General features: G+C 37.7%; 2 protein-coding genes and 1 long non-coding RNA gene across 5 annotated transcripts in view; 2 read left to right on the top strand and 1 right to left on the bottom strand.

The window, feature by feature from the left end:
* Window positions 1-63,860: 63,860 nt before the first annotated feature.
* LOC131736978 (uncharacterized) lies at window positions 63,861-78,296 on the bottom strand. The gene is made up of 2 exons (XR_009328582.1): window positions 78,162-78,296; window positions 63,861-64,141 (listed from the first exon to the last, which is right to left on the bottom strand). It is a non-coding gene; the product is annotated as an uncharacterized LOC131736978 (long non-coding RNA).
* On the top strand, window positions 76,388-122,098 carry LOC117400198 (neuropilin-1a-like). Of its 2 annotated transcripts, XM_059023268.1 has the most exons (18): window positions 76,388-76,815; window positions 78,649-78,935; window positions 81,434-81,608; window positions 92,513-92,694; window positions 95,262-95,489; window positions 97,679-97,834; window positions 98,599-98,765; window positions 108,248-108,403; window positions 109,742-109,886; window positions 111,896-112,227; window positions 113,459-113,603; window positions 114,726-114,830; window positions 115,447-115,506; window positions 117,064-117,207; window positions 117,565-117,839; window positions 118,346-118,442; window positions 118,734-118,787; window positions 119,662-122,098. In XM_059023268.1, exons 2-18 carry the CDS (start codon window positions 78,866-78,868, stop codon window positions 119,946-119,948), a joined length of 2,778 nt encoding a protein of 925 aa, XP_058879251.1. In that variant the 5' UTR covers window positions 76,388-76,815; window positions 78,649-78,865; the 3' UTR covers window positions 119,949-122,098. The 2 variants fall into 2 exon arrangements, with proteins under 2 accessions (XP_058879251.1, XP_058879252.1); XM_059023269.1 differs by lacking the exon at window positions 76,388-76,815 and having other exon boundaries at window positions 78,419-78,935; window positions 114,726-114,809.
* A 15,352-nt stretch (window positions 122,099-137,450) lies between these two features.
* LOC117399965 (integrin beta-1-like) overlaps window positions 137,451-144,179 on the top strand; it is a 33,378-nt gene continuing 26,649 nt past the window's right edge. For both annotated transcript variants that reach the window (XM_059023267.1, XM_059023266.1), the window contains exon 1: window positions 137,451-137,833. The gene's annotated coding sequence lies outside the window, so the exon portion shown is untranslated. The remainder of the gene's footprint in view (window positions 137,834-144,179) is intronic.

Genomic DNA, 144,179 nt, shown 5'->3' with positions numbered 1-144,179 from the left:
CCTTTTACTAATATGTATATTTACTCTTCAATTAGTGCCACATAAGAATAAGTATTACCAGCAACTGGGAACAGCTGCTTTTTAAAGCAGGGCCTCTTTTGGCTATAACACCCAAGGTGAGTGAATTATTCAACGAGAAGAAAGCTACTCCATAAGCAGCAATAACCTAATTGTATAAATAACCTAATTTAAGAATGTGCTTTGAAACGTTTCACGTAATGCAGATCTGAAGGACACAGTTTGATTTATTTTGCCAATACATCTGCCCTGTTTTTTTTTTTTTTTTTTTTTTTGTTTAACAGTGTCAGTTTCTTTTGGTCCTAATTACATTTTGAGGGGAAAAAAATGTTCTGAGTTAATCTCTACACCATATGGACAGACTGATAGATGCTAAGTGGTTCTCTCAAACCATCAAGTAAAAATAATTGTAATTTATGATGCCAAATCTTTGAATTCATCGCAGCTTACACACTTTTCTCAGCCACAGAACATAGTATTATGTTGTATCACATTACCCAAAGTTCCTTGTAATCAAATTACTTGAATATTCTGTTAAAGCAGCTTTTTTTTTAATTCAATACACTAATAATTTTAATAAGGGCCCCAGCATTCGATGGAGAGGACACTGAAATGCCTGTGTAATGAAGGTTTATGTGACGTGCTGTGTACACTGTGCTCATTATTCTGCTTTCTGGGACAGTTAATGGCCCCTTATTCAAGCTTCAATATCAAAACAGGAAGGCAACAAAAAATGGGGAATATCTCTTCAAAAGAAGATGCGGAAGACATTTATATTCAAAGGGAACCATTTTAAAAATGTGTCTTGGAAAAACATGTGTGGCTTGAATCTATTTTTCCGTCAAGCCCAGGGACAACGGGCAAAGGTAATACAATGTTATTAACTTGTAAATCTTTTTGCAAGATATCTGTAAGTACACAATTGCATCAGAAAATAGTTAGGGTAAGGGTTATGGTTAAGGTTTCAGATTATTTTTTTTGGCATCTCTGTTTGAAGATGGCAGTGTTTTTATTTTAGGTTTAATTTCATCAAATGAAACTACGTTGAATTTTTTTATTTTTTTTTATTTATGTTTTTTTTTTTTTTTTTTTTTAATTTAGTCGTTGCCAATTAGTTTTTATTATTTTCTCCCCAATTTGAAATGCCCAATTATTTTTTAGGCTCAGCTCACCGCTACCACCCCTGCGCTGACTCGGGAGGGGCGAAGATGAACACACGCTGTCCTCCGAAGCATGTGCCGTCAGCCGCCCGCTTCTTTACACACTGCGAACTCACCGTGCAGCCGCCTCAGAGCTACAGCGTCGGAGGACAACGCAGCTCTGGGCAGCTTACAGGCAAGCCCGCAGGCCAGACTACAGGGGTCGCTGGTGCGCGGTGAGCCGAGGACACCCTGGCCGACCTAACCCTCCCTCCAGGCGACGCTCGGCCAATTGCGCGCCGCCCCCTGGAAGCTCCCGTCCACGGTCGGCTGTGGAATAGCCTGGACTCGAACTCGCGACGTCCAGGCTATAGAGCGCATCCTGCACTCTAGCGAGTGCTTTACTGGATGCGCCACTCGGGAGCCCCCTCGTTGAATTTTAATAAATTAAATTAGAAGAGCTTAATTGTACTGCCCTGCTGAAGATCATTCTCATCATGAAATATCTTGACACTGCTCAATGAAAGCCTCTCTGACTTGATGCCAAGTGCCTTTTCTATTGTTAGCCATTAAATATAAAGAGGCCCACATTTTCTTAATCAAAACTCATAACTCAGTTCTTAGATGTGCCCCGAATAATATATACAAGAGAGCAACTTGTCAATAAAGCAACAGCTGCAGTTGTTTGTTTTTTACGTCTCCTTAAAAGGTCTGCTATATTTCCATATGAAGTAAGAAAAGCCATTAAACAAAAGGAATATTACCATTCATTGGAATAATATGTTATGTACAGCTAATATAGCTTCAACAATAAAGGCCCTGTTCATAACATTAAAAGTTTTTTACAAGTATTTTTATGAGTAAAGCACAATTTGCTATTTGTCCTATGTACAGCAGCATATCCCCTTCAGATATGTGATGTAAGGATACGTGTAAAGTGATTTGCGGCTGCAAAACACCCACATTGCAGCCAAAGTCTGCATTTTGCACGTGCAAACCATGTTCATCTGCTGTAAAATGGGACTTTAGCGGCCACTAAAAATGTGGTGTATGGAAAGAATGCTTTTCAAATGGCGTTCTGCACCCGCTATCAAATTAGCACTTTGCCATCATTAATCCATGTAAATGATTTTGAAATGTATTCAAATGAAGAAAAGAGCATGGAATTGGGCAGGGATCTGGAATACTAAGCGGGCACAAACATTATAATGAGATGTAATGATTTTGCCTTGCACTTCGACAATTGCTGACCATCCAAAAACTTTGCACCTCCTCTTACAAGGTGCAAACCATTGTATAAGTGAGTAATTAAGAGCTGTATTAAACCACACACCTTCAGAGATCTGTCATTGGCCCCAGGATGGCTGCTGTGGTACACTTCCTGATGCTACGATGCTTGGCTGTTGTTGAAGGACTGGCAGGAAAACCTTCGGAGGAGAAGGGAAAGATGGAAAAGGCCCTGCATATTCAAACCCAGAGTCACTTTGTTTGGGATGCCGGAGGATGCAGTGGTAAGGCGTTATCGTCATCCTAGACCTAATAGCTGAATTTCACCTTTTCATCACCTGGTTAATTGTCCTCCTGATAACGCTGACAACATTGACTTTCTCCACTATAGGGGACCATATGACCTCTTTAGCAGAGGTCCAAGAGGACCAAGAGGATATGTTTTTGTTTGGTTTGATTTGCATGCTCCACAAATCTCATACAGTGTCGACAGCCCTCTGTACTCCTAACTCACCTCTGGCCCGATGCACAGGCAGCGCTCATTGCGACCCTTATTATCATGATTGCAGATCATTATTTGTGCGTGTTGAGTAATTTGCATTGCTTTAAGCTTACATGGGCCTGAGTGCAAAATAATTGCATGGCTGCTCTGCAATTTGGATTTTGTAGCCACAATTGTTTGCACTACGTCTATCCTTACATTAGCCCTTAAGTCTCCTATGTATATATCTATGTTTTTTTTCAAAGTTTTGGCAGGTCAACTTCTCGAACTCCATAGAGTTCACGCAAACTGTTTTAAAAATTCTAAAGATTTAAATAAAAATTGTAACTGAAGGGAATATACCCTATAACATTATATTATTTAGCTTTGGGAAAGTCTGCTTGTAAAAGGTGCAACGATACTGAACTGTTCAAATAGTATCCACTCTCCACAACTGGACAATGTAGAGAAAGATCAAGGTGTGTGACCTACCTTTACTTCAGTTATGAATGCACTTAAAAAGCTTTCCACTGCATCCATTTTAGTAAATCCATCCCAATATATTCATTACCGGTATTTAAAATTCTATCAAGCTTATTCCAATAATTTTTACAAATGGACTATCAGGAACCCGATAATATCTCTCTATGTAATTGAGCCTTTAAAATAAAATGTACAGGAATTATGAATAAACTAATATAAGTGTATCAGTATATTACTCTCTGAGGTACTTTAGATTCCACAGATATGAAATGACACAAGCCACAGGGTGTTTCTCTCTCTCTAGAACACCAGTCAGGATATAGCTCTCAAGGGAGCCCAGAACATTACACCACACGAAGGGCCAGCAAACAGAAACATGGTTGTAACTGCCAGAGGAAACACAACTTCATTTGTAGATTGTAGATTGTTTAAAAAGAATTGCAACAGGGACACTTGAAAAAGAGATGTTTCTAGTGCTTAAATAAATGGCATTTGAATTTGATTAAGTCGAGATTCATACACCAGGCATACTACCCTGCTAGCAGGCTGCAGATTTTTTCTTCTGATATTTTCTTGCTTATAGCTTCCCCTTTTCTGTATACACCTATCATTCCCAGGTGTTATGCGAACGTACTGTACATAAAACAGTGAAACACTGTCAAATGAAATAGAAGATGAAACCTCGACCTTTCACCTGACTGATAATCGGGCTGAAAGAAAAGCAGTTCATTATAATATAACAATGTTCTTAGGAGTCTCGGATGAGCCGTCCATTCTTTTAAGAGTGAGTTAATGGACTCAAATCTCTATATGTACTGAGAAATGCATTCATCTGGCTGGATACAGTTTGTAAAGCTAGTACATTCATTTAGTAAATGTAACCTTGAACACAGTGCTTGTGCTATTATTATTATTTATTTCTTAGCAGACACCCTTATCCAGGGCGACTTACAATTGTTACAAGATATCACATTATTTTTACATACAATTACATTATTTTTTACACATTATTTTTACATACAATTACCCATTTATACAGTTGGGTTTTTACTGGAGCAATCTAGGTAAAGTACCTTGCACAAGGGTACAGCAGCAGTGTCCCCCACCTGGGATTGAACCCACAACCCTCTGGTCAAGAGTCCAGAGCCCTAACCACTACTCCACACTGCTTCCCTAAAGATGCTTTGAGGGAAAGGGCTGAAATTACAGGTGTACATCCCCAGGGGTAAATTCCAAAACCAAAAGGTCCTATTAGTTTATATATAAAAAACACATTTAGCATTTCTTATCATTTTACTTTTAAACATTAAACTTAGTTTTCCTTTTAGTTATGTTATTTAAAGTTTGTAATTATTTTAATTTACACTTCATTTTGCAATTCATATATAACCTATATGCGTTACAGTAGGATAACCAAGTGATGGAAAACAATTGTTAACAACATGTATTTCACAATGGAAGAAACTGCCGTGTAGCTACAGTTCATGTACAATAGGTAATGGACCTGCATTTTGAAGTGTGTTCATTATGCCATTAGCAGGGTGATGTCTGTTAATTACATACCTTCGTTAGGATACATGACATTTGGGCCATGTTTTTTTTCTTCATAGGGGACTCAGTATAACCTCATAATCCTAATACGAACCCTCCCCTACAGGATGAGACCAATCCCTGCCTAGAAGAGCTCTTAATGTATCTAATGCTACCATAACCTCGTCAGTTTACTCATATTATTTGTGCTTTAAGTGCCACCACAAAGACTAACAGGAATCATCTGACATCTTAGCAGGATATACATATATATATATATATATATATATATATATATATATATATATATATATATACACATATATATATATATATATATATACATATATACATATATATATATATATATATATATATATATATATATTGTAAACGACACTCACCCACTCGGGTTCGTTGCCCCTTTAAAAATTGACCCGGCACACAGAAATTGATTTTTACAGCGCGGTTGTGCTAATTTTTAATAAACACAAAATAAACAAAATACAAAACAAACACCTAGCTCTGTACGAGCACTAACTAAACAAACAGGAACCTAACTAATAAGCCGGACCGCTAAGCTGTTTACCGGCTAAAACAAAACACAAAAAGAACACACAGTTACTTCTTTTTTTTTCCACAATACGATTGACTACACCAACAATCGGGCTTCTTTCTTCGTGGCAGCCCCGAACAGACTGGCTGTCTTTCTTTTAAACCCTGCACCTGGCTCTAATTTACAATTAACCAGGTGCGGGTGATCATTAAACTAATAAAACAATTAAACACCACAAATGAGCATTCCGCACATGTTTTTACTGCAGAGAGGTTTTAACCCCCTCCCTGCTTCCTCACAATATATATATATATATATATATATATATATATATATATATATATATATATATATATATATATATATATATATGGTAAAAACACACTGGTGATTTTATTAAGCATGCCACAAATAGTATGAGTGTTAAATATAATAAATGACTGTTAAGAGAACATATATCATGTCCCCCCTTTATAAGGCAGCCCATTATACCACAGAATCAGTTATAATGCGGCATGGTCAGGGCTCCTATTTGCCCCATAGTGCATTTACTGTAGCACTTTATATACTCATTACAAGGCAGAACACAAGTCGCACGGTCTTGTAACTATGGGTTCCAACTATAAAGGGGGAACACTGCAATGGGATGTTAAATAAATAAATGCATTATGCAATTCCAGAGGGTAAAAACTACTTATGTAAGATGTTCTGCCTCCAACTGTACCTGTGCAGCTCAGTGTTTCCACCTAAATTGACTATGTTAGCTTAATCACGTCAAACTCACTGAGAGCACTTTTCAAGGTCAAGTTGAGTGTGGAACTGGTACACTCAATTACAACAGGAATTACACCAGAATTGAATTATCTTTGGGTGCCCTAAAAAGCCTATGGGAACCTTTTATCAGGGACTAAGTGTAACATCTTTCGCAATCAGTAGTCTGTGTGATGTGATAAAGAAACTGAGTGCTTCTCTACAGTACCTCAGCAAAGTTAGCTGAATTGTGAAATTATTGGCCTAATTCACATTTTAGCAAGGGAATTTCCAAGACGTTGAACGTGGTTGTGTGTGACCCCCGATGACCCAGAGTACCCAAGCTTTGTGGAAGACAATTAGTACAGGCCTGGTGATGAGGTGGCATATATATTATACATTTTCTTCATTACTTTCCAGATTAGTAACACAAGTTTGCACAAAAGTGTAGTTGCTGCAGATGAGTTCCAGTTGTGTACATGACTTATAGTAATGACGAAGTTGGCCCAGAATTTATATTTATTCCAAGCTAGGGTTTCTCATTTCTATCACAGATGCATATAAAAACACCTCAATGTGGTCTTTATTTGTACGTTGTTCAGGCCACCCATGGGAAAACTGTGAAATCAGACTCAATTCTTTCCATTTACTTGGCTTGATGACAACATCCTATATTTGAAGTGATTGTTTTTCTTATGAACATGCAAGTGTTTTCCTTTGTGAGGTGGGTCACTCGGAGGAAGTGTTGTTGTCGCTTGGGACAATCTTATCATTTTTCTAGTCCAGGATATGTATGGAATGCAAGGCCCTACAGCTCAGTCAATCAACTCACATGTCACCTCGATCCAAATAAAAACAGAACAAGCTCAATGTCAGTCACAGACAGGGGATCCCAGATCCGATACCCTTTCTGTCTGACAAGCAAGAATTATACAGTTTGCAAATTATGAACCATATGAAAAAGAAAATAAATTGATGATAAAAATGTACTGTAACAATATATTTTAGGATGCGACATCTATGAGTAAGAAGATTACTGTTTTTTTATACCACAAACAGTGAAACACCACAATAGTGACTTCTCTATGTACATCAGACTAGTTGACCTGCCACTAACATTGCTCAGACTTGAAGATTATGTTAAAACATGGCTAGGCTTCACTTATATATATGTAATGGACCTGTGTCGAGCTGGCTTCATCCTGGTCATCTGTTTTGAGACACTCAATAAAGTTCTTAATGTACCTGTCAATCCTTCCTCACTTAAAGCTCTCTTTGGTGTTGTGCCCAGTGATACTAGTTTAACAAAGTTACAGTCTGACACCCTGACCATTGCTGCCTTGTTGCCACGGCACCTGATTTTGATGGTCTGGAAACAAGCTGCCCCATCTTCTCACGTACATTTGGTTAGAGATCTTCTATATTTCCTAAAATTGGAAACAATGGAACACTCTGAGCAGATCCAGAGAACAATTCTTCAAGGCATGGCACCCATTTCTGCTGTATGTTGAATAACTCAGGCTGACTCCAATCCCATGTTCCTACAATCTCCTGTCATTGTAAAGCACAGCTCTCTATCTTCCTTCTTCTCTTATCTTTCCTTCCTTCTGTTTCTCCCTTTTTTTCTTGCTCTTTGTTTTTATTTTTATTTTTTTTTTAATTCTCTTGAGATAAGCTTGTTTTTCATCTGTTATTGATTGTTTTTTTTAATATATATGATTGACAATTCAAAATAAATATTTAAATAAATTGCACTAGAACAAAGGTTCAGTAAATTTGGCCTAGCAAAACTATCTTTTAATAACACAGTGAATTATTATTTCCTTCTTTGTTTTGTATTTGATGCATTTGATGGTTTTGTAAATGTATATACAGATTAACGATTTTGTTATATTCAGTTTTTTTCCGAAAACTGAAAAATCAATAAACAGAGTTAAAAAAAAAAACATGGCTAGGCAAAGGATAGCATGCAGCTACCGACACCAGCAAAAGGGCACAAAACCCATATCCACAAGCAGATGAGAACGAAGTATAGACCTACGGTCACAAGGAACCTGAACATCCATCCATTTGAGGTGCAAATTACACCGGTGTGTGTATGCCAGCAGTATGCTATTTCACTGAAAAGATAACACCGGTGAGGAAATGAATGCCCGTAGTCTGCAAACACAATTTGTGAGTGTTAGAAACACTGCAACTCACCAAAAATCAACATCAACCTACCTATTACTTATACCAGCAGGTTCCCTTCTTCACTTTGACAGCAACCTTCAAGAGCATATCCTGTGGGTCACATGAGTCTTTACATAAACCTGGACATGAAGCAACCACAGTTGCAGGGGAGTTGTAAGCTAACAGCTGCTGGGGTGATTTTGAACCAATTTAGTTATAGACAAGAACAATTGCAGGTACAGTACATTACAATGGAGGTAATTAATATTAAAACCATGTAATATACATTCTCTTACAATGTTTTTGCTAATAAATAAAGGTATACTTTAATCTCAGATGGTTTACTACTGTACACTCAGTGTAAAAACATTTTAAAAAATAATAATGTTTACAAGCTGCATCTGGCTTCTGCTAAAAAAGGCCTGGACAGATCCCTTTGGTCCAACTTGAAACAAAATCAACAACAAACATCTGGGAAAATCCAATATAATTTGGCAGTTTCCCATTGGACATGCTGCAAAGCTGTCAGCTCACTTATGTTTAGAAAGACAATCTGCTGTGGACAGATACATACAGTGGACTGACCTTTGAAAAAGTGAAAATATATTTAAAGCATCATTGCTTTATTCAAGATTTCCTTTATGCATTATTATTTGTTTATTTAGCAGACCTTTATCCAAGGCATCTTACAGAGACTAGGGTGTGTGAACTATGCATAAGCTGCAGAGTCACTTACAACTACGTCTCACCCGAAAGACGGAGCACAAGGAGGTTAAGTAACTTGCTCAGGGTAACACAATGAGTCAGTGGCTGAGGTGGGATTTGAACTGGGGTCCTCCTGGTTACAAGCCATTTTCTTTAACCACTGGACCACACAGCCTCCATGAATGTTTTAAGGAAAAGTCTGTTTCTGTTTATCATAAGGATACCAATTCTGATAAGCCACACGATGCTTTTGATTTTGTTATTTTACAACACATCTAATTTATGACATTTGTAGATACAGTACAGTGGCCTCCCTTGGCCTCCCGTATTGCCTCCCGTTGATTTCAGTAGCATTCCACTGAGTAGTGTGAATTAAAGGATGTCTTTGATTGTATTAACCACAGGGGTAGAAACACTGCAGGTTATTGGTTCATGGTATTGCTGGATCAAATTGAAGAGTTCATGAAGAGTAGACATTCTTCAGATATTGAGCTGGTGAAGCTGATCTGTTGAGAGCCTCACTTGTATATCCCCAGTGGTTATCTGTCTACAAACTGATAAATCCAAAGGAGGTCAATACCAAATCTGAATAAAAATTCATTAAACAGGTATCAATACCCTGCATATGAGCAAGGCTCTTCTTTAAAAAAAAATATTAAAGTATTATTTTTCATATGTAGTTTGGACCAATGCTAAAAAATATATATATGTATGCATTGCCTTGGAAATGTATGTCAACAACAGCAAAGTAAATATTCAATTTGCAAATAAAAGAGCATCTAGGCAGCTAAATACTGTGTATTGCTTTATTTTTATTATTAAATGTGAAGTATTTATTTTTATATGTAAAGCGATTATTACATTTTTCAGTTTGGTAGTAAATACCACAAAACTTTCTTTCAGACTCCCTCTCTGGAGAGGCTCCTTATTCTAATCACAGCTCTGATTTTAATCACAGCCTCCATCTCAACCTGCTCCACTTCTACTTAAGTTTTGCAGTCCTGGGTCAGATTGAGCCAGTATTGTTTTCCATCGGACTGCTATTTCCAGTTAATGATATACTTGTTTGAGATATATAGCTCAGATATCTCTCTCCACATTCTTTCTCATTTCCAAAGAGGCCCTGTCCTCAATGACTGGTTGACCTTCACTGGAGAGCAGAGCGTTAGGCCAGGTCAGTGGGGAGGTCCTTGGAAATGGTTGACCAAACTGCTGATTTCCAGTAGAGTAATGCAGTGTAGTGTGCATGTTTGAAGAAAGATAAAGTGATTAACGATAGTACTATAGTAAAGTGATTCTCAAACTGGGGTCCGCAGAGTTTGGGCAGGAACAGAAACTAACAAATCAAAGTATAATAGTGTTAAAATCTGATTCAAATGTTAAATGTAGGTGTTTGTCAAAGTACTGCTGTACAAGACCTTGGGAGTGCTGCAGAAAACAGCCTGCAATCCAATATTCCTGTATGTTGCAATTACCAACAAACACTCTTGTGGGTGTGTGACAGGGAGCGAGAGGATCGGAGCTGCAAATCTCCCTCCCGACCCAAGACGGCGCTAAGCAGAGGTACTCGCACACCTCTACTGAGACAGGCTGGCTTGGAGAGAGGGGCGGAAATGGAAGTCAGCCATCTTAGTGCAGGGCGGAATGACCATATTAGGGGACAAGATTACTGTGATCAGCTGTGCTGCATTAGACAACTGGCAGGTGTGCTGAGTTGTGCTGATCATGGGGTGGAGTCTCCTAGTATATAAGGGCTGTCATTTTGTAAGTGCAGGGCCTTTGAGGTAACACTGAACTTTTGTTGCTAAGCCGTGTTTTTGTTTGTTTATTGTCAGGACTGTGGTCAGAGTGATTTATGAAGCCAAGGAGCTGCCTCACTACTGCCAGCATTTTCACCTTGGACATCACACACCCTGCACTACTGAACTGGACACTTCAAAACCTGATCACCTGCACTTTCCACCACCCCAAAAGTGCACCAAAGAGCTGAGAGGGACTTGTTCTATTGGGACCTATGATTACAGTTTTGTTTCTTTGGACTGTGTTCCCCATCAATAAAGTACACCCCTCTACCATTGTTGGTATTGGGGTTGTTTGCACCTGTACCCGTGACTCTGTGACGTCTGTTCCACCACCACACCATCACAGGGTGCTATCAAGTTGGCTTTTACACATCCAATTGTTTTCCAAATGTCAGTTGCTTGTGCCAGAGTCCCGCAACAGACTTTAATGCAGGCAAGCCAATAACCGTCCTGTTAGAGATTTTACAAAATGGTGTATAGTGAATACCAAAAATGAATTTAGTCAAATGGCGTGTCCTCACAAATAAAGTACAATATATAAAGGCAAGCAGAGTCACTGTCGACTCTTTACAACAGGTTTATGCTGGTTCAAAGGACTGCTGATTGAGGAGCCAGTTTAGCAGGTCCAAGAAAAAGAAGTACATTAAAAATCTCCTAAACAAATCTCTTTGGGTAGAACTTTACATTAGGTGTCTCTAATTACTGTGTATGTACATAGTAGTTACTTAGTAAATACATGTGTACTTACACAGAATTACAATGTTAATATGCATAGTTACAATGTACTTAATGTGATATCTTGTAACAATTGTAAGTCACCCTGGATAAGGGTGTCTGCTAAGAAATAAATAAATAAATAAATAATAATAATAATAATAATAATAATAATAATAATAATAATACTACATAGTTTTGCACGATATAACCCCAACCCTTTTCTGATACAACTGTGTACTTACATATGTCATTGTGACAGGGGGACTGAGCGGTGACGTCACGGCAGAAGCAGGGGCGGGAAAACACTGACACCAGGGAAGTACTGCAGGTAAAGGCTGTGTTTGCCTTTTTTATTAATATCAAAAATAAAATAAATATTTAAACAAAAACACACTGTGTGCTCGCAGAGCAAATTAAAAAGGTTAAACAAAACAAAATCACGAACACAAACAACGCGATCAGGCTGGGCTATAGCCTTCACTGATCCTTAGGTTTTTCTTTTCAATCTCCGTCTCTCTGCTCGCTCTCTCCTCTCTAACACCCACCTCGAGTGCCGAGAGCTGCAGGCTTATATACCGTGGCCGAGGGGTTTAACTGCCTAGTAATTTTCCTATTACCCCTCGGCCACAATCTGCACGAGTTTATTAAAGTGCTGTGGATGGGGCTACCCATCCACGCTAAACAAAACTATCGGCTACGCCGTCAAAATACAAAACAATAACAAGCCCCGTGGCGCTCGCCGTCATATAAATACAATAAAACAAATAAACAATACAAAATAACACAGGGGCGGAAGGGGACCCCGTTCTAAAATAAAATAAACAAAAGAATGTACAGGGCACCTCGCCCTGTTACAGTCATGCACAAATATTTACACATTAAGTACAAATGATGGTTGCCCAGTTGCTTGAATTTTCAACAGAATTGCTGAGGCAAAAAATTCCTTTGCACTGTTTGATATTTAAGTTATGTGTTCAGAAAAGCACCAGTTAGAGAATGGACATTTCAAAAAGCTGTATTTGTACTGACTCTATTTACACATTGTTAAAGAGGGAAGACAGTTACACCGCATATCTTTAATACCGTTTGGAATATATCAGTTTAGAAACACAGGAAGCAAAACAAAAAAAAAGTCCATTGTTCTGAACTTAATATTTTTTTGCAGCATTATCCATCATGGGTGTCAGTGGGAGGCTTGAGCTTGCTTGAGACAAATCTTAATCACGCCCGATGGTAACAATGTACATTTGACATATAATACTGTATGCAGCTTATATTTCAATCAAAAAATGCTTGGAAAAGCAAAATGAATAAGCACTTTAGATGTGCTTATTTTAATAATTTAGACAGATTTCAGATTCCCTGCTTGACTCCCACTATAGAGCTGCCAAAGAAAAACACTTTGGTAGCATGGAACCATATGGAACGTTATACTTGTAGTCAAAAATAAAATAAAAACAATGTGCATGCCAAACATGGAAGGATGACACACTTTAGTGCCACTGAAATTATAAATGTACGTGAACTTTATCACAGGTATAGTAAATGGCAAGTAAAACTGACCAAATAAGTAGCCTAAATAAAAAACTATTACAAATCGCAGTGAGATAAGTGTCTGCGAGGTGAGAGTGAGCTGTTTTTTTGTTTAGTGTACTGCATATCAACTGAAAGTTCATCAGTTAATTGATACAAGAAACCCTTTAAATGGTTCCTGATCACTATAAATATACACCCCCTATCTCTTAACACTTGTTAACACCTTACTGCCTGCAATTGGTGCAAAACCCAAGCCAGGGACTGGCAAAGACTCCTCTGGGGACCGGCACCGATTGATGGACCAGTCGTTGGGAAACACTGCCTTACTGTTATGGTAACAGTCACTAAATAACCTTCTTGTACTTTTGTCTTTCAGTGTCGAGTAATTGTCAAAATCTATAAAGCCCTGTTGAATGCTTTAATACAACAAAGATATTGCTGCCATTGTACACTATTAGGGCTGTCATTTCAAACCTTTACCCTTTAAAACTAAATCATTGCTTAATAAAAGCAGACATCCAGCCAGACCTGTGTGAATACCGAGAGAATCAATTGACCACAGCAAGTCTAACATGCTTGCAATTCATTGCAATGAGGTAACCGAAGGAGGCTTTTTTGATGGCAGAGCAGAACCCTCTATTTGCCTGAATGATAAACACTCTGACAGCCTTATAAGATCTCCTGATCCCTTCTGCAGATGATCTAATTATTATTATAGCTTCATATATCACATTACCAGCTGCCAAAGGTTCCCTCTGATTTAAATGACCGGAGTCCAAGTTTAGTGTTTTCTTACTCATTCAGTGCCATCTAGTTATGAAGCAATACCCTGACAGATAAGAATTCCAGAGACAGATCTGCTGACGTCCTGAAGGGGGACCTTGTTATTCAGAAAATCCAGTGGATTTTGATGAACATCCTAATTAATTCTAGAAGAAGTTTTTAAAAATGAAGTTCAAACACTGAAACAGAAACACCTTTAATAGCATGTCTATAGTTGCTTATTAATGTCTCTTTCATCTAACCCAAATCAGTTTTACATTTGAATTAAGTCTGTATTTATGCTTTCCAGTTTCTCATTTCCAGTGCTCTCTCTCCTAGCCGTGTCTTCATTTTTATGCACTTCATGCTGTGGTGTTTTGATACAAAAAACAGACTCCACATTCCTGCAAAATAATATGGTCTGGAATACAGTATCCTCACTTGAGGATGGCATGTCACCATGTCACTATTGACCCCCATCATCTACATCAACTGAGTGGAGAGTTTTTCCATTGTTGATGTGTTACTGATTGACGTTGTGTGTTGTCACTGTCACTTGAAATACATTGCCATACTGCACTGTAAGTTCATCTCTTTTTTTAAGGTCAAGCGAGGAGATATAGTTAACGTAACAGAAGTCATTGTCCCAAAGCACAATCCCAATATACCGTTTAGCTTTTACGTGCCAGGAAATGTAATACAGAAAGTCATATATTAATGAAAATGACAGCTAATAAGACAAGATTGTATGAGTTCAAGCTGCAGTTTGTCAAATTGATCTATGTTATGAGAAACTCAATATGACGAAAAACTCAATGCATTGCTTCACATCAACATTCTGTTCATAGAAGCCCTGTGTACACTTCATCCATTAAAAAGTGTATACATTTTCTGTTAAAGACGGACTTGCAGCATATCTTGTATTACTTCACTTGAGGCACAGGAATATTTTTATGGGGACTGGAGTGAGGAACACTTGTTTTCCACATGTTTCTAGGGAAACACACATAATTACAGTGTTCTTACGCATAGTTACAACGTACTTAATGTGTCATTTTTTTTTGCATGACATAACCCTAGTCATATCCCTAACACTAACCCCTAACCCTTTTCTGATACAAAGGTGTACAAAAAAATGTACACATTAAGTACATTGTAACTATGCATAATAACATTGTAATTATTTGTAAGTACACATGTATTTACTAAGTAACTAATATGTACAGTAAATAGGGGCCCTGTTGTTTGAACTTTGACTATTATACATATTAATGCATGTTTGATAGCGGCCTCTTTGACTGATAAGACTATTATACATATTAGTGCATGTTTGATAGCGGTCTCGTTGACTGATAATACATTTCTATTTCAATGATGTCACCATTTTTTTAAACAAATTTATAAGAGCAAGATAATATCATGTTCTTGGCACTGGTAGCACTTGACATGCTGGTAGATGAAATGTTTTACATTACATCAGCCCTGATGTTAATTCAACGTGAACACTTATTTTAAAGCGTGACCATAGTCTCAGTTTGCACCTGATTCAATAGGAATGTAGTCGAGAGTGATACATACTGTGAGGTGAGGGCATTGTGTATTTCCATCGACTGTAAGCAGACTGTAACTGTTTACCATTATATACTCCCAAATACACACACACAAAAAACTGACACACAAAAAATCAACCAAAATGAAGTTTGTCTAGGTGGACATTTCAATTAATGTTCCCAAGAAAGGGAAAAATAATGGTAATTAAAAATACAAAAACAAAAAATATATATTTAAAATGATATAAAACAATTGGGGCACCAATTAAAGTATTTTCTAGTCTTATGAAAGATAAAACATTAATTAATGTAGAAAACTAGAATCAACAACTATAGATAGATTGCTAGATAGACAAGACCTTTACTAAGAGAAAGGTTAAAGAGTTTTGACATCCCAAGCCTGGAAATATCTGAAAAGGTTATATAAAAAAAGAAAAAATGTATTTTATTATTCAATTAAAATATTCTGAATGTACTGTACTTTTACATAGTAACCAAGTGAAGTTGTCTGTTTTCTGAAAGCACAGGATCAGCTACTGTGTCCCACACTAGAAGTCTGATAGAGGCACAGGGGACTGTGCCTGTTCAGAAAATGGAAATGCTAAAGGGGTTTAGGTAGAGCTGACTGCTAGTCAATCAGGGTGATCTCATTTCAGTAGACAGTGTGGACATCTTTAGGTCACAGGTGTCATTCTCAATGGTTCATTAATATTGAATCTTAAGGAGAGAAAAAAAGAACAGAAATATTTCCTGAGGCAGAAGATAAAATGTAGATTTTTGCTTCCTTTTTTATGTTTATTTTATAGACAAAAAACCCCATCCACTCATCCACCCAGATAAGAATCGGTACGTTTCTGTCCCTGTGTTGATGTAAAACACGTTTTCAATAAAAGCAAACGATGATGACAGAGTTGAGTTCATTTGCACAGCCGTTTTGGAATTGACTGAATCTGGGTGAAACCTGGGGGGGATAGTAATGCTGAGATTAAAACAATACATGTTTTTTTTTGGTAAACAGGTAACACTTTACATTGCATGTCTCTAATTACTGTGTGTTTATATCGTAGTTACTTAGTAAATGAACATGTACTTATTACACATAATTATTATGCATAGTATCAATGTACTTAATGCGTAATAAAAGTGTTGCACGCTATATGTAAGAATACAATTGTATCAGAAAATGGTTAGGGGATTAGGGTTAAGGTTAGAGTCAGTTTAATAACATTGTAAATAGGTGTTAGTTAGTACACATGTATTTACCAAGTAACTACTATTTAAACATACAGTAATTAGTGACCCTTACTGTAAAGTGTTACCAGTAAACACACGTAGATTCTCGCTTTGCAGTAATCAAGAAGGCAGGAAGGGGGATTCATCTGGCTGTGGTGAAGCACTTTGAATTAAACATCTGTCGAGTCCATGCCCAGTGCAAGTATGGGGAAGTAGGCCTCTTTCTCTGGTTTATTGTTAGAAGGAAGCTCTGGACTAGACTTTGAGCAATGCCTATAGCCTGTTCTATTTATTTTTACCGTTTCCATTTAAAGATATCGACCTGGGTGTCCCGTTTCCTAATGCTTTAACGTTACTGTATATGTACAGTGTATTCGAATTAGAATGTTTTACAAGTACAGAAAATAATTAATAGTAAATAAGTTACTGGTCCAAAGTCAGAAATTAATTAATACAAGAATCATGCATCTAATTCTACTCCCTCATGTTAAAATGGATAACTCATGTTTTACCTTAACCATGAAATACATAATATATACTGATAGGAGGTAAATCTATCTTTTATATGTAACTAAAATGAAAGGACTTTCTAAACTGATGCGGTGAAAGACATGGGGTGTGTGTCGCTAGGTTGGATATCCAGGACAGCACCTCAGGGAAGCACCTGCTATTAATATCTGTGTTATTAATAGTGATTACATACACATGTCTGTAAGTCATGCGTTACATTATGCTGCTCCCATGTGCACGTTTATTAAGAGGACCACATGCAAAAGCCATCAGTGCAGCCTTTAAAGTATGACGTATAAAAACTGTATGTCTTTATTATTTCAATTCCACTCTTTTGTCTTGATCGATCAGTGTTATGATCAAAGAGATTCAAGATGGTTTGGGAGGAAATGGTGGCTTATGTATTCTGGATGTGATCCAGCAAAGAGCACAGATTCTGTTTGATTTAGAAATTTCTAAAACCACACAGAACTAACATGAAAGTATTTTCTACTTATATCTGCAAAACTCAAGATTTGAGATGGATGTCATTCTATCAACTTATAGAGAACATGGTGGTGATAATACACATATTATTATTATTATTATTATTATTATTATTATTATTATTATTATTATTATTATTATTATTATTTATTTCTTAGCAGATGCCCTTATCCAAGGCGACTTACAGTCGTAAACAAAAATACATTTCAAGAATCACAGTACAAGTAATAATACAATTAAGAGCAAGATAAAAATACAATGACTTTGGTTCTAGCAATTACAAGTATATGACAAAATACGATTCAATAACGGAGCAGATAACAGTGTCAGTGATAGTTACATCAGGATGTAATTAAATACAAAATATTACAGATTAAATAACACTTGTGACAGATTACAGTGCTCTATAGTACAGGATTAAATGTAGTAAAATAGGGGGCAGATAAGAGCAAGTAAAGCGCATATAAGGAAGAGTGTCCAGAGGGAAAAGAGGAGTTCTACAGGTGCTGTCTGAAGAGGTGAGTCTTGAGGAGGTGCCAGAAGGTGGTCAGGGACAGGGCAGTCCTGACATCTGTAGGACTCTCATTCCACTACATTAGGGCGAGGGTGGAGAAGGAGCGGGCTCTGGAGGCAGGGGAGCGTAGAGGAGGTAGAGCCAGTCTTCTAGTGCAGGAGGAGCAGAGGTCGAGTGGGGGTGTAGGAAGAGATAAGGGTCTGGAGGTAGCTGGGTGCAGTCTGGTCAAGGCATCTGTAGGCTAGTACAGTCTTGAACTGGATGCGAGCGGTGATCAGGAGCCAGTGGAGTGAACGGAGAAGTGGAGTTGCGTGGGAGAAGCAAGGCAGAGAGAACACAAGACGAGCAGCGGAGTTCTGGATGAGCTGGGGCGGACGGGTGGTGGACGCAGGGAGGCCAGCCAGGAGGGAGTTGCAGTTTATATTATAGTATTACACAAGGATTTTACTGTTGTTGTGTCACTCAGACACATTTTAAATTATGACATGAGATAAGTGTCAATCTTTGAAATGGTAAGCATAATAAACTAATATTATAATGTATTAACATTTGTATTTCTTTCTTTTTGTTTTACACTGGTCATTTTGGATTCCAGGGTACCACCAAGGATCACATACGGAGGAACACAGGCAAGCACACCAGGTAAGTGCAAAAATACAAACATTATTTCTATACAGGACCATATTCTATACAGCTAACATTTCCCATGGCTACCAAGGTTTCAATTGTGCAAATACTATTAATAAAAACCATAACACCATAAGCCAATCAATAAAATATGATTTCTAAAATAGTAAGAATATAAAGTAATAAAAAGTATTTATAAAAATAAAGTCTCGATGTCCAGATTCTTATGGCTGTAACCAAAGTCTCGCTCAGTTCCAGTTTCCCACACCTAGGTGGGCTGGAATGCCGGTACTTAACTCAGACCAGAGTGGGGTTAGCCTTGGGGGTAATCACAGTGACGGTCTCTGGTCTCCTTGGCAGAGCATCCTCTCCCTCACTCTCTCCCAATCCTCTGGGTGGGCCTCCGCTCATCAGAGCAATACAGAGCAGCAGTATTTCGTCCAAAACAATCTCCAGCTGTCTAATGGTTATTCGCGAACTTCCTGGCAGTTCTTTGTTTGTCAGCCTATACTACCAAAGCTACTTCGCTTTAGTTAGTGTCCGATAATATCCATTAACCACAGTTATAATTCCAAACAAAAAAGCAGCATACTCCCCTTGTTACTTTCCAGTGTTCTTCATCTCCCGTTCTGGATACTGGCAATTCATCTGGATTTATTTGTTTCTTTATGCTGCATTCTCTGTGCAGTGGAATCTCCTGCTTGGTTTACTGCTCGCAATGGCTCCGGGCCCCCAGGCCCTCGGGCTCTCGGGCTCTCGGGCTCGGGCTCTCGGGCTCGGGCTCTCGGGCTCCTGGGTTCCGAGGCTCCTGGGCTCTCTCCTCTCTGCATTCACTCAATTTCTCTCTGTTTCTATTCGGTTTACATAAGTGCGTCTAATACAGCTGGAATGCTGCACCTGAAGGTGATCGATGGTGGCTGGTTGCTTGGAAACCAATCTGTATTCCAAAAATCCCTCATTTAACCCAGTGCCCAAATACAAAAACAACATTTACTATCACAAATAAAATAATGAAAAGAAAAGAAATTAATCGTGCACAACAAATCATAATACCAAACGAGCAAACAATACACCTACCATAAATCAAAACCAATTATTGTGTCAATCTACTAATCAGTGAATTAAATTAAACAACCACACCCAATGAAATCCATGCAACAAATTATTATATATTTATTTTTACTTCAATGTCAGCAAAACTAAGGCATAGTGAAAATATGTAACTGAATTTTGTGTTCTATTTTATTTTAATTTAAGAATATCCCGAATGAGGTTCAAGGTCTTTTTTTCCCAATTTACTGACAAAAATATGCAGCAGCATAGACAGTACGGAGCTTTGTACTTTTAAACTATTCTTAGAAGCCTTCAGCTTGTCCAGAACACAGCTGCCAGACTGCTTTCTCATACTCAACATATTACTTCAGTGTTCAGGTCCTCACATTGGTTACCAGTGAGTTACCAAATTGATTTGAAAGTTGCTGTAATAACTTATAAGGTCCTTCGTGGATTAGAGCCATCCGATCTACAAAAACTACTAATTCCATATATCCCGACTCATTCCATGAGATCAGAAGGTGCAGTACTTTTAGTTGTTCAAAAAAATTGTCTTGAATCAACTGGAGCCAGAACTTTTATAATACATATCTCCGCCTTTGTGTGTAATTCCAAAATGTCTACTTTAATTGGCAGATTCACTTACATTTAGCTTTTTCAACTATTCTCTATTTCAACGTTTCAGTTTCATTAACTGTTTTCCTCATCACAAAGCAACGTTTACTTCTTCATATTTCATTCAGTAATTGCCCATCGATGATTCGCTCAGAATCCCCAAAAAATAATTTAAAAGGGTTAAATAATATATTGTGTGTACACTGTACCTAGCGCATAACATCATGGATTAGTGCATTTAGGTTGATACATTTTTGTCAATCTGTTTAAATGTCAAGTTCTGACATTCACAGTATTTGTAAATTCCATCTCCATTGTGAATGTGATTATTCCATTCTGAATGTGGCTATTTAAAAATGTTAGCTAGCTTGCATTGTAATTGCTTTTTTGAGTAAACTGCTGTCTAACACAGTATTGTGTCACAAAGTACCATGCCTTAAACAGCGACATGACAGACCTAAAAACAGACTATTGGATTCCTCTGAAAGGAATAACTTCACTCTGCTTCAGAGAAGGAATACACATACAGTATTCACGCTTCATCCTGGTAGGTTTGACCTTTAAAAACTGAAGCCTAATCACCTCTCCACACACTGCCCTGTCAGATTAATGTATTCTTGAGAATGCTTAAGAGACCTTCCACGATTTCATCTTGCAACCATAAACAATCATTTCTGAATACAAATATGATAAATCTAAATGGCAGAATTCAAAGCAGTGGTAAAGCTGTGCCTGGGAGAAATGTAGGTAAAACTACACATTCAAAACTGAAACTACTGGACGCTATGAGTGGAAAAGTTAAATCTCTGTCTGTTTCACTTCCCAGAGAAATTATTGTTTTCAGCATGAATGTGATATATGTCTCAAATGTTTCTTCTAGAACCACGATTGGAGAAATAATATTTTATATTTTACACAAAACATTTAATATAAATACATTCAAGCTAATACACGTGTGAAACCAACATAACACAAAAGAGAAATACACGTTTAGATTTTGAGTATATATTCCAGAATATACAGAAAACTGCACAGAAATATTTAGTGTATCTGAAGATATTTGTATCTTGGTTTTCTCCATTGAGACCAAGCACTTATAAAAAGAGTGCACAGTTTAGTAGCATGCGGACATGAGCATCTTGGGATGTACTCCAGTGCCTTGTGGAATATATACTCTTTCATAAAGCGAGATCTATTTTAATTTTGAGAATTTCTCTTTTGTGCCTTGTTTGTTTCACATACATGTGTACTGCAATTGAAAGGGACGTCTTTCCTCAGGCTAATGAGAAATCAGGAGGGAATAGCCTTGTCCCAGATTCCTAGACCACTCTGCAGTACTGTTCACCTTTACAGGAGTCAATAACCTTCAATGCTAAATATGAGACACAGTGCACGACCAGACAATTTCATATGTCTTTTCTCAAAAACCTCTTCACACATTAAATCTCTTGTCTCAAGAACAACATGAAACACCTAAAGCTTTCGATAACACTTTCCATGAAGTGTCTCTAATTACTGTGAATTTACATAGTTACTTAGTAAATACACAAGTACTTGCACAATTGCAATGTTATTATGCACAGTTACAATCTACTTCATGTGTAAATATTGATGAGAAAGGATGTGTATGTAGTGTTCTTACTGAATATCTGAATAGTCCTTATGTGGTGAAGTCAGTCAACTTCTTATTAGTTTCTCCAGACCACATGAAGCTGGATCTAGGGACAGTTAGCAGATGGATTTAGTCAAGTTGTGGGTGCTGCAGGTATTGATGTTAGTGATTTTAAAAAAAACATACAAGGGAAGCTTCTGTTGCTACAGCAAAAGTAAGAAATTGAATGAGACGTACCTATAAGCTGAAGTCAGGGCCTTATTCCATGACATCACCTATGTCTCCAGGGCAACATGCCACCCCTATCCCATCCTGAGTGGTCTGGTTATTGATTGTGTTTTAAAAAATAATGACTTATAATGACGTTTTCTGATGTTATCCTGATTTTTCATTCATGTATAATATTGTGTTAGCTTTCATTCCTGACATGTGTAGCTGAATCATCACGTTTCACCAGAGACATAGGTGATGTCTAAAATAAGGATCAAACTTCAACTTACTGGTAAGTCTGGTTCAATCTTTATGATATGTTGAATAAGAGACAATGTTTTTAACTCAGTGTAAAGCCAACAGTAATGATGTTCCATCAAAGGTGTCCCTGTTGAATTTGAACAGCTTTCAGCATTTCTCAAAGAACCTCATGTAGTGTTTCAAAGGAAGCTCTTTATCTAAAGTTTTCACCGCTGACTGCATCATAAGCGTGCCACTCAAAAACACCTTACTTAGCAACAAAGACAAAAATGTTGTATGTCAAACCCAACTAAACCAGAATGTCATGTGTCACTGCAAGTAAACTTCAAATTTATGAATGCTTGGGAGAGAAAAGCTGCTGAAACAAAAGGAAACTTCATGGGTGCATACTGTGACTGGTCGACTGCAAGATACGCTTTAAAGTAAAGATACATACCAGCAGGCTTTTAAGGAAGAATACGAAACACGAACGACACTGAACTTCAGGTGTGCAATCTGCTGGAAGTTATTAAAGAATTAACGTCACAAATATCTGGACTATTGTGAGCTGCAGGTGTTCAGATCAATGTATGCACAAGTAAAGATGAGTTTCTAAATAATACATACAGGACTAAGGCCAGATACCACCTGAGATTTGATTAGACTCAAACACAAAATATGTAGTATCATGTGACTATAAAATCTCTATAAAAAAATTTGGAGCAACTCTATCTTTGTTTAGTATTTGCTGTCCAATAGATGTGAACTGAGATTTCATTACGGCAAAATGCTGGTATTTGCACGGATTAATTTGATTCACATTTGATGTTGTGACGTACCAGGGAACACTGTTAGACCACTAGAGCTGCAAGCTGATTGGCTGATGGCACTGAATTGTTTTCTAATGGCTGCTTTACACCACTTAGACCATGCTTGTTTACTTAATATCTTGGTATCCCTGAGTAGATGAGCATCACCTTTAAGGATATGTCACTTTGTAACTGATTTTAATAAGCAAGATGTCTCTGCAATTATGACTGCCAAGACCATTACTAACAGAGCAATTTCCTAGATACAAATAAACCAGAAATAAAGAATATCTGAAAAGTAAAAAGATTTGAAAATTGACAAATATATCTTATCACATACTTAAAGGAAAAAGAAAACACTGATGAGTAATGCACAGCTTGATTAAACTATTGTTTAAATTTCATTATAATTGAGTCCAATGCAACAATGAATATTTGCCTATGTTGCATTTCTACACTGCTATACTTCTGTCAGCAAGCAACACATGTTTATGTCCATATGCCCCGATAGCAATAACACATTGCTAATTCTCCTATCTGTCAACAACACATACTTCTGCACATATGTCCTCCTGGCACAGATTTCCTTTATCATTACCCACCCCTTGCCTGGGACCATATACCGTAATATATATATATATATATATATATATATATATATATATATATATATATATATATATATATATATACTGTATATATATATTACAGTGCATCTGCATCTTCCAGAAACAATTATTATAGCAAAAGGTTTTTGTTTTTTTTTTGTGATAAAACCAAACATGAAGTTCATCACGTTGTTTGTTTTCACACTCCCTAAATTAATAATACATGCACTATTGTAGAGTTGGGCTATTGTAAATTTCAGTGATCTACAATGGGCATGACAGAGCAACCAGTTCGTCCCTCAGCTCCAACATGTCTATCCAGATAGTCTCCGGGGTGCCTGCAGGTGTGTGCAATACATTGAGACTAGCAACCAACGTGCTACAGTAGCTCAAATCACAGAAACCTTCAAAACTGGACAAGATGTACCGGTTTCCACTCAGGAGCTACGCATTGTTGGCTTCAATAGCAGGTCCCTCTAAGTTCCTTGGCAGTCAATGTACAATATAATCAGCCAGGCTTTGGGAAGGGGAACTTCCAAAGTGTGTTTTCAGAGGATCACTTAAAATGAGAACGGAGCACTTGTCAACAAATCCCTATTTTTTATAGCTTTGTCTAAATTAGTAAATAATCACAAATACTGTACTTGAAACTACAGAGGTTGGAGTATATCTCACACAATGGCATTTGTTATACTGTAGGAGACTCCAAAGTGAGACTCTCTATCTCTGTTCATAATGTCCCTGCTCATCCATGAAATGTCATCCATCTGTCCAATACATGACCTAGGTTTCCACTGATGCCTCACTATTAACATGCCTGTCCTTGGAGCAAACCATATTAATGTTTAAAATGAACTACATTGTTTCATGAATGCCACTCTCATAGGACTTGTCAGTCTTAATAAATTCAAGAAACACTGTGCAAGTGCACTAGACAGCACCCTTTCCATCAGAATAATACAGTTAACGAAGTGTAAAGCATATTGCAGAACAAGACAATTATCCATATTTAGTATTGAACCCATTAGCTATAAAAGAAGTTCAAATGCAATTAGTGTAGTCAGATTTTTATCTTATCTTAAATAAGGTTTATTAAAGCAAATGCTGATTTATTATAAAGGACCTAAAATATAATCTTTTTTTTTTTTTTTTTTTTTTTTTAATAATCTGCAAGGCATTGAAATAAACCCAATCCAGATTTAATAAGTATGGACAAGATGAGAGAAAATTGCTAGAAAACTTATCCCTGTACAGAATTACAGATTTCTTGGAAAAGAGCAGACAAATGAAAAGTACTTTACCAACATGCTGCTTAGTACAGTAACAATTAAAGACTGAGAACAGATTTCATATTCTGTAGTTAAACATACCCATTATGGTAACAGATTGTGCTTCAGATCTGTTGAGGGGTATGTCAGTGATCAAGCACTGTTCTGATCTCCTCAGAGCACCGTGACGATGGTTGAGCCACAGTCTCCACAACGAAGGCACACCCGTCAACAAGCATGCCCCTCGCCACACACTCCACAGAAGTTATGCCAAAGCTAACCAAGCGACAGTTTCGAAAACCAGCTGAGAGCCACCAGCTTCGTCTGTGATAATCTGTGATGTTGAGCTGGGTGGAGGAAGTTTGTAACAAGACGTCCGCTCATGTATTACTGTTCATACTGATGTGTTTGGAAGAATATGTCATTAACATGCATCCCCTGCAATTGCTATGAACTCAGAATGAGAGCTATCAGTATGATGTATATCAAGTCAATGATGTATAGCAACAGTATGTACAGGTAAGCAAAGGAGGTGTTAGCATCATGATAAAGTACAGGTATAGTACAATTACTCATATACAGTATGTGGAATAACTTCTTGAATTATTGAACAACTGTCTGGTTCGGCCAAGAACTAACACTTTCAGTTGCAGCTACTGAGTTTTACTCTGAAGGCAGCCAAATGGTAATCCATTCCATAGCTATTTGGTGGAATGAAAACATGTATGCCAAATAATTGACTGAGTCTCAACCTTTTTGATTGGCTGAGAATGATTTCAACAGTCCAGTAATAGCCTTTTGATATCTGTTAATTTCTGGAATCTTTTTTTTTTTTTTTTTACTTTTTATCACGTAATTGTAAAACTGATTCCTGTTGGTGTTGCATACACTATGCATGTGTTACTGCTTACAGTATGTCTGAAATGGGTTGCTAGACCTGATAATCCTAAAATTAACTAAAGGTGTTTTAAAGTCTTACATTTTAAATGTTAAATTGAACCACCATTTTAAAAATGAATGGTTTCTCTTTAGTGATAATAGAAAAATACACAGTATACTGGAGATGTTATACAGTGGTAAAAGCATAGTGAAAACATGGTAAACACAGTATATGCTTTATAATACAGAAAAGGGATATTTGTCACTGTTTGGATTCATATAATGTGACTGCTTTATAAAAACATTCTAAACTCCTAGTCAGGTCTTTGTGCTCAGTTTTACTTTTTAAACTCTTACAAGCAAGCACTTCTATCCGATAGAAAGGGTGTTATTTCTATTTTATAATAGGAATTATCCTTCTAAAGTGGTTCTTTTCTAGTAGGTAACGTCTTTTCTGTCTCTCAACTGTGTCTAAAACCATTACATTACCTTCTGATAAGGGGGCATTTTATCACAGATTATTGTTTAGGCTACAGAATCTAATAGATGGTACAAATTAGTATACCTAGCATAGTGGTTTGAGATAGTGTTACCAAACGCCATTGGACAAAAGCCACTGAAGAAAACCAGCATTCCAGCACAGTGACGAGTGGAAAACAAAATACAGCAGAAACATGGCAAAAGAAAAATGGCTTTAGCATGAGGATTAATGTTAAACAAGAGAAAATGCTGTCTACATGCTTTAATTAAAATGTAAATTGACTAGGTTTAGTTGTGACATGGAGAAAAAATCCTATTTTTACATACTGTACCGTAACTAAGCCACATAATTTTTTTTTTAAAATCAAGTTAAGTTTGCAGGATGTAAAGCACTATTTCTAGAAGTCATGGTTCTTCTGTGTTTAGTCTGGAAATATTATCTTCAAAGTGAAATGTCCCCAGGATTTTGCATTTGAAGGTAGGGGAAGAAGAATAAACCTTTCAATTGTAGAAATCCGGCATGGACCACAACAGTCACCAAGGGAGGGCTACCCCCTAACCATCATTTAAGACCCCCTCCAGCACACACTCCTTCCCCACCACAATCACCACTACTAGCAGCTACTACCAAAGTAGAACTTTACTTACAGCGTCACAAGCGTGAAAGAATGGTCTAATCTGCTAATGTCAGGATGTAAATTTTTATGCTCCTCCTGCCTGCAGTACAGTACTATAAAGGTGTTTAATTGAAAGCAGGGGGTGGAATCAGGAAATGCAGCACAGCACATGGAACAGAGGTGGAATGAAGGAATGAATGAAAATTCCGAGCAGCAAATGAATGAATAAGCCAAGACTATTGAACTGTGCATGGGAATAAAAATGGATTGTTAATTACAGTAAGAACTAGAGGTGGGCCTAAAGCAGCCTATGATATGGGACTGTGTAGATAGGCAAGTCTGATCTAGCAGGAGAATATTAAACTGATAATAACTGCATATGATGAGTACATGTTGCAGAGGAGGCAAAAAAAACAGCAACATTGAGATGTGAAGCCATGTGGTTCTGAGAAGGGGGCAGTGTACAGTGAGACTGGGTGACCAGAGAGGAGAGGACCAGTCTTACTGTGTGGCCAACAATCAGGGTGTATACTGATTTCAGCACAAATTTATTGTGTGATTGCATTGACAATTCAACTTTGCTAATTCAACCGCATTTTGTTGTGCTCTATAGGGAAAACAGAAGTCATTAACCACGCCTTGCATGTGGGGTGCTCTATTGGCTCAGCTCGTCTTCGGGACGCGCTGCTAGGACATAAGGGAGTGGATGCAGCCCTGGGCAGCACCATCGGAGGGATCCAGAGTCATTTGCCACACCTCAAGGCTGGGCTAGTGTGCCTTTAAGTTAAGTATCAGTAGCATCAGGGCAGTAGTTGCTGCAAAGCACATGTATAAAAGACATTAGCCGTTAGAGGTGAAGCGAAATAGAACTGTCAGTGGCCATGTGTACTGCGCACAAGGGGGGGGGGGGATATGTAGCAGGGCAGCAGGAGTGAGGCCTGCACATTATTAAAAAGGGGCAGAGCAAAGCCTTGATTGCATATATGTTTTGGGTTGTTGTTATTATTTTTATTGTTATTATTATTATTTATTATGTGTAAATATGACAGCATAGCCGTGTTATTGTTTGTTTGTGTATTTATTAAATATATGATGACGAGAAGCCGTAGCTTTTGGTTTGCAGCGTGGATGGGAAATCCCATCCAAAATTAAAAACCTTGTGTAGAAAGTGTCCATCTCTCGAATTAAGTGATTCATTTGTTGCTAATCGGGAGGTGGTCACTTGCATAAAAGCCTGCAGCTCTCTGCACTCTGGATGGGTTGTTTAGAGAGAGAATGGAGCGAGAGAAAGAGAGGAGCAAGAAACGAAATTGAAAGTAAAGTAAATCTAGGAAAAGTAAAGGCCATTTGCCCAGCGTGATCTGGATCATTTATTTGGTTACTATGGTCGTGATTTTTGTTTTGTGTAACCTTTTTGTTTCGGACTGTGAGCAAGTGTTTTTGTTAAATCTTTGAATTTATTTTTGTCTTTAAAGTAAACGGCACCTCAGTGCCTTTGCTCCTGCAGTACTGCCTTTGTCGTGTTCCTTCTTCTGGTCTGATGTCACCACGAAGCCATCCCTGTCACACCGCCAAATAAATTTAATATTCGTGGCTGGTGGACCTGACACTGAGACTAGTCCACATTGGGTATGTTTACATTGAGTACTTTCAAAATCCTAAACAAAAACATTATATTAATAGTTTTAAGGTTTATACATAAATAAATCCTGTAAGAAGTACAGTGATATTAAGAAAACATGAAGTAACATTTCTCCTGTCACCTGTATTAGCAGATGATTTTATATTTTATTTTCTTTATTTTTTTTTAATGAGTGGTGCATTTATTTTCATTGTCACCAGATTGCATAATTGAGTATAAAATTACCAGTCACGCTAATTTGCATTCATGGACACGTGTGGATGAGTGGGTGGGGGATTAGTCTCCAGTTACTGCTCACTGAAGACGTTTGTCTGAAGACATTCTTTTCCTGGTGATTGTTTAATTTAGCGATTGTAAAAGAAAAGTAATATTATTCTTTAATTCTCATGATTTTTTCTAAATTAAAAATGAGCCTATTCATTTGAGAAGGAAAACTTTCCAATAGTGGATGTTGCTCAATTTTCCAAAGATACAAGGTTTTAATGACTTGAACCTAAAGTTAGCTTTTTTTTCAGCCAAAACACATGGGATGCAACTTTAGCCCATAAACAGAATTTCACATGCACTGCGTAGCCAACATAAAAAAATGGGAACAGTAGGTTTGTCTTTGTTTTTCTCTTGGCTCGATTTGAAATTCCATAGACTGTATGCAATTTTTAGTTTTAAATGAATGGTTTATCATATTATAACACAAAGGACAAAGTTTGCGTGCTTGTTATAGTTTTTTTTTCCATCAAAAAAGCATGCAGTGCACTATACTGTGGAAAATGTGTCATCCACCTCCATACATTCTTACACATTGTCACATTCCACTGCACTGAAAATAAAATCATGCATTAATCATATACCATATACCCACCAGGGAGCGTGCCATTTCCTGACTTGCAAAATGTAGAGCGTCTACAGACCACATGCCACATCCAATTCCTGACATGTTGTGATTTATAAATAAAGAATAAAGTTTAGGTTCCTCTAGCCTGAAATGCAGACGAATCACAACATAAAAGGACACAGAAATACAGACAAGTCTGTTTGTGCTTGAAGTAAAGTGTAGGAATCGATTCCCCAGGTATCTGAGTCTTGCTTTGCTGTTTCTGAAGACTATAAACCCAGGGGAAGATCAGCTCTCATGAAGTGTTACCCAGAACTCTCATGAAGTGTTACCCAGAATGCTGTGTGCACATTATATGATACACAGTACATACTGCAGGAATAATAATAACATTGTAGACATTTTAACCTTAAAGTAGAACGCTCTTCGGTAAATCTTCAGTAAAGTAGGAAGGTAGTACCACGTGAAATTTCAAACAATGGCCAACCTAACTTTAATGGAATGACTCATTAATTCATGTTGCCATCATATAGTTACACGAAATTATATTGTTCGTAATGGAAACTAAAATAAAGCAGTTTGTAAAACCTCTTCATATTCATATCAAGGGTAAAGTCTATAGTAATTGTTACTACATGGTGGACATTTGCTTTGTTTCTGCTTGTAAAGTTAGCTGGCAAAGTTTGGGCCTACTGTATCTAAGGTTACAGTATTATTATTATTAATGTTATTGTTGTTGTTGGAAGACAGATGCAGTAAAGCAGGGAATACAGAGTCAGACCTCACAAAGGCTTCCCAGGACATTCATTAAAGCTGTGAGCTGTCGGACACGTCTTCACAAACTTAATTGGATTGATCACAGATTTGCTAAGACCATTTATCATGCACAAAACCTCATTAAGATGTTTTTTGCTACTTTAAGGGTTGGTTCATATTTTTCTCACAGATGAATGTGATGCGTCAGGCTCAGACAGCTGTAAAAGCTGTGCAGCTTCACTCCCACCATGCAGCAAATGTTGACATTTTTCAACATTATCCGACCCTATGCGATTTCAGGTCACAGACGACTTTCCAAAAAAGACTTATGTCAATTATGTTTTTCCAGATAATACATATGGTGTAGTGAACAGTTGACCATTATATTATGCAGATGATAAAAATGCATGTAACTTTATCAAGAGGCTGACAAGAGAAACTAGAGATGCAACTAAGGTTGCCACCCGTTCCGTATAATATGGAAGCGTTCCATTTCAAATCGATACGGGACGCAATTTGTTCCGTATTTTGCACTACTGAGCCAAATGTATTTTTCAAGCATGAGAAGTCAGATCTCCGTCTCTGGTGAAGCACCAGCTTGCTACCGGAACCAGATCCATCTCAGTTATCAGGTAATTATGGGAGGTGTAGTTCATTTGATTAACAATTATTCACTTTACACATACTGCGCGAAAAACATCGGTTAGCGCGAGGCAGTTCTAAATCCTATCGGGTGGTGTGTGCCGCTGTCAGCTATGTAGCTATGAAACATAACCTAGCTGACCGATTTCAAACAAGATGGCAAATACGGTAACACCTCAAGAAAAAAAAATGGATGCAAAAATATAGAGACGAATGGGAGAAGGATTTTACATGGGTGAACAAAGTTCATGACAATATTTTCAAAGCCTGGTGCACTGTGTGCAGAAAATAATTTTCAATCTCTCACGGCAGAGTTTGTGACCTTAGACAGCATGAAGCGGGAGAAGGCCATGCTCATAATGAACAAGGAGAACCAATCAGGCTATTCAATCGTTCTTTGTTCCAGAGAGATCACCTGAAGCTGATAAGGTCGGCAGGCTACTGTACTTCTCCTTTCATTTGTCAAAATATCTTAAAATACATTAACTAATAATTATGTTTTAAGAGGTGTACTGTATCTGTGAGAGTAAAACAATAAAAATGTGTGGGGGGGGGGGCACGGGTGTTGCGTGGCGTTGCGTTAGGGTCTGTTCCTTATTTTTGAGGTCATGAGGTGGCAACCCTAGATGCAACAGTCAATCAATTGATCATTTGCCTAACTGGGGAATGGACACACCTGTGATTGCGGGCAGGGACAGATTTAACCCCATTCCTGCCAACCTTACATTCCCCCCACATGCTATTTACAGCAGCAGGGCTTCTGCCCTGCCACAATCCTGTTCTGCTTTAACACACTGGTTGCCATGTCCCCACTGCCTTATAATCAGACAACCTCCAGGAATGTGGAGAATGTCTCCAGACTGTACACCACCAATTCATTCAGCCTTCTTCAAGCATGTCACGTTCTGTATCAGGGCCATCTGATGCCATCATGAACCCCAGACCAGCCTCAGGCACCCACTAGCAAAGCCATTTAGCTGCTTTTCTATCCCTGCTCTCTTATCAAACCATACATCCCATACATTGAAGAAGAAAAACAGAAAAACATGTTCTTAACAGCCAGAAACTGCCTGCACGTTTTCATCCGCTGCCACAACATAATGTCAGAAGCCTTTTTTTATTTTTATTATTTCATTCTATGATTAAACCTTTCATTGATTTTCCAGAAGGACAGCGAATATCAATGTCTTTGGTTTCAGGAAACAATCAATTGAAAGCACATATCTGAGGATGGCTTAAGAATGAAACAGTTGCTTTATTAAAGAGACGGTATCCTCTTTCCCACACTTGTGCTTGTTTAAAACCAGGGTCTAACCGAACGGCTATAATTGAGTTGACAATGTTTTAAAAGATACCTGCCAAAAAGTAACGCCATCCCTGCAGAAAAGGGCCAACACTTTTTGCCCTGAGGAAATATCTCCAAAAATGTTTTGGTTGGAAATTGTTGCTGATTTGCATTAAAATGCAAAGCGATTTATCCACCTAATATAACAAAAGGTAAAGTAGCCCAGCTGTAAATACAGCACTTAGGTACAGAAGTCAAAATAGATTACATTTCCAAATATGTTATATGTATTTTGTTTTGTATTAATCAAGTCAGAATGCTTTTCTGACATAACAGATATACAAAGTATTCTCCTGGATACTTCCACAAGTGCATCTACACCAAAAATAGATGCACTTTAAACAAATGATCTTTAGCCCTACAAATGATTCCATTCCATCGATCATTTTCCCATCATCCAGGCAGATTAAAACCAAATCATTCTGTGGTGAAGAGATCTCCAGGTATAAGAACATAAGAACATAAGAAAGTTTACAAACGAGAGGAGGCCATTCAGCCCATCTTACTCGTTTGGTTGTTAGTATCTTATTGATCCCAGAATCTCATCAAGCAGCTTCTTGAAGGATCCCAGGGTGTCAGCTTCAACATCATTACTGGGGAGTTGGTTCCAGACCCTCACAATTCTCTGTGTAAAAAAGTGCCTCCTATTTTCTGTTCTGAATGCCCCTTTATCTAATCTCCATTTGTGACCCCTGGTCCTTGTTTCTTTTTTCAGGTCAAAAAAGTCCCCTGGGTCCACATTGTCTATACCTTTTAGGATTTTGAATATTTGAATCAGATTATTATTATTATTATTATTATTATTATTTATTTCTTAGCAGACGCCCTTATCCAGGGCGACTTACAATCGTAAGCAAATACATTTCAAGTATTACAGTACAAGTAATAATACAATTAAGAGCAAGATAAATACAGTGACTTTGGTTCAAGCAAGTACAAGTGTGACAAAATACAATTCAATAATACAGCAGATAACAGTGTCAGAGTGTGACAGGCTGGCTCGCAGTGGTGAGGTTGATGACGTCACGGACCAGGAAGTAACTGAAACCAAACAATGGATGGGCGGGTGAAGCTGAATGCTATGGCACTCAGCGTTTTTAATAAATAAATAAACCAAAACAATAGATTTAAACACAACAACAAAACAAAAAGGCGCGATGGCCAAACAAACAGAAACAAGTATACTTTTTTAAATATAGCAATTGTTTTGTTGTATTCTACACGCTCTCTCTCCGCTCTCCCGTACTCTCTACACTCAACCACTGCAGAACGGACAGCTGCAGCTTCTTATACTCTGGCCGAGAGGTCAACTAGTTGTTAATTATCTTATTACCCCTCGGCCAGAGTCTGCACGCGTTTGGTAAGGATATCAGTAGCTGATCAGTCATGCATCCTCACAGGGTTTTTAAATATAAATAATAAAAGACGCGGCGCTTTTACCCGCGCCGCAAACAAAAATACAAATAATAATACATAGGGGCGGGACACTCCGCCACACAGAGATAGTTACATCAGAATATGATTAAATACAAAATACTACAGATTAAACACTTGGCAGATTACAATACCCTGAAGTACAGGATTAAATGCAGTAAAATAGGGGGCAGATAAGAGCAAGTAAAGCGCATATAAGGAAGGGTGATAAGTGTCCAGGGGAAAAACAGAGGAGTTCTACAGGTGCTGTCTGAAGAGGTGAGTCTTGAGGAGGCGCCGGAATGTGGTCAGGGACTGGGCAGTCCTGACATTTGTAGGAAGGTCATTCCACCACTGCGGAGCGAGGGTGGAGAAGGAGCGGGCTCTGGAGGCAGGGGAGCGTAAAGGAGGTAGAGCCAGTCTTCTAGTGCAGGCGGAGCGGAGAGGTCGAGGGAGGTGTAGGGAGAGATGAGGGTCTGGAGGTAGCTGGGTGCAGTCTGGTCAAGGCATCTGTAGGCTAGTACAAGAGTCTTGAACTGGATGCGAGCGGTGATCGCCGCATAGTCTTCTTTGTTCAAGACTGAATAGATTCAATTATTTTAGCCTGTCTGCATACAACATGCCATGAACTTCCACACTTTAGGTGCCTTTACTAACAACATTTAATTTAGTTTACACACTACCAGGGGCATGGGAATAAAAGCCAATATTTACAAGCTTGCTGGTAAAAACAAACATTGTCTTTATAAGCAGTTAGCTTTATTCAAACTAGGGGCCTTGGCCTGATTGAATTTAAGGTCTTTCCAGGTTACCCATGCTGTGTTCACGTGAAGTAGTGCAGCTGAATTAGCTAACAAAACTTCCATTCATGTCAAAGCTAGAATGAGGGGATTCCTTAATCCCATGGGCTTTGCTCTTCAGAGAAAAAAATAGATGCCTAGAGGAAGTGTATAGCTTACTGGGGTCATCAGAAATTTAAAATAATTAAAAAAAATAAAATAAAAAAAAAACTAGACTGATAAAAACAAGCAACTTTTTAAAGAACTAATAACGCCTCAGATATCAAAAACTGTAAATAGACATACACTTTAACAGGGTTATTTATTACCATTTATACAGTATATAGGCTTGAAAAGAACTGAGAAGCTTGCTGTTTGTGAGTTAGTCATAAAATGGGAAGAAACAAAGAGTTTGAAAGAGACTGAATATTGTTTGACCAACTTCTGTGTCCCAGACTGCAACTGAGCAATCAAGGATCACTGAGTCATCTGTCTTTGAGGACAACTACTGCAGTGAGTAAGCTGTAGCAACAGCATGTACTGTAGAATGATCAGTAGTTGTTTTCTGAAAGGAAAAAACAGTCTGCACGGTATAACATTGGCCCATGGTGTACCAGCTTTATTATGGGGGTGTTTCAAACGAAGTGGCCCTCTTCATTGTACCGTGCTTCCCCAGCAAATAAATAAATAACCCAGCCATGTAATGGGTAAATGTAATCTGTACAATCCCTGCAGACAGCTTTATCACCCAGTTTCATTGCCGCTGAGTCTGTCACTGTAAACCTAATAGAGATGTCACAGCTGTGAGTGACGTCGTACGGAATCCCTGAAGACTGCAGAATTGCTCGGTTTAAATATCAATGCCGTTTGAAGATGCAAGAAAATCGAATGTATATGATGAAAATCCTTGACTGGGCAAAGTCTGGGAGTCTGGATCAGGACTAAATGTTATATTGAAAAAAAACAGTTTTTCAGTGCTCATAATAAAGAGGGTTAATACCGTGTAGGTGAGATGGTGTAGATAAGACAGATATCTATACCGTTTGATGAAAATTAATCTTATTGTTATGTACTGTATTTTTATTGTCACCGCTACTTATGAACTTTGCAAGAGGGAGTTTCATGGTGATGCAATGCTATGAAGTATAAGGGGAAACATATACACATAGATCACAAATTATTTAGTATTCACTGGATTTGTTTCATTAAGTGTATCTTCATTATTATGATCCTCAAATTAAAGTTCCCAGAAAAAAGAAAAATCAGCAAGAAGAGTTCATGTTTTAGTTCTTGTTTTTAGTCGTTCTTGCTAGCTGTAAAGCAGTGCACCAATAAAGGCATTAGATTACATTTTTCTTTACTTGGCTTCAAGGTCGAAACTAAATCAAGCAGTCAATTGTTTTGGCTAATGTCTTTATCAATATGTTCAACAGCTTTGTTGTGTATTATCTAGACTGCACTCATGAAAGCATTAGCTCAAATGTTTGTCAACTTGACTTCCAAGGTAGACATTATATAAATACTTTTTTTTTTTTTGGCTAATACTTTTATGAGTGTGTTTTGTGGTGTAATGCTTGGCTGTGGTGTACTACAAAGTGTGTGTGTGTTTTTTTAAACTCACATTTATCTCTCAAAAAAAAAAGAGGAACTATGCACTTGTAATGGAAACATAAGACTTTAGTAGCATAAGTGTCAGATGAATCATGAATAGAAAAGCATGGACCAGTATTACTTGTTACATAATTGCACTAAAATGTATAAAACATGTTTGTTTTATTACTTTAAAACAGGAAAAAAATTCAAAATTTGCATGGGAGCTAAAGAATACCCTAATTAGTCTTTCCTCTCTGAACAATGGGGTGCTGACAATCACATACAGCCTACAGTACAAGCTGTTTAATATTATTAATGACTATTATAAAACGGAGTGCACACACCATCCCCCCCTCGTCCATCTACCGAAGCTGTCCTTTTTGAGGTGGGAAGGTCTTTAATTAGCTTTGCTCTGATCACACCTCTTGTTTTCTTTCGTAGTCAATAAGGAACTGCTCTTAGTTACTTGATAACTTACCATCTGGCAAAGATATCTATGTAATTTATGTTGTATTTAAAAGACAATGTTTTATCATGATTGCAAAGATTTGGTTTGCACTGCTATATTCGCTTTTCATTTATTAAACAGGCGATTTGTGTCAAAGTCCAGAATGTACCAAAGGGATCCTGGAGCCCAATGAAGAGCAACCAGACTAATCCCAGAGCTTAAATCAATGAGCTGTGAAAAACGGCATCTGTTTATCTAAGAACAGAAAATGGGGGAGGGGGGGGGGCATGATTGAAGTGTTTAAAATCTTAAAAGGAGTTGACATAGTTTACCCTTAACAATACTTTAAGAGCAGCACATAAAACCAGGACCAGAGAACACTGCTGGGAATGAAGTGGAGGTAGCCCTACCTGCAGGACAGAGGGAAGGAGACGCTTCCTTACACAGAGAGTGGTGAGGTGGATAGAATGGGTTACCTAGTCACGTGTTGATGCTGAATCACTGGGATACTTTCAGTTGTGGGATCAATCAGCCCTTAGGAACCAGATAAGGATTGATGGGCCGAATGGCCTCCTCTCCTTCGTAACATTGTGTATTTTTTCTTAAGTTCTTAATGTCTGTATTGCTATTCATCCAAAACATTAAAGATCCAGTATGATGGTTTAAACTTTTATAGTGTTGTACATGCATTCTTTTAAAAATATAAATGATTTTACCTTACCTAAAAGAGAACTGGTACTGTGCTATGCTGTTCTCTCATTTTGCTGTTTCGGAGAGACCCACCTCAAGCTGGGTTACAAAGCATTTTATATTTAGGATCTGGATATAAAATTCTAGCCATCAAAGTGCTACTTGAAAAAAAACACCAACTTATTCTCAAAAGACTGCAGGAATCAAGACTTACCTGCTCACCGTAAAAGAGGCAACCTGTCATTGAAATACTGCCCCCTTGTCAGTGGAGGAGAACGACTCTCGGGTTAGCTTTTTTTTTTTTTTTTTTTTTTTTTTTTTAAGTAAGGATATAAGTTTTTAGAATCATGTTTGTTATAAACATTTGCAAATGATTTATGATTTGGTGTGTTTACAAGAGCCGTGGTCCTGACCACAATCAAGAATAAGCGGTATAAATTTAGACAAAATAAAAGACAAAAATAAAACATTCCTCCCAGATGACACTGCTGCATGTGATGCCAAGCAGAGTGTATCCTAGCAACCTGAGCAGCTACTGTCTGTAAAAGTTAGCCCAGGTAAACCTACCACCAAAGCGGTTACAAGTGATCTGAGAAGATAGGAAACAGCACAGCAATACTAATCTCACTGGTGATGGTATTTGGTATCACTATGTGTCTGTCTTTATTGTGTCGTCAGTATATGTGCCTCATAAATGACAAAAACGGGCCTCAAATACGTTGGTATAGAGGGATGAAAATCCAATAAATACTGTCCTGTGCAGTATTTCCTCCAGTTCTTATTTCTTTTTTCTCATCATTTTTGTATTTGCTGTTCTGGAATACCATCCATATACACATGCATTGATAATACAAAAGCATAACAACATGGTGATAAATCATACAGTTACAAACTACAATTGAAAAATATAAGAAACGGGGGCTCACGAGTGGCGCATCCGGTAAAGGCGCTCTGCGTGGAGTGCAGGATGCGCTCTGTAGCCTGGACGTCCCCGGTTTGAGTCCAGGCTATTCCACAGCGGACTGTGGACGGGAGCTCCCAAGGGGCAGCGCACAATTGGCCAAGCGTCGCCCGGGGGGTAGGGTTTAGGTCGGCCAGGGTGTCCTCGGCTCACCGTGCACCAGCGACCCCTGTAGTCTGGCAGGGCGCCTGCGGGCTTGCCTGTAAGCTGCCCGAGAGCTGTGTTGTCCTCCGACGTTGTAGCTCTTGGGTGGCTGCATGGTGAGTCCGCAGTGTGAAAAAAAGTGGTCGGCTGACGGCACACGCTTCGGAGCGTGTGTTCATCTTCGCCCTCCGGAGTCAGCGCAGGGGTGGTAGCGGTGAGCTGAGCTTCAAAATAATAATTGGCCATTCCAAATTGGGAGAAAATAATAAAAATAATTGGCAACGACTAAATTTATAATATATATATATATATATATATATATATATATATATATATATATATATATATATATATATATATAAAACAAGACCGGGAGTGGGGTGTGGCTTCAGCAATTAAGAGCAGAGGATGAAAGGGGTTATCTTGAGATGTATTGCTCAAGCACTTTATACAGTAAGAAGAGTTATAGCTCCAAAAATAACTGTGCATAATACTGTTCTTTCAGAGTTGCTTACATCTTAAGCCCTAAACACTCTGCAAAACTGCTGTGTAATACAAGGACAATGCAGAGCTCAATCATCACATTCACTGCAGTATTAAATAGTGTTTTCCAGCCAGTCTTATAATACAGTGAATTAAAGTCTTCTAATCTAATCTCTAGTGAAAACAGTTTCTGACAACTGAGATGTTTCGAGTGTTGTTACTGTAAGCACTTAGCCAGTGTATTTAGCATTCAAACAAACCCAAGGTTAATGGGAAACTGGAAACATTTCACCCGGAATCACTGCTACCCAATTTATGTTTAAAAACATTACTTTTTTGACAGCAGAAAAGCAAACTAAGCAGAAGCACATTCTGATTTAAAAGACCTAATCCTAACCTTAAATCTAACCCTAATCCGAATCCTAACCCAGCCAAACATTCTATTGGCAAAGAACTGTAGGCGTTTTTTTGTTTTTGTTTTATTATTTGTGGGAATTCACAAATACTACTACTACTACTACTACTACTAATAATAATAATAATAATAATAATAATAATAATAATAATAATAATAATAATAATAATAATATCAGCATTTGTATTTGATTTTGTATTTATGCTATTCGTGTTCCATTAATATTACTTATAGAGCCTTCTATGTTTTTGTGCCTTGATAATATTTTTTAAAGAGAAGGTCTCAGGTCTCATGGGCCATTCCAGTACATATTTTATAAATGTTCATGAAACTTCCTGGGTATAGTTTTATTTAGTCATGTTGGTTATGGTTGGAACCATAACTGGACTAGAACCCAATCTTGATTTGTACCTAGACTGTTGAAAAGAAGTTGGAATTAAATATTCTGTTGCCAACACATGTAACATAGAATAGACCCAGATCCACTCCAAACTGTTATTAGCACAAGTTCTGACAGTAACAAAGTCCCATTACAATTCTAAATCATCTAGAGCAAATAAGAAAGACATACAACTGTCATGTAATGGGGGCGGTAAATGGGGAAAACCCCTTCAGAGGCTGGGTATTCTGGGTATTCCAGGTCAGAAACTAGTGCCCTGATTAGAGAGTCATGTAGTTCTAGAGGGGCAGCTACACTACTTACAAAGAGGTGTCCAATCCTGGTCCTGGAGGCCATTGCACTCCAAGTTTAACAAGTAAAATGATATCATGAACTACTTCCGGGTCTGGATGGTTGGTTCAGTTAAACAGTTTAGAACAGGGTTGGAGCAAAGACTAGGACTAGAAGGGCCATTGGACACTATATCAAATGTCAGAGTTATTACTGGTTTGGTAAATTTATTCAATCAATCAATCTTTATTTTATATAGCGCCTTTCGTAGTGGACCACCATCACAAAGCGCTTTACAAGATGCAGTAACAAGAAGAAAATCCATAACACTTTAAATACAGAGAAATGCATAATACATGATATACAGTACAAAAAAACTATGCTTAATACATTATATACAGTGGAAAGTGCATAATACATGATAGTAACATAATATAATAAATTGTAACAACAACACAGCAGCTAATAGCAGATATCAGGCTTAAAGAGCATGGAAAGCAAGAGAGAATAGGTGAGTCTTGAGAGCTGTCTGAACTTAGAGTCTAAAATTAGAGACTAAAAAAATATAATCATTCAGACAAATACTGAATATCAGAAATCAGGCAATGTTAAAACAATATCAATTACCCCCTCCTCAATGTTACTTTTCAGGATTATTAGCCTCATTGTGCCTATATCTGTAAATATGTTTTCAGTTTTGACTGATAACTCATGGCAGAACTGGTTGGTCTGATTCATCTCAGCTTGTAAACAGACTTGTACTCCTGAGAAATGCTTTTCGGTTCACAGCTGAGTTGGCCTGTGGAAATGTTCTGAGAGGTCAAAAGTTGCAATTCCATAGATTTCTTGTTTGGAAAGCAGTGGCCAGGACTTTCCCCTGGGTTTGTCTTAAGCTCTTTTAAACCACCACACTTTCTAATTAGTGTTCAGAGCAGGGGAAAATATGATTAATTATTCTTCAAAACCAGGCCCCTGTATGTCCTCACATTTAAACACAGGAAGCTTAAAGCTCATACAGTACAAGTTATTATTCAAGCACAGTAAGCATGGACAAATAGAGTCGTTAGCCAATTTCAAAGAGCAGACACATGCTCCAAATGAAATTGTATACTAACTGTTAGTTTGAAAAATAGGCATATTAATAGCAATCACATCCTTAAACAAAAAGTGATTAATCAGATTACCATGGAAACTGTAATTGTAGAACTGAACCTTAACATTCCACAGATGTTAACACAGAAACACACAGGCATACTGAGCTATTGGTGATGCTAAAAGTGCGAATGAATAACCAACCGAATACCTCAAATTATTCAGAAGGTTACCTTGGAAACCATCAAGAAAATTGGCCTTAATTTGAACCCTCCGGAGAAATATGAATCTTATTTATGTCTTATTTTTTGTGTTAGCATTAATGACTAATTTGCTTTATACTTGTGTCAGTGTTATGTGGGCATCATCTAATTCATGTCCTATGCACAAGCTATTCAAATATGTTTAGTGTGTTAAATAATACTACATTATTAAGGTGAAACTGCCTTTAAAAATCACTGTACTCTTTTTTTCACAGCAACATAAAGGATGCAGATAATTGTTGTAATTGTTTTTAATTAGCTGCAGTAGATCAATTTAAATCCATGAGTCAAAATTGTTTTAACATGTTCCCAAGTGCAATTTCAGAGATACTATTGGCTAAAATACCAATATATATATATATATATATATATATATATATATATATATATATGTATCTTTAAAGACAATGCAAATTAGACACCATCTTTCGCCTAGGCTTGGTATACTTGTGGGGTCAGGTGAAAAGCAGTGATTAACTATGTGCTTGATCCCACACAGAATATGAAAGTAACCTAATACCAATTTAGGTTATGGTTTTGTTATGGCAGTTTGCGCAGTAATAAACCTGAAGTGATTTGTGGACAGTATGCTGCCGTTGTAAAATGTAATATACATTTATCACTGTTTGTTAATTTTATTGGGAAACTGTAACAATTTATCTCGCTGTGTATGTAATAAGAGTCCATTATTTCTTTTGTTACCTAATGTTTAACAGCAGTGTTCAGTACTCACTTATGGCTTGGCAAGCTTCCAAGATTGAATCCAGACGAAGTTACTGAATCCTTAAGACTCTCTTTTCGTGTCTGAAGGAAGACAATTAGTCAATACTAAACTTTAGAAGAAACAGTTGTGGGAAAGCGGAGCCAGAAAAGAGAGAAAAAAATTGTCACATGAATTAATAAGTTAGATAATAGCATCTGTCTGGGTTTTAAAGTTCATGTATAATGTATCAAGAAAAGGTGCTCATAAAAATGACCTCGGTAACCATTGTTCAAATAGACAGCCCTTTGCTGTTTATCGTGATGAAGTGCATTACAAAGCTGAAGACTCAGAGTAAGAGATGGAGCTCAGGGGGTGCAGAGAGCAACGCATATTGATCCAAAACTTTACTGTGTTCCCAAAATGTTTAGTAACAGATTTTTAGAGTGAGCCAGACAATTTGTTTTTATCAAGCCCTCTTTAATATTTCAAATTCAGTGGTATTGTATTGACAAGGCTTGCTGTAGAGAACCCCACTGCAGAGTACAGGTGCCGGGTGCCTTTATTATTTGCAATGAGGAAAGATCAACAGGCACAAGAGCTCAAACTCTATCTTCCAAGCAGGCCTCATAATGAAGCTCAAGACCAGAGTCAGTACGGGCTTCATGTCGCTCTTGATCCTCAAACTCTATCTTCCAAGCAGGCCTCATAATGGAGCTCAAGACCAGAGCCAGTACGGGCTTCATGTCGCTCTTGATCCTCAAACTCTATCTTCCAAGCAGGCCTCATAATTGAGCTCAAGACCAGAGCCAGTATGGGCTTCATGTCGCTCTTGATCCTCAAACTCTATCTTCCAAGCAGGCCTCATAATGGAGCTCAAGACCAGAGCCAGTACGGGCTTCATGTCGCTCTTGATCCTCAAACTCTATCTTCCAAGCAGGCCTCATAATGGAGCTCAAGACCAGAGCCAGTACGGGCTTCATGTCGCTCTTGATCCTCAAACTCTATCTTCCAAGCAGGCCTCATAATGGAGCTCAAGACCAGAGCCAGTACGGGCTTCATGTCGCTCTTGATCCTCAAACTCTATCTTCCAAGCAGGCCTCATAATGGAGTTCAAGACCAGAGCCAGTACGGGCTTCATGTCGCTCTTGTTGATCCTCTTCACGCACCTCCACCTCTAACACCAACATCAATCCTACTCAACCCCCTAACACCCGTGATCACCCTATTTACATACCTGTGGCTGGAGTCTTAATTAATCATTTAATCACATTCAATTTCTGGCTCGAGCCACATTCCCACATGCTTTTGCAGGGAGGATTTTATTTACCTCCCTGCCACCCAATATACCCCCCACATACCCGTGCTTCAGCATAGCTTTCACCCTGCTACACTGCCACAGTATGTTTAAATTTATTATATTAAGGTAGATATTAATTAAACTATTTGGTCGTTGACTTATTTAACAACAGTCCAGAACAGTTTCACCAACCGTTATTTAAACCATCAAAACTTATTTGACAAAACATTATTTAAATAACTCTTGGGCTTGATTTATTTATATATATATATATATATATATATATATACAGTATGTGTATATATATATATATATATATATATATATATATATATATATATATATATATATATATATATATACAGTATATACATGTGTGTGTGTGTGTGTGTGTGTGTGTGTGTGTGTGTGTGTGTGTGTGTTTGAAAGGGTATAACTGCAGTGTACAAAAAAGAATAAAATGAAATGGCTTTTTTAGATGCAATGATTACAAAATCATTTATATCAGGATGTTTCGGACAAAAGCCCTTCAGCTGTGTAGAAAGAAAAGTAAACAGTGCAGTGTGCTTACTTTTCTTTCTACACAGCTGAAGAGAGGCTTTTGTACAAAATGTCCAGAAATAAATGCTACTTTTTACCATTTAAATCTTTTGTGTACATCCAAAAAAGTTTTTTATATATATATATATATATATATATATATATATATATATATATATATATATATATATATATATATATATATATTCCCTTGAGTCACTGCGTGAACAATTGTACCATGTTACGTTTCCTATCTAGTTATCTGTTTCATAATTCATAATGTTTTGGTTTTTTTCAAATTTTTGGCAGGACAACTTCTTAAACTCCAAAGAGTTCACATAAACTGTTTAAAAAAAATCTAAAAATTAAAAACAATCATGAATACCTTAATGCTAAATTCTCCAAATATACTGTATAATTGGAAAGCAAATGAAATATCAATGGGTTTATGGTTGCAAAGCTGTAAATAACCTATTAAGGACTGATGATTTAAAAAAAAAAAAACACCTGGGAACTTGTATGTTGGTATATTGCTTTACAATTGCTATAAAAACGTTTTTGTATTATTATTCTTTGTTGGCTGAGGGTGTTCAACCTTTTAAAAAAGCTCTTTTTTTCAGCAGCTTGGAATAATAAGCTAATTACAGTGATATATGGCTGGCTGTCTTCAGGTGTATCTGTATATCACACTGAAGTGGTTTGAGATCTCCTCCTTCACAACCACAATCACAAACTCCTCCTGATCAGCTCACACTTCACTTCTTTACATGACAGTAATTAATCGCGTTTAAATCCGAATGACGCTTTTGTTATTATGTAGTGTATGTGACTAAGAGTAATTCAAAATAGATTCTGTTTATTTATTCAGCACATAAGGTACTGTAAACCAGGGTGCATAGTGAAGAAATATGAACACAGAATGGTACAGGTAGTGGACAAAAAAATGGAAACACCTGGGTAAATGAGGGACACCAAGTATATTGAAAGCAAGGGCTTCCACACAGGTGTGGCTCATGCATTAATTAAGCAAATAACATCCCAGCATGCTTAGGGTCATGTATAAAAATGCTGAACAGGCCTGGTTGCCTATAATTATGGCTAGCATGGCTGCAAGAGGAGACCTCAGTGACTTTGAAAAAGGGGTGATTGTTGGGGCGCATTTGGCAGGAGCTTCAGTGACTAAGACAGCTCAACTTGCTGATGTTTCACAAGCAATGGTGTCTAAGGTGATTGTCGGCATGGAACTCCGAGGGAAAGACATCATCAGCAAAGGGCAACAGTGGGCAGAAGCGCATACTCCAGGATCGTGATATCCATGCATTAATTCGAAGTGCAAGGCAAAACAGGCGAGCAACTGCAGATCAATTGACTGCAAAGTTCAAACTGGGGCGCAAGCAGCCAGTTTCATCAAAAACGGTCCATCATGAACTCCACAGAGCGGGATACCATAGTGGCCCAATGCCCTATTGAGTGACCCTGGGCAGGTAATCTTACCAGCCTTTACCACAACCTAAGCCATCTGTAACAGCAAGAAGCAACTCCAAGAAACTGAAAGACCGGATTAACTAAGCCTTTGTTTGATGTTCCGGAGCTTGTTAGAATAATACTAGTGCTAATTGCATGTAAAGAGACACATTGAGTAAGAGACACGCTCTTGTCAAAGACACTGTTCTTCTTGTAGACCCCACCAACAATGTCCATGCGTTATTACAGCACAGTATGACACTGAAGTCATCCTAGAGAAATCCACAAGAGAGAAATGCACAGGCTCACCTCCCTTTTTACAGTACAGGAGAGATTCATATTTACATACCAAATAAGTAACGTGGCAAATGAATACATTCCCTGTAGATTCCTTTTAAGAATCACTTGTAGACTGACAACGTTGATAAAGGGCTCTCTTTAAACATTCGTCAAAGAATTCAACTAGTTTCTTTGTAGCACTTCAGTATATTTTAATAGTGTTTAAACTTAAGGATGAATAACTCTTTAGACTACTTTAAAATTGAAGGCATTTTACAATTCCAGTTGGTAAGGGCTGGGATAACCTAAGCAGCTTTACTGAAGTCAGTCAGTATTAACAGTGCTGTGTGAGAACCTCATGTGATAAAGCTCTGCTTCCTCACGAATTAAAAGAGTAGTTATATTTTTTAAGTCTGATAGGTCATGTGCTCGCTTAGCAACAACTGTTTTGCTGGTTTGATCCCTATCTACTCTGCTTAAAATACTTGATAATTAAAAAAAAAAAATTCTACATGTTGTTACCTCACAAGCCCAATATTCCCCTTTTTTTTTTTTTTTTTTTTAATTTCTCTGAACTCTGTATAGTTTCGAGAAGTTGTCTTGTCAAAACATATATGCATTATAAAATAGATGCATAGATAGGAAACTTGATGTGGTACAATTATAGTACCTAAGGGGGTGGAATATTATGTGCCTATGCACAATAGGACTGAATCTCAGTGGACCATTATTTAACAACAAAAAGATAACATCATAATCTACAGTATAAATTCTAAATCTAAAAAAAGAAGGCATGTTTCTCATTGGTACACATACAAAGTCAGTGTATACCCATAGTTACGCATATTTTATAACAGAGAATTGCACTCACTGTACATTGATATCCTCTGATAGAGATAGAGTATGGATTTCCTCCTGGCATTGCTAGCAGCAGCTGTGGCAGATTACAGCGTACATGGACACCACAGCTGGAGACCGGTCCAATAAAAACCATCCCCAAACACCAGCCTTTCGCCCATCCCCACCTTACAGGAGGACCCACCAGTCCACAGCCCTCAGCACCATCACACCCATCCCCACCTTACAGGAGGACCCACCAGTCCACAGCCCTCAGCACCATCACACCCATCCCCACCTTACAGGAGGACCCACCAGTCCACAGCCCTCAGCACCATCACACCCATCCCCACCTTACAGGAGGAGCCACCAGTCCACAGCCCTCAGCACCATCACACCCATCCCCACCTTACAGGAGGACCCACCAGTCCACAGCCCTCAGCACCATCACACCCATCCCCACCTTACAGGAGGACCCACCAGTCCACAGCCCTCAGCACCATCACACCCATCCCCACCTTACAGGAGGACCCACTAGTCCACAGCCCTCAGTACCATCACACCCATCCCCACCTTACAGGAGGACCCACCAGTCCACAGCCCTCAGCACCATCACACCCATCCCCACCTTACAGGAGGACCCACCAGTCCACAGCCCTCAGCACCATCACACCCATCCCCACCTTACAGGAGGAGCCACCAGTCCACAGCCCTCAGCACCATCACACCCATCCCCACCTTACAGGAGGACCCACTAGTCCACAGCCCTCAGCACCATCACACCCATCCCCACCTTACAGGAGGACCCACCAGTTTACTAATGTAATGAAATATCTTTTTGAAACCATTATCACTTAAGACCCAACTCTTCGGTGTGTGTTCACATACTGACCCATCCAGAGTGGTTACTAATGAGCAGCACAAAGAGATTATACCTTTCACAACAAGTACTGTATGTATCAGACTCAAAATCTGCTATCATATGTATAGAATATTGAAGTAGCAGCTCTGAGGAATAATTACACACCAGCCAGCTTTAGCAAGCAAGAGGTTACCAGGCACTGCTGCTTGATTAGTCCATGTACAGTATGCAACACTTTGAAACTAAAAGGCAAAATATTGTCCCTCTGCCATTTAATATTCTGCAATAATATCAAAGTGATGTTGGGAGTAAATGGTGCAGGACCTCGGATGCAGAGCAGCTGCTATTCTGGATATTAATTTAACTTAAAAGTTGGCCAGTAGGACTGGTACTTTTATTATAAAACCAATATGTGCTTTGTTTAACCAGACATAGCTAAAGCAATTCAATTGTGATGTAGTGTCATCTTGGGCTGCAAGTACTAGGTATAACTACCGGTACACAAATAGTTAAGGCTACGGGTAACACGTTACATTAAGTGTCTCTAATTACTGTGTATTTACATAGTAATTACTTAGTACTAGTACTAACCCTAACTCTAAACCAAACCCTAACCCTTTTCTGATACACGTGTGTACTTACATATATTGTGCAAAAAGATTTGCACATTAAGTACATAGTAACTATGCATACTAACACTGTAATTACATGTAAGTACGCATGTATTTACTAAGTAACTACTATGTAAATGCACAGTACTTAGAGACAATTCATGTAAAATGTTACCAGAGTACGTACTCAGGCTGGTGCTAAATAAATCTGTATTTGTAAGCTCTGATTGACCTTGAGTGTTGTATAAAGCCACATAACCTTGGAAGCCAAGTAGGGTTTGATCTGGTCAGCTTGGATAGCAAGCTTCCAGGGATCAGTAGATGCAGTTTGAAGATGTGTCCATACAGGAGGAACTTACATTATCCACATTTTTTTAAATATTGGAAGCAGAACTGGAAAACAGTCCTGTTTCTCAGTTCTAGCACAGCCCCCCTCAGATATCTCCATACAGATGGAATCAAATAGGAGTTTTACAGTAAACCACCTGGAACAATCTGTAGGGTTTCCACCTTCAATTTTCACTTCTGCTCAGAGAGAATGGAAGGTGTCGACTCGGACGCATAAAGAAGATGTTCATTGGCCACTGATCTCATTTCCTTTCTTCAGTAATTGCTTAGGTGGATACACCCTCATGTTATTCATTTGGTATGTTAAATTACTCTTGTGCACTATTAAAAAAAAAAGGCTCTCCAGGGAGTTTTATGCATTTCTACCAGGTCCAGGTCTCTGAAAGAACGACTAGGGAGATTAAAGAATGATGGATGTTTTTATCGAAACACATAAGCTTTGCCTCCGAGAGTGCTTGTCCCTTAACTAAGAGCTCCCACAATGTGTCTCAGTGTTCCAGCCAGCTGCTGTTCTCTCTCTCTCTCTCTCTCTCTCTCTCTCTCTCTCTCTCTCTCTCTCTCTCTCTCTCTCTCTCTCTCTCTCTCTCTCTTGCACATAAGATGGTCTTTTATGTTTTATAGAAAATGTAAATATATGGATCTGTTACAGAGATATTTTGATTTAGTTATTTTCAAGTGAGTGTACCAAAGTTCTGCAAGTTGGAATTTTAGGGGTTAATTAGACATACTGGACAATGAAAAAAGTCTGTTTACCTGGGAGTGCTCTCTCTCCTGAAATTGCTCAGAAGTATTGACCTGTCAATGAAGACATTCTTTACATCCATCTCCTGAAACTGGAAGTAAAAATACCAGTTCCTCGTTAGTTTATTTGTAGTGAAAGATACACCTGAGCCCGAGTGAGGTCGTATTTTATAACTGAAGGACCATTCAGATTTATTTGCTGTTTTTTGCAGAGTAAGTATTAGAAAGTCATTAATTTTTTAAAAACGCTTTTGTTATGACGTTATCAATGATTGGATCAGGGAATACAGCTCAGCAAGAGAGATGGTGTATCTTAAGAGTTGCAAAGAAGAGTTTGTAACAAACCTAAAGTGAACATTATCGAGCAGTTTAAATAATTATAGATGAAAAATGACCTATGTGCCATATTTCATTTTCTATAAAGACTAAATTATGTAACATAAGTGCATGATTCTTTATCACTATAGAGGCCATCATTGTAGTTGAAAGAGAACTGCGCCATGATACTCAGAATGGAGCCTTGCTACAGTATGGCACATTCTATGGAGCAAAACCCAAGCTATTTTGCACTGGCTTTTATGCATTATTGTATGGAAGACAATAACAAGTCATTGTACAAACAGACATGCTCTAAATTTCATTTTTCTTCCAGACCACATTGTGAAAACTGTAAGTAGCATTTCTTTGAATGGCAACATATCCTAACAATAGCTACTGTTATATTGAACATTTGGGGGCTGAATATGGTCAATGTAATAATTTTAAGTATGTGACCCCTTCTCCTAAAATCCAGGTGTTAAATATTTGGCTCATCCAGTTAAAGCGCTGCCACGGGGAGCACAGGATGAGTCACACAGCTTGAACGTCACCAGGTCTTGTCCAGCCTGTGCAAAGAGGCTGAACTTTACTGGGGACCCCGAGGGGGACTTCACATCGGCTCTGACACTCCCAGGGTGGAGGATGGGAAACAGACAGGGACTTAGTCTCCATATCGCGCAACAGCGAACACTACTGGCCAGACACCGAGCATATTCAGATGGATAAGAAGCAGGGCTGATCGCTGACTTCAGGGATTGGTAGCCCACCCACTTCTGCTCTGGATTGCTCGGAGTAAAAGCAATTCTGGCTTTAGGCTTGTGAGATCGGAGGATGCTCATACGCCCTCAGAATGTCTGGCTGTGTGGTGACTCGCTGCGGTGAGGAGAAAAAACATAATTGGACTTTTCAAATTGGGGGAAAATAAATAAAAAATAATAATTGGACACTCTAAATATGTAAATAAACAAATAAAACCTCAGGGTAGTCATGATGAAGTGGTAAAGCTGGAATTTAGGTTGGATTAGTTGTATGAAAAAGATTAGGGAGTGGGATGGGTGCAAGGAAACAGTAGAGTTATTTTGTACATTCTAAAGAAGCTCTAAACCATAATTATTGGCCAGACCTCCAAAACTAAGGCCACACCAACATTCCCCTGATTGTGTGTATATATATATATATATATATATATATATATATATATATATATATATATATATATAGTATATATATTTTTTTGTTTAGAAAAAGTAGTCTAAAGCTACAGAGAAAAACGCTGGCTAAATGAATACCTTATTTAGACTTTGGAGCTGCACTTACCAATTTAAAAGTGACCACTTTAGTAAACTGAATAGCTTGTAAGCGATTATCTCTTTTTTCAATATTAAAAATAACATCCATAGGGATATCAGAAATATGGAAAAATAGGAAAGCAGATGAGAGATGAATCAAAGGCATGTTGGATTGAAGACATTGTCATCAACCGAGGTACAACACACTGTATGATAAATAAACAGTGTGGATTCGCTCAACAGCTGCAATTTATAACACTAATGTAAATACAGTGGCAGCATTAACTGGTCGTTTACTACTGCCATATAAGTGCAATTGGGAATTCAACCAAACATGCAATATGCATGCTATCAGTCTTACTGTGGCAAGCTGAAGAACACGCTTTTTTGTTAGCTGATAATTCCAGTTCCTTTTGTTTTCTCAGAAAAGGTTAGAATAATATGTTTTATCTCTGGGAGAAAGAAAATGAAGGCTAAATCTGTTTGGCTTTATGGCTGACAAAACATGTGGCTGGAAAAGGAAGCTCTTCTAAATTGCTTGAAAATAACTTCAGAGAATTAGCTCCAGCTGGCAAATTTACAAAATGGACATCTAAAAAGAAACAGGTTTTCTAAAGATATCATTTATTTTAATTTAGCAGCACCAGGATTTGAATTAAGGTGGTTTTACTCCTCCTATAGCCATGTGTAACTTCAGTTTTCCAAGAGGGATGATATGTTTAACTGAATTTGGACCATCACATTTTCTGTCTGACTCCATTCCTCAAATTCACTTTGCCATTAGCAAAACTTGAACACAACGCATGTGTAGTAACATTTCTTTCAAAATCTACAAAAACTTGGCAACAGATGTAATTAAAAAATATTTAAACCTGGAATTGTTTTTGTCATACTACTTTTGCCAACACATTTAATTGACCAAATTGGTTGTTACACTTCATTTCTTAATGTAATTTACCTGTATTAGGACCAATCAGTTCAACACTGCAGGTGCTTTAGGAGTCCCTTGGATGTTTCCAGGATAAGTGGTGAGACCAGAAATATTTGGATTGAGGTGTTAAATTCTTTGAGCACATGATGGCCGCAGAAGTTGTAGGGGGTATGTGAAAGTTTTCCCTGAAAAAAGTATTGAAAGAATGTTGAGTATCCTCAAGTGGAAGCAGGTGCAGCGACTGAAAGAAACTCCAAGAGCCCTGAAATGCATAGGACCACTAAGACTGCCACAAAGCTGGAGCTGCTCATGAGAGCCGAGTTCACCCTCAAGACGGAGAAACACTTGCTTGTTTGTGTTTCCCACAGGGCTTATGTAGAGTAGTCTGATATGTTTTAACACAGTCTATCTATCCATCTATCTATCTATACTGTATATGTGTATACATACTGTATATGTGTGTATATACTGTATATATATATATATATATATATATATATATATATATATATATATATATATATATATATATACAGCAGATGATGAGTAACCCATAAAAAGATAATGCAATATGTAGTTTATTTATGTTTATTACAGTTCTTTTCTGTTCTCTTCATGTCACAAGGATCAAATATTTTTCAATCAAAATCAAGTTTTTAAAAAAAGTTCCACATAATAGTGCACAGGTCAAATTAAATCAGTTAACTTCATGGAGGGTGTTCTTGAGAAAAAGGGGGCAAGTCTCCCTTTTCTGTGAGATCAAATATATACAGTACTGGTGTATACAGTATATACAGTAATTTAAAAAGGCTGTTTACTTCAAAAGCTTTCATTAAATTGAATTGATATCTATTTTCGGGCTCTACCATTGCAATACTCAATGAAACATTCTGTTTAGGAACAGAAACACCAAACCTATGGTCTCAAGCTACCATTTTACATTAACTCAAAACTGTAAAAGAGCAAGTTTGAATAAGGTTTGGAATTTAAAATAAGAGTTAAGGTAGAATAATGCGATGCTTGTGAACACTGAGAGAAAGTGAAGAAACTAGATCAGGCAGAAAGTTTGACAGCAGCTGTTGTGGCATGAGATCATTAAATCTAATCCAGGAGCTATTAACAGGTGCATCAGTTTCCTCCTCTGGCAAATTGTGTGTGTAGTTTATAGCAGTAAACGCTAGTTCCACAGCTGTCTGTGAATACATCACATTCCCCAGTCGCCAAGGAGATCAAAGCTGAACTGTTTGCAATGCTTTCCTTGAAACTGAATTCAGATGCTACCGTACAGAAAACTCCCTGATGTTTGATGCTACTGTAAGTTCTCTGAGACAGAAACCACAGGTTCAAGATTTAAAAATATGTCCCTACCTAAGCTTTTGTACCATCATTACTGCTCTATCTACTCTTTTGTGTAGAGTTGTGTAGAGTATATAAATTTTGTCATCATTTTGCCACTGATTCATTTCACACCTGGGTCTTCAGCAGTGTAGTCCTGAAAGGTACCGGACCGCCAATAAACTATTGATTTTCTCAAACAAGAATTACTATACAAATTCACATGTATACTGCCCTTCTAGAAACACATATAATAGGTAATGCATTTATTGCATTTCTACATGCATTTCCACAAAGTGTCTTTCTAGATCTTGTCAGAATGCCTTACTTTACTTGTGTGTGTGTCAGTGGTTTTGTTTGTGTTTGTGTCCACATGTCGTCAGTATATTTAGCCTTCTTAAAGAAGTAGTTTGTAATAGAAGAAGATCCTAATGCTCTTTACATTGCATCAAGAGAACTATTGACTGAATCAGACAGTTGTGCGGGAGATGTGAGTTATGTGACTTAGCTTGCCTATTATGTGACTAAAGCACTGCTGCCTTTAGAAAATAGTACTGGAACAGCATTCCTGTGCTTTCTGTCTCGTACATTACTGGTCTTCAGGAGCACGCTAACGTCCTATTAGTCGTAGCATTAGTGAGTCCCAATGCTCTACTGTGGAGAGTTAGCATGCAGTATTCTAGCTGGTGCTTACTGTCCTACTACTTAAAAAACCTACATACCCGTAAAATTAAAATTATTTTATTATGAAAACATTACAAAAAAAACACATGAAAGAAAATACTGTATACTACAATAAAATGGTTGCGACAATCTACCAATGCTACTTAGCATGAAGGACAATAATATTTTAAAATGACTCAAATATCAGTAATGAAAGCAAGCAGGAACTAGCGTCTCAGCTTATTGTTTTGTACATCTCAGAAGGACCAACAAAGGAATTCGATTTAGAGGCAGTGGAGGAAGAGAAGATTAAAATTCTTAATAATCTACCTAGGAGTGCTGAATTGCATGCTTAATGGCACAACAAAACAATTGTATACACCAGAGGAGTCCGAAATTATCTCCATCAAAACACATCAGAGAATCCTTTAGAAGGAGCTTTTAAATAACCGGCAAAAGATTAGACCTCTTTTCAGCTGGAAATTTAGACTAACTATCAAATGCATCCTCATTAAGCAGCGATACTCTGAACACTCTGGAACTGTATGTAAGGTTCGTCTGCATCTAAATACCCCTGTGGATATCTTTTATCAGATTTCTGACAATAAGATTTGTACATGATATGCACAATAATTATGCCGTTTAAAACTCATAATGACATTGACAATATTAATGTTTTTGTTTCCAGAATTTCATGTTTTATTAAAATATAATTGGAGTTATGAGGTAGCACATTAAATGAAAACATTAACATTTAGTTTAGTACATTTTTTTTAACTTTTTTCCGTCTTCTATGATAATGATAATTTCACACTGTACCAATGGTTAATTTATATTGATGAGATATACAGGGTGATTAGATAAGTGATTAGATAAGTAGATAAGTAGTAAGTTTACCACTTGAATGATGTGGTGCATTGATGTGGTAAACTTACTTTCTAATCACCTTGTAATACAACTATCTCTGAAACAATTCCAGTGGTCTTTCCATTTTTTTGTATTTATTTTTTTTTACACCCGTTTGTAAATGTTGAGATAACCACATATTAACCTTACAGAATAAAAGTGCAAGCAAGAACTATATGCATTAGAAATTTTCCTTAAAAACATCTGTGAGCGTGTTTGAGAAGAGATAGGTGTTGTGACCCCAACACCCTGTCTGAATTCCCACAGAAGCTTTACTCCACCACAGCAAGCGTATGCAAACATGTGTGCTCCCAGGACTGACCTGATTAAATATCTCATATCAGTCAATCAATCCATCCCAACTACAGCTCCTGTGGACAGTTTATTGCTACTGTAGCTCATATTATGTTGTTCAGGGTTATCAAGGGTCACATGGTCAATGTGTGCCTTTTATCATTGGGAAAAGTCTTGCTATATCTTGTCTAGCTATTACAGCAGGTAAACTAACCAGTGTACAAACTAAATAAAATGCTACAGAGAAACTCAAGGCCCTCCCAATGTGTGGCTTTATTGTAAAACTGTTATGTGATAAATACAATGTTATTATGCATATTTACAATATACTTAATGTGTTCATTTTTTTGCATGCTATAATCCTAATCTTAACACTAACTCTAAACCTAACCCTAACCTCCCTAACCCTAACCTAACTCTAAACCTAACCCTAACCTCCCTAACCCTAACCTAACTCTAAACCTAACCCTAACCTCCCTAACCCTAACTCTAAACCTAACCCTAACCTCCCTAACCCTAACCTAACTCTAATCCTAACCCTAACCTCCCTAACCCTAACTCTAAACCTAACCCTAACCCTTTTCTGACACAATTGTGTAATTACATATATCGTGCAAAAAACATTTACAGGTTAAGTACATTGTAACTATGTATAACAAAATTGCAATTATGTACACATGTATTTACTATGTAACTACTATGTAAATACAGTAATTAGAGACACTTAATGTAAAGCAATATCTTAATATGTTAGTAAAATGTTTGTAGAAATATACATAGCGTCTTCAATAGATGTTATTTGCAATGTAGCTATGTGGCAGCTCCAGTTTTGAAAAATATTCCATTCAGATTAAATTCAATTCCAGCTAGTTTTTTCCTTCCTTCCTTCCTTTGTTGTCTAGACTTTTAGTGAACATTAAGTCAGCTGAAATGAATTCTGTTAAAATCTATAAAGTATTTATTCAAACATTATACTTTTAATATTCATATTTACCATGTTCCTCCAACCAGACGCGATGGGGCTTTGTATTCTGCATTTCTATTTTTAAATAATAAAATGTAGTCAATGGAAATTCAGATAACATCAATTCGGTGTATGATTTATTTCCTGTTGAAATATACAATATGTATAGTCTGGGTATAGGGGTATATTAAACATTGCCATTTTATTTTAATGGAAAAAATGGTATGAAAATGTTATCAGTTTATTATAACGTTTGAAGTTGACTTCAGTCTTTATGCTGGATAGAGCACTGTGAAGATACGGGAAATTGGAACTGAGTCATGAGATACAATATATATATATATATATATTTTTTTTTTGAGCTTTAACCATATGTCATATATTTATTTTGAAATCACTAGACCAGATGTTGAACAAAAAAACAATGAACCATTTGCTGAAGTTTAGTTCCATGTTAATGCACAGTCGATAGACATGCCATGCATGTGTGTATCTATCATTAGACTGCCGTTTGAGCATGGTTTTTTGAGGCTTGGTAGTTTACTGCTACAGTAATACAAACATACAAAGACTACTGTATATGCACATAATAGGACATTAACCAGGTAAGAAATGAAATATTCTGAAAATGTAGATGGAAAGTGTCCCGTTAATATGACCTATTTTTTCCATTGTCAGACATACCTTCTTTGGCACAAGTTCCAGAAATACATCAAAGCTACGCCTAGTGAAGCATGATATAATGGGAATTAACGTGAAGCGTTTCAAATATTGTATGTTTATGAGATGGCTCTCTCTGCAGAGTTGTAGGGTAGTGATAATCACTGGGTGCAATGGAGATAACTGCCTCGGCATACTTTAACACTGAAGACACAATCAAACACAATTCTCAACAAAAACACACACACACACATTACTGTATCTGTTATTTAGGCACTAAAAAGATGAAAGAAGTCCTTAAACACTGCTTGTTTATTCTGAAATCAAGGTGCAGAATCAGTCAAATGCTTAACGATGTGCTCTCAGACGTGATGCATCCCATAAGAACACTTCTGTTACTCACGTTTCCATCACACACGGGGCTCATCGTGAACCCAACAACTGTCAGTTATGTATTCCCCATTTCTTAGAGATATTCTACTAATAAAGTTAAACACAGGGTGTGAATATCCCTGTACACCTACAGCTATTATTTATCAAAGCTGATGCTTCAGTGCAGTGCTAACATTTAGCAGAGTGATTCCTTTGTTATACAGTATAATGCAGAATGCGGTCTGTTGAACAGTTTCTGCTCACTGTGTCATAATGCAGTGCTAACATTCAGTGATGCCAAGATATTTAATACAGTAAGGGGTCTGAGTGGGATACAATGGGAAACCCTAGTGATTCTGCTTCAAGGCTGGTGACACTATAAGTTGGATCACCAGTGTATATGGGCCATTATTTAAGTTTAAATATTTTGTAATAAAATAGAGGGAACAGTCTCATTGGCTAATAAGTGTTCCAAACTGCTCAGACGTGTCACCATATTAGTAACTTGGAACTTTCAGAACCACTCTGCCTGGTTCACTTGGCAACCAGTTCACTTTGGGAGGGTTGTGGCAGGGTACCTTCACCTCGTTGTAAACACCCCCAGACATGCAGTCACTGGACCGTATTTTAACACCCTGTAGCGTGTTATTGCTTTCATATAAACTAACCAAAATATATGAGAGCGTTTGATGTATAACTAAATATATCTAAGACAGTCTCCCTTTATTGTATGTTTGTTTGCTTGTTTATTTATTTATTGTATCAATATTAATTTCTACATTTATGTATTCTCTTTTCTCTGAAGAGCCAGCTTCCCGACGTTTCAGCAAACCTATCTCAAGGGGATATCCTAAATAAATAAATTAATATTTATTTATTCATATTTTGACATACTCTAGTAAACCCTCTGATGTTGAAAAAACATCAAGAACTGTTGTAATTGTCTATTAATTAACTTCATTTAAATTTTATTGAAAAGAATGAATCGTTAGCTATGAGTCAAAGAGAAAAAAAACCCCTATTAAAATTGTTTAATTACAATGTTTTAGTTGGCTACTCCAGCCCTCCTCAGGGACAGGCTTCCTATATACTGGAGACTGGAGGTTTCAGCCTCCAATGCCTTGATCTTACCTCAGGAGTTTCTGACACTGAAAGACTGCAGTGTTGAGGTGTTAAATTTATGTTTGACATAGTCATGTTTTATTTATTTTTTACTAATAAAATCTCAAAAACACAAAAGGAAATATAATCAGGTTAACAGAGGTGTCTGACAATGATATAATGGGTACAGTAGATGCACTCCTTCACCAGTATACACTAGTGATTTAATGGTACTTTTTAAAGACGCATTTTCTGAGAGCAATAAAACAATTGTTACCATATAAATCTAGCAAAGAAACCACAGAGTTGCAGGGAGGAGCAGTTCCACTTTCTTCAACAAGAGCCCTAAACTATTAAAATACTAATTTTTTTTTTTATTTTTTTTTAATCAAAATAAAGTGCTGTGAAATTAAGAACATCTAAAATCATAAAGGACAGGTTAATTTGTCCCACTTCATATTAACAGGAATAATACTTAATTAGGCAATTACCTGTTTTAACTGTAAACGTTTGTTAGGTTAAGGTGAGGATTGCGGTAAGAAATTATATTAATACAATCATGGGAAAACTCCATTACAATTGCAACTGATAAATACTGTCCCGTTAGCATAATGCATTGCTGGTTTATTTCATGATGAAAATCAAAAAAAGAAATCGGTTAGAAAATGGTCACACTTTAGTTTAAGGAATATCCAGAGTTGGGGTAACTAGCTACTTAAATAATGCGTTACTGTAATAATATTACGTTTGTCAACAGCGAAGTAATATAAGGCGTTAGATTTGTAATGGTAGTAGTAATATTACAGAAAGAAATAAATGACCTCGTCTAGTTACATTTTCTCTGTTTTTTTTTTTTAACCCCTACGCACTAGGAACAAAAAAAAAATGTGTATCCCTACATACCAATTTTGATGATACACTTCAAAAACGTCATACACAGGAAATGCGTTTAAACCCGCGTATTTGGAAGTTTATTAGGACACGCTCGAGAGGAGGCTTACTGGACTGTACGTACACCACTTTCATTTGTTTGTTTGTTTGTTTGTTTGTTTGTCTGTTTTCTTGCTTGTTTGCTTACTCTGGTGGCCACATGTATTCCATCACCACATTATGTTTACGTTTATCACCATATAGTTTTTCTATAGACTTTTTTTTTGTTATTGTTGATTTCCTATTCGTGGTTTCATTGAATTCTAATGTTTATATGATTTTTTCTTCATAATGCAAAATTATTGAAAGTCAGGAAATATACAAGACATTATGTATATATGCCAAAAATGAAATGTATTTATACTACAACATTTTAAAAACCTTTTTGACATTTAGTAAATGAATTACCAGACTTATAGTTAAAAAGTAAACAATAGTCACAACTGTTTCGCAGGACAAGACAAGAGAAATAAACACAATGAGTAAGATGTAGAGTAATATAATGTGCTGCTTTTATTCAGTAATAAGTGAGGACATTATATTTTTTTTTCTGAAGAAACGAGTAGGAGTAATAAGTTACTTTTTTCAGTAATGTACCCAACTCTGAAAATAACTATAAATATGTTATTAAGGATTTTGATGATTACAGTATAAACAAGGAGTAACAGTTTATTACAATAAGATTTTAATGAGACATTACTAAAAGCTATATCTTATCAAGCAATTATAAGGGTTTTTATTAATGCTAAATAACTGTATAAAAAATCTCTGCCAAATATTGTTTACAGCACTCTTTATAGCACATTTATTGATGCATTATTAAGCTTTTACAACAGATCCTTAAACTGAAACGTTACCAGAAAAATAAGTATCCGATTTTATATAAAATAGGGTTTAGAGTCCTTTGCTTGACTTCTGCGTTTGTTTGGACAGCTTGATTGAGGCATCAAAAATCCCTCCCTGGGAAGGACTGAGGCAATAACCTAAAATTACTGAAATTTCCGGGAAGATATTCCAATTAGGCCTTGTAGATTGGCTGCTATCTAAATCATTGCAGACGCAATACATTTATCCAAAACTATTTCAACATGCCATCCAAAAGTAGTAATAAATCAACACCATTTCCAAACACCATTTAAATATGTCCAAAATATGTCCAAGTCTATAAATCTATCAGAATTCCTAATATCACAAGTGCTCTCTCTGGCCTGGGCACAAATCAACGCCCAGCCTATCACTCATTCTCCAGAAGTGGGTCTTGATTTTTTGCTCCAGTTTCTGGCTATTTTTCGATTCAGTGCTGTGGTGGGCCAATCTTTCACTTTGACTGTTTCTGAGCAGGGAAACTGCTTAATGTGATCAGTTCCATCATGCATCATCATAGCTGTGCCATTTTCCATGGTAAGGGTCAACAGTGATTTACCAAGCATTAGCGGTTTTAAGCCCACACAACCCATGCAATTGCATGGGGCCCAGGGCAGCAAGGGGCCTCTGTTGTCGTGGCTTAGTTACTATAAAAAAAAAACTTACATTTACCTCAAGTGTGCACCAGAATGAATGACTAGCCATTTTACCGTTCTTTTTATCACACGCCACAAGCCATAAACAGAATAAACATAACGTAATGTTGGGGTTTAAAGCTGCGCACAAGTTTATTTCAGTATGTGCCACGTAACCATGTAACCCACGATTTAAGCAAAAAATGGTAAGACATTTAAAAATAAATACATTTCGACACACTACAAACAAAGTTTGCTTGCACATGTCATCAGTGCTGCAAACTTGAGGAGAATAGTGGATAGGTGTCTCACACGCATAGGGCTGCGTGTTTGAATGAATCTGGAAACAAATTAAAATAAATGCGTTTCCAGCCGTAGCGTTGGGGAGAGAAGCTTTTCTTGCCTGGACGAGAAATTAATAATAAAAAAAACTATTTACTTTCTACAATGTCGCAGGAACGTCTGATTGGACTAGGGCAGATATTGATTGTGCCCCAAATTTGCCGAAAATAGGATTATTCCGCTATAATTGCAGGCTTTATTGCTGCAAAAACAAGAAAGGTTAATTTTCTTGTGGGTGTTTCTAATGTCGTTGTTGCCCTGTTTGAAAGTCATGGTATCATAGTGCAGTATACTGTATTACTGGTAAGAATAGGAAATAGGGGCCCTGGAATCAAGCTTTGCATGGGGCCACCGTTACTGCCTGGAAGCCAACACCCTTGTCGCCTTAGTCCTGGAGAGCTCTATCCATTGCTTGGTGTAACTTCTTTACAGTTTGTACGTATAGGAGAGACCAAGGACTGCAAGAAGGTGGCATCTCTCCAGGGCTACGTTAACCCATAGCGGGTAAGTGTTAGTAAAGCTGCACTGCAGCTTGTCAGTGCTATAGAATCTACAAACTGTATTGCGTAACAGCGATGATGTTCTGTCCCTCAAGACTATTGACAGTTCAGACACTACGAAAAGAGGGATTTCCCCAACACATTTCTAATGGTGATGGTCCTAACAGGGCCGGTATCAAGGGGTTTAAATAGTAGCAAGATAGTATTGGTGGACTGTCAATCAAACACAGATTCGCAAATCACACCTGACTATCTATCTATCTGTCTATCTGGAGGTGGGACAGAGCAAGCGCTCTGGCAATAGGTCAGTGTTAAGGTCATGTGATTGCTCTGCTGGGAGATGTGATACTAAAGGCCTAATTTTGTGAACCATAACAGACCGAAGAGACCTGGACACCCTGATTTGGCGAAACCGTTCCACCTTCCTGCTGTGGGGGGTGTTCTGCTTGTTCGGTCCAACAGCCCAGTCTGCTCAAGGAGCAGTTCCACATGGTGAAACATGGTGGAGCCCCGCAGGTACCGTCATGGACAAAAGGTTTGCATCACCTTCATTTTTTTAGCTTGAGACATAATTAAAAAACATATTATTAACATAATTCAGAGGTTTTATTTAACATCATGTAATCAAAGAAACTACAGAACGATATCGCAAAGTCTACCAAAAGCAGGAGAGGATGAGGTGCGTAAAGGCCGTTTCCCAGGCCAAGCAGGGAGAATGGATGAAATGGGAGTGTGGAACAACGCAAGATCGGCTGGCAAGACCTATGGAAATGGAACAGAGCAGGATCAGTTTCCTCATCAGGTCAACATATGATGTTCTCCCATCACCACAGAACCTAAACCTCTGGGTAGGAGAGGATCCCTCATGTCCTTTGTGTTCATCACCTGCAACATTAAGGCACATTTTGACAGGATGTAGGGTGGCTCTTAGCCAAGGACGGTTTACTTGGCGCCATGACCAGGTGCTGCGATGTTTGGCCTTAGCATTGGAAAACAAGCGTAACATGACCAATAAGTTGCCACCAGTTCCATCAAAAGAATACACACAAAAGACAACATTCCTCCGCCCAGGAGAGCAGAATACATGATTTCCTTTCAAATGATTCCATGTTTACGGAGCCCCTATTATAGAGTTGGTATTTATAGTTTACAATACAAATGAATGCGTGAGGCACATTCCTCTTGAGAGATTCAGGAAGAAAAATTGCCCCAGGTAATGTTGTTTCATCCTACACACCAGGGTGTTTCATTGTTTGTAATTTCACAGTTCATTTTTTTATTACTGTATTGCATATATTAAATCCCTTAACCCTGTCACATGAAGCATACAGAAAGGTGTTATAAGCACTTCCTTCACTTCAAATTTATTCCACCTCTTACAAGACTGATCTAAATCTTCTACCTGATTTATTCTTCCTTCAAAGTAGGTCATTGTGTTTGGAGCAAATGCACAGACTGTTTAAACTTCATTATTGATTAAACCAAACATTATACAATGTCAAGAAAAATTAGCTCTGATTGGTCAGTCTTGCACTAGCCCTGTGATGTTATCCCAGCATAATCACGGATCTAGTCAATACCACAGAATAAATTACACAATTCCTGAAGTGAATTTTACCTTAAACAACAAGACAACTGTGGAAACATTGTTTGGCAAAGAGCATTCAAACACAGCAGCCAGGAGACCAGACAGCACCTCTCAATGAGAGGAAGAAAAAAAAAAAGACACCAGGGGCCGGTTGTACTAAAGGGATCTGATCTCGGATCCGTGCTCAGATGTTGATCCTAGTTGTGTTGTACTAAATGGATCAGTGCTCAATCTGAGCTCCACCCTGATCTTGCTTTTGAGCAAGATCAGAATTTGATCCCACTTTTGAAAAATGGAGGAACTAAACGCAATTTGTTTTATTTGAAACCGTCAGACACGTATAGGTCGGGTTTTTAAAGATAGGCAAAAACCTCTTGAGGTTTTCGGCTAGGAAGAAGACGGTACAGATTAACACTGGGTACCATAATTAAATTAACAGACATGGATGATCCGATAGTTGGGCCAACGACGGAGTGCAGCCATGCCTTACCAACGCTGTTAAAAGTCTGGTTGATTTTTCACAATGGGCAGCTATCAACAAGTAGTCAGGTAAGATAAATCAACCACCAGCCGAGCGATACACTCTGTCTCCGCTGCCATTATATCAAAGATGAATCAATTCATCCACTTTCCTTCAACAAACTTGAACCATACAAAAAAAGCTGGTATAAGAAACTTTACATATGCTACAGCTAACGCCTCCTCCTCTGAAGTCCACCTTCTCGACATTTTGCTTAGTCTGCTCACACGCAAAAAACACTGTATGCGCTCAAATAAATAAATACTGTAAATAAATACTGCGCGCCTGTGCGGCGTGTTCAAACCGGGTCTCTGTCTCCCTGCCTCCATTCCGGTTCTCGCCTGCCTGCTAAAGCAGTGGTAACAACCCGAATCCATCACAAGTAGCCTTTTTAGAAGTTTGATTTTAATAAAACAATTATTTATTAAATGCCTACACAATTGCTTTTGTTTTCAGCCAGAGTACTGTAGTACAGTTTATTTATAAGTTTATTTCTAAGCTACTTGTATTTAAAATGTATTGTCTAAGAATATAAGTAAACAAAGACAGAAATGCAGTTTTTCTATGTATCTTAAGATGCACGCAAATGATAAATGTATCAATGTCATGAATTTTATTAACAAATTCTGTTTCATATATACAATTTTTTTTTTTTCCTGTCCCGGTTTTATTATTGTTGTCAGATACAGTTTTGTAAGTTCTTTTTAAATTTTACCATTTGTCACATACTACTGAACTTATAAAACTGTATCCAACCGCCTGAATATTTAATGCAATTCTGTCCCAGACACGTTTCTTCTGGCCAGGTTTGTGTAACTGCTCCTTGTTAATCCGGATCTGTTCTATCAACAGCAGTGTGGCAGCGTGTGTCCAGCAGTGCTGTTCACTCCCTAGAAGAAGAAAAACAATTACAACCAGTAAATCCATATTACAAAACTTTACAGTACCGGTAGTTATAATGGCACACATATAGATACTGAAAATGACTACAACGGAAAAGCAAGGTTGACCACTGTGTGGTCCAGTGGTTAAAGAAACGGGCTTGTAACCAAGAGGTCCCCGGTTCAAATCCCACCTCAGCCACTGACTCATTGTGTGACCATGAGCAAGTCAATTAACCTCCTTGCGCTCTGTCTTTCGGGTGAGACGTAGTTGTAAGTGACTCTGCAGCTGATGCATAGTTCACCCACCCTAGTCTCTGTAAGTCGCCTTGGATAAAGGCGTCTGCTAAATAATAATAATATTCATTTTTGTGACGACATGTGTATTAAAAAGGCAACAAAAAATTACATACCACTCTTTAAATTATGCGTTTGTGATTAAATAAAATATGACACATACATTTTCTATACACAATAACTGTAGGCTACGTCCGCTCACACTGATTACTGATGAAAAATGCTCAGGAGCGCTCTGAGCAGCTCAGCAGGAGCGGAACTGATTAATTTACTGAGCCGCTCTGAGCAGCTCACTAAGGCCCTGTCCACACTATGCCTTTAAACCGTATTAGTTGCATTTAAGCCGGCTTAAAAGTGCTAAATACGGTTTGCGTCCACACTACGCAGCATTTAATACCGTACTCGAGAACCGGACTCGAGACCACCTCAGGAGGTAGTCTCGAGTGCGGTTCTAATTAGATCGCATCAGGTAGTGCGGTTTATCAGAAGTGTGGATGCTGTAATACCGAACTACATTTTTTGTGTATCCTCCAATATCCCAAAATGCTTTGTGGTATGTTTGGCGAAATACTCTGAGCAGGTGCCCGAAGGAGTTGCTATCACTGTACACTCCGCACTAGGTATTCATTTTTATGCTTCAAAAAATCTTCCAGGACATCTCTGTTAAACTAGTGGGGAAAATCGTATTTTTCTTGAATCGTACTTGTACTTGCTAAAGGCATAGTGTGGACAGGGCCTACTCTGATAGAAATGAAGCATCCACGAAACGACAAACCAACTAGGCAGTCAAAGTGTTTTTGTTTTGTTTTTTTGACTGGGTGAGCGAGAGTAACACAAATAGACTTGAAAACTGTCACAATAGAACACCTTAATACAGTTCTACGACAATGTTATGTCTCTCAGAAATAGCTCCCGAGAGCTGTATGGAGTTACGTAGGGCTCAGAGCAGGCTTAGTTAAACAGACAAATGAACCGCTGCTGAGCCGTAACATTAATTAGAATGTCATAGTTAATATTTTACTACAGTTGTACATGGAAAACTATTGTATTAGGTGGAATGTTATTTCCACATTTGTCTAATTAAAATCACTTTGTGGTCCAATCGCACCCTACAAATTCGATTATCGTATTTATCAACAATAATCGATGCATTGACGTTTCATTTTTCAAAATAAAGACCAAACATTTGTTTAAAAAAAAAAGATCCAATAACTAAAAACACATTTGTGTATAATAGCTCAACAAAAAGACACAACTTATTATAAAAAGAGAAATACAAAAGGACTTAACAACTGAAAAGAATATGCATGCGTCCGTATCAGATGTCCCTTTAACATTGTAATAATAATAAAAATACTATATTTTAACAGAAGTAATATCTATCTGAACTATGGTTATTCGTTACTGTTACCATTTTAAATCCAAAAGCAAAGCAAAACATTTGAATTCATCTCACAAATCCTGACTAAATTTAACTATCGTACTACATTCAGCTTCTTTTTATATAATATTACCATGCAAAAACAACATCCTTTGAAACAAAAGAAGGTAAATCGGTAGATTTAATAGATTTAAAAAACAAACAAACAAATTGCCTTAATTTTTAAATCAAGAAAACGTGAATACAATAGGCCTACTTTTGATTTGACTTGTCCAACATGAACGTAGAGGCCTAAAGTGTGTATCCTAGCAACGCGCTATTCTACCGTACTATCACTAAAAGAAGCGCACTTTCACACACTCAATGTTTTAATGCAAACCGGCAACAGGAGACTTCAAACTGGTTTCTAATTTGATGCATCGATTAATTGTTGAACCCCTAGAAATTAGACTTATTTGGTATTTTTACAGCGTGAGCCATTGTACAATAGGAATAATGCACTCCAGGTTGTGTGTTGTGCAGGGATGACATCACTTCTCGGGTGTTGGACGCACTTGGCCAGCGTCCTCGTGCCCAGCCACCCGAGGCGTGATGTTATCCCAGCACAACACATGCCCTGTCGTGCATTATTCCTTTAGTATATAACAGTATTATATCCCTAGGTAAAATAACAGCACCTGTGAAGCATTTCTTTAAGAGTTTAGCAAATATCAGCTATTTGTTAACACAGGAATCTAAAATTAGCCTTTTCATTTTATAAACATACATGATTATTTTGGATCTCAGTTAGCCTTTTATGTTATTTAACTGTGATATCTTAATATGCTTTTCTGGTAGAAAAAAAAATCACACAATTAAAACAAATTGTATCCAGAACTAATTCTAGTTCCACAAGTCAACTTGTTTTACAAGGTACTAGGGCTGTATTTCCAAAGCATTTACTCCGGTCTTTAAATAAGTTTTTTTTTTTTTTATAGAACTACAACCACACCTAACTAAGTTATATTGCAAGTTCTTATAAGCACGCTTAAGGCAATTTCTATCTAATGGGGTTTTTTTTGTCTCCTTTTAAAATTAAAGACTGGAGGAAATGCTTTGAAAATAGGGCCTATGTTTTTTTCTTTTTTATCAAAAAGCCATCCTGTTTTTCTGTTAACTCAGCAATGTGACATATTTGCCTATGTTACGGCCTAGCTTAAATAAGGTTGTCCCTCCATGTTAGGATTGAGACACGATGAAGCCAGTGGGCTTGGTCGCCTGACGTTCCACTACGAGCCCCTGCTTATATTGCCTGGAGAAACACAGCGGAGGTCTTCAACTGTGGATACTTTTAGTTTCTAAACATTCACAAGCTATAAGTTCATGGATAAGACTTCTTTAATGTCTTAATGAGACAGCTGTCAGCCTAAGGCCTATAACAGGGTAGATACATACAGTACAGTTCCTAAATAAGCCTAATAAAATACACCAACTATATATTAAAAAGACATACACTTTTACAAGATAAGATCATTTATTCACAGAGAAACAGAGCCACAAATGCGGGGTACAAGAAAAAAGCTGCACACAACCCGCTGATAATATTTTCACGTATACATACATATTCAATGAATCTGTTGTGTTCCAGACGATCTTAACAAATTCAAGGCTTCATATGGAGCCCTGCCTCTTTTCATTTGTCTTGCTGGAGACACATATTTGTCTGAAGTGTGCACTTTGACATTCTGAGATGGAGCTGCTGTTACAATACCAGATATTGACAGCTACATTAATATGAGCTTTAACACACCATACTCCAAGACCTGAGGCAGCTCGGCATTTCTCTGATCTAATTAACTCAGCTGGAAATATATGTAATTTATAGCTGTGGATCAGAAACAAAAATGGTATTGACCTCATCAGGCACATTTTTTTTTTCTTTGTATATAACACGCTTCACAGTTGCGTAACAGCAAACGTATATCGTAACAGGCTGATTTGTACGGCTGAAAAGTATTCGCTTTAATTACCTTTATTTAAGGTTATCTTAAGATTAGGTGCTACCTGGCAACATGAAAAGTGAGTGATAAGGACAAGACAACAGTTTTAAGTTTGATACAGCAAAGTTGCCTCAAACTAGGTCTCCCAGTCTCCTGGAACCAGGTTTCTAGCCTGAAAAATTGGCTTTGTGTTCCCTCAGCTTTCGAAGCACTCCCGCTTGGAGTGCAGGGTGCGAATTGCCTGTCTTGACTGGTTTTCAATCTGCTGATCGGAAAGAAGATTGCATCGGTGAGAAAGTCAAATTTGGTTTAAAAAACAGGAACAAAATACAATATTGTAATTTTACAAATATAAAAAGCAACCTAAACTGCACTAGTTATAAAATATTAATTCCGTATTGACGGCTGCATTGCCGATACTGAATTTCAGAATCCAGATGTTACAGGTAAAGTGACCCAGGCCACAATTCAATTGACTTTATCGCGTTAGAGAAAAAATGTAATCCATGTATTTAATAAATTGAGCAATTTATTTAACAATGCTTAGTGCATACCAGTACAGTATATTTTTGCCCCCAATGTTTTTTCGCAGAATTGGGCCCCATCTATATATTAAAGCAACACAGTTCCAAGTGTCACAGTCTTCCTTGTTCTTAATATTACAGGTCCAATATTACAGGTAGGCCTACATTCCAAAGCTGTGCCCCTGGGTGAAACATTTATTATTCCTTGCCCATTGTTTGCAAACTCTCAGGCTCAGATTTATAAAAGGATTGCGCATGTTTTACGAGCGTAAAACGGGCGCTGAGCGTTCCGAATTCTTGGGTGGGATTTATAAAACACACGCAATGGCATAAACACGCAATTAAGATGTGATTTGCGGGGGACAATGTCTCTGTGCTATTTAGCCCTTGATGCATATGTAATGCTGTATATGCATATGTAATTCAGGGCGTTTCTGAACAAAACCGTTAAAATTGAGAGGGGATTATCCAAATGAAGTATATTAAATATTCTGTCTAATTTATTAAAGCTGGTCTCGTATTTGCTTGATTATTTTAAGAACTCTGAAAAGCAGGCGTTAATTTGCCGCAGTCAGACAGTAGGCCTAGGCTACAAGGCAAGATGATGTAGAAGAGTTGTCAGCAGCTAGAAGGAGACATCGTTTTCAAGGACATTTAATAACATTTTTCAAATATAGCTAATTTTTTAACGCTTCTGATCAAGTCAATTTGTAAATTACGATTTATAATACCGGTACCGTATTGTTTTGCAAACTCCAATTTTCATTACGTTTCATAGTTTACATGTCAAAACAGAAAGTCTGCAAATAGAGAATATAGAATCCATGTAAAAAAAGGTTCTTAGAAGCACCTTAAAAGGTCTCCCCATGGTGGCAAAGCAAGGTTCTAACGAGAGCCTTTACTTCTAGAGTGCAGGCATTATTAAAAGAACGGTGGAGGAGATTAAGAAAAGATGGAACGATATTCCGAGGCGCACGAAAGAAAAAGTCTCATATACAATGAGGGCTCATCCTACTATTTTTTGTAATATGGCATTCTGGTATTTAACAATACTGGTTCAGGCAGTACTGTTAAATTCGAGTTGGAAAGAAAACGGTAAAAAAAAAAAATTAAAAAAGGACAGAGGGACAGATGACGCAGTTAGTTTGTAGCTTGAGCAAATACAGTTTTTCGACCATAGATATATCATACAAATATGCTTTAAAATCATACATAGAGTAAGAAATACAGACAAACATAATAGGAGCGTTGTAAATGCATAAGACTTTAAGAAGATATAAGTCGTAGTTAAACTGAAGACTTCGTATGAAACTGTATTGTTGCTGAATATATTGCTGTGCAACAATGGAAGGGTTATCCACCCGTTTGACTGCCATGGAGGTAAGTAAACTTATTATTTCTAAAGTTTGAAAAGTCTATACGCCTGGAATTATTCTATACGAAATAAGAAGTTGAACTAATATGCGAAGCACAGTAACTGGATGATGCATCGTAATGTATAAGCAACCTAGACTGGAAACTCTGAAGTGGTACATTTGTTTATTAAGAAGCCACCACACATTCCATATCTTATTCCTTTCTCCTGGTGATGTATTTTGAGCTTGTAACACATCTTCATGTATTACAAGTACTGCTTGTACCAAAATCTCCACTTCCATATTGGTAAATTTCAGTTTTCACTTCTGAGCATCCTCATCACCATGGCTAGTACCAGGCTGAGGTCTTTGTGTGCCATTCCTTTTCTTTTGGAATGTGTAGCCTACACGCGCAGGGTTGACCCAAACCCGCTATTTATAGGTGTGTAATTTTCCACCGTTAATTGCGGTGAGGTGTTTAAATTGGTTGATTGCAGAATCGCCTGCTTTACCTAATTAGTCTTATAAAAAAAATAGGTCGTTATTTTGACGCGGACTGCGGCCGTACTGAACACGCACATTACGTGGCTTTTTGCTATCAGTTTTTCCCCTTTATAAATTTGGGCCTCAGTCCCTGTACCTGCTTGGTAATAAAATGCAAGGCAGCAGGTAAGCATTCCCAGTGAAACGGAAGGAAATCTATCTTTGGATACTGTGCTTAGTTTCTGGCGAGCATGATAAATGCTTCATGCTTCTCAGTTGAAAAATTAGGGGTTTAATGACCAATCATTAAACATGAAAACATTGTCTTTGAATAATTAAAGGGGTTATTATTTGCAAGTCAGACTTTTGCTTTGTGTGTGTGTGTGTGTGTGTTTGTGTGTGTGTGTGTGATCTTACTGTCCCAGATTCTCCCAATGTGTTTCTTGACAAAGGGGCATTGCTATAATAATTATGACACTGCTTGAATGATCAGTGCTAAGAAATACAATGTACAATTGCATCCTAAAACAGTTTGTACAGCCTTTCATGTTCACAACAACAGTTCCCAGTAAAATTCTTTAAGTGTTTTTTTTTTTCTTTCTTGATTGTCACTGGCAAAGACTGATCTTGACTGACTGGTTATAGACATGCACGTGACACAGACCGATGAGGTGCTGGCTCTAGAAATCTGTCCACAGACTAACAAAGTACAGAACAGCATGTCCCAAAGGTCTACATTAAGAAACACTGTATAAGTATAAATGATAAGCCACGTAAGAGTTAATGTAGCCTGATTAGGTACACAGATTTCTGTAACTTGCTTTTAATGCAAAATGCTTGTGATGCAAAGTGTTGTGTTCTAGTTCTTTGAGATGTGTAAATTCCAGTCCTAATTAGAACAAAGCAAACACACTCACAGCATTCTCCTCTCATTATTAATGCAAGACCTATCAGTCTTCCTACGTGTCCCTGGAGGATCCTTCATTTTATTTTGCTGTGATATGCATATTTATTTTCATTTCCTAACCGCTCGTGCTAAATGTCATGGTAACTGATTCATTTCTTAATTAAGTCTTTATTTTTAATTTTTTTTGTATTTATGTTTTTCTTTTTCTTTTTTGGCTTGAGTGTAGGTCCCTGGGTTTTTTTTTTTTTCTTGTCATGCCGTACGAACATCATACTGCACTGTGTATTTGGAAGTGTTTTTCTTTCTTTATAATTACTACAAATGTGTTTTCTTCTCCTATTAATTCTGTTCACATTTCATTACACCTCACTGAAATCTCACAGGAGACAAACTGCTTCAGGCAGAATTGCCTCTGACCCATATCTAGTAAAATCCCCAAAGTGAACACAAGAGAACGCGAAATGCAGACTGCGTGCTTCTAAACTATACAAGCCTGCCTAGATATTAATGTTTCAACTTGAGATAAGAGAACATTTTAGTGCATCACTTCTTCTAACACATGTACACAAAAGCAAAAAGGAAATCGAAACAATGAAACAATAGAAATACATTAAAAATTAAAATGCTGGAATGGGGTAAGCAGGTCTTTGGGACAAGTGGACCACACAGGTTCAAATTCTAATGAAAATAAATACATTTATTCAAGTGGCTAATATATAATCATTTAATACTGAAGTTAACAATATGATCTGCATGATCCATAGGCTTATTCTGCCCGCTGTTCATTTTGTTTACTCAATTCTATATACTGTGCACTGTACCGAGCATGTACTGTATATTGGCAACACACTGTATTTACTGTTTATATTATTTATGTATCCCTTTGTTCTTCAAAGTTACTGGTTCCATTTATGTTAGCCATCATGAGCTTTGTTTTTGTAGTTATTTTTATGGATACACAAATGAGGTCCACAATGAAAAGTACATCAGTGCTGATCAGCCTTCCTCAACATATCCTCCCACTGGTCCCATGCAATGTGTACTCGAGAGAGAGAGATCAGCAAATGACTCCTGGTTTGCACAGGAGCACAGCAGACTGATGCAGCACACCACTGAGTAGGGTTGTGTTATTCCTCCTTGCAAGCCTATGGCCTGAAACCTGAGTTTTTACACTGTTCCTTGTTTTATTTCAAAGACAGTGGACTGCATTCTCAAAGATATTTACTGCGCTTGAATTGTCATTAGTGCAATTCTTTTTTGCTAACATTATTGTTTGAGTTTTTCTGATTTGGAATACTTTTCAGAATCTATTCCATTGATCTAAACATTGGTAGATCTTAATACCTTTGCATTTCAAATAAATTCTAACTACTACCCAAAGTCTTTTGTGTTGTAACAGACAGAAATACATTAATTAAGCTCACTTGCACTGTCAACATTGTTAGTTGTCTTTAAAGAGCCATGTTTGAATGATTTCAGTGGTAGTTTACTCTATTCAGATCAAATGTACATTCAAATGTACAGGTTGTATTTGTAAATGTATGTCAGTACATTTAAACAAGTTATATTTCTAAATTAAACTGTCACATGTTACTACTGCATAATATGAAAATGGAAGGTACTTTAGAATTAACATTTATCTTGCCTTTGTCTTTTTTCGCCTCAATTTATTTGTTGTCTCTTTATTAGTGTGTATTATATCGAGGGGAAGAAATTCATATGAAAAAAAGAAATAAAAAGAAATTAAACACAATCTGTACTTTGCAAAAATGGGCCTCTTTTGTGTGATGCTAATTATTCTACATGTATATTATTAAAGGTTATTGTAAATATGTTGAGACATTATCAGATTTAAGTAACTGTTATAAAGCCTTTCCCATTTTCTTTCTTTCAGATAGTAGAGCCTCTCCAAAAATAGCTAATGCCATTTTTCCAATCTCACTATTATACTGCTGTTATTAGTCAAATGTCATAAGGCCTGTTAAAAGACTTTGCTGTAAAGCCATTAATTGTAATCTCTTTATTCCGAGTACATATCTAGACATGCAAAAAAAGTCTTGTAGAGAACAACCTTATTTAAACTGAGTCTTTAGACTATGATGAGAAATTAAATCAGCTTTTTATATAATATGAAAAAGAAAAAAATAGATACCTTCATATAACTCTGCATGGAGGTAATTCACATCTGGTTGCCAGTGACAAACTACAGCAGAGCTCAGACTTTTTGGCTTGTTAGAAGATGATTAAGAGAGACCAGTGAGATACAAAGGCTTTCACCTCAAAATATAATAAAAAGGTAATGAATTTGCAATGTCATCTGTTGCAGTGTATGTGAGTTTGACTGGACCCTTGAAACACACAGAGAGGTGTGGATAACGCACCCCCCTGGCTGGCCTGTTCTCTGCAGGGTCGTCTCTCTGAGTTAGGGGAGTGTGTGCTGATCACAATCAGGAGACGTGTGAAAGGGAGACCAGCTCTTCCATTGTAAAGATAAAGTGATGAGACAACTCAATTATGCATGAAAAAATAAATAAATAAAACAATCCTAAGCAAAACAAAAACAAAAAACTTGGAAAGATGGAGGTGTTTTGTGGTTATTATTCAAATTGATTGCCTACATTTGAATAAGAAACATTATTCATGAATTGCCTATAAAAATATATTTTCTTATTGCAAGAAAACGCTTGCAATAAGATGATGGAACGAGTTGTATGGTTCTGTTGCAGGAAATGTTGGTGGTTTATTAACTGCTGTAGCTTGTAAGTTCTATATAAGGAACAACAAGGTGGAATGTATATGAAAATGTATTGATATAGTGGGTAACATTCCACGGACAGTTGAAATTGGTTTCGTTTGCTCGGGGCCAGGAGATGGCCCTGCATAGCAGAGTGTTCTTGAACATTCTGTTGGGTACATCCCATGTTATCAGATAAGAAGTATGGTAATCATTGGAGGAGCCTGGGCGAGGCTGTGTGCTGGTGGCTATAAATATCAAAATGAAAAGTGGGATTCTTTGTAGTTCTCTGTACCGTGGAGGGGTACCCAATCTGCTGAATGCAATGGTATTGTAATGCTGTGAAGATTTCTGCTTGAGTAAAAACTACTCTGCTGAAACCCAATTAAAGTAATAGACTTTGTTAAGTTTTCTTACAAGATGGTAAAACACCTACACCTTCTGCTATCAGGACGTGTCTGGTTAGTGTATCTCAATCTAGTGCTTAGACGCTGCTCTCTCTGCTGGTGTCTGTCTGTTTCCAGGGCACCGTGGAAACAAGACCTTTCATCTCCGGGGGCTACCCTGGTGTGCTGAGAATGCTGTAAATAAATGCATGCATATTTTATGGTTTAGGATATCTTTTTTTATTATTTTGTTTATTTGATCTGCCTGTATTTAGTCTCAATAACAAAATTCAATTAGGACTATATGAGTAAAGGCACTGGCAACAAACTGAACCTTTTTTTCTTAAGTCTTGAACAATTTTTCAACAACTGCATACTAATTAAGTGATTAGAGATACTAAAAGAAACTTAATAGTTGTAGATAATATATAAGTGAAGAATTTGAAAGGCAAGCGCATCCCAACACACACACACACACACACACACACACACACACACACACATATATACACCATCATTTTTGGTAAATAATAAATAGACCTTTTGAATTAATGAATAAAACAGATATTGATTTGTGTTTAAAAGTCTGTATTTAGTGTTTCCAGTCCACAATAGCTACAGTGTACTTTTGTGTTTGTTTTCAGGTATCTGGGTATGAAAATACAGTCAACCTCAGTTAACTCGACACCCCACGGGGATGCCATTTAGTGTTGACTTATCCAAGGTGTCCAGTTAACCACGTGGTGCACATGAGCCATGGCATTAACATGCATATAAGTAACAGAGCTCACACGTTTACAGTATTTACAGGTTTATTTTTAGTTAAATGTCCTCATGAAAACGGTTGGAAGAACTGCAAGTAATGATGCATATATTAGCCCAAATATGGAGAAAATTCTGGACCAAGACTGTCTGTCGAATTAAGCTAAGGTGTCTAGTTATCCACCAGTAGAGTGAACCGAGGTTGGCTGTACTTTATTAAAAATGCTATTAAATGATAAATGTGTATTGTTAATGTTGCTCCTAAAGTATTTTTTTCCCTTAATAATAGTATTAATGTGTTAAAATTAGATATCACGAAAGGAAATAAAAGGATCCCAAATACAACCACATACTAATGATATAGGCTGCTACGCATTTAAACGCATATCCAGCACATTAGTAATGCTTGTTCTGCTGTAGTTAACTCAGTTTAGACACATGGAAAGCCACAAACATGTATATAAACAGAACGGGACACTTAAAATAATTATTATACATTAATAAATTCGTTGTTTTGTTAAGTCTACCTTACCAACATCACTTGCCAACTGTCATAGTATCAATTATTTATTATACCATACCTGCCTACTGGCATAAGCACTAATGAAACTGGCAGTATAGGGTTACGCAGTATGTCTGATAGCTTGACAAAAGATTTCCTGTAGCTTAGCAAAACAGAATGTGCACACATTTTATTTTATTTTATTTTTTGGTCGTAACTACACACTTAAAGAACACCACAAGTGTTTTTCTTTCAGTTAATGACTGAAACACCGTTCTCGTTATTCCCATAGGACTCCGTGCCACTGCAACAAATGACATCGGCACATGCAGGTGTGAAAAGTCTGTCTCGTGTAATGAATGTGGACACGAAGCGTATACCTTCCACACATGCATTCATCAAGCTTAGGACGACACTGAAATTAAACTGACGAAAATAGAACTGGTTAAAAAGGAATAAAACGTGGGCGGGGACAGAAAAAAGGGTAAACAATAATAAATAAACTGGAAAATAAAAATAATACATTGAGAAACCAGGATTCTAGCCTTACTGACCGTAAGGTTCCACTTAGGCTACCATACTCGGTAGACTAGGCTTGTGCATAACAATAATAGCATAGCTAACAATAGTCGAAAAGGGAGACAACGAGAAATGAAAATGGTCAAAAACTTGACCAAGAAACAATACTATAGCCTGCTACTGTATTTAATTAGGTAGTCGGTTCAGGGTTGGATTTACAAGCTTCGCTGAAACAGACAAACTTTTCCTTAAAATAAAAAAAAAGGCTTCAGTAAGCTATATCATTTTTGTTCTACCAAAAGCCAAACCAGCCCCCAGCCGCTGAACTGTCAGTTTGGTCAATCACTTTACTGTCGAGGGTGCGTCAAACTCAGGCTAGCGAAACCAGGAGTCAACGAACTCCTTTTGAGTCTCTCACTGCAAGCGCATCTCATTGTAAGTGGCTGAAGAAGGCTTACTTATTTTTCTCTTCGGTTATTTAAAAAAATACCTTTTATTTACGCGGCTGAAATCTTTCGACAAACCCTTGTGTGCGATCCAATATCACAGCGGCGTGGCTCAAACTTCTTTACTAAATCTTGGGGAGCGACACAGCAGCTTCGACGACAGCTGACTGTAACAATTACACTGTGTGCGATCTGATCCTGGGAGAAAGCATAGAGAAATAAGGAAAAGAGACTGCATGCGCCGTCATCAGCAAAGACCCTCCCTACTTTGGCTGTTTCTCCCTTTGTAGTTTTAGCTGCTTCGCCTGTGAAGGATTGCTTCATTAGACGTCCCATCCACAGATATCGATTAATACACAATTCCGTATAGAACAAATCTGGATGCAGTCATTGATCGGAGCTGTAAAGGTAAAGTAACATGTAGCCTATGTATGTATGTATGTATGTATGTATGTATGTATGTATGTATGTATGTATGTAAAGGTGTGTGTGTGCATTTTATTTGCTTACATGGTGTGCATGGTCGGATATATTGGTTACATAGTAATTATGAAACTGGGCTTCTGTGAAAAGGTGTTTTTAAGGTATCAATTGTGTTTATATTGGTAATTGTATCACTGCATAGTCCAATGTATGACCTCGTTACTTAGCTTCTATTAAATGTTCCACTTCTTTATTTTTTACGGATCACAGCCTATTGATATGTTATCCGTTCTCTAAAGATGCGCTGCACCTTCATTTGTCTGATCGGTGTAGACCTCATCTCCTACTGTTTGCTCATAGATAACAGTATCTAGATTAAAGGGACGAGATTTGGCTGTAGAATGATATATGCTCTTGTCGGATTCAGATCTTTTCTGATACTCTGAAAAATGATTGAAACTTTGTTAATCTGCGTTTACACAGCAGCCATCACAAAATTACTGATTCGCTGAAAAAAATTAATAAAGATCCAGCGACTACAGAGTACAGGCCTATTTAATTAAGTCTGATACCCGATGCAGATGTGCATGTCATGCCGTGTCAATTTCATTTTCGCGTAACTTCTCTTATGCTGCAAGAGAGAGAAAACTGAGTTTAGTGAGTATTTAAATATAAAGGAAGATCTTTGACAGTCAATACCTTTCAAGTTCCTTGGTATCTGAACATCAAAACACGATGTGTTGAGTAAAGTGTTCACTTCCTATTACTTTGTTTGACGCGAGTTAAAACGAAGTATATGGCCACACGTTTTGCATCAGGCTATAGAATTAATACAATTTGCTTCATAACGTCGAATAAAACCTGCTAAATAACGTTACGTTAACATATTGAATTGCATACCGCTTTGTAGTTATCCATATGCTTAATGAAAAATTGACAAAATTTGAAAAAATGTGACATTTCGAAATCCAGCATATTGTACAACTATGATGGCAATATAATTGTGTAGTTTCTTTGATTACATGATGTTAAATAAAACCTCGATTTTTTTATTTTTTTTTAAATTATGTCTCAATCCTAAATTTCTAGGCGATGCTAATCTGTTGGACATAGCTGTAGAGTGGTAGGTGTAACGAACCCAGCAGGCTAGTCTACTTTACAGAAATTGTTAACAGTATTATACAATACAATGTGGTAGACTTTCTGATTATCAAGCAGCGTTTCCAATGCTATAGTTTATCACTGAGGACAAGATGAAAGTGCCTGGCTGTTGTCACTCATGTCTGTTTATGATCAGTAGAAGAGAGGGGGCTAGAGAGAGAGAGAGATACCTACGTGTCTCCTCTTCATGCAGCAGCCACTAAATAAAGCGAGTCTTCTCGTTTTTAACAAGGAGGGCTTCTCCGGTCAGTTTTGCATATGTCGCAATCAAACCAATCACTAATCCCTCTGAAGAGTCCAGTTTTAACAGCCAGCCAGGGCACAGCAGGAGAAAAAAAAAGTCGTCGTTATTTAGGGGAGTATCGCTTGCTTTAAATCCTTGTAATGCCAACGCTGTTTTACAGATGTTAGTAGCACCACTTGTGTGTGTGTCTTGCCAGATCATTTAGGGATGTGCACAGCATAAAACGGAGGCAGTACCGTGAGCTCGCGTTGCTAATCCCTCCAGTTATATAGAGACGCGTCGCGTAATCTTGTATGGTTTTTCTTACTTTCAACAGAAAGGGATTACGTCTGCTTGAACATCATTAACAAGGAGTTTCGAAAACAGGAGTTGTATTTTTTGACTTATTTTGTTACTGCCTTGGACTTGTTTAGTAGGAAATGGCAACGCCAGCAGTTGGGAGAGGAACAAGACTGGGAAAAGGACGAGGAAATGAGAACTAAATGACAGGATGCAGGAGACCTGAGACACAAAAAGAAGCATCTCCGTAACGCTGAGACAGTTCTGCTCTTTTCCTTACTCGAGCCAAGCAGGAAGAATATAAATCAAAGATCCTTCACGAGTTTATTTTTCTTTTTTTCCTATAACACCATGAGGATGCATTGTGGATTAGTGCTGCACTTTTTAGCTGGGATCATCATAGCCAAAGCTTCAAAAAACGGTAAGTAGCAGCTAAAATCTAGATTTTGTATACTTTTCTATTAGCCTATTTCTATTTTCTTGCCGTTAATGATTTATTTTATTGTAATTATTTTTTATTAATGTTATTATTATTATGAATAAGATATGATGGCATATTTTAATAACAGAAGCTACGTCCTGCATATTATTACAGATATATATATATATATATATATATATATATATATATATATATATATATATATATGCAATGTTTAGCGTTTTTAGTGTGTGTGTGTGTGTATATATATATATATATATACCATCCCGACATTCTGCAAACACATGCAGTTACTTACACTGTAGTTCAATCACAGATGCAAACGTTCAGATTCGCAGTACTGCTGACAACAGAATAACGAGTCGTTCCGCTTCTATGTTGCATTTTGAAACTATTTAAATATAATATTCGTTGTTGAATTATTCAGGCGGTTCGCCATGATTACATTATACGTGTTCCATTATTGAGGTTGTCTGATGGGTTTACTGTATAAACTTGTGTTTATTCTGTTCACATTTTCTATAGCCATGCAGCCATAAAGCCTGAATCACAAACAGCAACGCAAGGCACCCTAAGATAACTTTTCTGTTAAAAACTCTGACTCATTGACGGGTTGGGTATTAACACTTAAAAATTCCATTCGTTCGTTATCTCAAAAAACAAGGATTTACAGTTGCCTGTAAATTAAGTTGCGGCTAGCGGGTCCTTCAAGCGCAGTAACCTTGTCTCTTGGTCAGTGGTCTCCCGATTGCCGCGTTCCAATCCCGACTCGTTGCTGCTGCCTGCTAAACGAATTCATTAACCCAGCCCAGGGCTAATGGGGCTTAGTCATTAGGCGCTGTTCTTCCTAATCAACTGTTAGTGAGATTCAGCAGGACTAGGGAAAACACGCACTTCACTTTGCGCTGTCACTTTTACAATCCCCCTAGATTAAAGCAAGGTGACAGGGAAAAGCGCATTAAGCACGAAGAACAGACACTGTCGATTTTTCAACCAATTAGGAAGAATATGTTGCTACTTAGCTCTTCTTTGAAAAAACAAAACATGTTTGAACTTCTCAGTAAACCCAAAACAAACCCTGACAGGTTGATACAAGTTTTGTAAAACGGTGATGCGTTAAAAAAAAAAAAAAAGCAGGTTGTATCCATGCCTTGTACTTTCCTTCAGTTGGTTTATCCTGCTTTTTAATTCAACTGTTTTGGGTGGATATTCCCAATGAATGTTGTTTGTACCATACTTTGCTTTAATCATGCTATATTTATTAATAAACCCAGCCAGGCTTACCACATATGCATTTACAAAAACGGTATCAGTAGCAGCCCTGGTCCTATTTTTTTTTACTTGTTGTCACAAGTTATGCATCTGTCTGAATGAAATGCAGTCTCATACATGGGGTTTTCACCCCATCACAGTAGAAATGCTTAGTCTGTGTTATAGACCACATCTGTTCTTCAGTTCCCAGATACATTTTTTACTTCATTACCCCCTTTGTGTGCACATGCCTGATTAGCCTCACTTAAAGTCATCTTAAGGAATGATTTCTGCTTCATTAAGTCACCTTGATACCAAAAAGACGCTTTGCACAGATGCAACATTTAATAAGCAAGAGTTTAACAGATGTCATTGGCTCCTGCGCATGTTTCTGAACTCCTAAATCATGATGGGGATTTGCTTTGGGGTCTTAGAGCACAGGTCTGTACAATGTGGAAAAGAGGTTGAAGACCTAAGACTGAAAAGACACAAAGAAAGGAGGTTTAGCGCTAAAAAGACACATTAAAACTCTCCTTTCACCCTTAAACACAGTAGTATGGTCAGGGAAGGTCATTGTGCTCTTTGAACTAAATCCTCTTAAACCATTAGATCAAAAAAGACCACTGTCTGTTTATTACCTAAAACCAGACACATAAACACATATTGGCATTTTAAAACTTTAGTAATGGGAAGCATCTCAAGAGGAAGTTCTTAGCAGCTTGACTACTTTTAAGGTCAACAATTCCCTGATGTTACAAACTGATCAATGGACGCTAAATTGTGTATTTATAAAGTGGATCACAAAGCATGTCTGAAATGGTTTAGGGTTCAAAAGATTTTTTTTTTTTTTTTTACTCCTTATGATGATTCAGGAGGTTTTATTTTGTCCTTAGACACACTGGGCAAACAAATAACAGCTCGCACAACTGTAGTCTCCCAAACTGAAATCCTTTCATGTTAATGGTATAGATTAAAACTGTGCAAACATCACATAAGCATATAAAATCACACATAACAAGCATATGCTTTATTGAAGCATGCAGTACCTTAAGCTATGTTTATTTAATTTGAGGGAAAGTGGTTTTGCACAGTTATGCTTAACTGTTAATTTAGGTAAAGGTAGCCCAAGACTAGTGCTAGTCATGGTCTGTAAAACTAGTTCAATTAGTGTTACTTGTTTTTTGTCTTACTCAAGTCATGTTTTTTTTTCCTCTTCCTCTTTACAGATAAGTGTGGGGGGAATATACACATTTCAACCCCTGATTATCTAACTTCTCCTGGATACCCAAACTCTTATTTTCCCTATCAGAACTGTGTGTGGGTAATACAGGCTCCTGAACCATACCAGAGGATTTTGATCAACTTCAACCCTCATTTTGATCTGGAGGACAGGGAATGCAAGTAAGTCTTACAATGCAATGTATTGACGTTTGCCGCCACCTGCTGGCAGTTGGTATGTTAAAATCAAGTCTCTTGAGTTCCAGGCTGGTGAAGCAGATGTTCACACTTCAAGAAACAGTTTACTGTAATAGCCTTAACATTTAAACACATTTTTCAAAATGTTTTGGCATTTTGTGCTGGTACTTTAAGGACTATAGAATTAGCAATACAAACAGCAAATTTGTGTTCTATAAAAATATGAATCGGCGCTGAGCCTTTGTATGGCTGGTTTCACTGACCTTGATTAGCAGTGATCATTACCTATATTATTATTAGGGAGTCGAAGAAGTGGTAATCAGGGTCTGTGAAACCAGCAGGTGGAGATGTAATGAGCTACAAAACTTGTTTTTATCAACTCAAATTACATTATACAGCATTTCTGTAATGGCATTGTAGTCACCCTGTTACTTTCTTTGTTTTGACTCGAGCTTTTGCATTTGACTAAATTCCTTTAGAAGTCCTCATTTTGTCTTGTTTCATTTTGCTGTTCGCTGAGGTTATTTGTCTCATTTTCAAAAGTTCATTGGCATATTACGGTTGGCCCTTTTTTACACTTTACACTAATTAACAGAATTTATTTTCGTCAATGTGTTTGGGGACTCATATCTGTCATCAGCGCTTAAAGATCCGTCCATGTTACCACCTTATTTTACCCCCATAAAACCCAATATGCCCTCCAAATTCCATCTATAAATTGCACTTTTTATTGCACTCTTTACTTTCTTATGGCTGTGTAAACTATCACTAATTTATGACCCTGGTGACCGGTGCTGTCTAGCAGATGGGATGCATGACTACATTTGGATAGAATGTCATCATCTGGGGACCAATAAAGTTTTCACAGCCTGAAGGATACTGAAAGATATTGCGGAGTGGATGGACGTGGGAAGGATACTATGTTTTTTTTAAGAATTTAGAAGGGTTTGTATTACCAGTGTAAAGATGAAATATTCTGTAAGGGCCTGTGTTTAAAAACATGTGAGTCATGTACTCCTTAGTTCTTCGTATAAACAATAATACAGGGATTTCAATTCCTGGTTCTCCATTGAAGCGTAAAGCTCCTAAAATATTCCCACTGGAAATGTAACTGTTGAAAACATTTGGTTTTGGAATTCTATTAATACTGAGGACTAAAGATTAGAATATTTATGTGGCTTTACCCTGCAGGCCAACTATTCATTTACTATGGCTGGAAGAAACTCAAAAATGCTAGCATGCCAATCCTACAGCTTTGGGCGGTAGACAGCGGGTTTACAACACAACCTGGAGAAATATGTAAGACATTTTCAGGGGAGAATGCCATGCCAGCAAACTAAAATGTGTGTTGCACTGTGAGTGCCGCTGTATAAGTAAGACACCAACACACAATGCTCAAGTGTTTTTTTATCAAGATGAGATCTTCTGGGGCTCCCGAGTGGCGCATCCAGTAAAGGCGCTCCGCGCGGAGTGCAGGATGTGCCCTATAGCCTGGAGATCACAGGTTTGAATCCAGGCTATGTCACAGCCGACCGTGACCGGGAGTTCCTAGAGGGCGGCGCACAATTGGCTGAGCGCTGCCCGGGTAGGGAGGGCTTAGGTCGGCAGGGGAATCCACGGCTCACCGCGCATCAGCGACCCCTGTGGCCAATAGGGCGCCTGTGGTTCTGCAGTGGAGCCGTCAGATCTGTGTTGTCCTCTGGTGGCATTGCTGTGGATCTGCAGTGCGAAAAATGAGGGCTTGGCAGGAGCACGTTTCGGAGGACGCGTGTTCCAGCCGCCGTTTCCCGAGTCGGTGGGGGGGTTGCGAGCGGTGAGCCGAGGATACAGATAATATTTGGGCATGCTAAATTGGGGGAAAAACCGGGGTAAAAAATTGGCGACGACTAATTTTGAAATCTTCTGCTCACTACACATTGTCTTATCAGCACATAAAAAATATTTTCAGCTGCGAAACAACAGGATTCAAAAAGGAAACCGTCAGACTGAAACAGGCTCATTTTTACTTCTGGTGAAGTTTTCAATGTTGGGCTTATCATTTTCCCAAATAAAATGCACTTGTGTTCAAAGTCCATGCAAACTATATCTGACTCACAGTAAACTGTCATAGCTCAGTGAACAGGGAACATAAACCACACACTGTACTGTATATAAATTGCAACATACAGTATGTTGTTGATAAGCACTCAATGCTGGAAAACATTTACTAAGATTCAAGGTTAGAAGCAGCTGAAACCGTGTACTTTTCTGTCAATAACAAAATTGGTTCAGTTGCAAGATTTTCTATGTCAACCCCCCAAATCAATTTATAAAATGCTAGAGTCCGATATTTAAAATCAATATATTTGGAATCCTGTGTTTAAATGTATTGCTGCCCACGAGGCAAACGATAAAACATTAATAACTTTTATACTGTACATATTTTCTTTAGCCATTTTGATCTCATAAGCCAACTTGGTACATTAAAACAGCTTTTCAGTTGACATTAGCATGCATATGTTTTACCATGAATGAAGTACAGTATATGTTCTATTATTTCCAAGCACAAGAGTTCATGTTTTGCATTGCTGTCTTGTTTCCAGGAAATTGAGATTTGTGGAGTGTTCAGCAGGGTTGGGTTTGGGGGTTTCAAAGAGCCATAGGGGGATGGATTGCAGGTTCATAAATGTCTCACCCCAAAAGTAAAATATCTTATTCAAGGAAAAAGCACTGTTTAGACTTCAGAATGTTCATAGGGTCTGCATGTGTAGTGCAGTATAATGCTGCTAACAACATCAGTAGTTTAACACCCACTTTGGTAAGCTGACCTTTCATTTAAAAGCAGCAGTAGTTTTTATTACCCAAGTAAAATGTAATCTTTCGCCTTTTCGCTTCAGTAGTTTAGGAGCAATGAGTCCAATACATAAACCCTGTAATCCATGGCTGATGGTGACTGTTTAGCACCCAAACAGCTAGCATGGATATCCACCATCGAAAGCAATGTTTATGACCCTAGTAAAATTTATTTTTGCCTCTTTGGTCACTTGAGGAAAAATCCATAATCTATGGATGACGTTTTTAATGCAGCTGCAGTTTAATTCAGTTTATTTGTGATTCCTGGGGGGGGGGGGGGGAGGGGGGTCTTGTGAAAGCAGAGCTTACTTTTACTTCAGCCCTATAGAAATTAGACATGTTGATATACAAGGGTGCTCTGCTCCCTAGAGTCACATTCTGTCAAAAAGGATTGTGGGGCTAAGTGAATGAGCTATAAAATCCAATGTACTGTAGAAACAAAGTCTATGTACTTATTTCTCATGATGTTCTCACGACATGAAGCAATTACAGACAAGCATGTGTGTATTTAACTGATCTTTAACGCAACACAGGAATTAGGAGAACATTTTAATAATAGAAATTAAAAACGCTAATAAATGATTGTTTCGTTGTTTGTTGTGAATCATTGTGTTTTATTCTTCATTATGTATGTGAATATTTTATACGAGGCATTCACTGTTGTGTAGGAACAAACTCCAAGTTTATTTAAAGGTATTCAGTAGTACTAAATTCATCATATTTCACATAATCACTTTCATTTAATTTAGGAATTTTGCACATCGATTTTTTTCTAAACCTTTAATTAAGAAAAGATATTGCGAACTAAGAGGAATCGAAGCCAGATCTTAATGCGACACAGTCAAATAATGTATTGAATTGTGACCAGTAAGTATGTGTTAATAATTTGGTTGTAAACTACTTGAATACAGATCAATATTCTCAACAATATTTCTTCTTGATTTAATTCGGTAGACGTTCTGTGTAACTGGATGTAGTAATCTGGTGAGACATTGAATTTGAACCATAAATTGCATACAGATCACCGCCATGTACGTCCTGGTTAAAAAAACAACAACAAAAAAAACACTTTTTTTCTAATTTGTATGTACGGTACAACATTTGAATGAACGACTTGATACCTGCACAACATTTGTGAATTGCCAACCCCTTATTTAGAAACTGCCAAATTGGACATTCAGACAGATTCAAAATACTCACTGTGACAATTACAAAGCAGAACTAGAGGTATATCCAGTAGCACTTGCTTCCTATTTTCAACAGACTTAAATATTCTGTAGCCATGGGGCTACATCATGCAAATCCACCAGTACAGGTATTTTTTAAAGCTGAATTCTTTCTCATATTCAACTTAAAATTAAGAACATTCCTGAGTTCCAGTTAGAAGTGCGGAGTGTTCCTACAAAAAGAAGTTGTAGTCACAGGACCCTGTTATATGATTCTATCTGGTATGCCCAGCGCAGCACAGCTCAGAGAATAATGAAAGCCAAAGTACAACCTTTTCTCTGTATTATTCTAATCACTCATGGTGGATATAATAGCAAAAGAAAATCAAAAACGTCAGTTATATATCTATGCAGGTATCAGGCTATATATTCATTCAACATTCAAAATAAAAAAATGTTGTACAGTTTTAATCCAATATAATTTGATCCACTTAACTGAAACTGTTTTTATTTTTGTAATGACTTTTCTTTTTCTTTTTTTTTGGGGGGGGGGGGTTTGACAGAATAAGTCATATTCAAAGATAATCACATTTTGTATTTCTAAAAACAAGTTTAAATTATACTCAATGAAAAACAAAGCAGCTGTTAAAAGCCTTGCTTCACACCCTCCCAGTTGGATAAACCAAAGATTGTTTTAATTGACATGCTTTATTCCAGTTTTGTTACACCATGTCTGGGTACGTGAGCAATTTTCAGTTTCTGGCGATGAACTACACTGATGACATAGGTTGTGTTGTATGAGATTTTAGCAGCTCATCCATTCCAGACAAAAGCGACTGGCACATCCCACTGCTAATTACGTGACCGTGGCCATCCACTTTGGCAGTGAAAGGGAACTGTTGGATCCAGAGGTCAGCTTGTCCTCCAGAAATTGGCAGGAGAGCCGTCTTAAATCCTGCCTTGTCTTTTGATCAGGGACAATTCCGTCTGCCTCTTCGCTCTGGCGAGGCGTTAGTCCCTTAAGAAATAGGGACCCTTCTTGGCACTTGATGTATTCAGTCTTTTAAAAAAAAAACAAAAAAACAACAGAGTAGCACAAAACAGGAAGGCGGGCACGGCTGGACAGGAATGCGTGGCTGAGAGCACAGGAAGGAGCCTTTTTGTCAGGGCACTAATTGGATAATTATTAGAATTTCAGTAATGTTCAGTGCACTTGTATTTGTGCCTGATCGCATGGCACAATATGTGTGTTCCGAGTAATTAAGGCTTATGAAGGCCTTAATCTTTTTTATTGTTACTTCTTGAGGTTTTAGTCTGCCAGCTCTTGTTCTGTTCACTGATCCTCTACCCCCCCTGCCAAGTGGTTGTGCTGCCCTGTCAGCAGGCAGTGTATCGTTACATTTAGCACAGAGGCTAAAGACTGACTTGCCTTCTACAAGGGAGAGGTGGACCTTTTAATTGAATCATTCGTATTAAAGTAATTATTGCCCCCGGGCACTCAGTACAGCTCCCAGGATAAAGGGGTAGGGCGTATAGGAACAAAATCATTGTTCCAGTTGCCTGCCTGGGATCCCCCCAAGGAAGACCTCTGGGTTATTAATGTTCTAGTCCATTAGAGCGGTCTTGCTGTCTAAGAGGTCGGCTGCAAATGGGTATAACTTTGAGACTTCACCCAAAGCCTTTACCTTTTGTATGAACCCTTTTAAGTTGTATGGATTCTGTATACACAGATCCTGAGTGCAAGGTGGCAAAAGACAGATTAAGGTTGAATAAGTACAGTTAATGGTTCTTTTTAATGGATCATTTTTCTTCCCATTAGCAGGGTTGGTTAGACTGCCAATATACAATCTTTCTTTCTTTCTTTCTTTCTTTCTTTCTTTCTTTCTTTCTTTCTTTCTTTCTTTCTTCTGGTTTCTTTCTTTCTTGCACAAAGCACACAAATGTACACACCCTTCATGCCTGTAATTAAAACACTCTCAAAGGTCAATGCAATGTGTAGCTAGACATATAAGAGTTGTTGCCTTGATAATAGCTGGAAAGCTGGACTTGGCAGTCTGTTTCTGAAGACCAGAGATAGTTTTACTGTGGTGGCCAGCACCCTATTGTGGGACTACTGAGACTGAAATCATCTGGGGAGGTTACAGTTCTCAACCATAATGTTATTTCTAACAGTAGAGCTACTTTATCCAAAATAAATGTTTTTTGTTGTATATATGTAAACAAAAAAGTAGAATAACATTTGCATTTACAAGCTACATTAATAAATGTACAAACAATGCACGTTTTTTAAAACACATTTTTCTTTTGATCACTGGAAGATGAAAATAAAATCTATTGAAATCTGCACTTGAGAAATTTAATACAGATAAACAAGACTATTGTGCTATTGCTGGATATTATTACAAAGGACAGATCTTTGGGTGACCTGCAAGTATCAATATTAAAGAAACATTATTATTACTCTAGAAGAATTCAGTTCTATATTCCTAAGTTTATTTATTTGTTGGTGACTGTTATTAAGTAATACAATGTTCTAATAAATTTTATAGACTGTGTTCATGTGAGTATGTTGTTTGTTACATGGTCAGCCATATTTAAATGGCAAATATGCAGTATCTAAACATTGGCAACACAGAAGATGTATTTATTTTAAGGTCAACGGTATGCTGTATACAATAGCAGTCATTATTTTTATAAACGCTAGCTTTCTAGAAAGATGACATGGAGAAATGCAGTCTGGGCCTGGAATAAGTTAACAGCAGGCCTCTGGGCAATTTTTAGGTCACTGGGTTACTCATTTTAGTTTCTAAAGCCACAGTTTCTAATAATGACTTATTGTGTGACAAAGAAATAGAACAGTCATTGGAGGTGAAAACTTGAATTCATTTAATCTGATTGTTCAGATTTAGCAACGACGAAACTGAAAGGCTGACAGATAAGAATCTAGCAGTCCCATCAATGCTAATGATAATCACCCACTGCAAGAAATATTCAGTGTTCTGTGTGGTTTTAAAAGTAGCTTTTACAAATGTTGTTTTTATTTGTTAATTTTAAAACATATCAGGTCTAATGTATAACTGGGTTTTAATAAGGCTTATACTTGGGTATAACTATGAATGGAATCCCTTTCTGAAGTTGGAAAGATGTGATTACAAACCTGAAGAGGATACTGCTTGAAAGCTAGATTGTTAGGATTAATTCATATCATCTGTACATTTGAATCTGTGTATGCTTCCAGTAAAAAAAGAATCCATTTGGCCTTCTAGAAAGTGGAAACGTTTCCTGCAAATGTTAGCAATGCTTCGCTTGAGCACTAGCAACGGCATGTTACTAGCCTCACGTTAAAGACAGTGAAGTGTGGGGCCTGGTGACAGCTGGCAGTCTTTTATGATGATGATGATTATTATTATTATTCCCTGGCTGTCCTTGTCCAGGAGTTTCAGGAATAATTCAGCTGGTTGGGAGAAATAAAACACACAGCTTTAGGTTGACTTTGCCTCTTTTGTAAAGGCATGCAGTTAATGCATTCTGTCGGGCCATTTATTCTTAGATTTTTGCAGATAACTTTATTATCCTTTTTAACGTATTAGGTGTACTTAAAATACTTTTAGGTCAGTGAAATATTGAGCCCTTCATACATACTACTTGGGATTTTTTTTTTTTGTGCAAAGATGAACACCCAAACCGCTATTGAATACATGCATGAGAATACATAAATATACCAGTTAAAGATTATTGTAGGTAATGCTTGATCTTGCATTGCCCAATTCCATCGCATTTGATGTCAAAAAATGTAGACAGGCACTGGAATAACAAAAGCATTTCAATATTCTGTTACACGGCTAATCAAATAACTGTAGAAAGCCAAATGAAGAACACATCAAAACAGAAAGCAATTGAGCTGTCCATTAGTTCAGGGTGAATGCGTGCTAGACTCACTTTGGGCATTACTTGAGGCCTAGCATTCCATCCCAAGTTTCCCTGCAGACATATTCCCTCTTTAGAAAAGGGGAAGTATAGGTCACTGGAGAAGCTAGTGATTTAAAAAAAAATAATTAATTTAGCTTCTGGGAACTGGTCATTTTGTCTTAGTCCATTACTGTTATTGGGGTGAGGACATGCCATCACAAAGATTTAGGACAGATACCTAACCTCCTCCCCTCCCTCTGCCACCCCTGCTTGAGGCTCAGCTGGCTGGAAGCTCTTAGAGTAATGTTTCTACCAGCACTTGTACTGATCACACTGTTTGACTGTCCGTCTTCAATTCAAAATTTAAACAAATGAGATGAGTATGGAATGATCCCTAGAGTTTTCCAAAGCCCTGGAAGAGACGCAAAGCCTGCTCAGAATTTGTTAATGGGGACTTTGTTAAACACTCGGGCTAGGATATTAACCTGCAGGTGGTTGCTGACGCCGATTTTAAAAAGCATTTATAAAGTGACTAAGCAGAGCAGTGCTTGGCAGCCTCACTAATTTCAATGCTGAACAAGGAGGTGAACAAGCTGTAGATGATCATATAATGGCTTCCAGATGACTTGTGCACATGTAACTAATGCAAGACATGTAAATCTCTTAAAACCATCTCCTCTAGGCCTTGGCACAGGTACAAATGTTTGGCAAGGGCATTTATAGAAGCGTGAAGATGTGCATGCAGATATTAAAAGGGATTTGTCCTCGAGTAGTAAAGGTGTCATGGCTCATTGCTCTTGTTCTGTGTAGTTTATTTCCATCCCTCGCAAATGGAATTCAATACCGTCTGAGGCTGAAGATAAATGCATATTCAAATGAATTATTCAGACTCATTAGAACACAGTGATGTTACAGCAGCTGTCACTTTACACTGTGACATTTTGAAAGTGAAGCATCTCGACTTCCATGTTGGATTAAAACGACTGAACGGGTTGGTTAATGAGATGAGTTTGTAACGCTCAGCGCTGTGTAATCACAGGAAACAAGGGGCTTAAATATTATAATTAATACAGCGTAAACACTAATTAAAATGTATATGAACTCAATTGTGATACTATAACAACATAAATAAACAAGAATGTTGACCTTTCTGGACACAAGCAATACAAAAGTGGAGTGAAGAGCAATGTGCAGTGGGAGAAGTGTTTAAAATGCAGTCTTGTGTGCAGAAGAGGGCTTTTGTTGCAGGGCTAGATGGGAGTGGCTTGACAGGTTTTAGTGTCCTTTTGTCTGGGCTCCTTGGTTGCTTTACTGGTGTTGAGAAATAGACTCTCTCTATAATAAAGTTATGACAGCATATCAATCTGCTGATTAAGCAGCTGTCTACAGCTGTTATTTGTAAAAAGGGGGTCAATATTGTCACAGCTGTTTCTGAAGGGAAAGGTGTCATTGCCAAAATAAGCCTAGCAAATAGGATGAGTCCATTAACAGTTTGCATTTACAGTAAGATAACGGCCAGCATCAATATGTGTCATACTCTATGTAACCTTTTGTAATTTTCCAAATTGAAACAGTTGCAACGTAACATTGCTTCTTTGAATAGTAGGCAAGAGAAACAAAAGACATAAAATACAGCACCTGATAGATCCATGCCTTTCCCAGCCACAAATCTCCTTCAGCGGAAACACACAGTGAACCAGGGTCTTAAGTGATGAGGTCATATCATTTCCAATAAAAGGAGCTACAGAGCTGGGTGAAGTCATCCTTACATTACAGCCTTCTCAAGGGATGCCATTTGCCAATGAAAAAGAAGCGCTTTGCTTTTTTTTTTTAAATATATATATGGTATAGAAGTACAATAATCTTGTAAACCCAGCGTGTTTCCTTATTTTAGCATTGCCATGAGAGGTTATACGGTATTAACATTTTACAAATCTTACATTTAATTGGTTGCAGATTCAGGAGAATTTTTGGGGTTAGACCCACGCTGAGGGTTGGCTAAGGCAATCTCCACTGTGGGTCTTTCTTTCTAAAATCCCTGGTTTTGCTCACAGTCTTGCTGTATGTAGTAAATAATTGAAATTAAATAGTTTTTGTTTCCCAGATAGCACATGGAAAATGGATTGTACGCAACAGAAATGTAAATAATCTATAATATAGCCCTTTGCTGCTCAACGTCCAATATATTTGACATTGAGAAAATAGGCATTAAATAGGTAAGGGAAGGGAACATACCCTGGGCAGTAAAAGGTTAAACCCTCAGGTACTGCTGTGCTTCAAAGCAATGAGTGTTGAAATAAACTACAAGGGCAAAATTACAAGGGCAATTAGGTACATTCAATGCATACATACAGTTAACACTTTAACATTAGGTTATTTACAGTATAGTTTTTTGTTTGTTTGTTTTGTTCGCCACAATTTTATGTGATGTAAAATCAGCATTTACTGCAATAGTCGTTCATCAACCACACAATTTCTAGAACACTGAGTCACAAACAAGGCTACTTACATTGTGGAGCCATTAAATAAATTAAGTTTATGGAATGATTGACTTTCTGAACTAAAATAATCACAAGGAATACTGCAGCTTTATGTTACATTTTCTTTCAGGTTTAAAACTCTCATGCATTTTTCCTCCTGTGAATTTGTTTATTATGTCTCTCCATAGATGTCTTCATATTTGTAGCTAACCAAAAAAACAAAACAAACAAACAAAACCCACTACTGAATATTATAGATTTTTTTACCCAGAATAGGATTAACTGTGTGACATATTTAGCCAGCATGTTTCTGTCTGCAAATAAAAATGGATAATATGAGAGGGTTTAAACATAACAAAGAATCTTATCTGGTCATTCGAAACTAATTCTACCGTACAACTGGGACACAGAAATCATTTTCAAATGTTATTGTCAAACAGAACTTCAATGTACATCACAGGCACATATGAACCGGGTTGATAACGACATCTCTTTTCTGCAGGTATGATTATGTAGAGGTCCGGGATGGGGGTGATGAGAATGCCCCACTGGTGGGGAAGCACTGTGGGAAGATTGCCCCCTCTCCGGTCCTGTCCACAACCCCGTTGCTCTTCATCAAGTTTGTTTCTGACTATGAAACACATGGGGCTGGCTTCTCTATCCGCTATGAAGTCTTCAAAACAGGTGAGTGCCGGCCCGCTGGTAAAGCACAAAGCTGCTGTGGGATGTATGTGTGATGTATGTAAAGGGAAAATGAAAAGCAGGTAAAGGAGGTAAAGGAGGAAGAGCTGTTTAGATTCACATTTCTGGATGGATTTTGGGAGGGGTTGACTGTTTTAGAATAGCTATTGAAAAATGATTTAGAATTGCTATAAGCAAAAAACTAACTGTTTGCTTAGCTTCAGTAGTCAGGAGTTACTGAGAGCATATTTAGATAAGCTTCATTTCATAGGTAAGTGTCCTCCTGTTGAGTGGTCTGAGCTGAGGTATGACTGACGAGTGACAAGAGTAAAAGCAAGTTCATGCAGATTTAGTTCATGTTGTTTTAGTTAAAGCCAATGTTTGCAAATAAACACGTATTGAATGTTTCTGGCAAATTGTTTCATGACGAACTGCCTATACACTCTCCTCCCCATCCTTGGGAAAGGAATATATTTATTGTATCATTACATCCTACTTTATTCTCGACGTCTCACAAACCAAAGTGTTATGCGTTCATTTAAGATCCTGAACTTTTTCAGAGCCACACCAAACACAGGAAAGGGGCCTTCCAAATTACCTCTTGATCTTGCAGCAGTGGGAACACTTTTTTGGAACCTGTGTTGATATATCAGGAGTAGCCCAGTCAAGAGACAGGCCGCTTGTATTACCTGAAAGGAAGGTTAACAGCAGCTTATCATGCCCCTGCTTTCCAGAGCACTTCATGTCTGCACCTGTGTCAACACCAGGGAGGGCAGCCTGGGCGCGTGTGCTGCAAGTTGACTTTCACATTCAGTTTGCCGAGATGGCATAGGTCACATCTGGTGGAGTATCTGTCATTCCTCTAGGTAACTCAACCCTAGAGTGTGTCAAAAAACTTCACTCATTTTCTACATGGTCTTTTTTAAAAAGTAGGGGGGCAGGGGCTGAAGTGTTTAGTGCTCTGTCAGACTATGGGTTTAAGAATGACGGCTGTGTAATTGTTGTTTAAGGTCCACGTCAGATCTTTTTTTAAGGTCTGGGCCCCGTAATTGTTGTGTTTGAACATCAGGGTTTTTTTTTTGTTTTTTTTTTGGGGGGGGGGTAACACAGGGATTTGACCTTGTTTGCACAAATGTAAACGATTAACTCTTCAGTTCTTATTAACTTTTCTTTTACTTTCATAGCAAGCATTTGTCTAATTATCAACCTAAAAACCTTGACATAAAATAACCTGTCTGTCTGTCCTATTAGTGTTAAAATAATGGTAGAAACGTGTCATGGGTAACCAGCAAGCTGAAATATTTGAATAGTTACAGTAAATAGTGTAATTTATTATTTTTATTTATTCATTTATTTATTTTTTGCTGCTGTGCAATGCACTTTTCAGGGTGTTAGAAAAAAAAACTTTAAAATAGCGCATTTTCAGAGTCCCCAAGAATTTAACACTGACACCAACTAGCAACAGCTGGTTTTTGGTTTAAAGCAAAACATATAAACAAAACCAACAAGCGCTGTTGTTTCAAAGTGCTATACACATGCAGGGCTGGAAGGGTATTCCTGGGCTACCTTCAGAGAGTCAATTGCATAGTTGTATTTATAGGGTGCACACATAGCATGGCACTCTATTTATCAGTTTGTACTGTTTCAATTTCCCTGCTCCTTGTAAAACTGCTGCTATTGATAACTGTAGAGTTTTTTTTTTTTGGGGCCTGGATAAGAGAAAGGATTTGTATCAGTTGTTTTGCAGTGTTTGACAGAGCCTGAAGCTCAAACCGATGAATGTCGGTGTCAGCCAAGTCTATTGCAACATCTGCAAATAAAACCAAAAGGAACCCTTATAAAGGTATGATATTTGGATGGAAGGCTTCACTAAGGGATACTGGAAAGGTATATGTATCCCCTACAATAGATTTTTTTTTTTTTTGTAATCATTTTTAATCCAGAAATGTGTGATGATTTTCCAAATAAATATTTTAGGCTAAAGTTAGCCACTAAACTCACAGCAGGCCATTTGTTTCTCACTTTCTAGTGCTGTGCAATGCATGCCCCCAAATAACTTGAAATCCCTGTGCTATTAATTGAAAACTCAAAACATGCAATAATACAAATAAAATATAATGTCCCATTAACAGCCAAAATATATACTGGACATAATCAGCGTTGTTCAGAGGCAAAGAGAGCTGGTTTAAAAAAGTCACTGAGTCTCTAATTGTCATAAATGCTCTTCATATTCAGACTGCCAGGCTAAGAGAGGCTTAAGTCTGCTTTCTGCTCGCTTGTCACTGGTTTCAGTAACTACAATACAGTACTGTCCGTTGGCTTGCACTATACTGTACTCAATTTAATTGAATTTAATTAAATGATGACCGTCCGCTTCCGCACACATATGCTGATTTCCGCACTAATAAAGAGTGTGAATACCCGCTTCCGCATAGATCAGATGATTTCTGCACTCATGCATTTTGATAATGTACTGTATTAAACCGCACGGATTATCGAAACACGAAGTAATGAAACACGGATTAACGGGAGTCTACTGTATATATACTGTATATATGTTTGTCTTTCAGGACCTGAATGTTCCAGAAACTTCACAACAACAAGCGGAGTGATCAAATCCCCAGGATTCCCTGAGAAATACCCCAATAATCTGGACTGCACTTACATGATCTTTGCGCCCAAGATGGCAGAGATCATTGTTGAGTTTGAAAGCTTTGAGCTGGAGCCTGACACCACCCCCCCCACCGGAGTGTTCTGCCGTTACGATCGACTGGAAATCTGGGATGGCTTCCCTGGAGGTATGTCATGGAAATGGAACGGTCCTTTCGTGGGCTTTGCCGGCGCTGGCTGGTATAGAAGGAAAACCACCACCTAAAGAATTAACTTAAAATCCTCTAACTGTAGAAAACATGCTTTATTACAAACAAACAAAAAAAGAATTACCTACAGTAAGCAGCTTGTTCAGGGTTATACGGTTGTATCATGCCAAAAGTGGACGCTGCTTAGGCTTGCATTATTCATTTTGTGCGAGCCAACAATCATGGGTGTGAATAGTTATACAATATAGTACACAAAAGCTGAGATAAAATATGGTCCTAGTGTGACCAGCATGGCATATACTATACCACACTCTAAATGGCACCATTGAAAACCACCCCTGATTTTATCACTTTAAAGAATAAGAATGAGAATTAAAGGAAGTTCATGTTGACAAGCACCTCTTTAACTTTCAGGGAGGCCTTATCTGAAATCCTTATAGTTTCCTCTCCCCAATGTAACATTCTGGAGCAGCAGCATAAAGCAGTCAAGACAAAGCTTCAGCCACAGCAGTGCATTGCCTCCCCTTTCAGCCATGGTGTCTGAGGCGAGTTTCGGCTGCTGTGTTTTCTTTTTAGAGCAGGGTTGTGGTGTCTGATATAGTTGCTTGTGTATTCAAAGAGATGTTTAGCTGACCTCAGCTTGCAGACAATAATGAACTGTTTTCTCCCATGTTCTTTCTTTGTTCTGCTAAAAGAAAGATCCTGTTGTTTGGTGCCAAATGCAGTTCGACATTCCTTTGAAACAGTAGCTGCTAATGTGCTGCGAAGGTTTTGAAGGGTTCTTTTTATATTCCTTTTACAATGAATTTAAATAGAGCAAGGCCAAAAGGCATAGAAGTCCTTTAATGGGTCTACTTTGTTCTGTCACATTAAGTTTATCCGTAAAGCTAAAGAGACCCCAGTGGTGATGCAGAGTAGCTCACGTCTTTATTATTGATGAGCCACAAGCTTTTTTGTTTTGGAAGCTTTCTGGAGAATTTTTAAATAGAACCAAGGGGTTGATTTGATCAATCGATACCCCACATGGACAAGCCAGAGCTGGATTTTTTTAGAGCATTTTACAGCACTAGGGAATTACCCCTGGGTTGCATCAGCCTTCTATTCATGGCTTACCCAGCATTACGGCTAAAATAAGTGGTTGGTGTAATCCAGGGGGATAAGCTGGTACTGTAGAATGCACTAACCGAAATCCGTCCTAGGCTTAACCCAGTAGAGTTTTGGTTTGTCAAATCAGAGCCTTATTTTAAAAATGAACCCATAGTAGCTCTTACTTCTCAAACAAAGGTTTTCTATGTGTGATTCATTTAGGAACATACAAGTTGTCTAAATTACAAACTTTGAATGGGGTGGTTTATCTTCCTTTGTTGGTACTGGTAATTAAAAAAGATAGGCTCTGCATTGCAAAGCTAAATTGAATATCTTAAACAAACCCAAGGTTTTTTTGGTTTTGGGGGTGGGGTTCTAGTAAAACGGAAAAAAATAAAACTGGCATACTATTTTTAAAAAAACTGTTGAAAGATTTACAACAGTGACTGAAATGCAATCTTAACGTGTAACAATTTTGAAAATAAAAAATGTGCTTTAACATCCATGCTCCTCTGATCAATATTGCATTAGCACAGTAGCTGAGGCTTACATGTGACATAAGGAATTCAATTACCCTTCATGTGAAGCTGTACAAAGCCTCTGGCTCCTGAGAGGACACCACTGGCACTGAGAATGGCACTCTGGTATCCAGAGGCACTGTTCAGCTAAAAGAAGAGCAGAATTCAGAATTCACAAAGAGCTCTTTAAAACTGCATAAGATCACGACTCACATAGATCATTTTAGAGCTGTTTCTTTTCACAATAAAGTTATGTCTTGAATGTAGGTTAAAGAGGAGGCATACTACTGTTGTTAACTCAAACCATCATATTTCTTAAACCAACCACCGCCCTAGCAATTTCATTAGTCTAGTATATTTAATTTTCATGGTGGCAAATTGTGTGCACTCTTGTTTACAAAGAATCCCTCAAACGTCCACTGTAATGCATATAAACATAGGGAAATGTGTTGCAGTTTAATTAACCCTAATGCTAGGATCTGAGTTTAATGTGAATAAGAGTTATTATGAAGCTTATTATACAGTGTTACTCTGTTAATACATGTCTGTTCTCCCTTTGTTTAGTTGGTCCCCACATAGGGCGGTTCTGTGGACAGAACACACCTGGACGATTCCGAACCTCTACTGGAATCCTTGCCATGATCCTGATGACCGATAATGCCATAGCGAAGGAGGGCTTCTCTGCAAACTTCACCGTCATCGAGAAGACTGTACCAGAAGGTTAGTCCTCACATGTTTTCATTTTGGTTGAAGACTTGGAACTCCTTTTTTGTTTTTTTACATTGTGTATTTCTGCATGTTGTGCTGCTTGGCGAATGAGGAGTTAGAAACTGACTTACTAAGTGACACTATATGATGAGCTAAGAAACTGAAATCCTGTATTGAGCTTGTGAGATTCAGTGGGCTTATATTGCTGCAGATACCCATCTCCTCTTCAGGATGCTTTGTGTGGTGCGAAGCAGTAAACTCTGGTCTCCAGTGGCCTTTGTTATTGCTCACTCTCCAGACAGATAGCCACCCAGTCTGTCTCGCTGGAGCCCAGGCTGACTGCACTCTGGCCAGAGACTGAACCCATGACCTCTGAACCCAATGGGGTCTATTGACTGCAACACCATTTGGAGGTTTTCCTGCTAAACACAAAAAAAATGTGATGGTAGCAGATGTCAACATCTGTGCAGTTAAACGGTTGTCATTTTTAGCAAATTTGTAAACAGAGGAAATTCCAGAATGATTGACAAATTTCTATAATGCTTAAAAATAAATGAAAAATCAAATGGAATAATGCTGAATTGAGCTGTAGACATGTCACTTTGATTAAGCAGATGATAGCGACGGACCCCCTGCAAGGAAAGCTTTTTAGAATCTACTTGTTTATTTGTTTGTTGACTTTTAAAAAGGTTGGAGATTTATATGCTAAGACAGACAGCCTCTGTGCTGACTGCTCTGGAACTCACTTAGGGGTTTTCGTTTTCCATAAAACCTAGATTTCGATTGTCTGGAACCGCTGGGGATGGAATCTGGTGAGATTACCTCAGATCAGATCATGTGCTCCTCCCAGTATAACGCAAACTGGTCTGCAGAGAAATCCAGACTGAACTACATTGAAAACGCATGGACCCCCGCAGAAGACTCCAGTAAAGAATGGATACAGGTGAGAAGGTGTGAATATACAATACAGCACACTGCCTGTGCCCCAATATTGTTTCAATACTGAAGTTTATCAATTCCTGCATACACTTTAACATACAGATGCATTAAGTAGACAGTCACACTGTATTTATGATATACTAATATTTACTACAGGCACGATTGTGAAGATGGAACTCCATACATTAATAACATGTAGTTATTGTCTTGATCGTATCTTTTTTGTTGAAAGTATACATATTAAATGACAATAGTGTAAGTACTGTGTAGCTGCAGTGTACTCAATGTACCTTTTACATTGAACTGTATACACTTACGATTAAAACAACTATGTAAATGTAATTCACATTTTATGTAGCGCCTTTCAGAAAAGCTACATCCCTTGGTCATTTTTCTGCAATCTATGTTATGTAGTAGAGCTGCTGTGATATTAGATGGATGGTCGTGAGCAAAACCGGAGTCTAACATCATACACATCCAGCAAACAAACCCTGGGGGGGCAATAAATATAATCTAGTAACTTAAACCCCACAGGTGTGATAAAAAACAACCTTCTATATGTTTTCTCTTCCCAGGCTTCTCATGCTAAAGAAATTGTTGTTGTATTCCTTGGGGCCAAATAATGGGTCCGCTTCTCACACCAAAACTAAATATTTGCCCAAGGTACCCTATAAGTGATGTGTTTCCTTACTCCAATCAAAATCATTTTGCCAGCTCTTTCTTCCAGACAAATGTAATCATTGAAATGGCCTATGTGTTCCTGGTTAAGACAAGGGCAGTGTTATTCCTATTGTCTGACATAGGAAACCAAAAAGGCCAGTGCAAAACAACAATACATAGCTGAGCCATTGACTAAAAAACATGCTCTCAGCTATTTCCTGTGGGATATCTTTTAAATCTAAAGGAAGTCTTACAAACCAGTGAAGAAAGAATTGAGCAGCCCCTATTGTTCAGTAGTCTTGTGAATGGGAATGTTTTCAGTCTTAAGCAAAGCGCCTTGGAGCATTGAGCTAAAGTGCGGTTTAGTTAATAATCGATACTTAATGTACTTCTAACGTATGGAGCTACATTATCTTGCATCCCACATTTAGTTTTAGCTGAAGTGCTGTGCTTGGAATGAAATATGTGATTATCATATATAAAGACTTCTATTGTTAAGTAAATTAAACCTTTATTTATTATTAAAATAGGGCAACTCATATTGAATATGTCATTAACAGATGACTTCCAGTAATGCCAAGAATGTTTATTTCATTTTCGAAAATGAATGAGATTGTGGATCACAAACAACATTAAAATGAATGAGATTGTGGATCGCAAACAACATTAAAATGACATTAATTTAAAGCGGTATGGACCCATGCAATTATTGGGCTAATCTTTGGCACCTATTAGCCACTGTAACATTAATACACACCACCGGCAAATTAATATGTTTCATGTTCCTGCAGAGCCCGCTAAACACATTCATTTTCAGTCTGCAACATCTTCTGAAGAACATCTGGCATTTTAATTCATTGCTTGGAAAAAGAGTTGATAGTTACACTCCCTTTCTGAGTCGATATGTTTTGCGTTGTTTCCTATTAGGATGCATTGAGATAATCTTTATTTCAATAATTTAGTAAGGTGAAATAAAACAGGAGACCCCCCCCCCCCCCCCCCCCCCCCCAAATAGGCAATTGCAATTAAAATATGACAGCTTTTTTGATCCAATCTATCTTTTTATGGGAAAATTGTCAGTATTACATTCTGTATGATCTAAACAACAAAGCAATGAACTAACAGGCAGAGAAATCCCCCAACACAACCCAATGCCAAAGTTGAAAAATGCACATCTGTTTCCAGTGAAATCAAAAGATTCCTGCTGCTGGTGTTTAAAATATAGTTTAAATATGTTCTGCTGTTCCATAGCCATGAATCCTAAAGGAGTTTAATTAATTTGAACATCATTAGAAGAGTAAAATTGGTAATTCCAACTTAATTAAGTATATTATGCAGAGGAAGTTCTAGTTTCAAACTCCCACTGAAGATAGCTTTGATATGACCAGAATACAGAGTGTCATTATTTTCTACTTTATTAACAAATCAATCATATTTATATAAGTTAAGGCATTCATTAACTGACTGATTATTGAACAACACATTTTGTGCCAAACCAGTTTATATTATTAATTACAACTGTCAATTCATTAAGGAGATTTGTTATGTTGCATTTAAAACCAGTTTCTCGTGGATTTTAATATAATATCATTAAAATGCAGAAATATAAGTGCAACATAATCTACATACTGCAGCTCAAGAGATAGTTAACATCAGGACATGTGCTGCAGGAGTTTAGCATATTGAATTTAGTTATGAATATATTCATTTTTAATTGAATGTGCAGTATATATGTATTTTTTTATATCAATCAACGGCATTGTTAAATTGCCTGGCCAGTAGTGTTGATTTCCTTGTGTATACAGTACCTGTCTTCTTCTGATTTTCTTGTTTATGCAGCTTTCCTGTCTTTCTCATGCACCCCTGTGTTGATATTACTGGTACTTATACAGAGTCCAGTCTGACTTCTGTACCAAGAGACAGTGTCTTGTAAGTCCCAGTATTGTTCAGATTACCACAGAACAGCAGATATTTTCTTTTCATGACTTTATTATGTCATCCGAAGACATATTTACAGAAATCGACAATGGGGACTTTTTGTGGGGTGTCTGAACACTACATTTTTATAAGCACCCAAAACAATGTCTGTTTTGTACCAGAAAAACATCAACACTGTACTTTTTTCATTTTTCAATTTACTTTCCAGAGCAAGCATGTTTTAGAAAATGCAGTGACTACAAATAGGCAAACACTACCAGAACATGTTCAGTTCAATCCCACACAGAGATATGAACAGGTGCTCTGAATGAATACTTAGTGTACTGTCAGGGAAATGAAAGGAGCATGGATGGAGCTCAGTCCCCATATAATCAGAATCAAGGACACAGGGACGATCGCCTCACACAGCCAAGTCTGCTGTTTGAAATAGGAAAGTATTTTTAAAACTAGACTCTTGAGTGATCTGTGGTATATATTTTTTTAGGCGTTAACTGGTTGGCTTTTAGAATGCAGCAAGAAGCAATCTTAAAATACAATTATAATCTGAGACAGCCGACACTAATCACACCCATGACATGAAATATGTATTTTTATTTTCTTTACATTTTTTGCCTATTGAGATGATAAATGATTCCTTAAGGAGCAGCGGTATTGTTTATGATCTGCCCAGTAACATTCATTGAATCAAGCCATGTGTGGGGGCTTTGTCCAGTTTAAATAAGTATTACAATTTAAATTTAAATTGCAATCTACCAATAGATTGGTGCTTCTCCAACTAGCTATTACTTTAAGAATATAGATTTCATTAGGTATTTTATAATAAAAACTGTGTTAAGCATAAGAGGGAAACAGTGATAATGTGACCAGTGCAAGCTTAATCTTGTCTTAAAAGTGTTATCTAGGCCATTACAGTAGGTTAAAGGTTAAAGAAAGATTTTTACTGTACTGTCTTTAGGTTCAAGTCCTGAAGCCAATCAGCCCACGAGAACACGCTCATTGTTCTGACAAAGATAAATGACAGGTTAAGGTTGGTAAATATTGTCGATGGAGCCAGTCTGACATTCCCATGGCTGGTTGAATTCCCGCTTGATTTGCTAGCTGTTTTTCTAGCTGTCAGTCTTTGGCATATCATGGTAATTTCCATACAATTTAGTCTAGCCGATATAACCAAGTCGCTAATTATGGACTTCCCCCGACGTATACAAGATGTAAGGAAGAAGTCCGTTTTCTTAACCCTTTCTCTGGAAGTTAGGAAAAAACACAACTAATGTCAGGAACTAAAATAATTAGTGTTACGATATCCTGTTTTTGCAGGAAGCACAAATGTGTTTTCAATTAGCTCTGGACGCTTAAATGCAACGGTGTCCGCTTTCCATTGTTACTGGTGACTGGTGCTAGTAAACTGTGAAAGCTATTTTCAGCCCATGGGCCCCATGGCACACGAGATAAGTAATTAAAATCTGGAATAGTAATTCAAGTTCTTGTCTTGTAAGAGTGTGCCCTGGAACAGCAGAAAGCTGACTCAGCCAATGCGCTTTAGGTACTTTTCCAATGTGAACAAGCAAATAAAAAAAGCAGGATATAAAAAAGCTGCCTGAATTAAGAAGTCAGAATTATTATAAAAGCAGCTGCTTGGCCAAATGGTCATAACAGTTTACAATGCTGGAATCAAGCTTTACATTGCATATGCAGATCACGTGTATTGCAGCCTGTAAGATATGTTAATCCTGCCAAGCTAAAAAAAAACAAAGCACCGTCAAGATCATTCTTGTGCCTTACAGTGAAAGAAACAATTTAGCTATTCATGAGTATTTTACTTTAAAACATTTTTAGAGAGAAAGGCTTGTTGTGATATGGTGGCTGCCGAGACTGCCAGGTTAGCACACAAAGCAAGAGATTGATTTATGCGCAGATATGCGTGTTTGTTGTTTGCCAAAAAGATTTTCAAAGGGGCTGCTTCCTTTGATAGACTCCGGCTCAGACAAGCTCTCCAGATGCAGAGCTTGTCTATTATTTTAACTCACGGCGCTTGTAGAAGTCAGTGCTAAAACAGTTTACTTCACAAACTGGAATGGGTGTCCCAGTCTTGCCGCTTCTATGTCAAGGCAGTCCCTAATTTGTCAGCTGGGGGTCAGTTAACCCATCTCCTGGTGCTTATGGTCTGCTGTGCTTAATCACATGAATTGCCACTGTCTTCCCACCACCCCAATATGAGACAGGGGGAACCAGTCACTCTTTCGCACTAACACAAAATAATACTGCAACACCACATAATGTAGTATTGTAGGTTTTCATAAAATGATGTGAACCTTTATATATATATATATATATATATATATATATATATATATATATATATATATATATATATAGATATAGATATAGATATAGATATACAGTACATGACAACTGTTATTGTCAATACTGAATTTCTATAATAAAAATATATATATTTATCTAAGAGGCTTTTAAGACAACCCCTGCTCATTACCCAAGACAACAGGGGTATCATAATACATAATAATATAATAACAGCAATTCTAGCTGTTTTCAATGCAAATAACATTAAGGTTCAACACAATTGGATTTACCTTGCCCTATCAAGTTGCCCAGCATCCTGGATACTGTGAGAAATATCGCTTCTCTGCGAGAGTTGGGAAGTTGAGAAATACAAAAGAAAACATAATAAATTCAATGACAAACGTTTCGACCAGAAGTGTTTCTCAGTGTCTTCAAGAATTGAGAGATTGTTAAAAAAAAGAAATAATAATTATTATAACGAACCTTGTTTTTTCGTTAAACCTGTTCGATAGAATTGCTTAATTAGTCTGCACTAAAAAAGCTGTTTCATTCATAGGTTTGTAAGATGCATCTAAACCAATATGTTCCTCCCATTGTCTTTACTTCAGTAGGCCTATTTTGAATTTGTCTTTTATGTCAGCATTTCCATAGTTAACCAGAACCAGATGGTATTTTAATTTCGTATATAGTCGTATATCAGAGTTTTTGTTTATGTAAAACCTACAGAACATTTCATTTAGGTCCCTTGGGTACCAATTCCAAATTCCTATAGCCCACACAGGAAGTTTTTTTTTACTTTTCTTACTAATACAATGACTATAGCTCAAACTGATCTTACAGCTGAGAGGGAACAATCAACAAATCCAAAGAACACGCCGAATGGGTTTTCTTGTGCTTGGGTTGAGCTTTCTTTTTTATATAATGTAGATAACTAAACGAGTGAAAGGGAAATCGTCTAGTTACACGATACACTTCTGTAACTTTGATGTTTATTAGACAGCCACTTTGGTTAATCTGGTTATCGTATTGTTTCTTTTTTTCATTTTTATTTGAAAGGTTTTTGGGTGGTTTAATATTATTTTTTACCTTCTGTGACTCTCGTCATGTTAACAGGATGTTTCACTTCAGTCTGCCAAGGCCTCATAAAATAGGGTGTAATAATTGAACAGAGCAAAGTCTTGGGGGTCATCTAGTGTCTTGTCGCAGATGCTGACAGCCTCTGCCCATGGAGCTGATTCATGAACACACATTACCCGCTGACAGAACCGATTGACGCAGTGTAGTCAATAATTAGGAACACAATCCAGGGAAGCTATTATCCAGCTTCACCAACAAGATCCAATGTGCATCACATGAGTCATTTATGTTTTGTTTTTTTTGTTTGTTTTTTTTGTTTGCATTTTGTGAAATAACTTTTTTAAAAACACTTCTATATAAAATGGAAAATGAAAGATCTGCCAGAATAAAAACATATTTGAGAAAGCTGTTCAAAAGAAAAAAGTTTTCAAAAATTTTCAAAAAATGTCATGGATATGACACAAATTAACAGCATGCTATTAACTATAAAAGAAACATTACCGTGGCAAATTAGACAGATATTTAAATGATTGGTTCTGCTTCATTATGTAAATTGGGTAAATTGATATGCAATTGCCCCTTAAGCTGTATGCTTTATGTAAAAAGAAGGAAATGGCAAAATTGAAAGAAAAATATGTACTAGCAATAGAGATGGTGATGGATGGCATGCCTTTCAAACCACAGAGTACTCATTGAAGTAATTAAAGCAAACTTACACAGAATCCTCCTGACGCTTCCCATCAAACCAAGACTCCCCTTTTAGCATCTCCAAGACTCCCTTTTTAGCATCTCCAAGACTCCTCTTTAGCATCTCCAAGACTCCCCTTTTAGCATCTCCAAGACTCCCTTTTTAGCATCTCCAAGACTCCCCTTTAGCATCTCCAAGACTCCCCTTTTAGCATCTCCAAGACTCCCCTTTTAGCATCTCCAAGACTCCCCTTTAGCATGTCCAAGACTACCCTTTTAGCATCTCCAAGACTCCCCTTTTAGCATCTCCGAGACTCCCCTTTAGCATCTCCAAGACTCCCCTTTTAGCATCTCCAAGACTCCCCTTTTAGCATCTCCAAGACTCCCCTTTTAGCATCTCCTTGTCAATATGCAGCTGATAGGGAGACTCCCTTTTCAATAAGCACTCAGAATTCAATGGGATTTTTTAACCAGGTTTTTTCTCCTCAATGTCAAAATTAAGTCACTGTTGAGAGACAAACATGGTTAAATTGCCATTCATATTAATGGTTTATATCAGGGCTGAGAGGAATGGTTTGCATTGGAGGTAAATATGGCGTGTTCACAAGATGCAAAAGCAGATTCACAGCGCACAGTTCCCTACAGCTGTATGTGTTTTCAAATCCCTCTGAATGACAGCCCAAAGGTGCCCTGAGACAAAGAAAACACAGTTTAAGTCTTTAAAAAAAAATAAAAAAAATTGGAGATGTTTATACAGGATAGACTCACAACCTTAAAAAATGAAACAACATTTTCAAATATTTAAGCACGTCCTGTGGAAGAGCTCGAATCACGGCCTCTATTATTTCCCCTTTGAGCCCCCTTTTCAGAAAATGATGTGAGATGGGTTATGTCTATTCCATCTTGGTTCGTTCACCAGCCCATCTTCTCTGTGAAGGACAATGAGCTACACGCTCAAAGCTGCTTACTCCAGTGTGTCAGTAGCACCATTTTTCTTTTAATTCTAGACTTTTAATTTAGAGCTTCAATGAACAATTATGTTGTTTCTTATTCATTTTAAACTTTGGTGTTTTTTTCCATTCAGAAACAAAATTGTGCCAATGACCTTTTGGAGAAAATAGCTTTCAAAATCAAGCTCAATGGGTTATCTCCCAAAGGTACAGTAGGCTAATGTAGTAATTGAAAACTGGATACAGTAAATCAAAAAGGAACTGAAAGACATTTTCAAAGTTTATGCAACTTTATCTGGGAGAAGCTCCTGGAACAAAACCAGGACCATTTTTAGTTTTTAGTTTCTTGGGTTATGATGAATGAGTGCTGTAAATATAAATGAGTCCATATACAGTATTATACTGGGACTTTCTTAATTGTAAAGTAAAATCTGTTGTGAAGCTAGATGTTCACTTTTTTTTTTTTCCATTTGACTCAAATGTAGATATGAGATTGTGTAATTTAAATGCTGTCATTAAGTGTCTTTAATACTCACAATAGGGATAAGGGTTCATATTACCCAAAGAAATGGAAAGACTATTTTTTTTTTTTTGTGCTCAGTCATTCTTGTCATGACCGTTTTCTTGTTCAGGAGAGACTGAGAAGGATTCACATTTAATTGAACTGTGTATTAAAAATGATACACAGCACACATGAACATGTGGAAACAGAACTAAAAAGAAGACGAAGGCAAGAAGCCATATGGAAATTCCTGTGGAAAAATAAATTGCTATTACATTTCTATCTTGCAACGCAAACAGCAGTAAAGCACAATTTTTCAAACAGAAATACTTGTGGGTTTAAAACCTCTGACAGCGGGAACTGTTTGATGAATTGTGTTATTGGGCTATGCTAAAAGTTCACTAAGTGCTGTGAGCACAGCTCTGCACAGAGTTAAACAAATTAAGCGTGTCAGAAAATGAAATGAAATCTGTCAAATATTACATTAGCAACCGGGTGCAATGTCAAATTCACCTCTGTCGAAAGCATTGCAGGATTATTATTTTTTTACTGTTCCACTAATTAACAGCAAATACTTTCCTCTTCAAAGCATCCTCTACGCTATCTTTAAATCATCAATTCCACAGTCTTGGACATTTGATTATTTCATCTGCCTTGACCTGCATTTATCAAGTTAGGTGGGAGTTTGTACCAGAGAGGTACTGAAACCAGGTGCACATTTCACATCTACCCTCCAACCTAATCTTCTGTATTTATAGAAGTGAAGTTGCCAGCCGAGACTTTACCCCCAGTCCTAAATCCACAAAAGAAATATATTTAAAATTCATAATGCTGCTTGTTTGGCGACCTTTGTTTACTTTTTTACTCACTGCACTTATTGCTATAGTGGCTACAAGGCAGAACAGCTTGAATTATACTTTAGCGTACTGTAATGGAGAGTGATAATGCATTATTTTTCAATGGCAATATAAATAAAGCATGCTTCAAAAGAACTCTCCCAGATTACCCACTCACAGTTTAGATGTGGTTCCCCAATTATTATTATTAGTTTATTTAGCAGACGCCTTTATCCAAGGCGACTTAAAGAGACTAGGGTGTATGAACTATGCATCAGCTGCAGAGTCACTTACAACTACGTCTCACCCGAAAGACGGAGCACAAGGAGGTTAAGTGACTTGCTCAGAGTCACACAATGAGTCAGTGGCTGAGGTGGGATTTGAACCGGGGACCTCCTGGTTACAAGCGCTTTTCTTTAGCCACTGGACCACACAGCCTCCTATAGCCCGTTTACAGTTCATTTCCAGGTAGAGAATCAGAGGGATCTCATATAGTCTCCTAATAACTTGCTTGATTTCTGTTTTATTCGCTCAGGTGGACCTGGGGTTTCTGCGCTTTGTCTCTGCCATTGGAACTCAAGGAGCCATCTCAAAAGTAACGTCAAAAGTTTACTACGTGAAAAGCTACAAAGTGGATGTGAGCTCCAATGGGGAAGACTGGATTACTCTGAAGGAAGGCTCTAAGCAGAAGGTAGGGGGATAATTGGGTTTGTCTTGGTAATGCTGTTAGCTGTGGCGATAATACAGAGACATTACTGGGTCTGTCGAGGGAAACAACATAAATGGACTTTCCCCATTTAACAGTGTCTCAGTAATCAATAAACGGCAGGAAATCTTCAGGCATAAGTAGCATGGCTTCAGGTTTTTGTTAAAATATATAACAAACAGTTGCTGCAGTATTGTCTTCCTTTTTAGGTGTCTGTTTTAGTTACAGCAACACTGAAAAATAAAACAGCATCCTAATGTGACAGATGCACAAGGTTAATGTCTGATTGTGGGCTCTTATCAGTTTGAAAGGTTCTCAGCAGTTATAGATCACAGTAACAGACTTACAGTGTTAACCTGTAGTTTGCTTTTTCTGGATCCTCATTTATAATAAATCACTATAAGACCATTTTCAATCCTTTTCAGGCAAATTTATGTAAGCTGTTCCCTACTTAGCTTGACTGTATCCAGGCTTTGTATTTTAACATCAGGTGCTAAAACTGAATCTCTTCCCCATACTGTAGAGAGAGAGCCAGCCCACCCCAGACCTGCTAAAGCACACTAATTCTATAAACCTGTAATTATTTTTGTTTCAATATTGTTCCATAATAGTATTACCTGTTTTGTTTTGTTTGTTTAGTATTTGTTTTGTTTTTACCTTCTGCAGTCTGATCAATTTAATTATTGATTTTTTCTTGAGCTAGAACCTGACCTAAAAAAAGAAAATCCTATAATTTATACAAATGTTGAGGAGCTGTTTACAGTGCACAGATTGTACCGTACTGTATATGTGAACGTACATTCATATCATTTGTGCTCTATTTAATTAATTCATACTTTTTTTTATGATCCCTTATAAAAGTTTACTACTGTATTTTTGCAGTTTTTTCATGCATTTCCCATGCTTATGCTATGCATTAACCATCATTTACCTTGGTTTTCCATGTTTATTAATATGCTTCCTCATTATTGTCTCTGCTTTACCATGCTTTCACTGTGTTTTATTACACTTTGCTATGATTTTATTATTGGAAACCTTTAAGGGGTGTCCATGAAATATAAAGAGGAACAAATAATTTAACAATTATTATAGACTTCACAAAACATACTGAAGGCAAATTCTTAATACAAATATACTATAAAGCTCCTGAAAATGTTGAGATATGAATTCTTATCTCTATTGAGATCAGTGGCCTACATTTGAAATTTTAGTTCTGCGTTTCTATGACACAGCTGGATAAGAGACTCATGTGTCTGTGGTTTTCTTCATGTACATCCTTTAAAAAACATCATATATAATTCATCACCTTTGTTTTAAATACAGATTTTCCAGGGGAACACAAATCATGTAGATGTTGTCAAGACTCCTCTTCCAAAACCCATCCTGACTCGCTTCATCCGCATTCGGCCAACAATGTGGGAGAACGGGATAGCGCTGCGTTTCGAGGTGTACGGCTGTAAAATCTCTGGTCAGTGCAAGTTAATCCAACTGCATTTTCACATACCTCTGCTTTGAACTGAATTATAAAATATAAATGAACTAAATCCTATTGCATATGTATGGTGTCTGGTGTTATGATGCAAAATACATGGCAGTATAACAGTCTGCTGCTGTCAGTTGCATATGAATGCTGTACTTTCTTCTACACTTATTGGGCCCAACTGTTGAAAGGTAATCTTACATTTCTGATGTCTTTGGTTGACCATCGAACCAGCCTGCCCATCCATACTCTGTCATGATGAAACACCACAGGTTGTCTATTGTGGTCTATTATTCTGGTTTGCACTTAGCTTTTCCTTGTGGTTCCAAGCCAGCAGTGGTTAGCATGTCGATGGGAGTTGCATAGCCTGGAGCGGTAGCTGGCAGAAGGGACTGTCATTTTTCGTACTGGAGAGTTAAAGTGTATGATGGAAGAAACAGCTGGCCTGATTTGAGGCACAAAGAAGCCTAGAGATGTGTGTTTAACATAAGGAAACCCCAACAGTGATTCATTGTTAAGACATTCTGTATGTAGGACAGCAGAACAGACAAAGAAGAAACTGGGGTCATTTAAGTTTTTTCATTTTGAAGGAACTTTATTATTTTTATTATTTGTTTATTTAGCAGACGCCTTTATCCAAGGCGACTTACAGAGACTAGGGTGTGTGAACTATGCATTAGCTGCAGAGTCACTTACAACTACATCTCACCCGAAAGACAGAGCACAAGGAGGTTAAGTGACTTGCTCAGGGTCACACAATGAGTCAGTGGGATTTGAACCGGGGACCTCCTGGTTACAATCCCTTTTCTTTAACCACTGGACCACACAGCCTCCTCTTGTATGCGAGTTATTGTAGGTCATGTTTTCTGATGCATTTTTCTGTTGTTGTTGTTGGAGAAATTGTGATGTTACTGGTTCAGCATGAATAAAGAAAAAGCTCAGTCAAAAGCACTGAGATTCAATTAGTGGGTAACAATCAGAAGAAGACTCCCTGAAGAAGACCTCATGGGAACAACTAAAATGGTTAGCCTAGCTGAGAAAACTTCATCTCTTTCGTTGAGTACAGCTTGTTTTTTTGATGCGGTCTTGATGATTTGGTCTTGATGCTCTCAGTTGAGCTGTTTTTTCATCTGACCCTCTGATTTCCTCCAGTCTTTCGATGCAGTAAGCTTCATGTAGAGGTACTTGCTACAGTAGTAGTGGTTTTAATCTTCATTTCTACCTCTGCAGCTTTTTATTTGTGGTTTCCTCCAGAAAGTTCCTTCATTTTTAAAGCTTGCAACAGAAACTTCTATAGCAATCACAAGGGATGGGTTAGAGCCCTTGGGTTCAATTAATTTCATAGTTAGAAAAATATTTAAACATTACCCACACGCAAATGAAAATTTCAAGCTGTTCTTCAATGCTTATCTGGTTGTTCATTGTGGTGTCTGAGAATTAATTTCTATTTAATCATGCTTAAAGAAACTGCAACACCTCGATCTGAATGATGTTATCATACAGTACATGTAATTGTGTGCACAGGCTGCCTGCACACAGCACATAGTGTTTTATATTCTTCCTTGTATAGATGTTTGTATCTTTTGAAGCTTGGTGGATTGAGCTGAAAAGTAATATACAGCTTCATAATGGTAAAGAATCAAAACAGGCACTTTTACAGATTTTCATATCGAACCGTTTCCCAAAAACCCATTGTCTCACCAATTAACTATGAGTATACTCATCAGTGAGCGCAAAATAGTGTGACTTGGCAGTGGTAGGCCTGCTAGTTTACCTTGTGCTTTTTTATGCTACCGGGGTTAATTTAGACATCCAAAGTGGATTATTTATAAGCAATTGATTCTGAGCAGGTCAGAGCAACTAGAATTCAGAACCTTGGAACAAGGATTATGAAAAAAGAATCTGGATCCACCTACCACCTTGGCCTTGAGTAACAGCTCTCTGCAAATCCCCAATTAGAAAATCATTAAATCATCATGTGTTGTGTTGGCTTTTAGAGTACCCCTGCTCTGGAATGCTGGGAATGGTGTCGGGTCTCATCACAGACGGCCAGATCACAGCCTCCAACTTTGCTGACCGGAACTGGGTCCCCGAGAACGCCCGTCTCCTGACCAGTCGTTCTGGCTGGGCGCTGCAGCCACAGGCTCTGCCATACACCAAGGAGTGGCTGCAGATGGACCTGGCCAAGGAGAAGCTGGTGCGAGGGCTCATCATCCAGGGAGGCAAGCACAGGGAGAACAAGGTCTTCATGAGGAAGTTCAAGATCGGCTACAGCAACAACGGCTCAGACTGGAAGATGATCATAGATGCCAATGGAAATAAGCCCAAGGTGAGTAAGGATGATCAACCATTTCTTTATTTCTCAACTGTCTAGGGGTCATGTGTTTATATGGAATACCTTCAAATGTGGACCTAGTTATTGTCATACCATGTAAGTGATGCTTGTATTCTTGGGTACTGTATCTATTTAAAAGTTTTAAGAGCTAAACCTCTGACTCTAGAAGCACTGAACCACTACCCCATGTGGGCAGCATTCCGTAGACATATTGTATTACATGCTAGTCGTACATTCGTTATGAATTGAAAGCTTTTAAGAGTTTTCTGCCATTGTCATACATTATATTATGTGTGCTTCCAAGTATTGGCACAAACCTATTACAATAATGTACACAGTAATATATATTACAAGTAGGTAATATATTACTTGTACTTATGGAGGCTAAATCCTTTAACCATCCCCTCTTCAATTGACATGTCCCTATTCATTTGTTCTGATTACAAATCACGTTTCGTATTCCTTCTATGAAGCTCTGTGACCTGAAAGTCAAATTTCACTTTTAAGCTTTGAGAATTGTTATAGGAGTTGAAAGAAACATGCAACATCAATGCAGGTCTCAGATGTATCTGTCAGCAGTGCTATACTTTGAGTGTGGAGCGTACTTCCCAAGAAATACTGCTTAAACTCTGTGCCTGGTTAGAAGGGATGGGTACAAGAATACAAAATCTCTTCCAGATGTCTTAATATGTGATTTATGAAGAAATGAAATCCAAATTTCCATTGTCTTGTTTCCTGTGTCCTCTTTCATAAGACCCTTTAAACAATCTTCAAAGCGATGTGGGAACAGATTGCTGAGTTTCTTGCATTAATTCTAATGTTTATATCAGTTAGATAATGATGTGTGGTGCAAATTTGCCGCCGAGGGTATCCTTTGATAACGCTTCTCAAGTGATATCTTCAGAAGTCGCGTTCAAAGCATTTCAGTTTGGTCACTTTATGCATTGCTTACTAGGTTTCTTTACCAGGAATGTCATTTGAAACTCTATACTGACGAATGCCAATCCAATGTCAGTAACCACCATTCATCTAGTCATGCTACACCTGTTTGAGTGTGCTGTAATCTATTTTAAATGAAGGAAGAAGCCATTTCGAAACAATATGGATTATCTTAACCCACTTTCAACCCCAGGAGCCCTCTGCACTGTAAAACTATTAGCATCTATCACTGCTAGCATTCTCGCCAATATGTCTGTCCTTTTTTCCTTCCACCGATGTTCCACAGACATTTGAAGGTAATAGCAACTACGACACCCCCGAGCTGAGAACGTTTGAGCCACTGTTGACAAGGTTCATCCGGGTTTACCCAGAACGGGCTGCATCCTCGGGGCTGGGGCTGAGAATGGAGCTCCTTGGTTGCGAGATTGAAGGTATTTCATTTTCCATCAGGCCTACTTATTTCCTCAGTGCTGAAATGGCACACACACATATATATATATATATATATATATATATATATATATATATGTGTGTGTGTGTATGTGTGTGTGTATATAAGGGTTATGTACTGAATCTTCATTGTGTATTGAGAATTATCCCCAGTATTCCCCAGTTAGGTCATGTGTTTTTTAACATAATAAAGATCAATCAATGAGAATGTCTAGAATATTACGGCATTCCAAATCCAAAAGTGTGCTTTTGAATGTTATCTTTATGAAGCCAAAACAAATTTTCAGTTATACACTAAGTAAACAAGATATCTCCTACCAGTTGCCCTCATGAAGATGGAAATTACACATGACTACACGATTGGGTTCTTCCATGCTATCACAGTTCTGTGTTGTAGTTTATAACGTCAGCTTCCCCAGTGTACAGTATCAGACTTTTTATTCGATGCGCTATTACTCTTTCATGTTAAGGATATTTCTAATTCAATTAAATAGTTAGCAAAATAAAAATAGTGTTTTTCCCGTAATGGAAGACTAGAGCTGAAGTCACAATGCTGGAATGATATCAATTTTGCTGCCAGGCTTCAGATCTGTATCTGTTAACGCAGCTTGGACAGCAGCACTATTCAAACAAACTCATTCTATGGAAATCCAGTGCAGTAGTGTGGCAGTCATGTGCCTTGGCTCTGACTCCTTGCCTGATCAATGTGCAGTGCTTTTGCCAAAATTACAAGGTGGAATGGCTCTACGGTATCTGAAGCTACCTGATAATGCCGTCCTTTCCACCTATGAATGAACAAATGAGCAAAGACTGGGTGGAGTACATTTCCATTAAGACTTCTACTTTGTATACTATGATGGCCATGTCAATATGTGCTGTATATTGTATTTCCAATAACTCATCACAAACATGCACTTGTTTCATACTGTGCACTAAAAGATAACTTGCTTTGTTCTGAATGAAAGCGTTCTCATGTCGAATGCATAATCAAACCCAGCGTCTTTCCTCAATGTAATTCCACTTTTTGGTTTTGTGTGTAACTCGTTGGTGGTGCCCGACTGTAGGGTGATATGTGTCTGAAGCTGTGTGTTTGTTTTTACCAGCTCCCACTTCGGTTCCCAGCACCACGGTGATAAGCCTGATAGACGAGTGTGATGACGACCAGGCAAACTGTCACAGTGGCACAGGTGATGACTACGACTTGCCAGGTGCTAACACCACCCTCATTCCATTGCCAGCTTTCCACCCATGCCAGTTTCTTTCACGCCATTCAACCATTCAGTGCTGTAGCAGTACTGCCCAAACACTGGAGTTTTCATCACTCGCTAACTTTTGCATCAATGGACACCCCTTATAAAAGTTTCCCATAGAAAAAGCATAGCAAAGTATAGTAAAACATAGTGAAAGCATGGTAAAGCATAGGTAAGCCTTGTAAAGAATAGCGAGGTATGGTAAGCATTACCATACTGGCAAACCAGGGTAAACAATGGTAGATGCATATTATAATCATGGGGAAAGCATGAAAAAATACCATGTTAAAATACCATGGTCCATTTTTATAAGGGATATCTAGCTTTTTTGTTTAGTTTCCATTGCATGCTACTATATTTACAGCTTATCCCTTTAAATAATGTGGAATGTGGAACATTTTGTGTAAAAATAAAAAGGACGACTTGAAACCAACTAAGCCCTTTTAGTTTTAGTAGGACATACTTCATGCTGGAGCTAAAAGCTTTGTAAAACATACAGTAACTTTTGTTTGTAACCATGCCTATTTTGCAGTTGTCCAGCATATATCTAACCCAGTTCCTATTCATTGGCTAGGTGGTGGAGCTGTGCAGATCACAGATGAGCCGACAGATGGGGATACCTCAGAACTTCCAGGTGAGAAAGATGTTCAAGCAGCTGGATTGGAAACACAGCCTGATTTGGAACAGTGCGATTTGCCCAGTCATTCTGTCACTGGGTTTGAATGAATAAATGCAAGACAGATTCTAAAATGAGATCCTGAAAAAGAAAAAAAAAAAACCTTACACAGTATAATAACGTTTAATACAAAATAATAATCAACACTATATCTTTGATGTACGGTGCAAGGTATGAAATTGAATCTAGTAATCATCTTTTTTTTACCCCTCTGCCATACATTTTTGTTCCTATTTTTTTCATATTATATCTAGTAAATACATCATACCTAAAAACAAGAGCAGCCACCATTCATTTAATGCATCAAAGAGAGATAAAAAAAAACATAGACGGTAAAGAACAGATTACCAGTATTTTTCCAGCAACATTTTATCTCATATGAGCTTTTTGATGTGTTCCATACTGTTGGAAGTGCGAATGACTGATAAATTAAAACAAGAAATAAAAGGATTTGCTGTCAGCACAGGGCAAGAAAGCACAACTGTGTCGTGCGAGATACCAGAGCGGGCTGAGGCAGGGCCCTGTGCTTTTATTGCTTCAATAGCAAATAAAGCTGCTTAGTCAATTCCTTTTTTTGTGAAGCATGCAATAGCTGCCATATAGGAGTCTCCAGGGAACCAGCTCTGCGGAATGTGTGCCCATTACATGAACACATCCTGCTTTAAAGTGTACAGCTCCCCCTTATTAAAAATGACCCCCTTTTCTTAGAATACCGAGCTCTGAACATGTTATAGCATTCTCTCAGTTTTAGTAATAACCTTGTTTAATTAGCCATCTCCAGTTAGGATTTATGGGTTTATTTGTTTACACAGATTAATGAATTAATGTGTTACGGGTTTTAGCTCTGTAAGGAATTTAATTTCTGCTCCTGCCCTCCCCTTTTCTTGTGAACATTTTTTTTTTGTCTTTGTTTGCTGTTGCAGACAGACTTCTGCTTTTAATTTAAGCTTCTGAAAGCTCTTTGCTGCCATCTTGTGTTTAAGTCTCAGTTCTACAGCATTAATGGCTTCAGCAGTTCTGTAGTTCAGTCAGCCATGCATATTGGACAGTCTAATTGTGTTTTTCACTTGTATCTTTCCATATCTTAAATTCAGCTTCCACCGAGCCTTTTTCAATACAAGGGACCTGCCTGCTTTTCTGTATATTATTGAATTCAAAAGTACTATATTTGTCTTCAATATTTTATTTTTTATTTTTCATATCCTATTTTCTAATGGACCAATCACTCTCCCTCAAAAGTGAATCTAATAATATCAAATCAGGTTTACTGCCAATAGTAACTGGAATCTAGCAGCAGACAAATAGCAGTGGATGATAAAAATGAGTGTATTGATTTTAAGCAGTGAAAATAGTGCAGTTATTTTTAAAATTTTCCTCAATATGGGGTAGGGTGGGGTTTCTGCAACACCTCCAGCTCATGCATTTTAATCATGCATTGATTTGATTTTCCCAACCATTCCGAAGCAGTCTTAATAGTTCACTTTAACTGACTGTGCCTTTATCTTCCCCCCTTAGACACGAATATGCATTGGTTCAATTGTGACTTTGGCTGGGGTGCAGACCAGACTATGTGCGGCTGGCAGCAGGAAGGGGCATGGAGGCTGCAGTCAAGCGGGAAACCAACCAGCAACACTGGGCCAAATCAGGACCATACAGGAGGTGAGAGACACCAGGACTCCCACAGGTTTTATATATGGAGTCTGAAGCAAGCTTGAGCCTGGGCTCCTCATTCCAACAGCAAAACTAAAGATTTTAGACCAGTGGCATCCAATCCCGGTCCTGGAGGCCCATTCCACTCCAGGTTTAACAAGTACAATGAGATAACTAACCACTTCAGGGTCTGGATGGAGGTTTCATTGTTTCAATTAAACAATTTAGAACAGGGTCGGGACAAAGACCAGGACTGGAATGGCCAACTTTATTTACTCTTTATATACCAGGTTTGTATATACGGAGATGTATTAATTCTGATTATTATTACTATGTTGTAACATCTGGCTCATGTTTGAAATGCAGACGGCGGTAGCTTCGTCTCCACTCTGGCGAATGGGAAGCCGGAGAATGAAGTGGCACGGCTGCTGAGCCCCGCCGTGCTTCCCCAGAGCTCCGATCTCTGCATGTCCTTCTGGTATCACATGTTCGGCTCTCACATTGGCCGCCTGAGGATCAAACAGAGGAAGCAAACCGCAGAAGGCCCGGTGGAAATCATTCTGTGGACTGTCAGTGGGCATCAGGGCAGCCGCTGGCGAGAGGGTCGGCTTGTGATTCCTCAGAGCCCAGACACTTATCAGGTACCGTCCAAGTGGAAGAAGCGTACAAGACTACCATAACGTGATGTGTGTGTAACAGGGCGGAGGCTGGGCACAAACCAGCAACCCCCCGCACCGGAAGTGAGCGTCTAAACCACAAAGTAAAAGAGCCAGGCTCGTCTGCATTCATGGTTTTAGAGCTTTTAACCTCATCTCAACAGGACAGACTCAGTAACGGCAGTGTATCACACAGCACTGCCCGTTACATGTAGGCAGTTGTTTTATTTTTTTATTTTTATGGCTTATTTAGCACTGTGAGATTACTAAAAAAAGGGGTATGCAATACGATATAAGAATTAAGAAAAGACCACAAAATTCCTGTCCCTTTATCAGGAACCACAAACTATACATAGATATGAAAGTGCAAAAGACGTTTTAAATCAGTAAACCCTTTCATGTAGATGCTGTATTTTACACTGGTACAATCTGTAGCTGGTATTTTTTTTTCATTATTTTGGTAATAATAACTAACAGTGATATTTGAACAGGTTGTGATGGAAGCAGTAATTGAAAACAGCAGCTGGGGAGACATAGCGCTGGATGATGTGAACATATTGGATGACATGCATATGGGAGATTGCAGGGGTAAGTCGATGGCATGCAGCAGAGGCTCAATTACATTACATTACATTAAAAGAGTTGATTGGTTGGGTATTCCCTCTTTACCAGAAAAGGCTTTTTTAATACCCCAGTTTATTAAAAAAAAAACATGAAGGTGCAAAGAAAATCTGTTTTCACATTGATTGTGTTTATTTATATTCATATCAGTTATTCATACAGAGTGAAGACATAGTCTGTTTGACTGCAGGTTATTTATTGTTTTACTGTTGTTGAAATATTTCCCTATTTGACAATTTGTAATGGTTTCTGTTTTAGATCCAGAAATTCCAACAGAATACCCAGACGCTGGAAACTCCATTGATGATATCGGTACGATATTCCATTCCATTATTTGCAGTGTTTGAGGGGTGAAAGTAATAATAATAATAATAATAATAATAATAATAATAATAATAATAATAATAATAATGCATTCTGCAGTTTTTACATTCTGTCTTTAAAAAGCTTTTTTTCTTCTTTTTAATTTTTAAATTTGCTTAATAGTTTCGATTTATGGCATTTCTGTACCACCCCCACCCCCCACACTCTACACAACATTGGATTTACAGTAAAGTGGGTCCCTTGGCAGCTCGGACAAAATAATCCAGCTTACACAGCACAACTGAAGCAATATGATATCATAAAAATACGAATAAAATACTATTTACTACTCCCAACAGTATTGTAATTGACATTTAAAAATGTTTCTGTTACACACAGCACCACAGGGGACAGTCATGCCAGAGAGCTCCAGACTTAGAGCAGTCCTATAAGCAGCATATTTATCAATGTGCTTTACCATACCACACTGTTCTTTACAATGCTTGCCTATGCTTTACCATGCTTTTACTGTGGGAAACTTTTATAAGGGAGATATCTACCAGAAATAGCTGCAAACTAAACAAGATAGCATCCAAAATTCACATATAGACTCAGTGACAAAAAACTCTGGTATATTGTTGCATTACACTCAGGTCACATGGTATTTTAAAACTGTAATACTAATTATTATTATTATTATTATTATTATTATTATTATTATTATTGTGATATTGTAGATATTATGAAAAATTCACCATACTGTAAACATAGTTGCAGCTTGGTAACCATTGTGGATTGAGGGCAGAAGTTTGAAAACTCTCAGGAGACACAAACTGTAATTTTCATTGTCATTAAGATTTTTTTTCTCCTATCTTCATTTTAGACCTTACACCAGAGTATGAGTATCCTGACAACAGCAGTGAAAATGAAGAGATCCAAGGGAACATGCTGAAAACCCTGGACCCCATTCTCATTACCATCATCGCCATGAGCGCTCTAGGGGTCTTTCTCGGGGCCGTCTGCGGAGTCGTCCTTTACTGTGCCTGTTCTCATGGTGGAATGGCAGAAAGGAACTTGTCAGCTTTGGAGAACTATAATTTTGAACTTGTAGATGGAGTCAAACTCAAAAAAGACAAACTCAACTCACAGAATTCATATTCAGAGGCATGAGAGAAGACATGGAAACAAATGAGCCCCAGGATTGAAATAAGGCAGATGGGAACTGCTTTTATCTTTCAAGAAGAAAGAGGATTGTAGGGACTGTGACTGAGCCAAGCTTTTCTCAGGAGCTGCAGTGAAAGAAACCTACAAAACAGGGACACTGTGTATAGAATTGAAAGATGTACATTCAGATTATTATTAATATTATTATTAATATTATTATTATTATTATTATTATTCATTTTTTCATTTTCATTTTTAATAATCATATGCTGGTGTTGAGACCAATTAAGACAATGTTATCATTTTCTTGAAGGAGATGTTTTATTTTATATATATAAAATAATGTAAAATACCAAAATGAACCACCCTGACATATGTAGTATTGTCCTTCAGAGGGACATACAGTACAGTAATGTACAGTACATCCACAGGTCACTGTCTTTGACAAGGGTCTGACTGATGTATGGTTCCTGCAGGGCCTTTATTACATGTTTGTTGGTTTCTGTAGTTTATTTTGGAGTTTTACATCCCTTTTCAATTAAAACCAATTTGCTGGCAAAAGAAATAAGAGTCGTGTGGTTGAGTCAGAACAAAAGCGACTTCCCCTAAGGTTTTGACACGACGCACGTATTGTATATAAGTTTAATATATTTTATTGCCCTTTTTTTTTAAAAAAAAAGCTGCAGTATCCCTTTTTTGGTTTTGTGTGTATAGTGTGAAATACAACCAGACAAGTGCTTTGCTGACAATCAGCTGTAAGGTGATCAGCGGTCTAGCTCGGGTGGGGTACGGGGGAGGGGACGCTGTGCATCTCTGATTGGTGTAGTCCAAGGCTGGTTTCTTGCAGCCATGTTATTAAAGGCGTGCAGACGTATATCACTTCCCTGAAGCCTTTGTAGCCTGCATCCTCTTTCACAGCGACGCCTTCACCCCATACAGGGAATAAAAGTGAAGCATCTTTGGAGGAATTGGGTAGAGACAAAGCAAGGCAATAGCAGTACCCTCGCTCTTTCCCAACAAGTACGATGGATCCAATCTACAAATCACAACGCCAAGCACATCAGGCTTTGGTTTCATGTTTTACATGAAGGATAGTCTCGACCACAGCATGCCCACATGATCCAGTCCAGGTTCAAGTTTAAAATCATTAAGAATGATCACAGTGAAGAAAGGCACGCTAAAGGCTAAAAAAGGGATATGCATTTCCATGACATCCAGCAGGATAACAAAATGTAAAGGTGCTTCAGTTAAGTAAGTGTGCAGTGCAAGTTACAGGATGTAACCACACAGGTCACACAGAGCCCTTGTGTGTCAGATGGGTGCCACTGTTAAATAGAAGCTAATGCATTTGGTTGTATTTTCAGTGGTACAAATGGTGAGAAATGTGTGGGTGTTTTGCTTGGGGAAAACAGACATGTATGATTTAAAAACACATTAGTAAGTGCTTTTTTTAGCAGTAAAGGCATAGGACTGCAAAACCAGTTTCAAACTAGCTCTCATAATACGACATTCATAGGTGTGAGGGTAATAGAAATAAAAAAAAGGTTTTGAACTGTGAAGCACAGTTTTACTCATGTTTCATGTTTTATTTTCTGTTGAGAAGATACAGTATACTGCGATACAGCTGGCTAATCTTTTTTGTTAAATGTTTCTCTCGTGAAATGTAGGAAAACACAAAGGATACTGTAGCTTTAGATAAAAAAAAATCTTGCACTGATAAATATATTTAAGAAGTTTATGTGTTTATAAGGTTATTGATTTGTAAAAACAGTGTTACAAAATTTTCTTTTTACATGGTTTCAGATTATGTGACATAATTTTGAAATGTAAAATAAATAAGATGTTTTCATTATTGAAAAAAAAGGTATACAAATTTCCTATAGTGACATGTTTCCATTTAACTAGTACATTATTGCTTCGTGTTTTGTACTGTCATAAAACTTTTGTGCAGATTTTTTTACCAAAACTTTATTTTCAATACTGCTTCTGTAAGTTGCTGTTGTAGAGAAGAACAGCAAGGCCTTAACTTTATCTAATGTTTGTATCTTACACATGGGACAGCCTCGAGAACTCACATGTAGCTGTTGTTATTATTTACTCTGAACTTAGACTACTACATTCCAAAGATTCCACTGAAATAAATGTTTTGTTAAGAAGCTGCTTTTTTGAAGTTCTTTTTTTTATTTAAAAAAAGGCTTTCCTCGCTCCTGAACATTTGCAGAAGACTATCGTTCATCGTTGGGATTGTTGGACAAAACCAGAAGGTGACGACTCAGATTGGCTCCTTCTTGAATTGAGTGCCTGATATAGATGCATGGGATTCCACTTCTTATTGGAATGTTGCTGGAACATCTGCTCCAACGCTCTGGAAGACACAGACAATGAAGCAGCACTATCACACCGTTCACATCTCAAATTCCCCGGTGACTGAATGGTGTTAATTTAAAGTCATGCAGACCTCTTGCGCTGGATTTGTGATTGGTGCCAATAAGATGGCAACCATGTGTAACTGACAACGTAATGTCAGGATACTGTTGAAGATATATAATGGTTTTAAGTGGGTGATGCTAAAATGAACAAGCGGTTACGCTGAAGTCACTGCTGCAGCTGACAAGCTGTAATGTTTTGTTTTGAACAACACAATGAAGCAAGTGAAACTAAGCTTGGCTGGCTAGACATTCATCATAGGATTGTCTTTACAAGCTGGCCATTGATTTATGGAAATAACCGCTTTGGAACACCCACCACACACTTAATAGTAGTTTTGAATCCTAGTTTATGAGTCAGGCTCGCTGCCTGGTGAAGAAACTTAATACCCTGAAGACATGAAACAGGCTGGTTCTACCCTATCTATCTGCTTACCTGTTATTCTGGGTTGTTTTCTGTAAAACTCATCTTCTGCACATCTCTAAAGACCTGACAATACATAGCTTAATGTTTTCAGACAGGGGTGTCCACACTGGGTTAAAGAACTTGCCTGAAGGAACATGTCACTTACTGTATACTGTATGTCACTTCTGAAAGACACTGCAATGTGAAATCCAGAAGAACGACTGTAGTGAAGGGGACTAGGTGTTGTATGCATCAGTCATACACCACTGGAGGCCTGGGCTTCAACACAGTTATGATCATAACAAGTGGAAAGAGTTTAGTGGTTTCAGTGTGATCCTCAGTGCACAGAACAGTCCACATCATAAAACACCGCCACAATTCAGGACTGAATGGAGGTGAGGATTAGAGTAAGAAATGATAATTATGCAAAATGAAAAACACGAACTAATTAACTTTCTATTGAACTTGCACATGAGGATTAAAAATCAAGTAACTATTTGCTGTTGTACCCTCGTGAAGTGATTATGAGTTATTATATTTTTTCTTTCATAAGTCATGTAATGAATCGATGTGTGGTCTTTGTTTTTGAACATACTTCTTTTGTTCTGGCATCAGCACGTGGCTCATGACAACAAATATTTTGAGATATTTATCAGTCATTACTTTATTTGTACTTGTTTGAAGTCGAGCGATGTCTAGAAAGACTTGTACAACGCAACTAAATCATTAACGCAATGATAAATACTGTAACATATCACAGGCCATACCCCAGTGCTGTTATGTTCTGGCTATGGCCTAGGAAGAAGTTCATCCACAATCTGTTCCAGAAGTGCTTCACACAGCGCTGTCTGTTACACTGTCAGCTGTTCTGTAAACCTGTCTGCTTTAACTGATGTTCCCACTATCATGTTTGGTAATGCTCAATAAAAGGTTGATCTATTTATCTTTCCCATTACTTTCTGAATCTTCACATTTCACACCCACAGAGAATATATACTGTATGTGGTCTATTACACATAATGGGTCGTGAATTCCCATCGCCGGTTTTGCTGTACCCAATGTACACTTAACTCACTTTACAAGCTCCATTACCTTTGAGTCTTTTAAACAGCTGTTTTTCTAGGCGGCCATTTGGTTAAGGTGTAGAATTTAGATCTACAAATCTCATAGGCTCAATGATTTAAAGATAAAAGAGTAATCTTGGGAATCATTGCAATTCAAACAAAACACTCCCTGGACAATGCTAAGATTATTTCAGCTGGAGGCTACTCTGTCTATTGAATCATGAATCACATTCTCTCTAAACAGAGTAACAGCATCTGAAAAGGAAGTTAGCATGAGCGCCATTTAAATGCTCTATTACTGCTACTGCTAGTGTGTTTGTTCATCTTTATTGGGAATAGTCTGTATTTCAATTCTGTTTTTTTTACTGGTACAAAGCTACTTGGTTCAAATTTAGATGCTAACAGTGGTTAGATTAGAAGTTAAGTGTTTAAGGGGCTCTTGAGTGACAAATCCAGTAAAGGCACTCCGCATGGATTGCAGGATGCGCCCTATAGCCTGGAGATCGGCGCTTCAAGTCCAGGCTATTCCACTACTGCCTGGGTGGGGAGGGCTTACGTTGGCCAGGGTGTCCTCGGCTCACCGCGCACCAGCAACCCCCGTAGACTGGCCGGGCGCCTGCGGGCCTGTAAGCTGTGTGGTCCTCCGACATTGTAGCTCTGATGTGGCTACATGGCAGGCCCGCAGAGTGAAAAGAAGCGGACGGCTGACGGCACACGTTTGGGAGGACACGTGTGTCCGTCTTCGTCTCTCCTGAGTCAGCTCGGGGGAGGCAGCGGTGAGCCGGTTTGAAATAAAAGAAATAATTGGGCTTTCCAAATTGGGGAGAAAATGAGAAAAAATAATTGGCGGTTCCGAATTAAAAAAAAAAAAAAGAAGTTAAGGGTTTAATGGGCAATATAGTTAGAAAATCCCCTAGTCCGCAATGTATGTAAATGTATGTGGTCATAGCCAAGCTCAACCAAGAGATTCTTTAGACAGCTCCTCATGATGCAGTCAGTTTTTGAAATTAAACTAGGATGCAAGGCAGCACTTTGGCCACAGGAGGGCGCTGCTGAATCTTTGTTGCTTGGAAACTGAATGATTGAAAGTTGAAGTGGATGTAATTTCATCTCGGTAGGGTCAATGCTGTTTCTTGAGCTGATAGCTCAACATTTCCTACCATGGCATGCGTCAGTAAATGGTCAAGCAAGTAAAATATAAAAGCTGCCGTTTAGCAAGGTAGTTTTGTGATGTGAACTATTAACTCTGTAGACTAAGTTAGAGTTACTGCATTACCCACAACTAAGGCATACTATTTATTTATTTGTCTGATGTTTTTTTTGGTACCACTTTACATGAAGTGTCTCTAATTACTGTGTATTTATATAGTAGTTACTTTGTAAATACATGTGCACTTACATATAATTACAATGTTATTATTGTATAGTTACAATGTACTTAATGTGTAAATCTTTTTGCACGATATATGAAAGTAGACAATTGTATCAGAAAAGAGTTAAGGTTATGGTTAGGGTTAGGGTTAGGGTTATATTGTGCAAAAAATTGTAACCATTGTAACCATGCATAATAACATTGTAATTATGTGTAAGTATACATGTATTTACTAAGTAACTTACTATGTAAATACACAGTAATTAGAGACACAATGTAAAGTGTTACCTTTTTTTAATTATTATAAATGTATGTAAGTGTTTATCTTTTGTGTATATAGTAATTAGGGTTACCAGTCATCACAGGAAAACTGTGATTGTCCCAGATTTCAGCCTTCATTTTTGGTCAGAAACAGTAAAATCGTTCGTCACATTTTTGCTTTTTGTATATAGCACTGTGCTCAGCAGGTTGACAGCACAGTAATTTATCATACAAAACTAAAATAAAGAAATGTATGGATCACTTATTTAATAATTCTGATTCTGTGTTTAATAATTCTGATTCTCTTAACTTCCTGGATCATGGATAATTTCTGTTTTGTTTGTTTTGTTTATCTTGGAAGTTTAACCTTTTAAGTTATGCCCTGTTGTGTTGAGATTAACACATCCATTTATATAACTGATTAAAAAAAGATTTGAACTGCTTCAGAGGTGCTGCAGCTTGAATGAATTGAAGAAGAAAAGGTTTTTCTCTGTATTCCGTGTCTGCTTTTTTATTATCGGCACATTTTTTTTAGTTTTGTTTCTTGTGGGTGGGGGAGGGTCACATTTTAACTTTGTTATCGTGATATTATTCACATTTGTGAAGTGTTTTTCTCAGACAAGCTGTGAGGCTTGTTAATTGCAATGAACAGCTGCATTTTCTACTGGCAGCAGAATGAGAAGGTTTTATCAAGAATGAAAAACACGCTTGTTAATTTTATCTCAGAGGAAGACCAAGCTGCTTCGTTTTTTAAGGAGTGGCCGCTTCCTGCAAAAAACACACTCTGATGGCAGTGCCCTCTGAGAGGAAACTCACATGGGTACATTTATTTTGTTTGAAAAATAAATAAGTGCTTACAGAACCACAATGAATATGTTTTTGTCGAAGTTATTTTAGTCCAGTCCTTGAGAAGTTTTTTTTTTTTAGCAATCAGCACTTCTCAGGACTGCCTACAATGCGTTTAATAGAGTATTTGCTGGTAACATTGTACATGAAGTGTCTCTAATTACTGTGTCTTAACAGAGTAGATGCTTAGTAAATACACGTGTACTTACACATCATTACAATGTTATTATGCATGGCTACAATGTACTTAATGTGTAAATCTTTTTGTATGATATAACCCTAACCTTAACCCTTTTCTGATACAATTGTGTACTTACATATATTGTGCAAAACGATTTATACATTAAGTACATTGTAACTATGCATAATAACATTGCAATTATGTGTAAATACACATGTATTTACCAAGTAATTACTATGTAAATGCACAGTAATTAGAGACACAATGTAAAGAGTTACCTATCTGTGTATACTTTATTATAGTTTGGTAGAAGATACTACAGTTTTACTATGGTGTGTTAATGGTAGACATACGTCACCAGAGAGAGGTGTTCATCATTCAAGGCCAACACCCCTGTGTTATGGAGAGATTTGTTACATACTATTGACAACTAAAGTATACACAGCAACAAGCGGTTTCAACAAAATAATACAGGAACTGCACAATATTAATATATGTTTGTGGACCAGTTGCAACTGCTAGGGGAGGGCAGTGAAACAAATATTGCCACCAGAAGTATCAATAGCATTACTTGTACAGGGCAACAGTGTGGAATAGTGGTTAGGGCTCTGGACTCTTGAGCGGAGAGTTGTGGGTTCAATCCCAGGTGGGAGACACTGCTGCTGTACCCTTGGGCAAGGTACTTTACCTAGATTGCTCCAGTAAAAACCCAACTGTATAAATGGGTAATTGTATGTAAAAATAATGTGATATCTTGTAACAATTGTGAGTTGCCCTGGATAAGGGCGTCAGCTAAGAAATAAATAATAATAATACAGTATAAACTTGATCATCCAAATTTAGTACTGGATTTTATATAATTTAAGGTATTGTAATTATTATTGGAGATTTCTTGATTATTTTACTGTTATAATTCAATTCTCCAAAGTAATCGGTTTTACAAACACCTATAACAATAACAATAATACAATAGCCAGTGTCTCTAAAAGTACCATAGTGTTACCAAAATTGGATGTGAAGTGTGTTTATTTATGGAGAACTAGGTTTGCCACCTCTGAGGAAAATAAAACTGGGAAAAGTTTAAATTCTCTAGAAATCCTACAGTCATCCAATAGGTAGCATTGATAATACTATTATAGAATTGACAGCCAATTAATATTGTGTGTCTATTGCAATAATATTATCTTGATTTATTTACCCAAATTGTGTGTGAAGTGTGTTTATTGATGCCGTTTGTATTGGTGGTTGAATTGCAACTGCAAGACAGCACCACAAAGAGCATTGCACGGGTTAAATAAGAAATATCAAAACTCTTGCCAAAAAAACTGGTGTTAATTCAAAACCAGATGGAACATGTAGATCGACACCAAAAACTAGTTTAGAAGCACACGTAATCTCACGCAGTGGGAATCAAACCAGCTAAATGTGTGTGTGTGTGTGTGTGTGTGTGTGTGTGTGTGCGTGTGTGTGCTTGTGTGTGTACGTGTGTGTGTGTGCTTGTGTGTGTGTGTGTGTACGTGTGTGTGTACGTGTGCGTGTGTGTGCATATGTGTGTGTGTGTGTGTGTGTGTGCTTGTGTGTGTACGTGGGTGGGTGGGTGTGTGTGTGCTTGTGTGTGTGTGTGCTTGTGTGTGTGTGTGCTTGTGTGTGTGCTTGTGTGTGTGTGTGTGCGTGTGTGTGCTTGTGTGTGTGTGTGTGTGCGTGTGTGTGCATGTGTGTGTGTGTGTGTGCTTGTGTGTGTACGTGGGTGGGTGGGTGTGTGTGCTTGTGTGTGTGTGTGTGTGTGTGTGCGTGTGTGTGTGCTTGTGTGTGTGTGTGTGTGTGTGCGTGTGTGTGTACGTGTGTGTTTGGGTGTGTGTGTGTAGGTGTGTGTGTGTGTGTGCTTGTGTGTGTACGTGTGTGTGTGTGTGTGTGTGTGCTTGTGTGTGTACATGTATGTTTGGGTGTGTGTGTGTGTGTGTGGGTGGGTGGGTGTGCGAGTGTGGGCGTGTGTGTTTTTAACATGTTCTGTATTGGAAAAGGGATTTGTCCACAAGCACTGCAATAGCGTGATAGCTAAACACAGAGCATGCAATTGCCAGTCAGGTATTTATTGCACTCTTTAAAAAAGCACAAAGGAGGCCTGAGAGAAATACTGTAGTGTATGGGGGGGGGGGGGGGGGGCGACAGAACTTTGAGATTGCTCAGGGGCCTTTTTGTCTGGCCATGATGTGTGTGGGGTTCCTGATTTCTCAGAAATTGGCAATGTGCCTTTGAAACTTCGATCTACTTCTGTTATATTTTACCGTACAAAAGGGTGGTGCTCCTGAATATAGGAAGTGGAGCCAACACATCGTCACGTGATTGCTCTGGATTTAGGAACCACATACAGTAGATCTCAGTATTGTACCAAAAGAAACATTGAAAGTGGCATTTGTAGCTAAGCACCCATTACCTGTGGTACATTCACTTGCCTTGTTTCCATCTCTTATCGTACAGGTGATTGTCCCACTACTCCAACATAAATCAGGTTCCTACAAGAAATTGTAGGAAGCTGGCAGGACGGCTTCAGGTCTGCTGTGGAGCCATTCAGATCTGTGTTGTCCTCGGCACTATAGGTCTGATGGCTTCGCTGTGGACCTGTAGTGCGAAAAAAGACGGCTTGGCAGGGCACATTTTGGAGGACGCGTGTGTCTGCCGCTGTTTTGCGAAGTTGGTGCAGCAGTTGCAGCGGTGGACCGAGATCAATGCATACAATTGGTAAAAAATCCATTGGCAACGACTACTTTAAATAAATAAATAAATAATCATCATCATTATAAATAATCACAGTAAGAATCTGAAACCTCTGCTTTGCCATACAGCGCTGAACTTTCAATTCACTTTCTCTTTATCAGTATTGGGAAGTATCATATCAATGTGGTGAACCAAAACATACATTCTGATTTGTCTTACTATTATTAGTCTATTATTACTGGGCTGCCCCAGTTTGAGTTGGTATTGGTGGGATTTTCAGAATAGGTACTGGTAAATCGATGATGTTCCTTCATCAGCCCTTGAGGCCCACAAGCAACCATAAAGGTCAGTTCCACCCCTCATCTTGTCTGAGCTCTCTGTGAGGTGATGTGTTCAGATTGAGATAATAACTTAGGCAGGATAATGTCCATCCTTGTGAATAATTCATTTCAGCAGAGAAACTACAAGCTCCCTTTTAGGCCCTCTTTATTAGGTTTAGGTTTAGAAAGCACACCGTGCTAGTCCCAGACCTACTTGTGTTTCACATTGATGGGATTATTTCGAACAGTATTCTTGGCAGGACAGATAGAGGGCAGCCAAAAGCAATTCAACTGACTTCAAAGTAGCAATTTAGTGGATTTTAGAAATACTTTCCTTTCTGTCGTGTTAAAGGTTGCTTTTGCCTGTTTCTTTTGAGGTAATGATATGATCATACATGTAAGCATGTTCACAGTATTGGTTATTCATTAAACAATTGAACATGAATATTTCCCACACGCGAGAAAGTGGTCTTGTTTAGAGACAGCACTGTTTGACCACCATGAAATACAGACGGCATCATCACTTCCTTCATACAAGTCCAGTATGCCACTGGACAGGGTAAAAAGAGTACATGTAAAATACTAGCTGGATGCATCCAGTAGACTCTGAACTATACTGTGAAAGCACAACTGAAAAAATAAGAGTATGAATTCTAGTTTAAATGATTCTTTTTAGAGGATTAAACTAATGATAACTGAATCATTAATTGTTTATTACTATAGCTGTTAGTTTCAAACTATAGCTGTTAGTTTCAGTTGTGTAAAAAACAACTCCCTGTGGCATTAAATGTTAACACCTCATGCCTTATTGCTGCAGTATACAAAGTGTACAGACACAAGCGACATAGAAGAGGAAGTGGACGCTCATGAAAGCAATGAGCAGTAATCATTTTCACACTTACGGAGTTCATTTATCTAAAGAACCGTTTATCCAACTTTGAAAGCTATTTTTTTAGCACAAAGAGTATTACAATCTGAAGCCACCCAGTTTGTCTGACTCTGACTCTGTTTGTTATACTGTTTTTAAATATGCCTCGAAAAGCACTGGCCATGTGAGAGTGTTAGAATGTAGGGGTATACAGGCATCCGTCTGTCAGTATTTATGTCAAACTTTTTACAGTGGATGTAAGTCATGGTGCTTTACTGTTTTTGCTGGTGGCTTGTTTTTTTTGATTAAACACTGCTATGACTACTTTTTTTTTTTGGCATCACAGGACACACTATAAAAATGATGAATGCTCATGGGCACTGTAAAGCTAATATCTTCTTTTTTTAAAATAAAGGCATTAGTCATATGCTTGCCTGTACGGAGTTGCATCTTCTTAAATACAATCGAAATGTGATGTTAGATTTAGTATCTTAGCAAACAGAACTCCCCATATTATCTATTTCACTACAGTTCAAATATCAAACACTAGATGGCGCAGTGGGTTCAGTCAGGTATACCTGTCTGCTGATGCAATACCAGTAATGCTTAGAAATGTACTAGTATCCAGTATTATCATGTTTTTATCTGGCTTTATGCATAAAGCTTGGGGACGAATTGGTAACACACTTTCTCTGTACAAATCCTAAAGAAAATCCTACAAGAACTGTGTATAGGAACCCTTGAATGATCCACTAAACAATCTTATACCATTGTTATAGAAATCATTAAAATACATGTACTAAAGTTTTCTATTGAATATAATCAGCAATGATAATTATTAATCTTATCTTTAGCCTACTGCAAAAAAATGAACTCTAAGCTGTAACAGTGCAGTCTAGTATACATTTGCATTTTATTATATAAATGCATACATGTAATATACATAAACACATATACATATTATGATTTAGATGACTCACATACACATTTGTTTTAGATAACTATTAAGTGGTGTATCTAAAATACTTTTTTAAAAGCAGGAGGAGCTCAATCCAGATTCATGTTTGCGTGTCCAGGAAACGATTCTAACCTATTCCAGAGCAGCTTCTGGGAGCCACAACTTTGCTGCCAGCAGCTTCTCTGGTTCTAACTAAAGATCTTTCTTCTGCCCTCACAAATAATTCAAACGATGCATGTGGTGCTGAAACATGATAACATCTGTGGGCCATCAGTATATTTGATTTCTTAATCATATCAGGGAAATGTAGGCGGTACCCTAGTTAGCCAATATTTCACAATGACGGCAATGCAATCTTTTTCTATATAAAATCTTTAATGTTCAATTATAAATACTGCACAAAGCCCCAACTTCCTGTGTATTAGACCTCAATGCACAGTATCTCAGCATTGCATTAAACAGGGTGTTTACAACACATGTAAGGATTTAGAATGATGTTACAGAAACTTGGCTAATCGTGGCCTCCCAGATTGGGAACCTTTTGTCTAGGAGTCTAGAATTGCTGGAGAAAGCCAGTGGCTTTGTTACTGCCACTTTTCTGAATGTAAGGGACACAAAGGCTGTGAGTCTCATATAATTTAACTGAAATGGGTAAACATATTGTTTACTTGATTCCTGTTTCCTGAATTTACAGACACCTCATTTGCAGGCGGCAGTGTGTATCTTCTTGTATTGCCTGGACCAACTGCCTTGGCAACACCACTGTAACCAGTAAATTGCAGCTGATTAACAATTATGTGATAAAAAGAAGTGTCATATAATTTTGTTATTAATTTTGTCTTTAATTTCACTGGAATTATTTATTTTCTTCAAGACTGGAGGCAATGAAAAAAAACCCGATGCAGACAAAATTGGATTTACTTGAGCTTGCTTAAACATGACTGTGTTGCTTAATTAAATGAGTCAGGGAGCAGAGATACTGGGTTGCAATTCTAGACTGGGGTAGAATACAAAATATCGTTAACCATATAAGGCTGTACTTAGGCCCACTGATAATCTGGAACAGTGGTTCTCAACTGTGCTCATCTGGGACCCCTTAACCAGGATTTACAGATGCATTTTCAATCTGCACTGCTTTCCAGTGCACATTACACCTTGTAGCCTCTGAGACTGTAGGCTCAGGTTTACATTATTAAGAATATATTAAACCTAATCCAAGGACCAGGACTCAGAACAACTCATCTAGTTTAGTTCTGGTCACCATATTATATGGGTTTTAGGGTGATTCTCAGTTGAAAAAGAATGTTTTAGTTAAAAGAGCTGGAGAAAGACAAGGGCTTTCTGAATGTTTTTCTTTTTTTAAAGCTTGCTGCTATAGTGGAAATTACCAGTAATTTAGAAATCAAAAATAAGTTCATCTAAAAATTAACACAACCTTCTGTGTGGTTTATTTTTATTTGAGGTGTTTTTGTTTCAGATTTTTATAGGTACACGTACAGGTTGGGCCAAAAGTTTGCAACATTGTCATTTCCTTTTTTTTATTTTTGTAAAGAGAAAATGAAATTTGGCTGTGAAACGCATTATTTGCTTTACATGAGACCACAAAAACATATCCTGAAATATTGAATGTTCAGTATTCTGAACGTCCGTACCTGAGAGCTCTGGTGGATGGCAGCGAGGGCAATTTCAAATGAAAAATGAACAAAAGGGCAGAGGAGAAAATGACACTCAGGCTGTTATTTTTGCAAGAATTTGCTGCAACAAAAGTAACAATCCTTATGTTGGGTAGCTTGTGACTCACCCTCCAAATTGAAAGTTTAAATGATGATTTCACACAATCAGTAATAATATGGGATGGGCTACAGTATGTTACAAGGTAATGTAATCATTTAACAAGGATTTCATAGATTAGAAAATGGGGTGTGGAGTACAAACAGGAAATGAAACAGAATGATAGGGCTAGTTTAGGCTAATGGCCTTTTCCTGCTATTACGTTTTGTTCTCAGATGGTTATTACAGTGCTACAAAAAAAAAAAAAAAAGATCACATACACTGAGCAGTTTCATTCCAGGGTTAAAGGGTTTCTAATAAACCAATGATAAAAACCTGATATTATCTCATATAATATATGCTGTCCCTTCGTATTTCCCAGTACTCAGTTTCATGTACCATGCAGGTCTAATGGTGTTTTGGATTGGGGGGGGGGCAGTTTCTTTGAAGTATTTTTCATCCTTAGAACAAATTTGCAAGAATGTACCTATGTGCTGTGACTAAAGGGATATCACTAGAAAACAGGACGTTTTAAAAAAAGAGGTAGACATTATTTTTTTGTTGAAATTAACTGCAGTCTTTTAAGGACCTGAAATGAGCTGGGAATTACACAGTTCATGAAAACTACACATATTTGGTCTGAATTAAATTAAATATCCTGTATGTATTAGATAGAGTTTTAACTAAATAACATGAGTCCTGATCTGTGTGGTTGGCTGTCTGAATGTCTTTGTACAGTCACAGCATGGTGATGTATTCTCCCTGTCTATGACTTCATGTGTTTATATAGTAATCTCGATGGAATGACTCCACTTAATAACCACTGTGCTAGCAAGCTAAGCCCTAGTTTAAAGCAATGGTTAACAAGTCAGCCTTGTTTCACAACACACCTTTGAGTAAACTGTCTGGGAAAACAGTAAACAAACCAAATTAGCAGCTTTACTGTGTATTTATTCTTAATGGGCTGATTGAAAAGTACAAATCTGAAAAAAACAGAAGTATATTCAGTAAGTAATAATTAGGTACCAAACACAATTAACAACAAGAATCATATTTGAGTATTTCAAGGGAACACTCACTGAAATGAGCTGTATTTTATTATGTGAGTCACATAGGTGACTCGCATCTGAACACGAGATCCTTGGAAATCAAAATGCCTACATGTCGCTGGAGGTCAGTTTGAAAATGCAAATGAATGTCTCGGTATTGAGTGTGGGCTTACATGGTGTTAATGCAATCTCTGCGTTGACAGGCATGCTTCGAATCAGCCAGCTGATGACGTCTTGGGTGACCCTGTCCCATTCTTCAGTGACCATCAAGCTCTCTGATGCCACGTGGAGGGTTACAATGCTGACGTCCTAGAAGGTCCCAAAGGTGTTCTCTGGGATTAATGTCCGGCTTTCTGGCTGACCAGTTCATAAACTCTGTAGCCTACTGCTCAATCCATGACAATCCTGGCAGTATGACAACAGGCATTATCTTGCCCCAGAACAAATTCAGGACCAATCGCACCAACAAATGGTCTTACTACAGGGGCATGGCAGTAATCGGTGATCTTGTAACAGGGGACCCGCGGGAGGTAGGGGGGTGTGGGGGGCGGTGGTGGTAGGATACACAAGCGGAGCCCGCCCTGCTACCAAATAAAAAAATATATACATACTATTTTTTTTATTATGAACTAACTTTTAAATGTCATCATTACTATTACGGTTAACAGCAGGTAATAATTGTAGTCCCGACTACGCCAATCTCTTTAGTTTTTATATAGAGGTGAGAGATCCCCAAAAATGTCTAATTAGTTACTCCCAACTATAAAGGCAAACCAGAATAAAGTAGTTACACACACACAGGTTCTTTTATTTGGAAGAGTAGATGGACACTCGCCACACACACACAGAAAGGAGTTTACCACACCCACAAGTTTGTTAAAATTGAAACAGTATTTATTGTGCTGTTTTCTGTGCTGCCAACATGGCAGGGCAGGCTTTTGACACAGAGGCGAGTGATGTTCCAGACAGTGTTGTGGATGATGTTATTCTGCAGATTAAGATATAAAGTAATTTGAGTCACAGGAGGGGCAAGGGAAGAAATCAGCATTGTGCCAAACCATGGAGAGTGGATTTCTAATAAAGTGGCAGGAGTGTGTGTGTTTGCACAATTGTCATTGAAAGGGAATTCTTACAGGAAAGAGCTGGCAAACTGGTAAAATTAATCTGAGCGCTAACATGTTAAATTAAAGGACCACTAAATTATTAAATATACATTTTGCTCATTTGCAGATGTAATATTTGGGTTCGGATGTAGTGAAGAAATGACTCAAATTTCAACAACTCAATTAGATGCAGTCAGATTACAATCCAACAGTTTTATTTAAAACAGATCACACGATGTCAACAACAACTGCCACCCCTTACCCACTCTTCCTGGTGTTGTCAATAAAGCTTATCGATACAAAACCTTTAAATAACTTTATACAAACAATTAGAAGGCAAACACTCATACACTATTAAAGCAATACTGCACAGCAAGCTTAATGCTGCCAGGAGAGTTTAACCAATTTACTTGCTAGCCTTTTAACAGTAAGTATTTTCCTTTATTATTAATAATATCTTATTAATGCTGTTTTACATTCATTATTAATTTTGTAAATATAAATGTTAACCTAATTTTAAAATACTTAATCTTACAGAGATATAAACCTAATGGTAACAGTAAAATGTAAACTTTATAAAAAATGCATCCTTATTATTATTATTATTATTATTATTATTATTATTATTATTATTATTATTATTATTTATTTCTTAGCAGACGCCCTTATCCAGGGCGACTTACAATCGTAGGCAAAAACATTTCAAGCGTTACAATACAAGTAATACAATAAGAGCAAGAAATACAATAACTTTTGTTCAAGTAAAGTACAAGTTTGACAAACCACAATTCAATAATACAGCAGGTAATAGTGATAGTTACATCAGGATATGATTAAATAGTGATAGTTACATCAGGATGTGATTAAATACAAAGTACTACAGGTTAAAAACTTGGCAGATTACAGTATTCTGAAGTACAGGATTAAATGCAGTAAAATAGGGGCTGATAAGAGCAAAATAAAGCACATTTACATGAAGGGTGATAGTGTCCCAGGATACAAACAGAGGAGTTCTACAGGTGCTCTTTGAAGAGGTGAGTCTTAAGGAGGCGCCGGAATGTGGTCAGGGACTGGGCAGTCCTGACATCTGTAGGAAGGTCATTCCACCACTGCGGAGCAAGGGTGGAGAAGGAGCGGGCTTTGGAGGCAGGGGAGCGTAGCGGTGGTAGAGCTAGTCTTCTAGTGCAGGCGGAGCGGAGAGGTCGAGTGGGGGTGTAGGGAGAGATGAGGGTCTGGAGGTAGCTGGGTGCAGACTGGTCAAGGCATCTGTAGGCTAGTACAAGAGTCTTGAACTGGATGCGAGCGGTGATCGGGAGCCAGTGGAGCGAGCGGAGTAGTGGAGTAGCGTGGGCGAAGCGAGGCAGAGAGAACACTAGGCGGGCAGCAGAGTTCTGGATGAACTCTTATATCTGTCTACTGTGTAATTCACAGTCAAACCTTAATCTATTTTAACATCCTTCTCAAGTTATGCTGGTGGTCTTGGGTTTAGGTATTGATTGTATTTTGCATATATTTTGAGGTGAACTATTGGCCGCACTACAATGTCCTTTTCCAGTAGAAATAAGCAAGCATCTCTTACTCATGAGAGCGAGCCAGGACTCATTAGAGGCTATACAAAAGCATAACAAAGCATAGTAATAAAGCATAGTGGAAGCGTGATAAAGCATGAGTAAGCATGGCAAAGACCAGGGAAGTATGGTAAAGCAAATTAATAAACACGGCAAACCAGGGTAAACTGTGGTAAATACATAGTATAACCAAGGGGAAAAAACGTGGTAAAACTGCAGAAAATACCATACTTCTAAAAGGGTACAGAACATACATTTAGCAGGCTGTGTGCTCCAATGGTTAAAGAAACGGCCTTGTAACCAGGAGGTCCCCGGCTCAAAATCCACCTCAGCCACTGACTCATTGTGTGACCCTGAGCAAGTCACTTAACCTCCTTGTGTTCCGTCTTTTGGGTGAGACGTAATTGTAAGTGACTCTGCAGCTGATGCATAGTTCACACACCCTAGTCTCTGTAAGTCGCCTTGGATAAAGGCGTCTGCTAAATAAACTAATAATAAATAATAAATAATAAATAATAATAAATAATAATAATAATAATAATAATAATAATAATATGCTTGAACACTGGCTTCTTTTACTGTCTGGATCTCAGCTGAGAAGGCTCAGGCGTGACGTGTACGGCATTTCCTGTGGGGGCGGATCGTAGAGGACTGTAACGCGTTTCAATCAATTTGATTCGGGAAAAAGTAGCCGCAATACGACTGAAGGGTGCTCACTTTTTTTCTGTGTGTCGGGGACGTTTGAACGCCCACCAAATAATGTGGGTTTAGTCCATTTTATAGACAGTTCAGCGGCTTGTTATATGAAAGATTAAGTGAAGAATCAAGAGCAGTGTTATTAGGGTTGTAGCTGTTGACGAGGACAGGCCGGTTGGAGTTTTTTTTTTTAACTAACAGGAGCACGATACTGTCTCAGACATATCCGACTTACACGGCTTTGAAGAACAACAAACAACCTTGCTTAATTGTAAATAACACGCAAAGGTAATGAACAGACTGATTTTACTTTTTACTTATTTATATACTTGTTTGTATTTGTTATGTTTGTCTTATGGAAAAATTGTAAATACATTCAAAGTCGTTAATATTATTTAAAAAAAAAAAACATTAAACAAGAAGGATGTAATGTTTATTTGTTATGTAAACTCTTTGAAAAAACATAATTCACTAGTATTAAACTAAACAACGCTGCTGGCTCACACAGACCCTGCTGTACCAAAAAAAAAAAAGAGTCCCGGGAATGCGGTGGTTATTTTTGGGTGGGGTGGAGAGCGAACTAGAGAACGAGGTTTCAATTCCTGAAATGTTTTTTCTTATTTATTATTTTTAAAGCGACGTGTATGAAATGTAACCAACCGTGTTCTCTAAAGCGGCTACTGTTGTCTTTAATGGGGGTGATAGGACTTTTTGTATTTGTTTCGTTTCGCCGCTCGAGGCATGTTTTGGGACCAGGCCCAGATTCCAGAACGACTCCGTAAAAAAATGGAAAAACTTAAGGGCTGTCTCCTTATTTAGAAATCTAGTGTTGTACCGTAAATCGCGTCGCTAATCTTATAACAGATTTTCTATTAAAAATAAAATTTGTGTCAACTTCAGGAAAGGAATTGTATGATTAAAACCAAAGTAACTGATCGTAGTCGTCGTTAGTACCCCGAAGGTAGGAGACTTTTTCTTTTTTTCAGAAGTTTCCTTTGTCTTGAAAACAAACACACAAAAAACCTCGTGGGTGCAAAAAAAACTTTTGTGACTAGTTACACAGACAATATACAAAAGCCACAATGACACCACATTCACATTTTAAGAAACCGTTTTCTATTTAGCCTATTTTTCTAAGTATTTTATTTAGGGAGTGTCACTGAGGAGCCTTGGGGCATGCTTTTTTAATAGGCAGAACAGAAGGACAATGAGTGGTAAACTTCTTCACACAAGGAACTTGCATGTATAAAACCAGCCACATTGCACTCAGATATAAACAAACACAATTTATTTAGCTATTGGAGCTAGGCAACGTTTTGAATTAACTTATTTGGCAGGTCAGAAAAGCTTTAAAACTTAAACGGTGCTTATCGAACATAAGTTTTTGAAAATAATGTCTTTGTATGTTTGTCTTTTATAATTTAATATCTATAACCTCACACTACTACTGCAAGACTATTATTATTGTTATTGTTATTATTATTATGAGTGTAGAGGGTTCTGAATAAGGTTAGAGGGATTCATGTTTTCATAGGAAGAAATTTAAGCAAAATCAGTCATTTTAGCTTTTGCTAATATATATTCAGGAGTCTTTTAAAGAAGCAAAATAGCAACAATACTACCTACTGAATTTTTTTAAACCCTCAAATACACATGAAATATTTAGCCATATCCATTTTACTTGGTAAGCTAAAACACAATAATTAGGTTGATAATTAAACCTGGACCTCAAGGTTATGGATGGGTGTTTGTGCTACAGTGTCTGTCTGTCCCAAGAAGCTTTCCTTGCTCTCCTTCCTGTTCTGATCCAATTGGCATTGCTCTAGCCTACTGTGTAGCATCTAGTACAGTACTTGTGTCTGCCAGTCTTGCAGCACTTGGCAACTTAATTGTAGAGCAAATGCTGTTCAGGGTTTTTAATTCATTTTGAAGTATGTGGCACTTACAAGGTAGTAGAGGGCACCAATATCAGAGGTGCATTGCAGTGAGGGGGGGAGAGTATGGGAGGGGGATGTCGACCCTCCCACTGGAAATTTAAAAAAAATTGATAGAAATTGTGCATTCTGGCACATTGTTGCATGGCTTAAGCATGTTCTAGACTAGTTCCCTGCCTGTAGTGTCTGACAAGGTAGTCCATTAGTGCAATGAAGGAACTTTATTTCAGCACTGCTCACAGCAAGGCAAGATCAACAAGAAGAAAAATGGACTTTAGGATCAACAAGGCCCCAGCAGTAAAAGACTGGCTGGAAAGATAACTGGTATTTGCAAAGAAAATCGATTAATATTCTATTGCAAAATATTCTATTTCACTCAGCTTAAATATACCCCCTGCTGCTTTAAATCACATACATTATACAGAGTAGTGTGTAAAACTGTGGGACCACCCCACTAAAAATTACCTGTGGAAGTTATAAACAAACTGGAATATAAGCAAAGTCTGCATTCTAGAGAAGTTGAGTGCACAGATAGCTGAACTATGGAAGAATGTAGTAAACATCTATATATAATCTACAGTAGTTGAAATATTCATTCAGTTTATCCTTTATTTAATTTATTATGTTTTGATACTGAAGCTATTCATAAGTTAGTATTTGTCAATTTAGTTGCATGCTGTAATGGGCAACTTGATGACATTTATTAGCTGCTGCCTTTATGCAAGGTGACCCATCAATTTATTAATTACTGATTGTTTATTTTGCTTCAGTCTCAAATAACTTAAGATACTTCAGTTATACAGACGATAATATTTGTAATGTTGTATTTATACAACACACAGGGAATTAAGGCTTGGGCTATTTGAATATGAACAGAATGAAAAAAAGATACTGTATAGAGAGCAAGTAGCTGAAGCTGCTTCTGAAGAAACAAAATCTGTACTGTTAACAGTAAAGCAAACAACAAAATAAATTAAAAAAAAAACACTTAAATGCAAATGTTTGATTTGCATCAAATAAAAATTGAGAACCCTGACCTTGCAAAAGACTCAAGTACCGATTGGTGTCAAAGGTAGCTGGTCTTTCGTAATAAAAAATCAAAAGCAATATTTATAACAGACAGTAGACTTCAAAAATATTGTTCAATTTCTCCGTCTTTGTGGACCGTGCTGGGGTTGAATCCACTGACCTACCTTCAGATGATCTTTAAAGGCAGCCACCTTGTTTGGATTATATTTGTCTTGAGTTAACTTTGCACTTCTGTTTTGGTATACTTGCATTTTTATTTTTGTGTAAGCATATGTGCAGCACCTTAAGAGTACAGTAACATGAATAACAGCAGCATCTTACCACCCAGAATTTCCCTGGAAAATGACTGTGCAGTGCAGTCAGGAGTTCACCTCCACACTAGACTGGGAACCACCATGGACGAGAGAACTGTTAAACTTTTTCTGTTTCAGCGCCACTACAACTCAGATATTTGAACAAAGATGCTTGCTCCATAGGATATTAATGGTCCATAGAAAAACATTTTAAAAATCAGATTCAGGTTTTGGCTGAATTGTTGAATGGAGAACTAATTTCAGTTAACAAGTCTGCACAGGTTTAAAAATCTTTGCACTGGCTTTTCTATGCAGTCTTCCTGTTTGTACATAAAAAGCTCAAGGGCACATCATTTTTAGAGAAAGGCAGGGCATGCAAATAGTTGCAAGTACAAACAAGCGCACGTTTCACTTATTTTTGGCGTTTGCCAACATGTAATGAGACTAGACCTTTTAAGCACACTTTTTGCTTCGCAGCTTCAGGTTATGTATTTTTGTACCATTATACACTTGTCAGGGTTCTTCTTTATGGAAGTCCTGGGCCCGAGCTGTTGTCTATCGAGAATGTGCGTCGTTTTGGTAGAAAATATTTATTTGAACCTGTGCATGTGCAGCAACAATCAGGAAAGAGAATGTAATTTAATTTACCCTTTTGCTGGTGGTCAGTAGCAATGAGTGGACTTTTACCATATATTGGTCTAGTCTAGTAAATAGTCTTAATAGTAAACCCTGTGCCGTAGAAACTTAATTTTATAAAGCCCTTTCTTCATTGTGATATATCTGGAGCTTTACAATAAAGTAAGCTTCCTTCAGTACCCCAACGGCGATGTGTTTATTGTCTTGTGTTCCTGTACAGTCAGCCTGATGAGGGGGAAGGGGGTACATCCCAGTCAGTTTAGTCACAGGGTCTTTGACCCCTTTGTTTCCTGTAATGATGATTCATGTGGAATTCAGGACTGGCATTCATGTTTCATCAAGAATTTCAAACTAAAAGGGCGAAGTGCATTTAAAATGTACTCCAGGGCTGATTTTCTTGTGTGTTAGTAGGGTCGGGCCAATGCCTGCCCCCCCCCCAATTCCTTTTAAATTTACAATTCCTTCAAAGCAATTGGAATTGATATTGATAAGACATAAGAGTCGTGATCGGCTTCAAATGAAATCAGTTGAACAATTTAATTGACTAACATGTTAACAATGGCTAGTAATTGTTTATGGTTTCTCAGTAGTAGTTAGCTGGTTCGGTAGTGATTTAATTCCATTGTGGAAACTGCAGACTCAACACTCTTTATTCTTTGTGTGGCTTACCAAGGGACTCTTCCTTAAGGGGTTATTTAACTTTTTGCGAACACCAAGAGCGGTATCCTGTAACTGTAATGCCTAGGTGTGGCTCTGTTTGAATCGTTTTCTAAAAGTGTGCCCGGTGGGTGTATTGTACATTGACATAAGCTGCAAACGATTAGTGGTTAACTACATGGCACTTTTTTTCTTCACCTTTTTCCACAGTTTAATATATAAACCTTTAATTTCCAGTTATTGTGTGTGTTTGTTGCTGAATGCAAAATGGCTTTCACTCAACACTGAGTAGGATGATGTTGGTTATTTCTAATTGTAGTCATTTTCTTTTTTCCTTCATAAGGCCGTGTGGATCTATTATCTATTGTGAACTGTGACAAATGCAACTTGTTTAATCTACTGTAATCCTAGTTTCCTTATTAATTCAGCCAGTGTAAAATCCCCCAATCTGTGGTTTAGACAGTGAAAACGTGAAGTGTGTAGTTCAGAGGAGCATAATTCAAAATCTTTTACATTTATTTAAAGATGGGACAATTTTATTTAAGAATTCGAATATATTTAGCTTGCGAGATGTCTGAATAGGGTAAATCAGCCCTGAAAAGGCCCCCCCCCCCCGTCCCATTTTTTGGCATTTCTGAATCTGTTCCAGTAATTTTGGGGTAATGTACCATGTTCCACTTGAGGTTTACACCATGCACCATCTTCACCTGGTACCCAGTTCTATTGGCGGTTTGATTCTCTTTGAATGCCTGGTACTCCAGCTTCACCAGTTCTATGCTACAGAGAACACCACGGTGACCCCCTGTGAACTCTAAAGAACCCGGTGGAGGGTAAACAAATCCTGAAAAGTGTGTGAAGCAAGATTGTTATGCATCCAGAAGGATACATGTCATTGTTTGATGGTATCCAGATGTCTTGTTGTGTGATTTACACTCTTGCAGGTCTATTCAGAGCCCTTTTCAAACCAGTCTCTGAGACCTCACTAAGGTATTGTTTGTTTAAGAGTTACTTAAATTAAGGCAATCAATGAACTGTAATGTTTGGCCTGCTAGGAAATGTAATTGAAATGAAAGGGCAATGACTCATGCCAGCTGTATACAGTAGATTTGGTTTAAAAAAAGAGAGTACAGCAGTCTTAGAGGGTTACAGTATACTGTAGATGTATTATCTGAAATCACTCGGATTACCAAAAAAGAGAATTTATTTGCACTTTAATTATATGCATTTATTTAAAATCTTAATTGAACGGATACAAGTAATCTAAATAGAATTGATCATGGTCCATCATGTGTACCTGTTAAATATTGGTGGTGTGTAAGCTGAAGCGTTGTTTTTTTCAGTAAAATATTTAGCAGACGGTGATCCCTCGGCAGTGATGCTGTAAAGGTAACACAGATGTGAAATATGTGTGTGCTTTTTATGTCTTTTTCACAGCTTGTCTGTAACACACAAGCCTCCTAATTGGCTTGGTATCACAGTGACGGCTTTGGCCAAAGAAAATGCAGCAGCATAAACACGATGGCTAACAAAATGCTTGGAGCACAGAGTGTCTTTGATGCAGCTTTGGATGGCATTAGCATTTTATTAAGCTGTTAAATTTAAAAGATGTGTGTTTTAAAACGAAAAGTTACTGTGTGTAGTTCACCAATAATTTTAAACCGTTTGATTTGTAAAATAACACAATTCTTAACACAAACATTTCAACAAGATCTGTTACTGTAGTGTCTTCACTGTTAAACAGAAAAGTTTTGTAGCGCAGGCCCATCTGGAACAGAACAAACAAAGTACTTTTGACCTTCAGGTGAGACTTAGAGCCAAGATAGCCAACAACATGTTTCCTGGGGTTGGCTCCCTGCCCCTCTCCTGGAAGATATTGTAGGAAGATGTATATTTAGTAACAGGGTGTTTGTTGCTGTACAGTATGTGGCCCCATCAATAATACTGGAGAGGAGTGAAGAGCCGAGGCTAGCTGTAACTGCATAGGTAATTTGTGGGCTACATGGAATTCATGTAGGTAAAGTGAGCCTTTGTTATCCAGTTTTAACACATCTACTGTACGTTTTTTTTTTTTTTCATTTTAAATTC

Source organism: Acipenser ruthenus, chromosome 4, assembly GCF_902713425.1.
Source record: "Acipenser ruthenus chromosome 4, fAciRut3.2 maternal haplotype, whole genome shotgun sequence".
NCBI classification, from domain to species: Eukaryota; Metazoa; Chordata; class Actinopteri; order Acipenseriformes; family Acipenseridae; genus Acipenser; species Acipenser ruthenus.
Note: the sequence above shows the minus strand (reverse complement) of the source record. Positions and strands in the feature narration are given on the sequence as shown.

Coding starts and splice junctions, on each gene's coding strand:
- LOC117400198 (XM_059023268.1), top strand. CDS start 78,866: ATGAGGATGCATTGTGGATTAGTGCTGCACTTTTTAGCTGGGATCATC. Junction 113,604..114,725: donor CCTTGGTTGCGAGATTGAAG/GTATTTCATTTT, acceptor TGTTTTTACCAG/CTCCCACTTCGGTTCCCAGC. Junction 117,208..117,564: donor AAATCAGGACCATACAGGAG/GTGAGAGACACC, acceptor TTTGAAATGCAG/ACGGCGGTAGCTTCGTCTCC.